Raw genomic sequence first — 144,179 nt, forward strand, 5'->3', positions numbered from 1 at the left:
AGTTTAATTCAAGACTGAAACTAATGTATTACTTAATTTGAAAATTTAGATATATTAAAGTATACAATATATAGTCCTCTTAGTAATAGACAACAATTTTTAACTTTTGAAATGAGTAATCTTCTGTAATTCTAATCAATCAATTGAAGATGAAAAATAAATTCAAAAACAATAGCTCTAACTCAAGTTGTTGGCTAATTTCCATGAAAAATATTTAAATCCATCCAGAACCAACACAAATGTGATCAAACTGAACTATGTTCTTTTTAATCTTACTTTAACAGGTATTTCTTTTTGAAATCACCCAGTTAATTAATTACTCTAACTAAAACAAAAAGTATGCCCATCTGTCCTTTACACATAATTACAGTACCTTGAACAACAGCTAGGATCTTAAGATAATTAATACTATACATCCTCACCTTTGAATAACACAGCTGTCAGCCAGAAGGCTGTAAAATGAATAGGCTTTTCAATGTATAAATCAGAAATTATGATAACTTTATATTAAATTTCTTAAAAGTCACTTACCCATTGAAAGGAAAATTCAATTCTGGCAGGAACTTTCCTGTTAAAATAAAACATTTATCAGTATTTTGTAAGTAATATCAAAAAACTATATCATAAATTCAGATGAAAATTTTAATACTTTTTCCTGTTCTCATTTACTTTCTTTTTTACCTGCAAAGTGAAAACCATCTTCTTGCTCATAATAATGAATACTTTTTCTGTTCCATACATGTGCATTGAAACCACAAACACTAATGAGTTTCATATCTGACAGCAAAAACAGAAATCACAGGGCACATCATTCAGGTCGTGAATATAGTTTTAAGCTTAGTGCACTCACTGAGTATAATCTCTGAGAAGCATGTGGATTTACATCAATATCAGGAATTTTAAGGGTTATATGTTGTGGCATAAAAATAAAGTACCACCCAGAAATAAATTATTAATATTAGATATACTCATTTTAAGATTTCACTAGTATTAAGTTTCCTAGGAACTTTTCATCAATTTGTATTTAAGCAAAATATATTTTTATCTGAAATACCTTTCATACACACATAAAAAGAAAAGCTGTACTTCCCAAGTGTCACTAGGAAAAAAAGATAAAATCATGATTCCATGTCCTGTGTACCAAATACTACACCGACACGTACTGGCTTAACTCAATACAAAATTTAACTCAAATAAGAGACAGATGGGTGCTGATAGACTGGGGAATCAGAAGAAACAGTAGCAATAGAAGGAACTCTTTCAATGGCAGGTTTTTTCCTTTCCTGTAAGACTTCAATGGCTTCTTTCAAAAGAAAAAATTAAAAATTATCAGGTCCAATTTTCCAAAGGAACTATGCCTATTTGCATACCCGTGACTAGACAGAGGCAATATTTTACCTATGTATACAATCAATGCTGAAATTCCAGTTCATCAAGTTGCAGAGATTTCTTTTTTAATATTACTTAGTTTTTATTGTCCCTTCAGAATAAGTAAGCTCCAAATCTTTGCAAAATTGATAGCACTTAGCTACTAATTTGTAAACAGAGGTAAGGTGGGTAGTAAATTCATCTGAGTTCACTTGAGTGTTAAATTGTCAGGCAGTAAAATTGCTTCTCACTCCTGTCCTAGATTGACTGTCTAATAAGATTTAGAGGGAGGAGGGATGCTCAGGTAGGATGGCGTGCCTGCTTAGTGATATTCTAGGTTCCACTGGATTGGCTCTACTGCTGGACTGGCCTTTCCCTATACGGACATTCCCTCTCAAATATGCTCAGTCACCACTCAGCCCTCAGGAGAAAATCTGAATAGTGGTCAATGAAAGAATATTAATGCAAATATTATACTATTTGGAAAGATAACTTTTAAAGGTTTCTTTGCTATAATATAAATAAAATAAATCAGAACAACAGAAAGTAGCCTTTTGTGTGTGTGTGTGTGTGTGTGTGTGTGTGTGTGTGTGTGTGTGTGTGTGTGTGTGAATTTAAGGGCCTCACTCTCACTAAGACTGCCTAACACAGGTCCTCAGGACTTAGTCCCTTAATTCTTGAAAATGAAGAATGTTTGTCGGCGAGGAACTTAAACTGTTGTTTAGGAATTTGATATCGTTTTTAAGTTTTGTTTTATTTTCCTGTAAGTTCTTCAGATGTGAGCCACTGGTGCTGGCTAAGTCCCACGGTTCCTAATAGCACTTATTATTAATCTTAGTTAAGAGGTTCTCACAATTCCCTTGTGTTGACAAAGCAAAACATGACCCTAATCCTTTACATGGAGACCAGAGTATTCATTTTTTAAGAAATAGATGTAATCTATTTCTTGACCCATATACTTTTATTTAGTCATAAAATGGACCTGAAAATCCCTGGCATGCATCCATGAATTTTTGTTCAGAGAATTCATCTGAATTCTCTTTCTCCCAATTATTTTCCTCCCTCATCATACTGGAAAAACCTTGGCATTTCTTTATTCCTCCTAAATTTAGTCTCCCTGTTTTCAGTCTCATGCTTGGAACCTTAGGAACTGAAAGCATTCATGTTTTTTAAGGGAATTTCAATGCTTAACTGCACATGAAGATTTCAAAATGTTCTTCCTTCAATTCCTTAACTGGGTCCCTTCTGCAGTTTATGTATTTATTTATTTGATTGGGGCTTCAACTCTAGGCCCTGCCCATCAGCTTTATTGCTCAAGGCTAGTGCTCTACCACTTTGAACCACAACACCACTTTCCAAGTCTCACAGATTTTCCTGCCCAGGCTGACTTTTAACTGCTATCCTCAGACCTCAGCCTCCTGAGTAGCTGGGATTCCAGGTGTGAGGCACTGGTACATGACTCTGTCTGCAATGCAGCCTTTGACTTTCACTCAATTTTTTGCTTTTCCAAGATTACAAAGACAAATTTTGATCTGTTGAGTTCCACTATGGACAGGGGGAACATAAAATTTATTATCCAAACAAGGAGATTTTCAAACCTAAAGAAGGCAGCACGTAATAGGGATACTAGTACAATAAATGTGATGCAGGATTAATAAGAACAAACCAGTGTATGTGGCTAACCAGCCTGTGAAGGAAGATGATCATTTATGCTTCAAACTGCCCAAACTTGAAGAGAACAACAGGCCAGTAGCTGATATGCTTTGCAAGTGCACATAACCTGTTATTCAAAGAGAGTATGAACTATATTTAGTCTTAAACATGAACAACTAAAAGCAAACTACTCTCTAACAAACTTACAAAGGTCTAAGCAGCAGAGCCACAGTGTAAATCAAGGCCATTAAATACCTTGGCTCTTTTCTAGACAAGCCAGAGCTTTCATTTTACTCCTTATACACCAGTTGCTGTCACAATATCAACACATTCACTTTCATCACCTTATGTCCAATCAAGAATTGCAGCCATAGCCAGGTTCCAGGGACACAACTCACAACTACAATCCTACCTCACAACTCAAAACTATAATCCTACCTACTCAGGAGGCAGAGATTTGAGGATCCAATTGAAGACAACCTCTGCAGGAAAGTCCATGAGCCTCTTATCTCCAATTAACCACCAGAAAACTGGAAGTGGTAGAGTGCTAGCCTTTAGCAAAAAAAGATTAGGACAGCACTCAACCCCTGAGTTCAAGAACCGCAACTGACAAAATAAATTGCAGCCATTAACATTTTCCATTCATCCACATGCACTGATGATGGTCCATGTATGTGGTCAGTGAAGAATGCAACTGACAGTGGTGTGAATATGCAAAGCAAAGGTAAACATTAAGCATTTTTGAGAGATTTCTGTGTCTTGGTATCAGATCATAAGCAAAACCATCATCAGATTATATGTTAGCATTAAATAGAAGCATTATTTTACCATGAAAAGCACAAATCAGTCTTCAAAGCAAACAGATAAGATAGAAAGAACTGAGTGGATTTGAATTATGGTCTTTTTTTTTTGCATTCTTAATACTCATTTGGTTTATCACATTCTGTTGGGGGGTATGTGAGCTATACATGTATTATTGTATGTGGAAGAAGGTAATTTCCTCTTTCTTCCCTAGGGGATGAAACAAAAGTATTGTTGTTGTTGTTTTTAAGAATGAGTTATTTTTAATGGGCCCTTGTCAAGTGATGAGGATAAGACCACAGATCAGGGCAACCTTAAAGCCTGATTGTGAAGTACATTGCATGGTAGACATCTTTGATCAAATTAGTTAAGGTCTTTTCAGGGAACAAGAAATAAAACTGAAGATCATTTTATATTTTGTGAAGATATTTTAGCTATTTTAAAACTGAATGTGCATAGAATTCCATTGTGTGTGTGTGTGTGTGTGTGTGTGTGTGTGTGTGTGTGTGTGTGTGTGTGTGTGTGTATCACATTTTCTTGATCCATTCATCTACTGAGGGGCATCTTGAGTTAGTTCTATATCTTATCTCTGGTAAATAATGATGCAATAAACATAGTTGTGCTAGTAGTTTTAGTATGGTCTTGTTTGTGATCCTTTGGGTAAATGCCCCAAAGTGGGATTGCTGGGTCATAGGGGAGCTCTATGTGAAGTCTTTTGAGGAACCTCCATACTGCTTTCCAAAGAGGTTGAACAAGGTTACACCCCCACCAACAATGCAGTACGGTTCCCTTGTGGCCACATCCCCTCCAGCATCAGTTGTTATTAGAGTTCTTGATTATAGCCATTCTAACTGAGGTGAGGTGGTATCTCAATGTTGTTTTGATTTGCATTTTTTATGGCTAGAAATGTTGAGCATTTCTTCATATGTCTATTGGCCATTCTTATTTCCTCTTCAGAGAAGTTTCTCTTTAAGTCTTTAGCCCACTTATTTATCGGCTGTTGTTTCTTTGAGGGTTTGTTGTTGGGGGATTTAATTTTACCATAGCTAAGATATGGAAACAACCTAGATGCCCCTCAGTAGATGAATGGATCAAGAAAATGTGGTATATAAACACAATGAAATTTATTCCTCCATCAGAAATAATGACATTGCACCATTTGTTAGGAAATGGAAAGACTTGGAAAGAAATGTATTAAGTGAAGTAAGCTAGGCACAAAGAAACAGGTCCCATAGTTTCCTTTATTTGCAATAACCAGTATATGTCTGGAACAAGCAGAAAAGCTAAAAAACTATGTACATATGACAAAATAAGATGAGGTTAAGTGAAATGAACTCCAAGATAGGGACATAAGTGATTTGTCTTTCTTGCTATTGTTTCTAATGTATTTATAATGTACCATGTGATTTTTTGTTTCTTTGTATGTTCCTCCCCCATGGTATAACCCCTGTTTTCACTGTATTTGATGTTGGTGCCCTGCATCTTGTATAAACCCTTCTCTAATTTGGGGAGGGGAAGGGAAAGAAAACCAAAATGCTGAAGTAAGGATACAGGTTGACCCATTGTAAAAATGAGTTGTACAAGACACTATGTTGAAAAATGAACTTTACAATTTAGGCAGGGGTGAGGGGTGGGGGGGAAAGGGGATGGGGAGGGAGTGTAGTTGTAGAGGTGAGACTGAAGGGATAGTAGGGGAAAAACAAATGAGGAGGCAATAACACTTGCTAAGAAATGTACTCATTACCTTGCTCATGTAACTGTAACACCTCTGTATAGTATTCGTACAATAAAAACATATTTTAAAAAAAACAAAAAATGAATGTGGAGGATTTCTAAAAGAAAGGCTGATAATAGTCATATGCTTTTCACAATAAACTGAACAATATGGTAGATGCAAGCAATGTATGAAACAGGCATAGTAAGATTTTTTACTATGACATAATTGACACCATAGCAATGGGAATGTAAAAATAAATATAGTCCTAAAGTACTTACGAATATAATTGATCATTTTAATCATTGTGGAAGAAAAGTTTGTAGGCTATCTTTTGGATTTGATAAAATTACTAAATTACCATTTTTTATGTTAGTGATCTTAAGTGAACAAATGGGATGGAAAATAAAAGAAGGAAAGCATTTGCTTTTGAAATTTCTGAAATTTTTGACTTATGAAGTTCAGCAAAAACTCAATACCTTGCTCAAAATTTCCAGATATCTATTGATATCTGTCAGCTATCTCTTCCTTTATAAGTTATGAAATTAAAGGAATCTATTACATTTGATACATATTTTAGAAGGAAAATTTTATTCTAACTCATTTGGCCTTAAATTCCATTTCAAGAACTGGCTCTACTGCTTACAAAATTCACACACATTTACCACTGTTTTGTCAGTCAATGATGATATCCATTTTTTTGATTGCCCAAAGTAGGCATGAGATTTAGATTTAGTTAATTATGCAGAAACCAATAAAGTGAATATATTAAGTTCACATTGATATTAAAAACATCCTTCAAAATCTTATCATAAACAGGCAAATATCTCACCAAAAACAAAATGTAAATGGTTATGTGGCCCTGCCCTACCATTCTACATTGGTTATAATTAATTAGGGACCCAAAAACCATGTCCATAGCTATGCTGGTAGAGGACAGTGGATATGAAGCATGAAAAGAGACCAGATGGCTCCTAAAGTCAAATGGGTTACCTAGCAAGACTTTTCTCTTCATCTTTTCATTTCTCTCCATTTCAGCCTGGCTCCTAATGCTCTTTTAATGTAGATTTTCATTCCTGAAGTTCATAGTTGTTCTGTGAATCTGTTGCTGCTGAGCCTGTTGAATCTTAAGCCTTTTGTGAAAATTAGCAGGTTTCTTTATGGTTATAAGTAACAGATATATTCTTTTCAATAGAAATGACAATTAATGGGCTTTTCTTAACTTTTTTATTCTTAAATTTTGTTCCTCTTAATTGTTTTGGATTGTTGATCATCACAAAACTTAAAGGATTATCTCCAAAAGGAGCTTGTCAAACATTGTCTGCTTTGCTCCTTACTTGAAATGGACCATTACACTGCCAAAGCACATTGTTAGAGTAATTTATTTTCCTGATTTTAGCACTTTCCCACTCTAATAATCAGAGATGTGTTAGTGTATGCATCTGAAGACTCACATTTTCAAAGAGGAAACGAATTTTCCATGTGTACCACAAAGCAACAATATTATTTATCACTGAGGTTAGTGAAGAGTTGAGACATGTTTAATTCTGTAAATGGCAGAAAACAAGCTTGTAAAATTTTAAAAAGTTACACAGATACAAAGGATTCTGTTACTTAAAATCATAAAACTTTTTAGAAATCAATTGCAAATCTGGGGGCCTCTGGGTCATACCTGTAATCTTAGTTGCTCTAGAGGTTAGATCTTTTTTTCTTTTTTTTTTTTTTTAATTGTGAAAATACTGTACAGAGGGGTTACAATTACATGGGCAAGGTAATGAGTACATTTCTTATCAAGCATTGTAGCCTCCTCCTTTGTTTCCCCTTCCCATTCCTTCCCATCCACCCCCCCCCACTCCCCCACCCAAACCTCCCCACTCCCCCCCACCAAAGTTGTAAAGTTGGTTTTCGACACAACGGACTTGTATTTCTCATTGTTGCAATGGGTCCACCTGTATCCCTATTTAAACGACTTGTTTTTCCCCTTCTCCTCCACAAATTATACCGACATCAAATACAGTGAAAGCAGGATGAGGATTGTAGTTTTAGAAAAAGTGGGCAGAAAGAATGTTTGAAAAAATCCATGTCCTAAACAGTCATCAATAAGTAGGGCTGGCTTAATTGGTCAAGTTCAAGTCTAGCAGTGAGAAGCCCTGAGTTCAAACACTAGTAATACCAAAACAAAATCAAAACAACAAAGAAAATAATCCACTGCATAGAATTTATCCAAAGCAAAATTTTTGTTGAGAGGCAAGAATAGTAACCTGGAAATCATGCTATTGGATTTAAGGGAACATATCAATACTCGCTATTTTGTTGAGTGTTAAATTTGTGTTCTAACTCCTGTAGGATTTCTTTTAAATGTAAAAGGAGGAAATGAACTCCAAGAAATAGAAATAAGACATTATTTTACTCTTTGTTCGTTCCCCGTTTTGCCTTTTGTCTCTATGTATGATTTCGGTACCTTTTATCTTATATGCGAATGTATGTAATTTGGGGAGGCGAAGGGGAAGCGCAGAAATGGTGGGACAAACGGTGAACTAATTCAGCAATGATACTCACTATGACACTATAGACTCACTAGACACCATGTTGGAAACCAACTTTACAACTTAGAGGGGAGAAAGGTCGGGAGAGAAAATTTGGGGAAAAAATGAGAGAGAAAGTGACACTTTCATTATATTTGATGTCAGTGTAATTTGTGGAGGGGAAGGGAAAAAACAAATCGTTTAAATAGGGATACAGGTGGACCCATTGCAACAATGAGATGTACAATTCATTACGTCGAAAACGAACTTTACAACTTTAATGGGGGGGACAGTAAGATTGGGTGGGTGGGCAGGGGGACAATGGGAAGGGATGGGAAGGGGAAACAAAGGAGGAGGCTACAATGCTTAAAAGAAATATACTCATTATCTTGCCCATGTAATTGTAACTCCTCTGTACAGTATTTTCACAATTAAAAAAAAAAGAAATCTACTAAATACCTGAATCATGTAACTGTAACCCCTCTGTGCATCACTTTTATAATAAAAAATAAAAGAATAAAATATATAAATAAGTGTAAAAGGAGGAAAACAATAGTCATTATCTTATCCAGCTATTGTAAGGAAGAGCTAGTGTATGTAACTCTCTTAGAATTTTGGCACATAACTTATCTTCACTATAATTCTGCTTTCATTGTAAAATCCAGGTTTCACTAGTGGTGCTGTGGCTCAAGTGATAGAGTGCTAGCTTTGAATTGAAGAGCTGAGGGTCTGCATCCAGGCCCAGAGTTCAAGCCCCATGACTGACCCCCCCCCAAAAAAAATGTTGAAACCTCTGAGGAGAAACTCACTCTGAGTGGAGTGAAGAGGTTTGTGAATAAAGTTTACGGCTCATGCCTGTAATCCTAGCTACTCGGGAGGCTGAGATCTGAGGATTGTGGTTCAAATCCAGGCTGGGTAGGAAAGTTCGTAAGACTCTTATTTCCAATTAACCACAAGAAAACCAGAAATGGTGCTGTGGCTTAAGTGGTAGAGTACATGCCTTGAGCTGAAGAGTTGAGGGACAGCACCCAAGCCCAGAGTTCAAGGCCCACAACCAACCAAAAAAAAAAAAAAAAAAAGAAAAAGAAAAAGAAAGGCCTAAGGCTATATATGGTCTTTGAGATGCTATTTTTTTTCAGTACAAAGGAATGACATTAGAATGTGTTGAGAGATGTAATGTGATCCAACTTAGGTCTTCAGGTAAGTTTTCAGGAGTTATGTGAATGGATCTTATGTATCAAGTATAGCATCTAGAACAGGAAAGAGGTTACTGAAACAGACCACACAATAGGTAATAGGGGAGAGGGTTCACACAGGGTGTTTATAAGCGGAGTTGGGGAAAACTTGATGCTACCAGAATTAAGTTTTGGAGGTAAAGAAATCAAACTTTGTTGATCAATGGGCCCTGGTGTTTCTTTGTTGGCAGGGGAGGGGAATAATGGTGACCGAGCTGTCTTGTCCATGTGCAGACTGTAGGACATTTTTTTTTTTTTTGCCAGCCATGGGGTTTGAACTCTGGGCCTGGGCGCTGTCTCTGAACTCTTTACCTGAAGGCTAGCACTCTACCACTTGAGCCACAGTGCCACTTCCAGCTTTTTTCTGCTTATGTGGTGCTGTGTAATCAAACCCAGTGCAAGGCAAGCACTCCGCCACGGAGCCACCTTCCCAGCACAGGTTGTAGTCCATTTTAAAGGTTTTAATGACGCAATTAATTAGATAATATCTCCCCCATATTATTGTGACTAATATGTATCTCCAAACATTTCTGAAAGGTGCTCTTAGGGTTCACAATGACTGTCCAGATAAAGACATATACTTAAATGTAAATTTAGATATAAAATCTGTATATATGGAATCTAGCAGCAGAGACATGAATTTTACCTATGGAAAGTGAAGGAAAAATTAGAGGCCCTACCTGTCACTTTAACAGACTCTAGAATTAAGAACTGACAGCAGGAAAAATAGCCAGCAAAGAAAAGTTAGTCAACAGGTGGACCTATTACAACAATGAGATGTACAAGTCGTTATGTCAAAAAACAAACTTTACAACTTTGGTGGGGGATGGAGGGAGGATGGGGGAGGAGGACCTGGTGGGAGGAGGGGGGGAGTATGGGAAGGAATAGGAAGGGGAAACAAAAAGGAGGCAACTATGCTTGATAAGAAATGTACTCATTATCTTGCCCATGTAATTGTAACTCTTCTGTATGGTATTCTCACAATAAAAAAAAAAGAAAAGAAAAGTTAGGCAAAAATTAAACCAGATGAGACTGGTACTTTGGAACCATGGAATTTTTTCATTTCTTAGTTATTATTATCCTTAAGTAGATGTAGAAAGAGTTGCCAGTTCACAGAGCAGTTAATATCTTGATCAATATCACCCCTTTCAACCTTCTAACCACCTCTCCCATACAGGAAAGTGACAGCATGTCTGACTCATACCACAATCAGATGAGGTAGTAAATATAGAAAAATAATCATCTAAAGATTTGTGAAAAGAAAATTGATCCAGTGTATCGGTCACTCACCCCTGTAATCTTAGGTACTTAGGAGGCTGAGATCTAAGGATTGTGGTTCAAACCCAGCTGGGGCAGAAAAGTTTCTGAGATTCTTATCTCCACTTAACTACCAAAACAGCATGTAATGAAGCTGTGGCTCAAGTAGGAGAGTTCTAGCCCCACGACTGGCAGCAAAAAGAGGAGCGGGAGGAGAGATAGAGGGAGAGAAAGAGAAGAGAGAGAGGGAAGGAAGAAAGGTAAGGGTGGGAGGAGAGAGAGGGAGAGGGTCAGGGAGAGGGAGAATACTTATTGAATTGAATTTGTAGATAGCTTTGGGTAGTATTGCCATTTTCATGATGTTAATTCTCCCAATCCAGGAACATAGAAGGTTAATCCACTTCCTTAAATCTGCTTCAATGTCCTTTTTAAGGTTTATATAGTTTTCATCATAGAGATGCTTCACCTATTTGGTTAAATTAATTCATAAGTATTGTATTAGATATTTTACTTTTATTTTTTAAGACTTTTACAAAAGGAGTTGTTTTTTCTGATTTCAGCTTCACTCTTGTCATTGTTGGCATACAGAAAATCTACTGAATTTTGTGGGTTAATTGTATACCCTGCTACTTTGCCACAGTTTTGGATCAACTTTAGTAACTTGGGAGAGGATTCTCTGGGGTTCTTTAAACATAGCATCATGTCATCTGCAAAGAGGGAATGTTTTACTTCTTCTTTCCATATTTGGACCCCCTTTATGTTTGCCTCTTGCCTTATTTCTCTGGCTAGGAATTCTAATATTAAATTGAGGATGAGTGGAGAGTGGGCATCTTTGTCTCTTTCCTGATTCAAGAGGAAATGTTTTTAACTTTTCATCATTAAATCTAATGCTGGCTCTAGATTTGTCATATATAGCCTTTATTGTATTGAGGAAAGTTCCATGAATTCCTAATTTCACCAGAACTTGCATCATAAAGGGGTATTGGATCTTTTCAAATGCTTTCTCTATCCGGGCACTCACCTGTAATCCTAGCTACTCAAGAGGCTGAGGTCTGAGGATGCCAGTTTAAAGCCACCCCAGGCAGTAAAGTCTAAGAGACTCTTATCTCCAATAAACCATCCAGAAAACCAGAAGTGGTGCTGTGGCTTAAGTGATAGAATTCTAGCCTTGAGCTGAAGTGCACAGGGACAGTGCCCAAGCCCAGAGTTCAAGGCCCATGACCGACCAAAAAAAAAAAAAAAATGCTTTCTCTGCATCTTGAGATGATCATGTGGTTATTGTCCTTGCTCCTACTGATATGTTGAAATACAGTAATTGATTTGCTTCTATTGAACCAGCCTTTTCATCCCTGGAATAAATCCTGTTTGGTCATAGTGAAAAAATATTTTGATTAGTTATTGAAGTCATTTAACCAAAATATTAATGAGAAGTTTTGTATTGATGTTTATTAAAGAAAGTGGTCTATAGTTTTCTTTGATGGGTCCCTATTTAGTTTGGGGATGAGGGTTATTCTGGCCTTGTAGAATGAGTTTAGTAGTGATCTTTCACTTTTAATTTCATTGAAGAGTTTGAGGAGTATTGGAGTGAGTTCTCCTCTGAAAACCTTATAGAATTTGTCTGTTAATCCATCTGATCCTGGGCCTTTTTAGATTGGAGGTCTTTTATTGACATTTCTCTTTCAATACTTGATATGGCTCTATTTAGTTGGTCTGGAACTTTTTGGTTTAGTTTGGCTATATAAATATTTGCTAGAAATTCTTGTCTCTTCCCAATTCTCATCCAACCCAGATGCACTTCAGTAGATGAGTGGAACAACAAAATGTGGTATATATATATATATATATATATATATACACAATGGAATTCTATGCCTCCATCAGAAAGAACGACATTGCCCCATTCGTAAGGAAATGGAAAGACTTGGAAAAAAATTGTCTCTATTCTAGAGCACATGATACTCAGAACTATAATAACTGAGTTTCAGTCATTAATGATAGAACTTCCCTGACACAGAGTTGAAATTAAGGAGGGGGACATGAAGGACTTTGTTTCACTTCCCAAACCCAAAGTGAAAACACAGCACAGATGAGCTGATTTTGGAAGCCTTTGCAGATCAGTGTCTAAAGAATTAATATTGCTTCAACCTAGCTACCAAAAAAGCCAGACTCAATTCAAAGACCTCCAAACACTCAGGCATGCAACATGTAATAGCACTTGTATGATTCAGCAGTGTGGTTTGAGGTAACAGGCCATTGAAAAGCATATAGATCTGTAGAGGTGTTTGGAGAGGGAAGGTAACAAACTATAGGGATTTGAAGAATTCAGCTACAAATGAGAGCAAATATTTTTATATATACTTTTTATTCATATACAGTTAAATGGGATAACAGATATGTGGATTTATTATTTTAATGAATACTGAGATTTTACTTTAAAATATATTATTATACTGCTATATAAGAATTCACACCAGGCGCCGGTGGCTCATGCCTGTAATCCTGGCTACTCAGAAGGCTGAGATCTGAGGATCGTGATTCAAAGTCTGCCAGGGCAGGAAAGTCCATGAGAGTCTTATCTCCAATAAACCATCAGAAAACTGGAAGTGGTGCTGTAGCCCATGTGGTAGAGTGCTAGCCTTGAGCTGAGCTGAGGGACAGTGCCCAGCCCCAGAGTTCAAGCCCAACAATCGCAAAAAAAAGAAAAAAAAAAAGAATTCATAACCTCACTTATGAATTAGAAGTACTGATTCTCTTAAATTTTTATCAGCTTATATTTGAATACTCTTTAACTTTAGCAATTTGTTTTGTAGAAACCAAAAAGATGTTATAACTATTGAATCTCTAAATCGTATTCTCTAGTGAAGGTACATTCTTTTCATACCCAGACTAATTGTATTTGTTTTAGAAATTTCCTGTTCATACTCTTCACTTATTTTTGCCTACTTATGATAGATTTTACTCTTATTTAAAATTTTATTAGCCTTGTATTTTTATAAACATTAGTTGAAATGTTTTGAAATTATCTTGGGCTTCTTTTTTGTTTTTAAATATAACCTCAAAGTTCGGTCATATTTTTGCCCATTTATATTCACCTGCTCATAACGAAGTAAAATTATAAAGAACCAATGTGATTGAGAGAACTTTTCCACATCTCGTATATATCGACATGACTTGGCCATTGTCCTTTTAATTAGCAGTTGCTATTGATCAAATCTAAGTAAATGATGGATAATTACTCACTTCTGAGTTCTTAAAGTGGTCATTTAGCCATGATTTTTAGTAATTACTGGTTCCTTCACCACTGTTCAGAACATAGGAATATGTCTTCTAAAAGAGCAGATTAGGCACTGCCTATTAAAGTGATTGCCAGCATCTCTGAAACAGAAGTCAATGCTTTCACAAATAGCATTTCCAGTGAATAATGCTGAAATCAGACTTTAAAAAAAAATCATTGCAAGTGCCTCAAGTAGTTGGCTTCTTTCCTACCAGCTACTTTGTAACTGCAAATGTGACATGACGGTGATTCACAAATGCCAAAATATGACAAGCAGGGCAAATCTGTGTTCCAGATTCGATAAGGTGAGAAAAGGGAAACTCAGCCCCAGGTGATTTCCATGAAGACACTACATACAGAGGGTTCACTATCTATACCACGCAGCCGACAACTCTAATAACCTGGCTGGGAGAGAAATGCATCTAAGAATGCAAATGGATAAAAATAAATAAAACTAGGTTGCATAGGAACATCTTAAAGCCGACTGGAGAGATGTATGTTTGAAAAGCATAAGCATCAGCCTGGGAAAAAAGCCTTTTGTTATATTCAATACATATTGGGCTAGAAGGAAGAGAAATGCATTGAAATTATGAATAACTTTTTAAAAAGTTACTTCTCTAATCCAGAAACCTTAGAAACAATGTAACCGTGAGTGAATTAACAGCTTGTTTCTTGGTTTGGAAACTTATTTCAAAGGCACATGTGCTTCATTGATGGGGGTTACAGTTATACATTGATGGGAGAGAATAAATAGACTGTGGACATACATACTAGAAACACCAGTTATGCATTGTTGCAAACTGCTTCTTATTTTTGTACTGCAGCACTCAGAAATAATAGAATCACAAATTATACAAGACTTTTTCTTGCTTGTACATATACATTTATGTATATTCCATTCAAACATTCTGAATTCTGCCAAGTCTGATTGTCAATGTAACTCATGTGAACTCATTTATGCCCTGAATTTATGTTTAAAAATCAATCTTTATCCTGTCAACTCCAGCAAAGATTTTTATTAGTCATGAAAATGTAGATGAATATTAGAATAATTTTACTAGAATAAAGGCACGAAGTGTATTTTTATGTCAAACTATGAGTCTACATATATTGTTAAAAATCAAATTAGTAAACAAGAGAAAACTGTCAATATTTCCTCTAATTCATAATTTGTTGTTTTTAAAAATCTTATCTATACTTTTTAAACAACAGTAGTATTTTTGAAAGTTATATAACACAGAGAAAAATGTTTTTGCATACATAGTTTCCTAATTATTTTTCAAGACATACCCTTGTAGTGTACTTTTATAATGCTGTTTTTCAGAGAAACTGATATGGCAAAATTACAGTTCCAAGCTAGCCTGGGTAAAAGCATGAGACCCTATTTGAAAATTTAAAGCAAAAAGACTTAAATCTCTAATACTTCCAAAAAAGAAAAGAAGAGAAGGAGGAAGAAGAGGAAGAAATACCTTTCTCACTTTTTATAGCAAGCTATGAAAATCATGTAACACATTTACAGCTTGTGAACTCTTTACAAGAAGGAACTATGTTTGCTTACTATTGTATTCCAAGCAGCTAGACCAATGCCCAATTCACAGATATACAAAGAATAATCAGGGAATGGCATATAAATATGGAAGGAATTGAGGTTAATTTTCAAAAATGGAACCTGTTCAATATATATGTATATATGCTATTCAACTGCATCTGTCAATATAATACATATACTACTGTATGGAAACCTTTATAAATTAAGTGAAATGCAAGCCTCTCATATAGAAGTCCATAAAAGCCAGACTCAGGGCTGTCCTTTGAAATCCAGAAATCAAATCATGATGAGCGAGTGCTCTAAGATCATGTAAAGGGTAGATCTAAGTCACTGGTAAGCATGAACCTCTAAAAGGGATAAAAATACTAGAAGAACAATCACAGTGAAATTTTTTCCTTTAGGTATCTACAGACACTGATGTGTTGAAATTATGAAATTCAATTGTGTTGTTTAGTATATACTTTATTATTGTGGTTGTTAAATTTGTGAGGAAAAATTCAAGACAGAATGAAATTATGGTCTGATGGGGTAAATATTTTACCAGATAAATGTAAAACAGCACAAACTATGTTGTGTAATCATTCTTCGATTGAATGATACTCAGTGTTATTTGCTTATTACAGAACTGAGGCAAAATATTTTATTTGAAAATTCTCTAACTCAGTAGAAGATTGAGTAACAGTAGTATTAGAGATAACATCGGATAGCATCACATAATTGATAAAGTGAAATAGGGGGAAATATCACTGATGGAAAAGACAACTTACTAATCAGAATCAAGGTATCTAAATAGTAACATGACTGAAATAAGGCTTCAGTCTGAACACAGATATGTAGAAGCTATTGTGTTAAATCTGTAGCTCATAAGGAAGGTTCCCAAAATGTATAGTGACATTGTAAAATAATGTTGGAGCTGTCTTAATGCCATGCTGAAGCAATTTTTATTTTATTTTATTTTTCTTAATTTAAGGTATGGTTACTCTGATACATGTCACCTCATACTCTATGGATTTTTATCATTAATAGGTTTAATAATTTAATATAGCAAAAGGATTCATTAATATGTAAAACCATTAATATTTAATCTTTCAATATGTTGTTACTCCAGAGTGGCCCAAAGGAAAAGAGAAATGTGAATTGTAGAATGAATCTATCCCCAATAGCTGCCTTACTTGATTGGATTTGCAGCATTATTACTTTACAAGAAAATGAAGGAGTAGAATTCTCTCTCACACCCTCCTTTCCCTATTTCTCTCTCATCTATCTTTCCTTCCACTTTCTCTCTTACTTTTTCCCATAAAAACTCATGCACTTTAAATTGGCCTTAATGAGAATGTATTAAATGTAGTACATATTACATGCTTTATTTTTAGTATTCAAAACTGCTTCCAGAGCAAGCCAACATTAACGCTAGCTCACTTGTGGCTACTGCTTTACAGCCTTATCACTCAACATTGTCATAATAACCCAATGTTCTGAGAAGGGGACTAGCTTCCAATGTATGGAGAGTAATTATGAGACACACATTGGGATGGGGCTAGAGGATCACTGGATGCTTGCGTGAGAATTTTTCTGCTTTTGAGAAAAGCAGAAAAGAGCAGTACGAAACCACTGCAGGCTTTTGAGCTGCATGACAAGGCTCGTGCCCTGTGTTAGAAGGAAAATCCTGGCAGCAGTGCATGGATGCTTTAGAAAGGAGAAAACTTGAAACTGGGAGACTTAGGCAGCCCATTAACTTGTGCACAAAACAGTATGTAATGTTGATTAAGTGAGATGTAAGATGTTTAAATGCTTTGGAAAGTTAATCATTTAAAAATGTGCTTAACCATTGTCTCTCCATCATAGAAGCTATATAGCCATATATTAAGGAAAGAAAAGGTCTTAAGTATTAGTAGAGTTAAAGCATATTTAGAACAAAAATGTGCTGAAGAGAGAGAAAGAGAAAGGGAGAGAGAGGAAGAGAGAGAAAGGGAGAGAGAGAAAAGGAGAGAGAGGGAGAGGGGGAGAGAGAGAAAGGGAGAGAGAGGAAGAGAGAGAAAGGGAGAGAGAGGGAGAAAGAGGGAGAGAGGGAAAGGGAGAGAAGGACAGGGAGAGAAAGAAAGGGAGAGAGAGAAAGGGAGAGAGGGGGGAGAGAGAAAGGGAGAGAGAGGAAGAGAGGGAGAGAGAGAGAGAAAGGGAGAGAGAGGGGGAGAGAGAAAGGGAGAGAGAGGAAGAGAGGGAGAGAGAGAAAGAGAGGGAAAGGGAGAGAGAGGGAAAGAGAAAGGGAGAGAGAGGGAGAGAGAGAGAGAACGAACTGTCAGAATCCTATGAAAACTTTCCTGCTGCAATGAAAAATTACCCTCTAGTGAATTGCCTTCAGCCTGCATTTTCAGAAATTATATCCTAGTACTGGTCAATTTTTCAACCAAAAAGATGATATTTCTCTCCATAAATTTGATTCCAAGTCAATATTTCTTATACATAATATGATCTAGGTTTTTCACAGTTAAAAATAACCAAGGTTAAAATGTCTCATAAATACCTAGCACCATTAAACACTGACCACATCAGGTGCATACTAGGCATTCTGCAGTTGAAGTTTAGTGTGTTATCGGCCTACTTGTCACTCTTTCTTTTGAAGCAATTTCAATGAAGAAACAGAAAAGCCCATTATTTACAGCTCCCACTGTCACAGGCTGTCATTCTTCTTTCTACCCAAATAGGGAAATACACTAGTTTTTTCTGAAGGAGCATGGGACTACTTTGTAATTCCCCAACAGGCTGTAATCACAGTGAACTCAATAGAATTCACGTATATGGTGAAGGTATAACATACATGTTTATTCCAAATGCAATTAAACTGCAACTAAACTGCATTTAATACAATGATACAATAAATTGATGCAATTAAATTGAATGTGTCATAAACTGGAACACTGTTTTTCCTTATATGGCATTCCACACCCGCACAGTGTGCATGCAGCTCTGAGCACAGGAATGCATAAAGTTGCATGAGAAACTGATACAACCTGCTTTTCAGAAAACGACGACTAGGTTGTGGCCCTTTTTCATCTTTCAGATTCACATATTCAACTCAGGGCAGTCACTCATACAGATGGCTTCATTCTTTGTTTCTCTGCTCCAGGAGACTATTTAAAACTGGTTATTTTATCCAAGGTCTTTACTTAGAACCACAGAGAAATTAATTTTCTGATGTTTCTTTCAATTCAAACTTCTGCCCAATCTAGTTTTCCTTCTTGTGGCACCTTTCTTAATAGATTTTTCTCTATCCCCAACATACCAACCACTGTATTTATAGGTGATGATGTGGCTTTTCCCTATTTTTCATTGGCTAAGTATTCAGAACACATGTCTTCTAAGCCATTCCTTTGCAGGTTCTATGAAATGCTTCTTCTTTTCCATTTTAATAATGGGATTCCACAGGAATTCCAACCCTAAGCAAATGATTTATTATTGGTGATAGTTTTTGAACTCAGATACTCCCACTTGCTAGATGGACATCCTACCACTTGATCCATAACTCAATAACGTTTTCCTTCATTTATGTTTTGAATGTTGCTTCACAATTTTGGGGGTGGGGGCAGGGTCTGGATCCAGACTAGGACCATGATCCTCTTACCTACGTTTGCTGTCTACCCAGGTTAGTGATGTGAAACTTCCGCACCTGGCTTGTTGCTTGAGATGTGGTCTCCCTAACTTTTTGTTCTGGCTGGCCACAAACAGTAATCTCTAATTTGTGTGTCCCATGTAAATGGGTTCACAAGAATGTGCCTTCCCCCTCCCAAACTTTCACCCTCACAATGTTATAACTTAGTTATGGCTTCTATCATCAATGGCCACTGTAGTCATACAAGAATAGTGAGTGATCTGCACAGAACAAGTCATCTCAGAAAGATACCGTGTTCTGTAATTCATCTATATTACCTCAGGTATAGTCAAATTTTATAGGAAATTGAGGCTTATTTAAATCCAGGGAGATATCTGTATATGTTTCTAAATAATTATTTTTCTCTGGCTTTAATGCTTATCAGTGAACATTACTTCCATGAAACACTGTCTTTCTATGTTGTACCTAGTAAAACACATGTTAGCTAATAGAAAACTGAAAAGGGAGGAAAAGATTAAGAATGTTTTTTCCATTACCCAGTGGGATATAAACTTCTCAAGAAACTAGACCTAGAGAGTTTGTTTGTAGGTTCTAGCAGCTAGTCATATAACCTCAACCAAGAACTAGTCCTCTATTGGAATGGTTGTCCTGTTTGCCTGACTGCAGCTTCAGGAGAGATGCCAATTGAGCTGTGAGGGAGGAAGAGGTCACCTGCCAGCCTAGATAGCCAGAGAAGTGATTGGTATAGTTGTTGTTGGTGGTTGTGGTGGTGTTTGTTTTTGTTTCCCTTTTGGGGGGTAATGTGGGCATGGAAAAGGCAGTAGGAAGGGTTAGCAAATGCAATCATGCTATTGAGTACACTTTGTGGAAAATTACATACGTAACTTGTGAGTAGGGATGGGATGGAGAAATTGAAGAAAAAAAGGAAGGGATGACATTGGCTAAACAAAAAAATGTACTGATGATGTGACTTATGAAATAGTAGCATCATTGTACAACCCCTTGATAATAATAAATTAAAAAAAACATCTTGAGGAAAGGATCATTTCTTTTGTCAACAATCTGAGACCTATCTCAAACCAGTTAACATACAGTGTTGAACAGAACTAAATACAATTTCAAATTAGTGTACAAGATACCTATATGTATCTCATATGTAGAAATATAATATGTAGAAATATAATTTCCCATAGATTAAGCTGTTACATAACGGGTCACATTTTATAAAACGATACATCAAATGATTTGATCATAGACTACTAAAAATTGTATTTTGTTGCAAGTAAAGTTTCCTTTGTTCTACGCCAGGCAGAAGTTAAAACATTGACTCCACCCTTCAGCAGAATTTTGTCATTATTGTTGTTTGAGACCGTTCTCACTATGTAGCTCAGGCTGGCCTTGAACTCAAGATCCTCCTGCCTTAGTTACCTTTGTGCTGGGATTACAAGTGCTCACCATTAAACCCAGTATGTGGCTTATTTAGTTCCTATGCAAAATAGGTATGGTAAAGCATGGTAAGACTAAAAGATCTCATGTTATATAAATTTTATGACAGAATTTTATCTACCAAGGAAAAGCATTTTGTTCAGTACCATATTTGCCTTTTTCTTTTTTATTCACCATTCCTGGGGCTTTTAATCTGGGCCTGGATGCTGACCCTGAGCTTCTTTTGCTCAAGGTTAGCACTCTACCACTTGAGCCATGGCCCCACTTCCAGCTTTTTTTGGTAGTTTAGTGGAGATAAGGGTTTCATGGACTTTCCTGCCTGAGCTGGCTTCAAACCACAATCCTCAGATCTCAGCTTCCTGAGTAGCAAAGAATATAGGTGTGAGCCACCTGTGCCTGGCATGACTTGCCTTTAATAGTTAATAAAAAATAGCTGTCATTTTGTTTGTAGGTAATGTACAGATTTTCTTAAACAATTTATTCTCATTTGGTTTAATTGCAGCCTTCACTTTCTATAAATGTTTAAAACATTTAATTTAAAAGTAATATTTATAATCCTATATTTATTAGCATCCATGTTTATGAAAAATACATTTTTAAAGCAAAATAATAGTGATGATTGGGGCTAGGTATGGTGGCTAATTCCTGTATTCCCATCTACTCAAGAAGTGAGAATAGGAGGATAGTCCAAAGAAAACCCTGAAAAAAAGCAGAAAATCCTTTCTGAAAAATAATCTTAATAGACAAAGAACTGAGGATGTGACTCAAGTGGTAGAACAGATGTTACGTGTGAGGCAAGGAATTCAATCACAAGAACCCCCTTCACATATGCATGCACACACATACACACACGCACACACTCACACACAAACGTCACATGTTAAATATTTTCAACTTATGAAATTTACACATTTTCAATTTAATTTGTACACTATGACTTCATAATACAGCTTCTAGAAAACTGGTCTTCTATTACTGAATATAGCTGTAAACTACAGGACTTGCTGAAAGGAGAGAGGATCACCCATACACTGAGAATGATGCTTTCAAAAACATTCCAACTAATGAAATGGTTCTCTGGAGTGAAATTGCACAAGGTGGAAGTCATGATTTTGAACACAAATAGTTCCGAATTTGTATTAGTTCAATGGATCCTCCAACTTTGGTTTGAGGCTGTAGTACTGTTTCCTGTGGAATAAATCACACAATTTTCTACTGATTAGGGCGAGGGAGTTCCAAGGTAAATATCTTTTACACTATGCAGACACTGGGCCATGTTTGATAGTTATTTTGCTCAGATTTGTATTGTTAATATGCATGGAATCAGCGCTGAAAACTAGACGCTCAAAATTAAATGAAAGAAAATTAAATTTCCATTTACCTGGCTTTCCAGGGAAGCACTCTCATGAGATACACAGTTACAGTAAATGTACAAAAAAAAAATGAATGAAAAGTCTTTCCATACAATGTGATATTGACTCATTTGACTAAAAGTTTTATGCACTTTAGGCATAGGAAAAACTGAAGAAACCAAAAAGAAATGGAGTAAAATTTTTAATAGGCTAATGTCAGGATATTGTTTTTAACAATTACTTGCCAAACTCGCTATGGGTTGCTCACTTCACTAATATTCAGCTAAATTAGAATATTCTAGTTTTCCCTGAAATGAAAGAGCATCTTTCATTTTTAATTTATTTTACTTTATTTTTTGTTTTTAGTATGTATTTTTATTGTAAAGATACTGGACAGAGGGGCTGCAGATAATGAGCAAGGCAATGAGCTCATTTCCTATCGAGCATTGTTTCCCCTCCTCTGTTTTCCTCTACCAGCCTTCCCCAACTCCTCCTTCCACACACACCCCCACTCGCTGAAGCTGTGAAGTTCATTTTCAACATAGTATCTTGTACATCTCATTCTTAAAATAGGTCAATGTGTATCCTTGTTTCAGCATTTCATTATTTCCCTTCCCCTCCCCAAATTAGAAAAATGTACTTACAAGATGCAGGGCAACGGAATCAAATACAGTGATAACAAAGTTTATATCATAGGGGAAGAACATACAAAAGAAACAAAAAATCACCTATTGCAATATAAATACATTAAAAACAACAGCAACAAAGATAAAACCTCTTGTGTCCCTGTCTTGGGGTACATCTTGCTGAGCATCATCTTATATGGTCATATATGCATAGTATTTTTACCTTTTCTACTTGTCTGGTAAGATTACCCTAGATGTATACTAGTTATTGCAAATACAAGAAATCATAGGACCTATGTTTTTTGGGCCTGGATTACTCTACCTATCCAAATAAGATTTTAATTTTTTGAATTTACAAGAAATACATGAGCTCTGATACATGCTGAACATGTGTCCAGTGGGTTAAAATTTAAGCAACGATATTTGATTATATTTTAATAATCTTTGTTTTCAAAGATCTTAAAATGGATAGATAGTATACAAACATGACTAGTAATATGTATTATTTACTGCAGAGGTTATACTAAGCACCTGAGACACATTTAACATCATGTGCATTTGTCTTTTTGTTGGTGATATTACTAGCTTCATTTTACAGATTATCAAAAACATCAAAGAAAATTTAAATAAATTATACAAAATTACATCTAAAGTTTGGAGTCAGGGTTTTATATGGTAGTTTACTACTACCATAACATATTTCCATACTTGACAAATAATCGTTTTAAAAGCCGAATCAACAGAGAAGTGGAGGGCATTCATAATAATAATGCAAATCGTATGAAATGAAAAAAAAATGAGGTTGGGTTTGGAATGGGAGGGAAGGGGGAAATGACGGAAGTGATGACATTGATCACGTTGTATTGTATTCATAAACTGATTTTTTGAATGGTAACACCTTTGCTCATTTCTTAAAGATAATACAGACATAACTTTAAAAAAGTAAATATATAAACAGATTAGTTCATACAATTTTCTTCATAAATTTCAGGTAAATGTTGCATAAGTTACAAAAGAAAATAGTTGATTTGTTATCATGATAGCAATAAAATTTGCCTTAGAAAAAAAATCAGGGGATACTAAAAGCAGTCTAACCAGTAGTTGAATGTGTGAATTGAGAAAAAAATTTTACAAAAAGAAACAATGTTATATTGTTAGCCCTACCAATTAACCATGTTTATATAACATTTCTATACTCAATTTCATGGTGAATTTACTTCAAGTTTCCTCTCCTTTATATTACTCAGTAAACATTAAAATCAAAGGATTGTCTTCATAATGTGAGGATTTCTAAGTAATTAGTAACTTACTAGGATTTTCTCTAGCTGCACCCACTAACCTTGAGCAATTTTAGATTCATTGACTTCTCAGACAAAATGTCTTTTTTTTGTTTATTAGATAGTTCCATTTGAATTTCCCACTGGAGCTTTCTTCAACAGTCCCATAGCTGAATTAATCATTTTGTTCAAGACAGTGTGGAAAAATAGTGCCAGCTTTGAAAGAGATAGCCCTGCCAGTAATTTAAGAGTCTTTAAGAAATGTTTCTACCACTTAATTTTCCCAATTCAGTTAGCTGCCAAGCATTCCATTCTACCTGCTAGATTGCTTGAAGTACATCAAGCCTGCCCCATTCTCTGGGCCTTGGCCTTAGCTCCAACACATTGATTTCACTTGAATGACTCAAGCAGGCCCTAGCTGAAATCTGTTTCTTTAACCTGGCTTCCTTCCATCATTTCTCCAGAATTGAGGCTGTCTATCACCAGAGATCATCGTTCCAAATTATAAATCTGGTCATGTCCTGCTCTGTTTAAATCTTCAGTGACTCTTCATTTTCATAAGGTAAAATTCAAACTGCTTAACTTGATATATATCATCATATGCAATCTGCCAGCTTACGTTTCTCATTTTAGTTTAAGCAATTTCATTTCCTCCTCAGTAAAAATAAAATAAACTTCTATCCAACCATTCTGCAGCTTTTGAAAAGCACAATGTAGGACACCCACCCACACAAACACACTTACAATATCCCTTGAATTTTGTCATGCAATGCCTTTACCCACCCAGATGCATTTTGCTGTACACTTCCATAAGCTTCCTAAACTATCTGTCCCATAACCTTTCTTCTAGGTTGACATCTGTTACCATGTGTCCCTATGCCAGTCAAGGTTTACCTTGACAATAAAACTTGTTGCCCAATTTCCTTTCTTGTAAGTTTCCAGCTAATGAGAGGATTGCTACCACCTTGATGTTCTCAGTCTAACACAGTGCCTTACAAAACAGCAGGTGTTCAATAATTATGTCTGATGACGGCCAACACCATAAAGGAGACAAATTTCTTTTTTCTATGCTGTGCTTCAGAAAGGGAAATAAACCTTTCTATCACATAGCTAGTGATATATTTTACTAGCTCAATTAGTAACACCATTTGAATACTTAAATGGGTTTAAATGATGTTATTTGAATAAAAAATCAATCAAGTTATGAGATTATGTGGTAATGTGTTTAAGAAATGTTCCTTTAATTTCTCTCTAGTTGCTGGCACATCATTTCTAAAACCCTGAGAATCTTGGGATTGATGAATATATTTTTGTGTGGTTAGCAATGACTGATGGCTGAAGGGGCCTGCACGGATTCAAGGTGGGGGCCATCAAGAAGAAGACATGTGACTGGTACATTAGTTTTTCCCCTACCTTTTGATCTATGCGTAGTGGAAGGGATCCTCGAAAATGAGTTTAAGAGCAGTGGCCAATAATTAAATCTGTCCTGCGTAATTATAGAAACCCAAATCAGAAGCTTTGTAAAAGTGGTTCAGAGATCTTCTGGATGAGCAATCAAGTCCATATGCTAGGGTTCCCAGAAGCTGTTCCATGCATTCTCTTCCAACATCTTGCTCTATGTATCTATGCCATTTGGCTGGTATTGAATTGTATCATTTACAATATCCTAGTGGGTGTAAGTAAAACATTTTCCTGTGATCTTCCTGATGTGCTGGTATGTTATTTATCTGAATAATAGAACATGGAAATACCCCAGCTTTATAGCCAGTTTAGTGGCCTAGGGTTGTGGTTAGAATCTGAAGTAGAGGTAGACTGTGCCTTTAACTGAAGGTCTGTGTTGACTGGGGTTTGTTATTCTACAGTGAAGTTGAGTTCTAGGACACTCGGTTGTTGTGGCCAGAAGGTAAGAAGATTGGTTGATCTGGAGAAAAAATGCCCTAATATTTAGTGCCTTATTATGAGTTAAAGCAGTTCAATTTAGTATTGGATAAATCAAAAATATTACTCCTAAAATGTGGATTTACAACAAGTGGAAAACAGTAATGTAAGATCTGATTTTGAAGTTCAAATGAAGTAATTGGAATTGCTGATTTTACTTTAATGCAGCATCCTTTTCTCCCTTAACAGCACTTTCAAAGTATTCATTCCTCAATTAATCTTGAAAGAAAAGTTTTGGAATGACTTGAGAATGTTGAAAATGGTATTTATTCATACTTTCAATCACATTTTAAAGACTGGCTTCAGTAATAACAAGAATGTTCTAGGAAAACTCCATTTCCTCTGTACAGGATGATGCAGGTATTTAGATACCTGGTCTCTAGAGTTTGCCTTACTTGAATTTAAATTTTAGCTCTCTTTCTTTGCTAAGCAGTGTTGGGGAAACTGCTGAACCTCATTGAGCCTTGGTTCCTTCAGCTGTAAAACAAGGTCAATGAGAGTCTTTGACTTCTAGATTACTGGGAGACTGATGTAAGATAAAACATGAATAGACCTAAATGCACATCCCAACAAGATAAGGCTCTGTAAGGGATTCCATTGGGTGTCTTATTATGATCATTTGTATAATTTTAATGTTACATTGAAAGCTAACATTCTCTCTGAACATTTCTCATTGAGTTCTACTTTATTCATAACCCACGTGGCTGGCAGCCCTCCTGGGCTGCAGCATTACCAGCCATGCCTTGAGAGGCAGGCAAGTATTTTAGAGCATCTGGCTCTTCAAAACCAGCTGGCCTGCCTCATAAACCCTACCTCCTGTTGTCCAAATTTCCAAAGTCAGCATGACACTGAGAGGGAATTCAAGGAGAAGACAGCGCTGGCATTGAATAAGCAATAGCTCATGATTCTACAGGGTCACAAGTCATTGTCTTTCTCAAGATGGGAAGCTCTGATTTATCAGTCACTGCTTTTCCTAAATTACTCTACGAAGACACCAGGATAGGGGCTCTTTCCTTAATACTGATATAGGAGCATATGGTTAGCAATGTCTCGACAAGAATGACTTGCCTTATTTTGAGGATATAAGGACATGCAAATAGTCTGGCTGAAGGCCAGAATGGGTAATGATGAGAACTGTCAGCCAGGCACACTTCAACGAGATCATGCATGACTTGATTCTTTGGCATCAGAGCCAAAGAGGAAGAAAAAAAAATAGAAGTTTTGTACTTCTTTTATTTCCTAACTTCTGGAAACTCTTTATATGTCTAAATAAAATTCCCTTTTACTTAACTATTTATGTAACTATTTTATCCCTTGTACTTGAGTGATAGCTCCATATAAGTAGCTTTTATGTCCACTGCCGCTATATAAGTGAGGATGAACAAAAAGAGTTTGCTGAAGGATGACAAATTAATCAATTACTGGTGCAATGTCCTCATCCAAGCCCATCTTAAATACTACGTTAAATTCTGATGAGGTATTTGATATTAGATATGAATACCAGCAGGATAATCATAATATGGGAAGCCATTTCAATAATAAAAGAAGAATGTCAGACGAATTTATATTTCATATTTAACTAAGAGGAGATAAGATAAAAAGTAATGGTCCGTGATGATAATCATTAATCTTTAGTGTTCTATCAAATTAGGGGGCAATCACCTCTGAAATGCATTTGTGAATGATAGTATTTCTAAGGTAGTACTCAAGACACTGGATAGCATGGGGTTAGGTCACAATGAGATAAAATATGAAATGAAATAGGGCAAGATGAAAACTCATTCATAGAAAACTCAACTATAGGCAGAGAAGCATGTGTGAAAAAAACAGCCAGATAGATCAAGTGTCTGATGTATATTTTTTTTCAGCATCTATTGAATCAGTGTCTCAAGAGAAGAAATGGAAGAGTAAAATGTGTAAAAGAATGTAATGAGGTCTATAAAAACCCCTTAAGACTAGTCAACTTTATAATCGAAATTAGATTAGAAAGGTCTACACTCAATGGAGGATTCAATTAGGTAAGATCAATTATAACAACTGTACATTTTCAACAAGTCAAAAAAGAGTGGCACAGGTATATTACATCCAACTGCAATTAATTTATATTTCATGACACCATTCCTGTGGATAGTAAAATTCTGCGTAAGAATGAATGTGGCATTCCATACACCAGCATTTTTTCTTTTTAATGAATGTACATAAGTTCCTAATAGATATTTGTCCATATAGAACTGTAGAACTAAATTATATGCAATTTGTTCAGCTCCAGGCAGTTCGATATGGGAGATAGCCAGTTGTTTGGCTTGGTTAACCATTGTTTTATGCCTTGCTGAAAAGAATTAATGAGAATTACATCCTTCTCATAGCCAGAAAATTGTCTTTCACTTTATTTTTATCCTCTATTAAAAGTAATAGTCTTTCAATATACTGGGAAGTTTAGGTATTGCTTAAAATTAGAGTACATGGTAAGAAACATATGAATATTTTCTTTAAAAATTTTGAACTTCCAAACTCAATGGGATTTGATTATGCTATTCAAATTTGTTAGGAAGTACTCCACCTCCTGAGACTGATATGATAGATGATAGGTAGGTAAGTAGGTAGGTTGGTAGGTAGGTAGGTAGGTAGTTATGTAAACAGTTATGTAGGCAAATAGGTAGATATGTAGATAAATAGGTATAGGTAGATAAGTGAAAGAAAAAGAGGGAGTAATTGGATAAAAATAGAAAGTCCTACATCTTGTATATACACTTCTCTAATTAGGGGAGGAGAAGGGAAAAAAGAAAATGCTTAAATAGGGCTACAGGTTGACCCATTATAAAAATGAGATGTACAAGACACTATGTTGAAAATGAACGTTACAACTTTGGTGGGGAGTTGGGGGGTAGTTGTGGAGATGGGAGGGAAGGGATGTTAGGGGAAAACAAAGGAGGAGGCAACAATGCTGGATAAGAAATGTACTCATTGCTCTGTTCATGTAACTGTAACCCCTCTGTACAGTATTTGTACAATTAAAAGCATACAAAAAATAGAAAGATAGAAAGGGAGAACAAGTAAGCAAGGGGAAAATGAAGAATAAAAGTGAAAGACAGGAAAATCTATGAAAGAAATTGAAATATAAAATTGATTGGCAATTATTTGATATTTTATGGGAGGATATAGCATTCAATTGGCTAAAGAACCGAATTGGATGGGAAAAAAAAGATGTTTATGTGCTTACACACTAAATACCAGATAGAGAGGGTTTGCTATTTAAAGTGTGGTCTGACTGACTGTCAATAGAGGCTAAGCTTGTAAAAGGAATTTTAATAACAGGGGATCTGGTGAATGATGAGGACTGAGTTACAAAAGAACATCCAGCTTAGAATCTGGAACTCTACACACTCTCTAAGAGAGAAATAGATGGACACGATTACGGATTGACACTGTTGTATTTCAATGAAGTACAAAAGAATATCCAGCTTAGGATCTGGAACTCTACCAGTTCAGTAAGAGAGAACTAGATAGACATGGTTATGGATCAATGCTTTTGTCTCTCACTGTATTCAGGGATTGGTCTACAGAGGGAGAGGAGCAGATCAAAAAAAATTGATCAATTTCTTAAAAGTATTAACTTGTAACTCTTCAACTCTTCAAACTCCAGGAATAACTATGCCAAATATCTAATGAAGAAGTCTGTAGACAGAAAACCCATTACTAATGGGCATATGATATTATTATTCATGTTTGTTTGTTCTTATTATTGTTAAGTTTTCCTTTTCTAATGCTTTTTCCTCTCCAAAGCTAGAGTGGGATTTAAATTGTATTATGGAACAAATCTCCAAGTAGTAGATAAGTGGCCTTTGTTTTGAAGTAGAGGAGAAGGAGGTAGGCTAGATACTTGTATTTGTATTCTGCAATGACTAACTTGAATTTCACAGTTAAGGAAATGTTTTAAATTTTATTCCTAGCAAGTAGTTCCTTCCATCTGCTTTTGAGAATGCTTTTAAGTATGCTTGGCAAAGATGAAAGGTACAGATTATGTGACTGTCACTTCCCAAGGAGAAAGGAAGGAAAAATGACTAAACTGGTTTATTTAGCTAAAAGTGTCAAGTTAACAGAATTTTAGGAGGTTTCATATTCCATTTCTTATTTTAAAAAGATTAATTAAATATTTCTCATTGCATATGTTTCCAAATATAGACTGGAGTTCATTATTTATGTCACGAGAATGACAGTCACATTTGTAAGCTATTTTTTTTTTATTTCTGGCCTATTTTGACAATCTTTGAAAAACTTATCTGTAATGATGATGTTGACCCCTTAAATTAAGAGTATAAAAATAAGACATTAAACAATTTAGTAATTTCTGCTCTGATAAATATAAGGTTTGACTAAGAAATGTACACACATTTCTCTTAAACAGTAAAACTATGGAGAAAAGGTAGCAAGAAAAATGCTTAATTAACTTGAAAAAAATTTTTGTTTGAACAGTACCACTTCCAGTTTTTTCTACTTGTGTGGTGCTGTGGAACTGAACCCAGGGCCTCATGCATGTGAGCAAGCACTCTACCACTGAGCCACCTTCTCAGCCCCTTGAAAACAAAATTTAAGTAGTTGTAGGTAACTGTCATGAGATTAAAGGCAAATGGTATTCTGGATATGGATTTACAGGATGACAATGTCATTTATGTACAAACAGTGATTTAGAAAAGAATTCCCAGTCCTGGACTTTTCTTGGATGGGAAGTCTCCTATTGCTTTTTCTATTTAGATGCTTGATATGGGTCTGTTAAGTTGGTTTAACTAATCTTGATGTAGTTTTGGAATGTCACATATGTTAGGAAATGGAAAGACTTGGAAAAAATTATATTAAGTGAAGTAAGCCAGGCCCAAAGAAATATAGGTCCCATGGTTTCCCTTATTTGCAATAACTAGTATATGTCTGGGACAAGCAGAAAAGGTCAAAAGCAATGTCTATATGACTATATAAGATGTTGTTAAGTGAAATGAACCCCAAGATAGGGACACACATATCTTTTTAAATTACTTTTTCTTGTAAAATACTATACAGAGGAGTTATAGTTACATGAGCATGATGAGCACATTTCCTATCAAGCATTGTTGCCTCCTCCCCTACCATCTCTTCCCACACATCTCCACAATTGTCCCCACAGACACCTAAATTGTAAAGTTAATTTTTCAACATAGGGAACACAAATATCTTTTTAATTTCTTCCTATTGTTTCTAACGTATTTATAATGTCCATGTGCTTTTTTGTGTTTCTTTGTATATTCCTCCCCTCCAGTATAACCCGTTTTCATTGTATTTCATGTTGGTGCCCTGCATATTGTATATACACTTCTCTACTTTGGGGAGGGGAAGGGAAACAACAAAATGCTGAAATAGGGAAACAGGTTGACCCATTGTAATAATTAAATGTACAAAACACTATGGGGGGGGTAGTTGTGGAGGTGGGAAGGAAGGGATGGCAGGGGAAAAAACAAAGGAGGAGGCAACAATGCTTGATAGGAAATGTACTCATTACCTTGCTCATGTAACTGTAACCCCCTCTGTACAGTATTTTTACAATGAAAAACATACCAAAAAAAGAAAAGAATTCCTAGCTCTTTCGATATTAAAATTAAGCAAAATAAATGGACAATATGCAAATGAAGAAACAACAAAGAGTTTGATATTAAGCTCAGTAAAATAGAAGCTAAAAAAGGTGCAGTTTTCATTAAATTGGCCTTTTCTTGTGACACTAATGAGAGGTGGTAATATCTTTAAAATTGGGCCTAATGAAAGAAGCCCAATCATAGAGAGAAGAGTCCTTAAATGGAATATTGGACACAATAGCATTACCATCTTCTTCCTTCACATAGTCTATGAAATAAGTCAAATATACTGCCTTGCCACATGACGAAAAGCAACAGGCCAATAGAAAATAGATCTTCCAAAATCGTTAGCCAAAATCAACTTTTCCTCTTTGTTTAAGTAGATTATCTCAGGTACTTCATTTTTGTAATGAAAAGCTGACAAGCAAAGTAATGATAAATAACTTCTCTGTGTTTGCCACTAAAATTCACATCATTTGAATCTATTGCAATTTTCTAGAATAAGCAAAATTTTAAAATTAAAAAACAAATAATGATTCTTTGAGATAGAGAGCATGCTCAATAATTAGCTGCAAATGGAGAGAAGGTGAAGATTTAGAGTGAAAAACAATATTCTAAAACTGATAGTTGCATAAATTTACTTCAAATCATGAACTACGAAGCTAAAATGGTCAACTTTGGCGCAGATGTCAAAAGGAATGTCTATAATTCCAACTATTCAGTGGGCACATATAGAGGATTAAGTCCAAAGCCACTTTAGCTGTAAAAAAACACAAAACTCTGTCCAAATCATTACTTGGGTAAAAAACTGGAGGCATGGCTCAAGTGATGAAGTATTTTCCTAGAAAATGAAAGGCACTGAGTTCAAATGCCAATTTTTCCCCAGGGGAGAAAAGAGGTAAGTTTTATACTCTGTAAATTACACCTCAACATAGCTGTTTTCAAAACAGAATTCAACTTATATGTCCTGTACATTTGATACTGTTGATAAAGATATTTTTTTCTTAATTACTATGAAAAATGAATATTTGTTTCTGAATTACTATTTTATTTTTTGAAATAAATTATACTTGGTTTAACGTTGAAATCTTTTTATTTGCCATTCCTGAGGCTTGAATTCTGGCCCTTGGAGCTGTCCCTGAGCTTCTTTTTGCTCAAGGCTAGTGCACTTGAGACACACAGTGCCCCTTCCAGCTTTTTCTGAGTAGTTGGTTAGAGTAAGAGTCTTACCGACTTTTCTGCCTGGGCTGGCTTCAAACCACAATCCTCAAATCTCAGCCTCCTGAGGATTTAAGCTAGGATTAAAGGCATGAGCCACCAGCACTCAGCCTATTCACATAGACAGCTTAATTTACTCTAATCTTAAATGATTGAGATCCATATGGTTTTCAAATATCTCTATAAAGGTTAACACCTTTTCAATATATACAAGTTAACCTCAGAGCCAGACTAACATTTTTTTTCAAAAACTGTGCTTTTATATGGTAATACAACTCTTTATCCTCTTTGAATTGTACTGTATTACATACCCAGGTTATTATGTAATCTTAAAAAATCACCACTCATTTGGATAATAATGTAATTTTATAAAGTATTTCCAAACTCAAATTTTCTCCATTTTTGTCATTCTATATCACCATTTCTTTGTTCTGACATTTCTCAAGTGGAATTTTAGGAAAGGCCAAATATGCAATGATAGTTTAGCATTTTTCTTCTGAAGCCTTCTTCAAATAACATGTTCTTCAGAGAATATTTTCCTAAGTTAAATCATCACACACCTACAAGTAACATATACTTATTTGCCTGCTTCTTGTTGTATGTATATTCATACTTTTTCAAATAGAGTAAATACCTTAGGAATTCATTCTCATTCTCTTTATTCTCTGTTTTTACATGAATAATGGCACCAAATTCAGCTGAAAGAAATATTTTTGACAATGCTTATGATAACAAAGATGTCCAATGATAGTGATCATGATAAACATCCTTTCAAATTTCGGGAATATCACAAACATACACATAAAGAAATAATGCACATATCAAGTATAATTAAAAAGTAAATCATTATTGAAAGCAAAAAATTCAATGTTGACCTATCTCATTCAAAGAGGAAAGAACCAGGGATTGAGAAGAGAGAAGATGAGATTCTTGGCTCTCATCTTGTCTGTAATGTAATGGCTCTGAGTAGGAGTCATCATGTAGAGAGCTTGCCAAAATATATAAATTGGAATGTGGCATTCAATTACACTTGAATATTCTTTGTGTTTGAGAATGATAATATGTGAGATCATTCGGTTAAATAAAGGCCTCATGTTTGATTTGCTTTATGCAATTTGATTCAAGTATCACAGTGATGCTCCAACTCCTGATACCTTCTATAGAAGCTAGTGTTTATTGTTAGTATTTCGCTTGTATGTGAGAAGTGGTTGTATTTTCAACTCTGTAATCAGTAAATGGGAATTAGTTTAGCTTAAACATTGAAATAATTAAGCAAATATGGGTAGGTTAATTATAGGCATATTTCATGGCTTCCATTTATATCCATATTTTGCATCAGCGGTGCTTTAGGTTTTGGAGATTTTGATGAAAAGTACTATTTTGGCAAACACTAGTACATAACAGAGCAAAAATGCCTCAATCTATTACAATCACAAGACAGTAAATTAAAAATATTGGTTTATAGGTGCTACTAAGGATTCGGTTTTGCTCTGCTAGTTTGTTCACCGTCTTTGGGACAATCATTTTTAATATAGTTTGCATAGAAGGAAATGGAAATCTCTTCTTTTTCTAAAAAAAAAAAAAATAGGAAACTTTTCATTCTTTGGTAGAGAGCATCATTAACAGTTAAGTAAAGGTCTGGAATCCAGACTTGTCCTCTGAAAACAAAGTGATAATTTTTTAAGGAAAGCTTTTCAAATCCAATTTGTCAAGCATTTTACTAATTAAAATAGATTTCAAACAATAACAGATGCTAGCAAGGATGCAGTCTAAATAGAACCCCATTATACTGTTGGTGGTAATGTAAACTTGTTTAACCACTTAGGAAAGCAGTGTGGAGTTTCCTCAAAAAGTAAACATAGAACTATCTATGATCTAGCAATTCCACTCGTAGGCATACATCCAAACATTACAAACCAGGATATAGTGAAGCTATCTATTCAGTGAAGTACTATTATCCATAGAAAAGGTATGGAATCAGTCCAGCTGCCCCTCGTTGGAAAAACATGTATCAAGAAAACATGGTACAGATACACAATAATGAATTTTATTCATTCATTAGAATGATATTGTGCCATTTAAAAACATGGAAAGACTTGGAGAAAATTAAGTGAGACAGAGGATCCATGTTTTCCTTTATATGTAGAAGCTGGATTTAGCTTACAAATTTGTAAGTAAACACACTGGGGGGGGGTATGTAAGTATATACAAATGTATTTATTGAATATGATAGATTCAAGGGAGATTTTATTTTTTTTTCCTAGTCCTGGGGCTTAAACTCAGGGGTTGGACCTTGTTTCTGAGTTTCTTTTTGTTCAAAGTTAGCACTCTACCACTTGAGCCACAGAAGACCCACTTCTGGCCTTTTCCGTCTATGTGGTACTGAGGGATGGAATCCAGAGCTTCATAAATGTTAGACAAGCACTAAGCCAGATACCCAACCGCTCAAATCAAAGTTCAGCTAAATAAAATACTAGGGATCTAGTACTTGAAAGGGGTGAAGTAGGGTCAAGTGGAAAAGAATAGATGAATTACGAGGAGGGCAGGTAGGAAAATGCAGACAAGAACCCAATGCATATCTCACAAAATTAAAAAGGGTGAGCAATAGGGTAAGTAGAAGAGGGATGGTTGAAAATGTTGAAAGTGGTGACATTAATCAAGATATTGTACTTACAAATAGTTAAATGACAACCCCTTTGTTAAACTATTTAAGGATAATAAAACTTTTTGAACATAATTAAAAATAAAAATAGTAGAGAGCAATCAATGAGTAAATTTAACATTATGAGAAAATAACATGAGCCAAACTGCAAAATTCCCAAAGTCGTTAGGAAATGTATGAAATATACCATTAGGGTGAGCCACATATCTTTGTGCATTTAACAGCATTCAGTGCAATTTTTGTATCCCACGAACTAACTCCACACCAGGCAAACCATGGTAATTTTTTATCTGACAAATAGAATATAATCACTAGTAGAGGATAATCTACCATTTTGAAATGATAGACGCAAGGGTTTTCCAAATAGTACAAGGCAACAGACCTTCTTGAAGGATGAGTGAAATTTTCCATCGTAGAGCCTGAGGCATTTGAAAATTCTGATTAATGATTGTCTTACTTGCTCAGTATGTTCACCAGGTCTGTGGTGTGGGCCAGAAGCCAACCACTACTCATGTCCCTCTAAAAAGAGCAACACATCTGAGAATATACGCTCAAACCTGTCATCTGTTCTGGGATGTTACTCAGAACTCTAAACCCAAGTTCAGGGTTGGCTCACCCCTCTCACTCTCTGGTTTGATTTATTTTCAGAGTATTTGGTCAACTATTTAGACAATTTGGTAAACACACTATAACATAGGAAATGGTTGCCAGGAAGGAAGTAATTGGCACTTTGGATTATCAGGATTTCTATGCTCAGTGTAAAACCAAACTCTCCTCAGGACTGAACTGACAGAGATAGAACTCTGTATCCCACATTAGGCAACTGTTGAAAGAAGGGACTTAGTTATTCTCTTATTATCTAATCTAACAACATGCTCTAAGATATTAAGTGAATAGCATTTGATTTACATATTTCTTGATTAAATCAATTAATTTTCTCCCTGAAAATAAATCAGAAATCTATCAAATTTGACTATGTAGATTGAATTTTATCATACTAGCTAAAAAAAAAATCTCTTTAACATTTTATCCAAGTGAATCATAAATAAGTCAATATGGATTTATTAAATTACCAAAAAGTATCAAAAATGCCATATTACTAATTTAATTTTTAAAAAGCTAGCTATATCTGCAAGTGTATGTCAAAATCAATTTGAAATCTGTTCTTGTGAAAATTAAAAATATTCTAATGAAATAGATATTTTAGTAACATTCATGTGTTCAAATGGACAGATATTTGGATTCACTGTGTAGACAAAACAGCCTAATGATTTCATGGATTGAATAAAATTATGTAGATCTTTTTCAGATGATTAATACTAAATGGTCAATCTAAATAGTCAACGGTTATCTAATGATGACTTGGAAAACTGAAAGGAAGAAAACTTTTCTCAGAATTCTTTTTTGGGTTTGGTCATGGGGCCTGAACTGTGGGCCTGGGCGCTGTCCCTCAGGTCTTCAGTTCAAGGCTAGCGCTCTACCACTTGAGCCACAGTGCCACTTCTGGCTTTTTTTCTTTTTGCTTATGTGGTGCTGAGGAATCGAACCTAGGGCCTCATGCATGCAAGGCAAGAGCTCTACCACTGAGCCACCTTCCCAGCCCCTCTCAGTATTTTTTTTATAAAATAGATAATGCTTTCAGTTGTGGAAATGTACAGAAATCAAAAATGCATTTTTTAATCTTCATTTTAGTTTAGGTTTGAAGGAAATGAGTAAAAATCTAATATTGAACAATCAATTATTTCAGGCTCTTTTTAATGAGCGGTGACCAGATCTTGGCATGAGTTAGTTTTGGAAAAGCTTGAATGTGGCTCAAATGGTAGAGTGCCAACCTTCAGCTCAGGGACAGTGCTCAGGCCCTGAGTTTAACCCCAGGACTGACAAAAAAAAAAAAAGAAGTAAAATCATAGAACTTGCATGTCTGTTGAGGATTCAAATGTTATTTTCTTTTTCAGACCGCACTAACCACTGTACAACATAATTATCTCTTATTTGTTCCTAATCTCAACAATATTCTTTGTAAAACTTCTTCGAGTAAGTTCAGGACCAAGACCATATTTGTACTTATTCAGAAAGAGAAAAGGAGTTTCATTCACACTTGCAAGCATACCAAGTAATCACCAGGGCTGTATTTTAAGACCAGCTGTGCCATTAGTGTTAGTGAAGAATTTCAAGAAACTGTATTTTGTGGGTACTTGAAAGTACTCAGTGGAAAAATTGTAATTTGTTTTACTTTGTGTAACACCACAAATATCATGGTAATGTGTTTTCCAGTATAAAATAATTTTTTTCTTCAAATTGAGGGAACTAGATGAAGATGTTTGAAATGTCAAGATTTCATATTATTTGTTAGGAATACCTTTTATTGTGTAAACAGATTATCGTTCTTCCAGGAGAACTGACTTGCTCATCAGAATGCTTTGTATATGATGATTGCGGGTTTTAGAATTAGATAAGCAAATGAGATCATGAATTAATAATTTCCTTTACAATTACTAATTCATAATCTCATTTGTAATAACGTGTAATTAGCACCTTTAGTTACCTTGTCTTTCTAGCTTACTTTTGTTGTTCCTTCTTATAATCAATCACTTCTGATGAACTGATATCTTAAACAAATAATTTCACCTTTCTCAACCCTAGCTACAAATCTATAATGTGAAAGAATTTGAGGAAAACTTTTAAAAGATAAAACTTAAATAATTATATATACAGGGTATATTATGATATTCTTACTCTGTCACTGATCCTAAAAAAAATTAATGAAAAATATGTTGGCTGCATTGTTTTTCATGGTTTTATCTGTGTCTGTATGTGTCTGTGTCTATGTGTGTGTGTGCACACACAAGCACACACACACACTAGTCTTAGGTCTTAAACTGGGGTCCTGAGCTTTTGTGCTCAGGGCTAGCACTTGGGCCACAGCTCCCATTTTGGCTTTTGGTGGTTAGAGATAAATCTCATGGATTTTACTTCCCCAGGCTGGCTTCAAGCCACCATCTAAGTTCCCAGCCTACAGAATTACAGGCATGAGCCACCAGAACTTGGCTAAATAGTTTTATCCTGTAAAATATAAAGAATTCTAATACAACTGAGTTTTCTTTAAAACACAAGCAGCCAGGCACCAGCAGTTTATGCCTGTAATCCTACTTACTCAAGAAACTGAGATCTGAGGATTACAGTTTGAATTCAGCCTAAGCAATAAAATCTATGAGACCTTTTTTTTTTTTTTGTCTATGAAGCACACAAAAACCAAGAGTGATCTGTGTCTCAAATGGTACAGTGCTAGTATTTACAAATAAAAGTTTAAAAAGTCACCCACATTCTGACTGGCACACACACACACACACACACACACACACACACACACACACACACACCACAAATTGGAAACTTAAATGTAATTATTATTTTTGTTTATCTTAGAATTTAGAGTTTGAAGACCAATATATTTTAGAATATACACATACTTTTAAATTATAGTACAGAGTAAAATAATTTAAGTAAAAAAAAGGATTAAGCCCCTTTGGATAAGAGAAAGTCTAAAATGGGATTTCTATACTTGCAAGTCAATGACATGCCTAAGTTAGAAATTTAAGAAGTGATGGGTATTAAAATTATTGAACAAACATTTAGCACAGTACAGACAAGTTTATTTTTACTGTATACATTTAACTCACAAAAAAGTGAAATCAATACATGCTCATGTTTTGTTTGGTCCATTAGAAACTCAGTGAAAGCATTGCTCTCTTTTTTTTAAAATAAGTTTTTCATTGTAAAAATACTGTACGGAGGGGTTACAGTTACATGAGCAAGGTAATGAGTACATTTCATTGTTGCCTCCTCCTTTGTTTCCCCTTCCCATCCTTTCCCATCCTCCCCCCCTCCCCCCCCCTCCACACACACCCCCCCCCCACCAAAGTTGTAAAGTTCGTTTCGACATAATGACTTGTACATCTCATTGTTGCAATGGGTCCACCTGTATCCCTAGTTAAATGATTTGTTTTTTCCCTTCCCTTCCACAAATTATACCAACATCAAATACAGTGAAAGCAGGGGTTATTCCATGTGGGAGGGACATACAAAGCAACAAAGAAACCATCTTGTAAATATGTTAGACACAATAGCAAGAAAGAAAAAAACATTTGAATACTTGTCTTGGGGTTCATTTCACCTAACATCAACTTATCTGACTTTTTCTGCTTGTCTCAGGCATATACTAGTTATTGCAAATCAGGGAAACCATGGGACCTTATCAAGCATTGTTGCCTCCTCCTTTTTCCCCTACCATCCCTTCCCTCCCATTTCCACAACTACACTGCCCTCCCACCTAAATTGTAATGCTCGATGTTCAACAGTGTCTTGTAAACCTCATAGTTACAATGGGTCAACCTATATCCATATTTAAGCATTTTCTTTTTTTTTCCTTCCCCTCTCCAAATTATACCAACATCAAATACAATGAAAACCGTGGAGGAGGAACAAGTACCTTAGAGATGGGGCTGATGTGTACAAAAAAATAATACAAGAATCTGAGAGCCAGAGTTATCGTGATCCTTATTTAAAATGCATCCATAATGGAATCGAAAGGCATTTCTAGATTTCATTTTCACCAATTAAGTAGATGCTAATTCTAAAATTTGTCCAACTCAGAACATGCCATGTTAAGAGTAAGTTCTTCTAAAACATGGCAGGAAAACATACATTGAAGTGCCACTTTACACAAGACAGCATATGCTATTTACTGCCAGGCAATGACAGCCTTGTGTAGCATGCAGTAATCTAAGTGGTCATCATTCAATGGCCACAAAGACAGAGTACAGCTTCTAAGGTGAAGAGACAGAAATATGAACAGCAGGTGCCCCTGCGAACTATACCCACAGCTGCTACCCAGAAGATATACTGCAAGTGAGTTCTCACTACGAACTCTCTGGTATAAAATCACAGAGATAGAACTCAAGCCCTCTTCACATCGTGAATGAATTTCTGCTTGAAATCAACAAACACTGTGTTCAACAAAATATGAATATTATTGTCCTAGTATGAGTTATATATGAAAGTATCATATTAGGTACTTATATTAGAAAGTATTTTAATATTTTGAAGCACTTCATATCTGTTAAAAGCTTATAAATTATAATTAGAGTTTGTATCTATATTTATTTGTATGATTCCAAAACAAACCTACTGCTTGTGGTCCGTACGGTCAATCTTATCAAATCCAGCATATGGTTTTTCAATGGTATTCTCTACAGTTATTTTAGTTACATTCTTACTTATGGAAACAAAGATAAAGAAACTCACATTTACCTAATTGGTATTAGGTACCTTGTACCTTAGGTAATTTTGCACAATAATATGCCGTTATTGCTAAATAAATTTCTAGTGATCCAAAAGGAAATAAAATGTAAGCATTATATGTATATTTTATGATTTTTCCATAAATGGTAGAAAACAAATGGTGTATTGAAATGAAAACAGAAAACACAATGTATGCTGGGGTGGTGGCAAGAATTTAACACACCTACAATACAGAAAGGAATGGCAACCACTTACCGTCAAGTCAAATTTTATAGCCAAAAAGAAGAAAAAATCAGAAAGCGTAGAGGCAAATAAAAGCCTTCCTTTGCATAGTCTAAATATATTGTTAGGTTAATGTGACTAGAAGGTCACAAAATCGAAGAAGAATACAAATTTAAGCTAGGTGGGTTAGGAACCTTGTGAGGTCTTGAAAACTAAGAAAAGAGACTGTGCATCATTGTGTTTTCTAGAAAACGAGGAAGGATACTTAAGTATGGCCAGATTTAAATTATTCAAAGATGATTTTAATGTCTGATTAGATAATGCAATTTAGTCCAGGGAGGAGAAAGTCTTTTTAGAAAAGTTATAAAAATAGACTGGACAGCACCATTTGTGTAAAAACTGATGTTAGCATTGACTGAGATGTTGGTAAGATGGAGGAAGAAAATATATTTGAGATTTGATATGCACTAATTTCAGTGGAGCTGTTAATACCAATTTCTTTGTTACCGGTTTTTACTACTTTTTGGCTATGTGATCCTAATAACAGTCATAGGAGAAAAACCTGTTTAGGGGACTTGAAATATTCAGGTCTGGACATCATGTAATTTTGGTACCCATTTTCAAGGAAACAAGGAGAATCAATTGTCTATACCAGTCTTTAAAAAGATCTTGGTTGTTAAGCGAAATGAACCCCAAGATAGGGACACAACTATTTGTTTCTTTCTTGCTATTTATTATATCTAACATATTTATAATGTACCATATGATTTTTTTTTGTTTCTTTGTATGTTCCTCCCCTATGCTATAACCCCTGTTTTCACTGTATTTGCTGTCAGAGTCCTGCATCTTGTATATACACTTCTCTAATTTGGGAAGGGGAAAGGAAAAAACAAAATGCTTAAATAGGGATACAGCTTAACCCATTATAACAATGAGAGGTACAAGACACTATGTTGAAAACGAACTTTGCAACTTTGGTTGCGGGGGTGGGGGGGGGAGGGAGATAGTTGTGGAGGTGGGAGGGAAGGGATGGTAGGGGAAAAACAAAGGAGGAGGTAACGATGCTGGATAGTTAGCTTGCTCATGTAACTGTAACCCCTCTGTACAGTATTTTTATAATAAAAATATCCAAAAAATGAAGAAAAAAGATCTTGGTTGATAAAATTAAGTATAAATTTGAAAAAAAAATACAGAAAATCGATAACTAAAATCTTTGACAGCTATGTGTAATCCCCAGAAACAAGATGAGGAACTCTTTTGGATAAACAGATAACCTGAAAAATAGTGCATCTTGAATGGATAATATATATGTACATATAAGTATGAATGCAATGAGTCTCATAGTGATAGATTTCAATCTGCACAAATATGGTAAAGGCAGTAAAAAGTACTTATACAAGACATCCAAAAGTCAAAAGTATTTTGTGGCACAGGAAAGTATTTTTTTTAAATATGCAAATTGTGTTGACCACTGTGGGGAACTTTGTGAAGATATAATTAGAAACAAAGACCAACAAGGACTACATTGTTGAGTTGGACTGAAGAAGTGTTACTGGGGACAGAAGTCAACGAGGACTGGACAGAGGAGTGAATGAGAAGACAGCAATGAGGAGAAACATGGGATATGCTCTTATGACAAGGAAGAGGCACATAACCAGGGCAGAATACTTTTCATAAGACTGGTGATATCTGCCAATAATTTTAACAGCAAGAAAATGGAAAAATGAATGGACAGTTATATGAATAATGTGGTAATGTAAACCAGGATGACACCAGTGCACAGTGACATCCATTTCTTCTTCTGTTTAAAGGAAGCGTGCATCCCAGGAAAAGGAATGGTAGAGTTTTTGAAAGATTTTAGGAGAAATAATTGATCATATCAAAGTGTGAGAATAAATGCATCATTCCAAGGTAGTGCTATTTTAATGATGTATAAAGTGATACATTCTTTAATAGCTATTATTTACTTTTTCATTTACTTATTACTTCTGCAACTAAATGATCTATGAGTTTAAAGGACAATTGATAGATTGACTTTGTGGGCTTTTTTCCCTACCTAAACTAAAAGCAATTTATGTTTGTGCTTGGAGACACTATTAGGCCTAGCAATGCATCAGTTGCAATCTTAGTATTTCCTTGAGTTGTTTCTACCTTTGTGCCTACTTGTTACTCTCTGTGGATTTGTTATCTTCTAATTCATTCTATTCCTTAAAAAAAAAGCTCGTGTATTTTTTATTTTATTTATCTGTACATCAAGCTTATGTACAGAGGGTTACAGTTATCTAAGTTAGATAATATGTACATTTCTTGTCAAAGGTGTTACCCATGCCTCATTTTTTCTCCTACTTTCCCTCCTCCGAACACTCCCCAAAGCTGTACAACAGATCATTTCCAACATACTTTCTTGTGTATGTTCCCTAGCTTTCTTACCATTCTATTGTTCCCCTTCCCTTAACTAATTCAAATAAATGTATATACAATACCAGGGTACCAAAATCAAATGCAGTGGCAACAGGGGATATACTGTAGGAGAAAACGTACAAAGGAAACAAAAAATCATGTAATACATTAAAAGCAACAAAAGCAAAGAAAAAACTCTTGTGTCTATGTCTTGGAGTTCATTTTGCTTAGCATCATCTTATATGGACATACATATTTACATAGCTTTTGAGCTCATCTGTTAAGATTATTCTAGATGTATACTAATTATTACAAATAAAAGAAACCATGGGGCTTACGTTTCTTTTGGTCTGGCTTACTTCACTTAATATGATTTTTTCCTAAGTCTTTCCAATTCCTTACAAATGGGGTGGTGTCATTCTTTCTCATGGAAGCATAAAATACAATTATTTGTCTCTCTCTCTCTCTCTATGTATGTGTGTGTGTGTGCATTGGTGTGTGTGTGTATATGTATATATATATATATATATATATATATATATATATATATATATATAACATTTTCTTGATCCATTCATCTACTGAGGGGCACGTGGATTGGTTCCATATCTCAGCTATGGTAAATAATGCTGCAATAAACATAATTGTGCTGGTAGCTTTAATACGGCCTTGTTTGTAATCATTTGGGTAAATGCCCAGAAGTGGGATAATTTTGTTAACTGGAATCTAACTCTCAGTGAGTTAATTTTCTCTTACAGAAAAAAAAGTATGTTTGACCAGAGAATATTCTGCATAAGATTCAACATGTATTTGTTCATGGGCATATCTATAATCATTGTCTGTCTTGGCTTTAAAATTAAGCAAGTGTATAATATAAGTGTGATATTACTGGTGTATGCAATGTTATTTTTTCACTTCCTCAATTGTTTCTGCTTACTTTCAGGACGCTACAATTTCCAATGCTATATCATGGCACAAAAGGCTTTTGTGCTCTCTGATTTCATCCTGATTTTTCATCCTGATTATTTTATATGACATGGAAAATAGAATAATCTATAAGCTTCTATCTTATTTTCATATAATCACTTACTTCTTATACATTTCTATGTATATCCTTATAGAACTAAAATGAGTATTTTAACTCTGGCCATTCTCCTGAACATTGTAATGTCTTTTAGGGGTAATGTCCATGAATTTATAATGACTGATTCTACAACAAAGCAATTTAAGAGTAGTTATGAATAGCTTCTAACCATTCGTTTCTTTGATTAGTGCTTTGATATGTCATTTCACAAAAAGGTTTAGTTTATCTATGAGTATTTCCTAGAACTTGAAGGAGTAGGCTCAGAGTTTCAGATCTTAAATACACTGACCAATTTAGGAATTTAATATGCTATATCCATTCCCCTCTCACGAGAAGTATATGAGACTATTTCACCATATCATTGTTATAACAAAAATTATTTTAAAACTTTAAAAATATATTATGTTCAAAATCTGTTAGTCATTTCTTTTTTAATATATATTTTTATTGTAAAGGTACATTACAGTGGGTTACAGTTATATAAGTAAGGTAATGAGTCAATTTCCTATCAAGGATTGTTACCCCCTCCTTTGTTTTTCCCCTACCATCCCTTCCCTCCCAACCTCCCCAACTCCTCCCTCAAATTGTAAAGTTCATTTTCACCATAGTGTCTTGTACATCTCATTGCTACAATAGTTCAACCTGTATCCTTGTTTCAGCATTTTGTTATTTCCCTTCCCCTCCCCAAAATGTATACAAGAGGCAGGACCTATGTTTCTTTGTTACTTCAGTTAATATAATTTTTTCCAAATCTCTCTATTTCCTAACAAATGGGGCAATGCCATTCTTTCTGATGAAGGCATAGAATTCCATTGTAAATATATACCACCTTTTCTTGATCCATTCATCTACTGAGGGGCATCTGGGTTGGTTCCATATCCTACCTATGGTAAATAATGCTGCAATAGACATAGTTGTGCTGGTAGCTTTAGTGTGGTCTTTTTTGTGATCATTTGGGTAAATGCCCAAAAGTGGGACTGCTGGGTCATAGGAGAGCTCTATATGGAGTCTTTTGAGGAACCTCCACACTGCTTTCCAAAGTGGCTGAACAAATTTACACTGCCCCCAACAATGCAGTAAGGTTCCCTTCTGTCCACATCCCCTCCAACATCTGTTGTCATTAGATTTCTTGATAGCCATTCTAACTGGGGTGAGATGCAATCTCAATGTTGTTTTGATTTGCATTTTTTTTTATGGCTAGAGAAGTTGAGCACTTCTTTTGTTATCTGTCCTTCTATCTGAAAGGTGCATTTAAATAGGGGCATACATAAGACCTTATTTACGATATAACTCCAGATAACAGAATTAAAATACTAAATAATGTGTTATAATATTTCTGTTCTATATCTCTCCTGCCATATAACCACCTAATGAACCCACAGAAAGTTGAAACTGAAATATTTTGGCAGTATTGGACTTTGAACACAGAACTTTGTGCTTGCTAAGCAGGTACTCTACCAAGTCAGGCATACCTATGGCCCTTTTTGCTTTAATTTATTTGAGAGAAGATCTTAAGTTTTTGTCCAGGAGCCACCTGAATGATAATTTTCCTATTTATACCTCTCTGGAAGCTGGGAAACAGACACCTGCCAGCGCAATAACTTGCTGAAATAAGGTTCTTGTTAACTTTTTGTTCTGGTTGGCTTAAACCACCTTTCTACTGACCTCTGACTCCACAGTAGGAGAGATTACGGGGCTGAAATATTACACGCAACCCCAAAATCTATTAACCATAAATTATACTTCTCTAGCTTGATTAGATCTACAAACATCAGTCACTGAAGTTTTGCAAGTTGAAAGCCATTTTCTAGTTTTCCTTTGGTGTCAAACACTGCATTTAACAAACCAAAACCAACGTAAATGGTTCTCTTTTAAAATATCAATTCATTGCATCTAGCTGATGCACTATTAGTCTATTAATTCTGGTTTTTGTTGTTTTCTTCTTCAAATAAAGCATTAACTTCCTAAGTGGACAGTCTATTTGTACACCACCCAATTGGCTGAATCCAGATTTTTTGTTGTTGGTGGTGTTGATGGTTATGGGACTTGAACTCAGGGCCTGTGCACTGTTGTTGCTTTGCTCACAGCTAGAGCTCTATCACTTTGAGCCATAGTGCCATTTCTGGCACTGGAGATGAATCTCACAACTTTACTGCCCTGCCTGTTTTTGAACTGTGATCCTCAGATCTCAGCCTCCTGAGTACCTAGGATGAGCCACCAGTGCCCAGCTTCCCATGTTCTTAATAACAACACTATTGGCATGTAGAGCAGATGATTCTTTATGTGAGGCTCTGCTGTGCATTGTAGAATGTTTAGAAGAATATTTGATTTCTTCACACTGCAAGAGCAAACTCCCCTTCCTAAGAAGCAGAACTGTTTACTATATTATCAAATGACCCCTGAAAGGCAAAAATACTCAATTCTCTTTTTGAGAAACACCGATGTATGCTGTGGCTTAAAATACTTTGAATGTTGCTTCATTTTCTGGAAGCTAAAGTATACATTTCTGTATATGAGGCTCAGATTTCTTGAAGTCTGACATTATTCTACCTTTCAATCTTGATATTTGCTAACATTTTTCCTCCCATTAAACAGCTTACTGTGGCAGAATGCTTCCATGTGCTCTGTTGTTATTTTTGTTTATATTCACTTCTTTGCTTTAAATTTCCCTCCTCTTATTTATGTGAAACATTCCTACCTGTTTGTTAAGTTTCATTTCATGCCATCATTTGCAGGACTCTGAAGGGAAGTTAGTCGTACCCTGCTTCAATTCATAGTTACAGGGAGAAGATGGCAGCCAGGATCCGCTTCAACAACATTGGGAGATTGAATCAGCAAATACCCATCAGCCCTTCAGCCTGTGGGTCCTAAATGCATGCGCCCTTCACTTCCATGGTCATGTGATCATTTCCCAGCCTCTCTCCTGCTGGGGCTTCTGTAGTTGTGTATGGTGTTGGGGAATTGAGTCATAGGGAAATATCCACACTCATGCTCTGGATGGGAATCAATCACGAAACTCCCCACAATGCATGCCCAACCTCTCAACAACTGGTTTCAGAATCCTTCCTTTGTATAAGGAATCCATGTATCTATATTTTTCACTACTTTTGCTTTCAAATAAACCTGATCTATCTGCATTCAATACTTTCTTGTCTGGGTGCTTTTTCTGAGCTTACCACTGAACCCTCAGCTCCACTTCTTGCTTTTTGGTAGTTAATTGGACATAAGAGTTACCAGTGTTTGTTTGAGGAAAGTTAGTGGTGTTTGTTACCCAGACTGGCTTGGAGCCTGGATCCTCAGATCTCAGCCATTTGAGTAGCCAGGATTGTAGGCTTGGGCCACTGACACCAAGATATCTTTTGTTTTTACTTCTGGGAGAAAACAAACTCTTACCCTGGATGTTATCAACTCTTTTTCTGATTTCTATGTACTTCAGTAGCTGTCTTTCAGCACTTATACTTTTTATTATTTATCTGTTGGCTGCTCCCTAAAAGCAGAATCACTTTCCAGAGACCTTTGTACCTCAAATTTTTAGCATTGCAATCAACTTATGATGAGAAATAAGTGAATAATAAAATCAACTCTACTATAAATTATACATACACTGTGCCTGGCCAAAGAACATTATATTCTTTCAGGTTTGATGTCTTCTGATAACAGTTCATTATTCAGTATTTTTTTATGTGTTGAAAGTTATTTTACATACTTTTCTGATAGATTATTATTTACATATGGACATTTATTTTTATGTATTTTCATGTATATATAATACACAAATATGCATGTTATGCATGTGCATATGTACATTATATATGTCTACATATTATATATGTACATATGTATGCTTACTTTCTATGATAAAATGGAAATTGTATTACAATAAAGCATGCACATAAAATTTAAACATCACTATAATTATATTATGAATATAGGCTTATCAATAATCTCTATCTCTATCATGCCTTTGTGTTTTCCTATAAATAGCCTGGATAAGATAATCAAGAGTTGAGTAAAATTTTACTTTTGATTATGTCCATGTAAGCTGAGCACTTAGCAAGCTTATTTCCTTCTACTTAACTGTAAGAGACAATTTAAGAGGAAACAGGGAAATGGATATAGCCCTCGAAGCTCTGAAATATATTCCTACTGACTACTCACAGAGTAGACGGGATAATGATGAAGTGCCTCTAAAGCATATTGATGGGTTTCCTTGAGAAGCAAAGCAGAGTGTTAGGAGCAGTGGGTTGGAGAAATATATATTAACTATGGTTTGGTAGGAAAAGCCATCAGACATTATCTCAGTGTGGACGGAGGTCAACATTGTGGTACAGGTGAGGTCATACTCGAAGCATTATTTTCTCACATACCATTATCTATTGGTGTGCACCTTTTAAAGCAGTAGTTTAAAATACTCAATAAACATTAATAATTTATCAAATTGCCTACATTAGAGAGGTGAGAAATGGTATTATTTTCATATGATCAATAGAAGGATACAAGAAAATATTAAATGACTTGATCACTATTGCAAATCAAAAGGAAGATTAAACATTTAACACTCTAAACTTTTTCTCCAGAATTCAGCAGTTGCCATTTAAGCATAAGGTTAGACATAACATATAGACTGTCTAATTATGGTGAATTTATATAAAGTATTAGTATTGTGGTGAGGGTTGCAGGCATTTTTACTTTCCTATTAATCTCCCCATTGAGCTTTCTATGAAGAATTTTCAGTGACTATTCCAGAACACTGACAAAAACACCTACCACTAACACTTATATGGAATTAACAAGTTCAACGCATGGTTATATTCTCTGGTAACAAAGAAAATATACAGCTCATTTCATGGCTTAAAATATCTCAATTGTGAGAACTTTATAAATCTGTCTAGTAGAAAGGAAAAAAAGAAACATGTTAAGAGTCAAAGTCTGAGTTTTATCTCAGCTACTGGATAAGCTACTGATTAACAAAAGCACCTTAGATAGTAATTTTAAGGCATTATAGCCATTATACACCTCCACTCCTCTTATTTTTCAAAGCTTTGTTTAAAAGCCAATGTTATATAAGGCAGGGGAGAAAATGATTTTCAGAAAAGTAAAAGAATGTATATGTTTTTAAATGCCAAAACTTAGAGAAGAAATTATGCTGTTCAATTTTCTTCAACCTTCACCTGCTTGAACTTGTGTTTGTTTAGATGGCATGTAGTATTCTTCAGACTTGGAAAAGGGAGTTGAATGAGATGGAATGAAAAAATGAAATATAACATAAAATATGAATTTTGCAGAAAATTATTCACCTCCTTCCAATGACAGATAATGTAAAAATCCGAAGTGTGAAAAATTTGACACACATAACTATGAAAGAGCCATGGAACCTTTTTAATAAAAAAAAGTATATTATATTCAGAATTGCTTACAGGTAATGAAAAAATGTAAATGATGGAAACAGAAATTATGACATCATTCAGGGTTTAACAGCAGAAAAGAATTGTAAAAGAAGCCAGATTCTATGGGCCAAATAATGATTTCTCATTTACTATAATTGCAAATATTGGTTCATGAATGCTTCAGAGTGCAAATAAAAGAGCGTGGTGCCAAGAAGGAAGGCTAGGCAAAGAAAAGTAAGACATTTAAATAAAATCACACGCCTGTGTCCATTTGCATTGTAATTTGAATAGTAATTTTAAGGTTAAGCAGCAAACTATCCTAGATATAGAATATATACTGAGGAATTTATAGTTCTAGTTGCAACTCAACAGGGTTTTTTAAATGATTAGTGTGAAGAGATGGATACATGAAAGGGAAAAAAAAGGAAAGGTAAGAAAAGGATACAGTTACATCATTTATCTCTGAAATTATTTTCCTTATTATTTTATTCCTAATGTTCTGGTGATTAAAATTCTATTTCTATTTTCAGACTTTTGAATTTCCTCTAAACAGGACAAAGGGATTATTTACTCTTTCTAATATTTAAATTGACTATCTCTTATTTTTCTTATGTATAGGATTAACATTAATTAATAAAATTCAAATAAGGTTGTATGGATTTATAAAAGTCGATATTTTAAGATTAATATTACTATTTCATGAAACATGCTCATATAATAAATATGTGGTAAGAGTCAAGAGTCCACTGTGTTTTTTAAGGTGTATAATTCAATGTATTCAATTTTGCTAGTCAACTATTAGATCTTTTCCTCCAGTGAATTATAGGTAGAATTTGGACCTACTGTCAGCATTCCCATACAGGAAAATCTTGAAGGATCTGAATGTTTTAATTTTAAATTGTTGAAATGATTTGACTCTATCAAAAAACATCCTATCAACTTCCCGTAAGATCAGGGTAACAGTTACAGCGTGTTACTACTCATTCTACAAGTTGTTGTTTTTTGTTTTTTTTTTTTTTTGGTTGGTCGTGGGGCTTGAACTCTGGGTCTGGGTGCTCTCAGCTCTTCAGCTCAAGGCAAGTGCCCTATTACTTGAGCCACAGCACACTTCCGGTTTTCTGGTGGTTTATTGGAGATAAGAGTTTCAAACTTTCCTGCCCGGGCTGGCTTTGAACTGCAATCCTCAGATCTCAGCCTCCTGAATAGCTAGGATAATAGGAGTGAGCCACTGGCACCCGGCTCTACAAGGTATTTTTAAGGCTTCTATAACATGCAGGAATCAAAGATTGAAGTGATTTCCTTATTTCATAAGTCATAGCAATGGAAGAAGAGGTGTCGAAGTTAGGTAGATAACACAAAATTATAGTTCATTCAACTAAGCAATGGCCAGATTAAAAGGTCAAGACTAGCTGCTCCCCAAATATGCTCTTTTCACAGCATTTACCCTTTCAAATCAGTACATTTTAAAGACTGGTGCTTGGGGTTCCATTAATGAGCAATACAGTTCTTGACATTATGCATCTTCGTTCTTAATGGTTAAATGGAGAAGCGTCTACATTTCAGGACAATTGAGGTAGTAGTTCCCCAGCAATCCATTTATAGCTTGGAGATAAAAGGCTAGAGGGGGTTGGGGATGTGGCTTAGTGGTCTACTGCTTGCCTAGCATGAGTGAAGCCCTGGGGTCCGTTCCTCAGTACCACATAAACAGAGAAAGCCAGACGTGGCGCTATGGCTGAAATGGTAGAATGCTAACTAACCTTGAGCAAAAGAAGTTAAGGGACAGTGTCAAGGACCTGAGTTTCAAGTCTCAGGACTGGCAAAAAAAACCCAAAACAATCAAACAAAAACAACAACAAAATAGGTAGATGCAGGGTGGAAGTGGTTCTGAACATTTGATTAACATTAAATCCGTGAAGGGTTTATCTGAAAGAACAACTCAACTCACTATTTTTCTCAATATGAAAATTTCCAGTGGCTGTTAAAAGTTTATTACTATGGCTATGGTTATATGTGGGGTTTACTTAGGAACTATTGCAACCTAAAAGATATTTTTACTTGACCTAATTAACTAAATACGGAATTCACATCTTCGCCCCCTCCTCCATTTTGTTTTTTGCAATCCCATTACAACTACCTTGGACTACAATAAAGATAGGATTCACCAATAAGCATCTTTGACCAAAAGCAAATGGCTTCTCAAACAAGCAATGACACATTCTTTTTGTAATGAAGAGAAGAGTCCAAAACGAGACTTCACATCCACCCATTAGGCAAAAGACAAAAATGCTAATGGTCGAGAGGTCATACCTGTAACTTAGGACTATGTTAACTAAGCATATCTTTTGGGCTCCCTGCCCCTAATTCTCCCTATTTAACTTAAAGCTGATGTCTGCAATGTCATAAATTTCCTTTCTCTGTCCTTCACCTTATCTTTTTATTGATATATTGTATGTGAGTTGGTGGACCTAATAAAGTGGCACTCCTTGACTTTGGTACTGTGGTCTAAAAGTTTATTGTCACTATGACCACTATCAAACACAGTAAAGGCCACAATAATGCATTCTGCTTGCGGCATTTGTAAGTGATCAGATCTCAAACACAACTTGACCTATTTCCCATTGACATGTATATTTGCAATTATTGGTATGAATTTTCAAATATAACCCCAGGTAAAATTCAGATTCTGTGCACCATTTCATTATTTTAATGCTTAGATTTAATATTTATTTAGAATCTAAAATTTTCTGTGGAGTGTATTATTTTTTACTTCCTGTCCTAGAAATGTATCTATGGATAACTTGTCTAACATCACATTTAAGTAGGCCCAACAACAGGACCTTCATCCTTATATTCTATATTGTGAAACTATGTTAGTTTAGGTTTATGCACTAATGTTTCCTTTCTGTTATAAATATGATAAATTTAATCATTACAGAAAAATTTTCAATTAGTGTACTTTTTACATCTGAAAACACATACTAGTTACCAATGTCTAAAGCTGCATAATGTAAAAAGTATAATTTCTCATGAGTGAGGGATTAGTCTGCATTTATTTATCCTACAAGTATTTATTAACATTAACTTAAATTTGTTCTCTGATATTGTTTTGCTATGCCTATTGGTAAGAATTCTTGACTGAAACTAACCAAAACTTACTAATTCACACTCATACAAGTTAAAAATATAATTTGTTACATTAATTTAATAGTTTAGAGTTATGATGGTAACAGGCAAGATTTGGCTCATTATTAGATCTCTTAACTGGTGAAGCCTACACACCTTTCAGCTCTGTGTCCTTTCTATGACATAGACTTTTTAATCCTTACCAAACTAGGTAACATTTTACTCTTTAACACATAGCTAAGTTTTCTTATACAAAGTCTCTTCAACTTAGTGGTATCAGGAAATGGCTTCCAAATGCTAGAACATATGCCAAAGTATTATATAAAACCTTTAGGTATAGACCATTTAAACAAGTTATATATTAGATACTCTAAAATACTTTCTAAAATACAAATTAAAACAAATATTTCATTTCTTAAATGCTGTTTCCTATTAAAACTATTTGGTGTCCTACAAAGCAAAGTCCTGAAAATGTTTGAAAGTATTGAGAGTTTAATGGCAGAGAGGTATGTATGACAATTACTAAATACATCTTTCTTGTAAAGAAAGGAAACACACAAACACACACACACACACACACACACACACACACACACACACACACACACACACACACACACCCTGGAAAGGAAAACCAGTGAACAAATATACCTGCTTGGGTCTGAATTAAGGGTTATTTATTTAGGAGAACTTTTCTTTCAACCCACTAAATAGTAGGAAACATGTGGAAAAACTTGTGGTTGTCATTACTTGTAATCAGTGTTGCTGATATGTAGTGGTATGTAGTGGAGTGGTTTCTCTGATGCTACTACATGTTTGTAAATGCCCAAGACAGCTTTTCAGATACAACAAAAATCATTCAGTGCCAGTCTGAAGAAACTTCAGTATTGGTCCTGGACAGAATAATATAAAGTAAGTAAATATAATATAAGTAAGTGATATAAAATAAGTAAACAGGGTTTTCTTGATAACTGATAAAGATAAGTAACTTAAGCTAAGCATTATATGAGTTGGAGGCTGACTCCACAGCACCACTGGGTATCAAAAATGTGCAGTGTAGAAATTCTGTGTAAACTAATTTTGTAAAAATAATTAGGAAATTGGCAGAAGCAAATGCTAATCCTCTCCTGATCAAGATATCACTAGATTTAGCTCCATGAAATTACTTTAGAAAGATTCAATGACTGTAAAGTCACCAAAAAGGAGCTGATCAAATTAGTAAAAGCAAAATTCAATATTCAAGAGTTGAAAGCAAAGTCAGGCATTAATGGCTCCTGCCTATACTCTTAGCTACTAAGAGGTTGGGATCTGAGGATCATGGTTTAAGCCAGTCACAGTAGGAAAATCTTTGAGACACGTCTCCAATTAACCACTGAAAGTTTGGAAGTGAAGCTGTGGCTCAATTTGTAGAGTGTGTTAGCCTTGAGCAAGATAGCTCAGGCACGGTACCCAAATTTTTAGTTCAAGCTTCAGAACCAGCAAAAAGAATTATAAAAAAGCTGAAAGAATATAAAGCAATTCAATAAACAACTAAAAACATATCAGGGTGTACTTAGCATATTGTCAGAAATGGTCCAATATATTAAACATAGGAAGAATTTATTAACTTACAAGATGTTCCATGATATCTTCAAGAAAAAGGAAAAATAATATTTCAAAGAATAAAACTAAAAATATATATTGATATATTAATTATAGAACAATTTAAGAGAAATTCCTGGGATATAAAAAGTATCAGTTTTCAAAAAAGATAAAAAAAAAGTACAGGATAGAGAGAAACACAGAGCAAGGACATAAAATAAATTCAAATTACCATTAATGAAATGAAATTACTTATCCATAAAACAGACTGCTATAATTCAAATAGACATTAATTTTTATACAGTCAAAGTGGATAGTTTAAAACATGACCCATAAAGATTAAAAGAAATAAAATAAAACTTACTAACCAATGAAAGCTTTATTGTATACATAAATCTCAGATAAAAAAATTGTGTGGTGAAAATATTCACTAGATAAAAGGAGAAAATAATGATAAAATGCTTAGATACTAAGTATTGATTGTAATCATGTTTTTAACATATATGTGCGTATATATTAAGTATTATATGCATGAGCCTTGAGCCACCATCTTCTATAATGCTTTGGAATGCAAACTCTCCTTATTACCTTTGTTTGAAATCATAATATCCTGAAAATTAATTACCTATGGGATGATATAAAGGACATTGAAATAAGCCCAGCTATAGGTATCGGTTAATTTCGAATAGTTACTAGAGAAATAATTTGTTAACATTAATGGAAAGGAAAAATAAGAAGGATATATGCTTACATTTCTAGATATACAGATTAAAAATAAAGCAAGAGCAATTCTTATAACTACTTGCCATTGAAAACTTGTAATGGACGAGTTCACACAAAAATAACATTTACAGGCAAAACCTCCCATGCTCCTGGATTGGAAGGATTAACATCGTGAAAATGGCAATACTTCCCAAGGCTATCTACAAATTCAACGCAATACCTATCAAAATTCCACCCTCATTCTTCAAGGAAATAGAAGAGGCAATCCAAAAATTCATATGGAACAATAAAAGACCCCGAATAGCAAAAACGCTCCTCAACGGAAAGAACACTGCTGGAGGAATATGAATACCAAATTTCAAACTCTACTATAAAGCCATAGTAATCAAAACAGCTTGGTATTGGCATAAGAACAGACCTCAGGACCAATGGAATAGAATTGAAAACCCAGAAATGAACCTACAGACCTACAGCCATCTAATCTTCGATAAGGGAGCTAAAACAATAGAATGGAAGACAGACAGCCTCTTCAGTAAATGGTGCTGGCAAAACTGGTTAACTACATGTAGAAAACTAAAGCTAGATCCTTATATATCACCCTGCACCAGAATCAACTCCAAATGGATCAAAGACCTTGAAGTCAAAGCAGACACTCTGAAAACATTAGAGGATGGAATAGGAGAAACCCTGGGTCTCCTTGGCTCAGGCAGAAATTTTCTGAATAGAGACCCGGAAACACAATAAATCAAAGAAAGGTTGGACAAATGGGATTGTATAAGGTTGCAGAGCTTCTGCAGGGCAAATGACATAGCTAGCAAGATCAATAGAAAGGCCACGGACTGGGAGAAGATCTTTACTAGCCATACAACGGACAAGGGTCTCATATCTAAAATATACTTGGAACTCAAAAAATTAAACCACCCAACAACAAATCCTCAAAGAAACAACTGCCCAATAAGTAAGTGGGCGAAAGACTTAAAGAGAAGCTTCTCTGAAGAAGAAAGAAGGATGGCCAATAGACACATGAAGAAATGTTCAACATCCCTAGCCATAAAAGAAATGCAAATCAAAACAACATTGAGATATCACCTCACTCCAGTTAGAACAGCAAAAATCAAGAACTCTAACAACAACAGATGCTGGAGGGGATGTGGACAGAAAGGAACCTTACTTCATTGTTGGTGGGAATGTAAACTTGTTCAACCACTTTGGAAAGCAGTATGGAGGTTCCTCAAAAGACTCCACATAGAGCTCCCCAATGACCCAGCAATCCCACTTTTGGGCATTTACCCAAATGATCACAAACAAGGCCACACTAAAGCTACCAGCACAACTATGTTTATTGCAGCATTATTTACCATAGCTAAGATATGGAACCAACCCAGATGCCCCTCAGTAGATGAATGGATCAAGAAGATGTGGTATATATACACAATGGAATTCTATGCCTCCATCAGAAAGAATGACATTTCCCCATTTGTTAGGAAATGGAAAGGCTTGGAAAAAATTATATTAAGTGAAGTAAGCCAGGCCCAAAGAAACATAGGTCCCATGGTTTCCCTTATTTGCAATATCTAGTATAGGTATGAGTCAAGCGGAAAAAGTCAGATAATGTGATGTTAGGAAAACGAACCCTCAAATATGTATTTTAATGTTTTTGTTTCTTTCATGCATGTGTTTCTAACGCATTTATAAGATTATTTCTTTGTTGCTTTGTATGTCCCTCCCCCACAGTGTAACCCCCGCTTTCACTATATTTGATGTCAGTATAACATGTGGAGGAGAAGGGGACAAACAAGTCGTTTAAGGATTCAGGTGGACCTGTTGCAACAATGAGAAGTACAAAATGTCATGTCAAAACCAGCTTTACAATGTCGGTTTGGGGGGGGGGGTATGATTGGGTGGGGGGGAGGGGGGAGGCTGGGAAGGGAGGTGAAGGGTAAACAAAGGAGGAGGCTGCAATCTTGGTAAGAAATGTATGCATTATCCTGCCCATGTAATTGTAACCCCCTCTGTACAGTATGTTCTCAAATAAAATAAAATTAAATTAAAAAAAAATAACATTTACAGGGGCTGGGAAGGTGGCTCAGTGGTAGAGCGCTTGCCTTGCATGCATGAGGCCCTGGGTTCGATTCCTCAGCACCATATAAGCAAAAAGAAAAAAGCCGGAAGTGGCGCTGTGGCTCAAGTGGTAGAGTGCTAGCCTTGAGCTGAAGAGCTGAGGGACAGTGCCCAGGCCCAGAGTTCAGGCCCCACAACCGGACCCAAAAAAACAAAAAAAAAACATTTACAAAACTGATTCTGAATCATGTGTACTTTCTCTGCATCAGTCAAAACAAAATTTTTCCAAGGGTAGTTGAAACTTAGCCATACAAAATTCTTTAATAAGATGAAAAATACAGTAACGTTTACCTCATGACTAATATATGTTTCCTGTCAACTGCATAAACTCTTCCACACACCAAATACTGGCAGGAGAAAGGTACTATGAAAAATGCATTTGTACCCTTGGAGGGGAAGTGGATAACCAATGGTTTAGAATTCTCAGTGAACTTTAGTTGAGGATTTAATTTGTATAATCACATAAATAGGTTAAAGCATAACAGCAAGTAAAGAAGTGTAACATTTATTTGATGGAAAAATGTGGACAGTTTGGTCGATGCACACATATGTGCTAAAATCAAAATATTCACCAAATAATTTACTAGATTTACTCAAATGGATTCTGAGCGAGCAGAACATCCTCCAATGTAAAGAATGTGAAGCATCATGGGTTCTGTTTGCTCAGTATTCGTTATCTCCGACTTTATAATTTGATGTTTAAGACGATAAGAATTTTATTCTATAGATTACCTGGGAATTTCCTGAGCAAAGAAGCACAGCATGTATCAGTCAGGTAAGAAATAGAAAAATAAACCGGGCACAGGTGCTCACGCCTGTAATCCTAGCTACTCAGGAGGCTGAGATCTCAGGATCAAGGTTCAAAACAAGCCAGGGAAGGAACGTTGGTGAGACTCTTACCTCCAATTAACCACCAGAAAACCAGAAGTGATGCTGTGGCTCAAGTGAGCGCTCGCCTTGAGCTGAAGAGCTGAAGGAATGCACTCAGGCCCAGCGTTCAGTACCCATGATGGCAAAAACAACAACAACAATACAAAACAAACCTGCTTCTTTAGCATCATTAACAGCATATTGAACTGAGTAGTTCTGTGTCACTCTCTAAAGTACCATTCTCCATTCATTATATAGGGAATGTACTACAGATGTTGTGTATTAATGGAAATGATTAACTAGCAGATGCAACCAGTAACAAGCTATGCAAGTATAAAACCCTACGTAAGTATGTCATAGGAAATAATGAAATGATACATAATGACACAGCTATAATACTGCTTTTAAAATAATTTTTAAAAATGCATTTTCTACCAGTACATGCTTGGAGAATCAAGGTGGAGAGGTGGATCCACTTCTACATTGGTTTTACTCTAGAGGAGTTCAACACCTACTACTTATGTCACCTGAAATAACAAACTGTTCTGCTAGCATAATTTCAAAAGAGCCAATTAAGTTGCTTCCCATGCTGATTCCTGAACCCTGTAGAAAGATGATTAATTTAAAACAGTCAACAGTTTTAACCCTGCAAAAGTGAAAACAGAATTATGTGTTTCCACTTACTCCTCCTCAGACATCCACTTCTCTCTAAACAGCTTTCCATAGAGAGATGGTGGAAATACCTCTGATTCCTGATGCCTCTAAATCTGCTTTGTGGTTAAAAAATTATCTATCTATCTATCTATCTATCTGTCCATCCATCCATCCACCTACCTACCTATCTACCTATCTATCTACAAGTCAAGCAGATAGGTCTTCAGAGAAATAGTGTAAAATAGTTATATGATTATAGCAGTAGAGTAACTAGTTTGATTTTGATAGGATAATACTTACTTAAGGAATACATAGTCAAGAGTTTGCCTCTACAAAAATCAAAAACAACAACAACAACAACAACAATTTTCTGTGTTCTTGCTGTCTTTATGTAGTTAGTTGTTTACATAACAAAACTCTCACAGGTGCAAGGGTCTGACTTAGAATTAAGAAGTCAGTAGTCTAGGTAATCCCAGGTTACTCAAAGGCAGTCACCAAGTTACCAGGAATAGAGATAACGCTATAAAAAGCCACCTTCCCCATGCCATTTGCCATTATAAGGGTGGACAGTAGATAATGCTCTCACATGCTTCAAAAATGTATCCTGTGCTCAGAAGAGTAAGAATGAGAAAAGAGGAAGATGTATATTCCTACAAACTAAAAATGTACTGAATAGTTAATAACGAGAGAATTAGATTTTCCAGGTAGCAACTGAAATGTGAACAGTGAAGCAGGAGAGAGTATTAAAAATGTAGGACATCATTTTCAAGGAAGAACTTTAAGTTCAAAATAATTGGAAAGGCTTTTTTTTTTTTGTCTCCCACTTCGTCACTATACCAGGGGCTTTTTAATGCCCCCCACTGAAAAAGTGTCTTAACAATAACTACTTTTCGAAGAATGTTTATAACTTCCCTGTGAAAGATTAAAATGATCTTCATATTTTGTAATGAAAAACCTCAAAAAGGATAATTCTACTGCTCATAAAGCAGAAATCTCAACTACAGAAATTTAAGATGACAAGAGCTTTATTTGCCCTCTTTTTTATTTTTTTAGTTTAATTTTATTGTCAAGGTGGTATACAGAGGGGTTACAGTTACATGCGTAATGTAGTGACTACATTTCTTGTCAAACTTGTGTTGGTTTGGGGTTGTTGTTTTTTGTCAGTATTTACTGGTGTTTTACAGCATTTATTCATTTTCTAAGGGACTTCTGCTTTCAATTTTATGGTGTGTTTAAAGTACATTTTCCTCTTACTACAACAATTGCATTGCAATTGAGTTTGGGATAAAGGGGAATCAATTTAGTTCTGTTACATAGAGGTTAACTTGCTTTATTTTTATTATCTGTTTATGAAAGTTACAACACCTACTTCAGAGTTGTGAATTGCAATTCTGATTGCTGAAGTATATGGTTCTTGACTTTGGGGAAAATAACTGTGGGACAGGGATGACAGCTTAGGGCAATCTGTATGTTCTCTACTCCTTTTTTCTTTCTGTGATGAATTCCTCCACCCTTTCCTTGCTAAATCCAAATGCTGGGTAGCTCTTTCACATGAGAACATCTTTTTCTCTAGCTATAAAACTAACAACACCGAGCTCAAAAAATACATGTTAATTTTTAAATAAAAATGTTATCTTTCTTCCTTTCTTTCTTGATAACTGTTCCCTGGTCTTTAATGGAATATTATCAGATGAATTTGTAGATGAAGTTATTGCCTTATAAATGCTATTGTGCTGGCTTAATCTATCATGTATCTATCTATCTATCTATCTATCTATCATCTATCTATCTATCTATCTATCTATCTATCTATCTATCTATCTAATCTATGTATCTATCTATCTATGTATCTATCTATCTATGTATCTATCTATGTATCTATCTATGTATCTATGTATCTATGTATCTATGTATCTATGTATCTATGTATCTATGTATCTATCTATCTATCTATCTATCTATCTATCTATCTATCTATCTATCTATCTATCTATCTATATCTAGCTGTTCCTCCTCTTAAATGAGGAATTGACAATTAGTTTCTGTCACAGACCCTATGGTCAGTGTTTTTGGATTTGCAGCCTATGTTTTTTCTGTTCCAAATTGTAACACAAGTGCAATCATGGATAATACATGAACAAACTAAATTTATTGTATTCCAATAGGATTTTAATTATGAATACAAAATGTAAATTTTATATAATTTTCACATTTCATAAAATACTGCTCTTCCTTTTCCCATAATTCACAAATGAAAAATTAATCAATTCTTTGTTTGGGGAAGCCATCATACAAATGCCAGCAGTGGCCATGTGTTGTAGTCCTATGTCCTCTAACATAGTATTTGAAACTCTGGATCAATTACATCTATCAAAAGTCATACAGACCTTTGTAGGCAGCATTGCTCATTCTACAATAAAACAAAAACTGCTAGACCTGGTAGTACACACCTGTAATCTCAACACACTCACCCCCTGAAGTATGCAATCCTGGGCCACATAGCAAGCTTCACCACAGCAAATAATGGCACTTTTCTTTTTAAATGCTTATGAACTTATCTTTTAATATATTCTTCTGTGTTTGTTGGAGCACTTTATGATGCTCCCTTATAAAACAATACATGCCAATTTGCTGCTTGAACTTTTCAAGTGTGCTGTTCCCAAGGTAGTAAGGTCAGTTCTACATTGAGATAAGTGCAAAAAATCATACTACATGTATGTAGATCTTCATTGATTTTAAAATTTCATTAAATTCACAAGGAGTAAAACCAGAAGAGAATCCGTCCCATCCATGACCAGTAAACAATAACTTAGCTAGTGTAACTGAGTGAAAAATCTTGATTTAGAAAATAAATTAGGAATTAAACTCCTTGCTTTTTGTGTATTATGGAAACATTTTTCTTTGTAAGCATGAGAATTGCACAATTACCTTTTCTCAAGGCATCCTTTTTCCTCACTGACAGGATTATTATTTGTAGCCTCGCCATCACTAAATAAATTGCACCTTTACAAATTAGTGCTTACCTCAATGACCTCTATAACAAGAGAACCATGAATAAATTAAATAGCTGAAGATCACTTACATAAGCAGGGTGAAGAGATAATTCTTCCTTTCTAAATTTTAATCATGTATACAACCTTTCTCTCTCTAAATTGCTTGTATCTCTTTTTTTAAATTGAGATTTCCCATAATCCTGAGAGCAGGTTAGAACTCTAATCACTTGATAGAGGGAAAAAGTAATACATAAACCCTCATCAATATAGACTTAGCACCTTTCAGTGTTAATTACTAGTTCTCAACCATACAATGCATGCCTGAGTCTGAGCAATGCCAACAGTGTCAGTTATAGACCAAGTGCACAGGTACACAGTAAGCATAAAGAGCCTACTAAAAATATTTGAAAGGAACGAAAGAGGAAAGAAAACATATATTTTGTCACTGAGGACTCTTGTCACTGAATTCTGTCATTATGCTTCTTATCGTGATCTTATTTCTCACTCACCTAAGAATGTCTGGTATTTACATTGCAATGCTAAATGTCTGTGATTAAGAGTCCAAATGGAATTCACTGAGTTCCCTAGGCAATAGAACCCTCTTTGCTATGTGTTCCCATACCACTATGGGACATATTGAATATGAAAGTTATCCAATGTTGTAATAAACCTTGCATGTATAAGACTCTAAAGTTAGTTCCAATAAAATGATGTTCTTACTTACATTGGTATTATATTTATATTGCTGTGTGTATGCTATTAAAAAGGGTCTGCCAATAAATGCTAAGTAAATGAATGCATAAAAATTGTTCAGGGGAATAAACAAAGAAGGTAGAACTGAGGTCATCCTACCTATAACTGTTCTATAAAGTTTCTAATATGAACATTTGAAACAGGTTTAGTGATGGAGGCTTGTAATTTCATCTACTGTGCAAGCTGAATCAGGACAATGGCTGGAACAGAGAAGTTGAAGGTGATTTCAGACAAAGCAACACAATGACATCTCAATCTCTAACTAAAAAAAATACACAATTTTTTTTAGCAAAGAGAAGAGGAGGATAAATTAAATGAGGGAGAGGAGGCTGAAGAAGCTAGCCATGGTAGCTCATGCCTGTAAACTCATAACTCATGAACTCAGTTTTCAAAGCAAGAGTATAGTGTATTTTAAGCCATCCAGACTACATAGTATAAAAACAATTTACAGCCTGGCACCGGTGGCTCACACCTGTAATCCTAGCTACTCAGGAGGCTGAGATCTGAGGATCGCGGTTCAAAGACAGCCCGGGCAGGAAAGTCTGTGAAATTCTTATCTCCAATAAACCACCAGAAAACTGGAAGTGGCACTGTAGCTCAAGTGGTAGAGCGCTACCCTTGAGCTGAAGAGCTGAGGGACAGCGCTCAGGCCCAGAGTTCAAGCCCCACGACTGACAAAAAAAATAAAAAATAAAATAATAATTTACAGGTTTTCATCTGGGGCATAGTTTACCAGATGGAAAAGAAATGAAGTGATTGCAGTTGTGACAAATTAATATTAATATTGGTAACTTTAATAACAGTAAAAATAATAAAATAGCAACAACAATTACCATTACACTAACAGATGTTAAATTCTGAGGATTCTAGTTCTGCAGAGTTTTCTAGTCCATTCATCTAAATCCAGTTTGTGAAGATGTATACTGATAATGACTAGAAATAAATTTGTTTAGAATTTTGTAGCCATCATCTCAAGTTACAACACACTGAACAAAAGCAAGCAGAGAGGAAGAAGTACCATTGCCATTGATAACCATTCTGTTTACCATTGACTTCTCTTTTGCTCTTCTGTGAATTCCTTTCATGAATGACTCAGAATCTTTTGACATTCCAGTTAAGTTATATAAACATGTCCACTTCAAGTAAGTGAGAATGACAGAAAAGGACAAATAAATCCCTTTTGCAGCAGATTCAATATTGCAAAATAGCTGGATGATGTTTTGATTTAAAATAATGTTCAGTTTAGTTATTTTGAACAAGGTCATGGAGAATCTTATATTCAATTTTAATATTAAATTATAAAATTACTGTTGATTTCACACCAGGATTATAAATCATCCTGCTTTAATATGAGACATATTTTAGTGGCATTCTTGCATTCTTTTATAATGACACGTTCATTAAAAATTATAAAAAAACATAAAACTCAGCAAACATAACTTTGTTGAGTGTAAAAACAATAGTATTTTCAAATATTATTCAGTCTCTAAAACATATGAGTCCTTTCTGGAACTCAAATTTAGAATCATTTTCCTACAGATTTATAGATAAGAATTTCTGTTTTAAATATATAACTCAGGTTAATCTATTTACACTTTGATTTGACACCATTCAGTGAATAATCATATGCATTAAATATGTAAAACATTTCTGAATAAAGTTAGAAAATTGTACTGAGTTCTTGATTTTTCATTACATTTACTAGATTTTGATTTTAAATAAACTACTGCTACATTTAAATTATGGGGTCCAGTTATTTTTATTTAAAAAGTATATTCAAATAACTAACTACTGTATTACCAACTGTTGCACTCTTATAATAAGAACATTTTGGGTATATTAAAAGCCCTAATGAGAACAGATGGTAGGTAACTCTCAACATTTTTTAAAGTATTAATTACTACAGTTTAATTTCTGTTGTGTTGTACCCCGAGCACTTTAAAAACTAGCATGTTCACGTTCAGAGTGGATATGTACACCACATTTAAAGCAAACTTGTAAGTGAAATTGTACTGTCATTTTAATTAACTCATTTGGGACACATCTAAATTCATCATTATTGATGGCTGCTTTATATATAAATTCTTGAATAATGCTGAAACTTGCAAAATGGGAAACACAGTTATTAATGATCATGAAGCTTGATATCTTGAACTGCTTTTAAAAGTTGCCTTTATTAAATTACTAGAAACATATGAAACTTGAGGAAATTCCCATCTATTTATGATAAAAGACCACTTTATTTACTTGTTAATTTTCATTTAGCTAGAATCTAACAATAATTCTTATAAATTTATTTGCTTACAAAACTTATTTTAAACATTTTTATGGAATGACTAATAATTATGTTATGTATTGGTTACTATTTGAGTTAGATTATAGTATTTAGCTAATGTCATTATTATAATTTCATGGTGATTATTATTAATTAGTTGAACAGTGGGTTTACAATTCCTTCAATCCAGAAGGAGATGCAAGTAAAGGAGTGTATTGAAAATAAAATTTCAAGAATTGTTTCAGACTTGGGAAACTCACTTTGTCCAAAATAGTCCTTTTAGGATGAACATTTTTATATTAGCTTGAAAAATGTTTGTATAAGTTTACTTATTACTCAAAATGACCAATTTGAATTCATTTACTTTTGATCATACATAAGAATTAGCACCCAGGAAATTATTAATATCTTTTTCTGGAAAACTTTGTTTAAAACTTCTAATCAGATTGGGCCTTTCTTGTATTTATTAATATAATTAAAGAAATTAATGAAACATGATAACCACTGGATAATTACATTACGTATGCTAGAATCTTTTAGACTCTCTGTCGAGATGGACACATCAAAACTTCTGCTTAAGATTTGTACGTGCTGAAGTGAAGCCAGAAACCAAAACGATTACTGTTAAAATGAAAACAAAACAAAACAAAACCCTACCTCCAAAAATTAAAAAGGAAAGTGAAATGCCTCAAGAAACCAGGTGATATGGCAAACTCTAGCTACTTGGAGATGAAGGAAGACTCAAAGTTTAAAGCTAGATGAGATAGCTTAGTGAGACCTTTTCTCAAAATAAAAATAATTTTTAAAACGACTAGGTATGCAATTCAGTGGTTGAGCACATGCTTACAATGCTAGCGATCCTAGGAACAATATCTAGTACAATGAAATAGAAAGAGTTGGGCAGGGATGGCTCATGTTGTAATTCTACCTACTCAAGAGACTGAGATGTGAGGATCGTGGTTCAGATCCACCCTGGGCAAGAAAGTCCATGAGACTCTTATCTCCAATTAACCACCATAAAACTGTGGCTCTAAGGGTAGAGCACTTGCCTTGAGCTGAAGAGCTTAGGGACAGCACCTAGTCCCTGAGTTCAAGCCCCACAACTGACAAAAAAAGAAAGAAACAAATATCAAAGACAAAACTGGAAGAAAAAATAAACACCCCTCCAAGACATGAAAATATAATCATCATAATTTCATTCATAAAATAATAGCACACATAATTAAACATCACATCCTGCCTGGACTCAACCTGGGTGTAGCAACTGTTAGTAGTGTGTCAGGCAAGTGACAGCCCCAATAACAAGGGAAATGGGAGCTTGAGGAAAGTTTCAATGTTTGTACTAGTAAAAGTTATAGTTGTTAAGGCCTCCTCCAGCACAGGTATTGCATGTGCTCCTAGGCTATAGCATCCATTGTTTACTCTATACTTGTCTAGAGGATAGCATGATGATCCAGAATGCATACATACTTGGGTATAAGGGTATCGAATTCTAACATTAGACCTGTTCCTGACTGGCTTAATGCATACGAAACACAAACTTGAATAATACATTAGATGAGAAGGCTAGAGTAATATCCTTAATGCTTAATGTATTCATATATTACTGTGTGTGTATGGTTGTCTGTACGCTTAAGTATCTTCAATTTGTTATTCTCTGTAAAACTGGAAGAAAAAGAGTTAAGACGTTAAATGCAAAGTGCTTTTCTTGCAATATAGAGGGAAAAAATTGCCTGTAAGGTATTATATGTAGTGAATGCATTTGGTTATAATTCTATTGCACCTTGGAAAAGGACTTCATTTAAATCATGACAAAGGCTTACAAGGAATGTCGGAGGAATTAAATGAATGTAGACCCGAAACTCCTGCAAAAGCTTATTAAGAGTCCAGGGTGCTCAAGGAAATAGGAATATAATTGAAGAACTCTTAATGTACATTTTATGAGCACATTTGTTCCTGCAGAGGCTCATAAAACAGAAAAGTAGCCAACACAATTCCTTTATTTCCGTAAAACGGAAAGGATCCAAGTACACATTGAGCTACTATTATCTAATTTAATGACCAGTGTGGCAAATGTCATAGGTAGTTTAAAAGGATCAAGTGGAACACATTCCATATTTTGATTAAGGCAAATATAAGGTATTTCAAAAGCTCATCACTTTTCTTTAAAAAATATTCTTATATTTCTAGCACATTAGGAGCATATCACCTGAGTTCTCCTAAAAAGACTTAAAGATTTGAAAGCTTTAACATTTAATGAAAATAGCCATTAAGTAAAACATTTACAAGTAATGTATGAAATATTAATTTAACATTAGTTTGGGAGGCCATAGAGTGTTGTTTATTGAAAAAAATCTTTGTTATATATCACCTCTAACCCTGTAAAGTAGTTTGACTCTCAAGTTAAGTGAATATTTGTATAAATACTTTAAAATATCAAAACATTATTCATATATCTATCAGCAAAGTGAACATGGTACAATATTTTCTTCTCATACTCTTGAAGGTGAAACATAGGCTATTTCACTCATTAAGTTTTTCTTTTAGTCGTAGAACATAGTAGTAAAATATGGGGGAAAAAAGCCTTGTAAGAGTAGTTCGTTTAAGCACAGCACATTAGAAAGTCTTAATAATTCCCAAAAGTTGTCACCTAAAATCTAAATATATAGAGAACTGTGATATTCAGATCTCAACCTCCTAAGTATCTAGGATTACAGGCATGAGCCGCCAGCACTTGGTAATATTGCCAATATTTTTTTGTTCCATATATTCCCTTTCAAATCAAATGATCACATGATATTTAGCTATAAGCGGTATCCAAAGATTTATAAAAGACTGGATTAGAAGTAGTAGATTACTGCTAATGATCTAATAACACAATAGCATTTTGGGAGAAATAATGGAAGCTAGTGCAGTTCTGGGAAGTACAACTCATTTTCTCACTCTTTCTCTCCATCTTCCTCCCCATTTCCCTCTCTCTCGCCTTCTTCCTTTCCCTTCCCTTTCTCCTCCCTCTTTTCCTCTCCCTTCCTTTCACCCTTCCTTCCCCACCCTCTTCTCTTTCTCTCTCTTGTACTGTCCCCCTCCTTCCCTTCCATGAAGGCAGCCATTTTCTACTGGTACAAGCTATCATGATGATTCTACCATATATCATGCAATCTTAGAAACAACAAAGTTGAGGTGGCTATGGACTTCATTTTCTGAACCTTTGGGTCAAAATACAACCTCCCTCAAGTTTTCATATCAGAAATTATTTCATTCACAGCAACAAAATCTAACTAACTCAGAAATACATATTAATTTATGTCCATGAAAACTTTTGACAGCTTCAGCAAAGAAGTAGCAAGAATAAAATCGGAAAACTCACTCCTTTCAGTTCTCCCTTCAAAAATGAGAAAGTTTTAAAAAATTTATAAAAACTTTAAAACAACTTGGGCATTGGGGTGCAACAGAGTTTATAAAGTGGAGCAATTGTGACAAAGTGGAGTTCTAACTGGAGTGAATTTTATCCTTCTATTTCAATAAAATTAAAGAGCCCGCATAAGTATGGTTTTCTTTCCACTCAAGAAATGTTATTCTCCTTATGTGTTTTACTGAAGGTTTCCTTTCTTTGAGAACAACTCACAGTCTAATTGTCAACAGAAGAGACACTTAAGTTACTTTTACTGGAGAAAAACAAATATAAAGCCATATTGCCTGGAATAAATATTTTCCTAAATAAAACTGCAAATTAAGCGTACTTAAGCAATTGTCTACAATAGGCTTAAAAATAGCCTCCCTAAAAGGTCCACATCCTTACCCTCAGAACTTAAAAATAGGTTATTATAGAGCAAAAGGACTAGGAAAGCCTTAAGATGGTTGAGATAGATTAAGATGTTACTTAATTGTTGAGATTGAATTAAGAGGTTAACATTTATTGACAAGATCACTGTAACCACAAGGATTCTCGCAGGGAAAAGGAAAACAGGTGCCAGGACAGGTGATAGAATGACAACAAGCGATAGAGAAATGACAAGGTTTGACCAATTAGTGAATACAGGCATCTTCTAGTAGCTCTAGGCCCTCCAGAAGGGACACATTTTTATCGTCCATCCTTTTCTTATTCAAATTTCTGATTTCAGAATTGTAAGACCATAAATCTGTGTTGTCTTAAGTCATTAAATTTGTGATATTTATTATAGTAGCTATCAGAAACTAATGTAACTATGGAACCAAAACAAACCAAAACTGGTGACTTTTCATTCTCACGTTCACATGTAGTTCATACATAAAACGCCAGCATGATTATATCCACAGGGACAACAAATGATGACTTGGTAAAACTCTAAATGCTAAAGAACTATTTTCATTTCATGATTAAAAGAACAAGTACCATTAATTATGCATGTGTTTATAGTTACAGAAAATTAAAAGACACTTTAGCATACAGTGCTATCAAAACAGCCATTTAAATTTAGAAGAAGTCTGTTCCAATGTTGTTTAATTTTTGTTGGTTTAAAGAAATTAGTATGTCTTTAACCTAGCAACGCTGACTCACATATGTAATCTAAGTTATCTGAGATCTGAGAATTGCATTTCAAAGTTAGCTGAGGCAATTTCAAAGTTAGCTGAGACTCTAATCTACAATTAACCACCAATAAGGTAGAACTGGAGCTGTGATTCAAGTGGTAGAACAATAGTCTAGAACAATAAAAGTTCAAGGACAGCACCCAAGCCCTATGTTCAAATCCCAGGAAACACACACACATAGAGAAACACACACACACACACACACACACACACACACACACACACACACACACACACACACACAACAAATGAAGGAAATTAAGGATGTCAACAGGTAAAAGATTTCATCCTTTAAATCTTGGCAAAAGATTGTATATTCAAATACAATCACAAATGACCAATTGTTAAGTCTACAGTAGGATCAGCCAGTATATTGATTATCTTGAAGAACTAGCACCACTGACAAGAGACATAAAACATGTGACAACAAAGAAAATTTAGGAAAGTCATATTATTAGGCATGCAAGCCAATGAATATGATTGGCATATAGGTATCCTATGACTTACATGGACAAAAGATCGAAAAGTCAGGTTTGCTTTTATTTTTCTTTTGATGATCAAATGGTAGGACAGGAAACCTCTGAACAATGAGATAGATCACTTTTTTTTACATTTTTTATTGTAGAAATACTGTACAGAGGGGTTATACTTACATGAGCAAGGTAATGAGTACATTTCCTATTGATCACTGTTGCCTCTTTTGCTTTCCCCTACCGTCCCTTCCTCCCCTCCCTCCCCCAAGGTTGTAAAGTTCTTTTTCAACATAGTGTCTTGTACATCCCATTGTTACAATGGGTCAACCTGTATCCTTAGTTAACTATTTCGTTTTTTCCCTTCCCCTCCCCGAATTATAGAAGTATGTACACAAGATGCAGGGCGCTGATAACAAATATAGTGAAAACAGGGGCTATACCATGGGAGAGGAACATACATGAACATACAATAAAACAAAAGTATCACATGGTACATTATAAATACATTAGAAACAATGTCAAGAAAGAAAAAAAGATATTTGTGTCCCTATCTTGGGGTTCATTTCATTTAACGTCCTCCTGTGTGGTCATATGTATATAGCTTTTGGTCTTTTCTGCTTGTCCTACACATGTATTAGTTATTGCAAATAAGGGAAACCATGGGAACTCAAAAAATTAAATCCCCCAATAACAAATCCTCAAAGAAACTACTGCTCAATAAATAAGTGGGCTAAAGACTTAAAGAGAAACTTCTTGAATAGGAAATAAGAATGGCAAATAGACACATGAAGAAATGCTCAACCTCTCTAGCCATAAAAGAAATGCAAATCAAAACAATATTGAGACACCACCTCACCCCAGTTAGAATGGTTATAATCAAGAACTCTAATAACAACAGATGCTGGAGGGGATGTGTACAGAAGGGAACCCTACTTCATTTGTTGGTGGGTGTGTAAATTTGTTCAACCACTTTGGAAAGTAGTATGGAGGTTCCTCAAAAGACTCCACATAGAGCTCCCCTATAACCCAGCAATCCTACTTTTGAACACAAACAAGACCATACTAAAGTTACCAACACAACTATGTTTATTGTAACATTATTTACCATAGCTAAGATATGGAACCAACCCAGATGCCCCTCAGTAGATGAATGAATCAAGTAAACGTGATATATATATGTGTGTGTGTGTGTGTGTGTGTGTGTGTGTGTGTGTGTGTGTGTGTGTGTGTACATATATATACGTATATAGGTATATATATATACACACATATATATACACACATATATGTATACATATATATATATACACACACATATATATGTATACACACACACACAGTGGAACTGTATGCCTCCATCAGAAAGAATGGAATGACATTGCCCCATTTGTTAGGAAGTAGAAAGAATTGGAAAAGATCACTTCTTAAAAATCCAAACTATGAGGGTCATTCCAAGAATTGCTTCTACAGCAAGGGCAATGCAAACAATTCAGAAACTACTACCAGTAGCCACCACAGACTATGAAAACCATGTCTTTCAGGACCTTTGCTTTGATGTCTAACTCTAAAGAACCTCAGGTTTGGAAACTCAGTCCCTATTAGTTTGTGTAACTCTTAGAAAACCCTGGTCATTTAGATTGCAGAAGATGTACTGTCTTCCTCCAGGTAATAGGATTTTAGAAAATAGGGTGTTTTGCTTTTTTTGTTTTTGTTTTTGTTTTTGTAGGTCGTGGGGCTTGACCTCTGGGCCCGGGCATTTTCCCTGTGCTCTTTCTTCAGCTTAAGGCGAGCACTCTACCGCTTGAGCCACAGCACTGTTTCTGATTTTCTAGTGCTTGATTCGAGATAAGTGTCTCACTGAGTTTCCTGCCCGGCCTGGCTTTGAACTGTGATCTTCAGATCTCAGCCTCCTGAGTAGCTAGGATTCAGGTGTGAGCCACCGGCACCGGGCTAGGGCTTTATCTTTTAAATGTGTTAGCCTTCAGATTAAGAATCTGGAAATAAATTTGATTGTACTTCAGAAGGATGAAGTTTATGATACCCATTTTTTTAATCATTCACATTTATCATTGTAAAATATAAAGGTAGCCAGCCGATGCCAGAAGAAAGAGTGTTGTTAAAAGATTTAAATTCAAATATTAAAAAACCACAACAAGGAAGGATTTTTAAAAAATTTGCTGGGTTTTTGGTGAAAACCTTAGAATCAACAGAGAATAAATTCTCTTTATTCTTGCACGAATTAGATATATGCAAATCATGAATGATCATAGAAAATCATGATCATCAAATAATTCACTAGCTTAAATTATATTCTTCTCTTCTGCCATCTGTAAAAAATTCAAAGACATAATACTAACAGTATTTTTTATCAGCATTTGGAATCTCAAAAATATACTTTAGGAAAATGCTTCTAAGTATTTCATTTGTCTATTACTTAATGAGTATATTAAATGGTGGTAGGAAACATAGATAAAATTAATCATGGAAATATTCATTTTGATAGATTGTTAACAAATACATGTATTTGAGAATAGAACAAAATTTAAAGTACAGTTTTAAACTAAAATGATGTGATATTTAAAGAAGAACAATGAAAATAATCACAATTGACTTGTGCTAGCTAGGTAAACAGCGAAACACATCCTAGGAGCTAATATGAATTGTTAACCTTTGAAAACACGCACAGCTACATGATTTCCTCTGGTAACTGGGAAGTCACAATTCTATTTACAGAAGTTTAAATACACTGATCTGTTCTGTTTTTAGAAGCAAGTAGAAAATGTCAGATTTTCAATTCAACAAACCACATATATATACCAACTTGTGTGTGTGTCCAATATGAGCAAGCACATACATGCACATACCATTTCTAGAGTCAATTGGAAGATTTTTTTTCTCTAGATGAACCCTAGAAAACACAGTTTCAGAATGATTGATTTCTGATGCTAATTGCTCTCCTGCAGGTATCATATTCTTCTTGGTCCAGACAGTTATGACAGAAGAGGTGCTGCTTCTATAATCAATTTTGGCATGAGGGATGCTGTTCTGGTAGATGATGTGGAAAAATATGGACCAGGAATTTCATCCATAATTGATTACAAACCTAATGTATTATTCCAAAAATCTCAATTCTAGCCATAACTCATTCCTGTTAAATTATTTTTCCTATTGCTGTTTTGCTTTTTATAGATCATTTTTATGGGCTTCTAAAATTGGAATATCAGACTCAGATGAAGGTATTTTACAGCAATTAGAGCAACTGAATAACCAGAGTCTGCACAATTTCTTTAAATATCACGTATTGTAAAATACACACAGACAGCTCCATCCGGCATATGAGGATTTTCAAAATTAAATATAGAAATAAGATTTACTGAGCCATGTAAATAAATATTTTTCTTCATAAATGCAAATAAATTAAGCTCTGAAGATCAGTAGGTATATGAAATATTACATTTGGTCTATAAAATATCATAGTTACAATTTGAATGTTTATATGTAATGTAATTTTAAGCATCATTATTAATACTTTGTAAACATATATATTAATTTGAGTTACATAGAAGTTTTAACTTTCCAATGTTTCAATGCAATCTAAAATTTCCATTATATTCCAATGCATTAGAATGTACTGTGCTCTCTTTTCATTAATCAAAGGTGATCAAAACCTTATCAATAATTGACATGTGCCAAATACTGAAGGAATCTGTAGTTAATTGAATAATGGATGACAGTCTAATTTGTTTAGATGCATAAGCATATATTTTTGCTGTTTCCCAGAGGATGTTATTTTAATTTATTCACAAATATTTACTGAGTTTTTGATATGTTCATGATCACTTGTGAACAACTAGAAACAATGTATAACCAGACACACTGAAATATTTGGAGGCTTTTAGGAAATATTGAACAGAACACTCATGATTTCATTATTACCAAGAATAAAGTGAAAGAATGAGATTATCTCAGAAATTGCATCTATAAGGAGGAAGGAAGATACTTTCAACATATATGATGAGAAATTATAAGAGCCAGGAAAGAAAGGGTAGGTTTGTAGAAGTGACTCCTAATGGAGAAACAGCCTATGCAAATATGCCGGACAGAATGGGGGGTTGGAGGAGGGGAGAGAGAGAGAGACAGACAGAGACCGAAACACAGAGAGAAAGACAGATAATCATTACTTGTGTGAATATAAAAGTAAAGCATTCTTCGTAGGATATACAGTGAATTAAGGATTGTCAAGAATCGTCTATTCAACAGATGAGAGGAAGATGGCAGAGGAGAAGCTGGAAGCTAAACAAGCTCTCACATAGAAAGCAGTTTTAGTGTTCCAGTGAACAGACCTAGGCTAGAGAATCACACCAAGTGTGTCATCACAGTACAGAGAATTTGACCAGAGAGGGAAAATTCAGGCAGCTTGGTTAAGGAGACAGATCTAAGTGCTTGCTGGTATCCACAGCGGTAGGGCAGCAGTGGCTGGGACTGCCATATTAACAGAGAAAGCACAGGACAAAGATGCCAGATGTATTGTGCAAGCAGATTCTACTCACTACTAGCAAGAACTCACAAGGAACAAAAACCTTCATCCTCCTGATTGCAGACCAGGGACCATGCAGGAACCAAGACTCTGACATGAGTAGAATCCTGAAATCCTCACTCCTCATGGAGCAGTGGTAGGAAGGCAACTCCTCCCCCACCACGAGAGAAAATCTCCAACTTTGATACTGACAAAGGCCAAGCGAGCAGCTAGCTCTAGCCCAGGCCTTGGAAGGAAAGAATTGGAGCCATTAGCAGATCACAGGAACCTGATCTGACCTGCCAGGTTCAGCTCCAAACAGAGGAAAGTCATCCCACCTAGGCAGAGGTAGCTCCTAGCCTCATCACAGCATATCCAAACTAGAGGAAACAGCCATCTCCCTCTTTTGTGATACGCAAAGCAAATCTCCCTCCCACTGAACTAGCCTGGGAAGAGGATCACAAAGTCCGGGGTAAGGCAGAGCTGTCTGCCTGCTCAGACAAACTGACTTAAGAAACCAATCAAGCCACAGGAAAACCAAACACCACAAGCAGACCAGAGACTCCACCAAGAGACTGGTTATGGACACAAGGGAGATAGAAGATCTTCCCCCTCAGCTCCAAAATAAAAACCAAAGAACTCTTTTTTCTACCTATTTTTTAAATTATTTTTAATTGTTTTCTATTATTGTTTTTTCTTTTTTCTTTCATAATTTTTATTTTAGGAGTATATGTGTCTGTGTGTGAACATGTTTTTTTAATCTCTTTTGACCTTTTAGACCTTTTTTTTGTCTTTTTTCTTTCTTTTTTAAGTGACTTAATTGCTATCCTGCTTATCCCTAGATATATACCCGTTGTTGATTATTAGACCTTATCCCTCATTGTGTACATACTTAATCCAGAAACTTATTACACAGTTCACAACCTCTTAGGCTTAACTTCTTTAATAGTAGTATTATTTCTTTATAACTATATAACTCTCAAGTCCTCAACTTTAAAGATTTGTTATTTTTTGATTTTTCCTTTTTATCTTTCACCTCCCTTCATTCATCCTATCTTTTTCTACTCTCAATATCGTTTCTTTATACTTATATAAATTTTAAGTGTTTCATTTTTAAATTTAAATTTTTGTTTTTCCATTTTTTTCTTGTTTTTTTTTTTTTAATCTCTATCCTATCATTCTGTCTTATCCATTTCCTTCTCTAAAATTAGGACTTGGTTAAATTCACCCTCCATTTACTTCTCCACATCCCTCTAATCCTATTTTTCCAAACAATTCTCCCTAAACCTAATAATTTCTGGGTTGCTGAATCTCTCTTGGATGTTCTTAGGACATTAATCCATAGTTGTTTGATGTTGACTAGATTGTATCTGTTGAACTAGACTGTATCTGCAGCCATTGGGACTGTGCAACTACAGGATTCTGGTTGATGCTTGCCTTAATATAGTTTTCTATTACAAAATTGGTGTTACTTTCATACTAAATAGGAAGAACAATCCAGATAAACAAGAATAATGGCAAGTCCAGGTATCTCAGCTCCTACTCAGGATAATCAGGTGACAGAACAGTTAATGAATAATCCAGAGGAGAGTTCCCAAAAAGCTCTACAAACACTACTGGTAAACATGGTAAATGAAAAGACTGAAAACCTGCAAAGGACTCAGTGTGAGCATGATAGGGAGAGAGAGGAGGCAAACCAAAGATCAATACAAGAACTGCATGAGCATGTTGAGGCTAACCAAAAATTACTACAGGATTCTCGTGAGTGTGAGGGAGTTACTCAAAGATTAATACAGGAATTGCATGAGCAGTCTGAGAACAGTCAAAGAGAAATACAAAAATTGTGTGAGCATAAGGAAGGTTATCAAAGGGTAATAAAGGATGAGAATAGACAAAGATCAATAGATGCATTCATGAAATCCATAAACAGACAGCTGAGGGAATCCAGGGATACCACAAAGGAAATGCTGAATGGAGTCCATCAGAAGGAAAGAGAGTCCAAGGAAACCATAACTAATCAACTAAATAACTTGAGAGTAAACACTGAACACCAAATTAAGGAAGTAAAGAAATTCATACAAGATCTAAAAAAAGCTCAAACAAAGAATTTGAAACCATCAAAGCTGACCAATTAGAAGGAAGGGAAATAAAAACAAAGTAGAAAGTCTTGACAGTAGGTTAGATCATGCAGAAGATCGAATGTCAGGGATTGAAGACAGCCTAAATATTATAGAGAAAGAATATACAACTATCCAAGACAAATCCAAGAAATGTGATAGATCTATTCAACATTTGGAAGACATCATCAGGCCTAATCTGAGGATAATGGGTGTAGAGGAGCATCTAGAGACAGAAGTTAATGGTCTAGGAAATTTATTTAACAGGATCCTAGCAGAGAATGTCCCAAACATGCAAAAAGATAGGCCTATACAGATACAAGAAACCTTTAAAATGCCAAATAGACCAGACCAGAACAAGACATCCCACTGTCACATTATAATCTGCACAGGATCAATTCAGACCAAGGAAAGTATCCTTAAAGCTGTCAAGGAGAAAACATCAATCACCTATAAAGGGAAACCAATTAGAATAACCTCCGATTTCTCAGCAGAGACAAAGCAAGAGCCTGGGATGATATATGCCATATCCTAAAGACAAACAACCATCAACCAAGAATACTGTACCCAGCTAAACTCTCCTTCATAACCGAAGGCCAAATAAAAACCTTCCATAGCAAAGAAAAACTGAAACAATATACCTCAACCAAACCAGCAGTACAAAAGATACTTAAAGATGTCCTACATATAGAAAACCAACAAGACCACAATAAAGGCCAAGAAACTGCACCCAAACTAAGAATACAAGAATCATAGGAAGAACCCAGGAGTTGCAGCCCCTAAGGTGGATAATATGGCAGGAACTACCAAAAACCTCTCAGTCCTAACTCTCAACATTAATGGACTAGACTCTCCAATTAAGCGACATAGACTGTCTAGTTGGATTAAAAAGCAAGATCCTTCTATCTGCTGCCTTCAAGAGTCACACTTTGCCCATATAAACATATTCATTTTTTTGGTGGGGGGGGCATCTGGTCCTGGGCCTGAACTCTGGGCCTGGGCACTGTCCCTCAGCTTTTCAGCTCAAGGCTAGCGCTCTACCACTATGAAGCAAACAACCCCCGTAAACAGTCAGGAGTTGCAATCCTAATATCAGATAAAATAGACTTCAAATTAAAATTAGTGAAAAGAGATTTAAAAAAAGTCGCCACATACTAATTAAGGGATCTCACCTTCAGGAAGATATTACAATTCTAAATATCTATTCACCAAACAATGGAGCACCCAACCAAGATACAGAACATTATAAGGGAATATTCGCAAATCCTTATGCTAAGAAGTTTGAGAGCCTGGAAGAAATGGATGATTTCCTAGCAAATATTGACATGCCAAAACTACACCAAGATGAGTTAAACCAACTTAACAGGCCCATATCAAGCATTGAAATAGAAACAGCAACAAGAGACCTCCCATCTAAGAAAAGCCCAGGACCAGATGGATTTACAGCAGAATTCTACAAGCCCTTCAAAACAGAGCTCACACCAATCCTCTTCCAACTCTTCAATGAAATTGAAAGAAAAAGTTCACTACTGAACTCATTCTATGAAGCCATCATGACCCTCATCCCAAAACTAGGCAGGAACTCATCAAAGAAAGAGACCTATAGAGACATTTCTTTGATGAACATTGATGTAAAACTTCTCAACAAAATTTTGGCCAACCGACTTGAACAATTCATCCAAAAAAGTCATATACCACGATCAAATAGCATTCATTTCAGGGATGCAAAGATGGTTCAATATATGCAAGTCAATTAATATAATTCATCACACAAAACAAGAGCAAGGATAAGAACCACATGGTTATCTCAATAGATTCAGAAAAAGCATTTGATAAGATCCAACATCCCTTTATGATTAAGGCTCTGGAAAAATTAGGAATCCATGGAACATTCCTCAATACAATAAAGGCTGTATATAGCAAACCTAAAGTGAACATTATACTTAATGGTGAAAAACTAAAGCCATTTTCTCTAAACTCAGGAACGAGCCAAGGATGTCCACTCTCTCCACTTCTCTTCAATTTAGTATTAGAATGCCTCGCTATTGCAATAAAACAAGATGCAAACATAAAGGTGATCCAAATAGGGAAAGATGAAATAAAACTCTACCTCTTTGCAGATAACCTGATCTTGTATTTAAAGAATCCAAGGACTCCACTTCCAAATTACTCAAGCTGATTCGAAACTTTGGCAAAGTAACAGGGTATAAAATTAACCCTCAAAAATCAATGGCTTTTCTGTATGCCAATAATGAGAAGAGCACAACTGAAATCAGGAAAGCAACTCCATTTGTAATAGCCCCACAAAAAATAAAATACCTAGGACTTAACCAAAGAACTGAAGGTCCTCTATGATGAAAACTAAAAACTCGAAAAATAAAATCAAAACAGAACTTAGTGGAAAAACCTCCAACACTACTGGATTGGAAGGATCAAAATCATGAAAATGGCTTTACTTCTTAAGGCTATCTACAAATTCAGTGTGATACCTATCAATATTCCAACCTCATACTTCAAGGAAATAGAAGAGGCAATCCAAAAATCCATATGGAACAATGAAAGACCCTGAATAGCAAAAATGATCCTTAACAGAAAGAACAGTGCTGGAGGAATATCCATAACAAATTTCAAACTCTACTACAAAGCCATAGTAATCAAAACAGCTTGGTACTGGCACAAGAAGAGACCTGAGGACCAATGGAATAGAATTGAAAACCCAGAAATGAACCCACGGACTTATACTCACCTAATCTTCAATAAAGCAGCTAAAATAAGTAGAATGGAAGAAAGACAGCCTCTTCGGTAAGTGGTGCTGGCAAAATTGGTTAATCACTTGTAGAAAATTAAAGCTAGATCCTTATATATCACACTGCACCAAAATCAACTCCAAATGGATCAAAGACCTCCTAGTCAGAGCAGATACACTGAAAACTTTACAGGACCGAATAGGAGAAACCCTGGGTCTCCTTGGCACAGGCCAAAATTTTCTTAAGAGTGACCCAGAAACACAACAAATCAAAGAAAGGTTGGACAAATGGGATTGCATGAAGGTGCAGAGCTTCTGCCTGGCAAAGGACATAGCAAGACAGATCAAAAGAAAGCCCATGGACTGGACTCGAAGAAGATCTTTACTAGCCATACAGCAGACAAGGGTCTCATATCTAAAATATACCTGGAACTCAAAAAAATTAAATCCCCCAACAGCAAATCCTCAAAGAAACAACTACCCAATTAATAAGTGGACTAAAGACTGAAAGAGAAACTTCTCTGAAGAGGAAAGAAGGATGGTCAATAGACACATGAAGAAATGCTCAACCTCTCTAGCCGTAAAAGAGATGCAAATCAAAACAACACTGAGATACCACCTCACCCCAGTTAGAATGGCTATAATCAAGAACTCTCATAACAACAGATGCTGGAGAGGATGTGTACAGAAGGAAACCCTACTGTACTGTTGGTGATTGTGTAAACTTGCTCAACCACTTTGGAAAGTAGTATGGGGGTTCCTCAAAAGACTCCACATAGAGCTCCCCTATGGCCCAGCAGTCCCACTTTTGGACATTTACCCAAATGATCAAAAACCAGGCCATACTAAAGCTATCACAGGACTATGTTTATTGAAGCATTAATTATCATAATCAACCCAGATGCCCCTCAGTAGATGAATGGATTAAGAAAATGTGGTATATGTACACAATGGAATTCTATGCCTCCAACCAAAAGAATGACATTGCCTCATTTGTTAGGAAATGGAAAGACTTGGAAAAAATTTATATCAAGTGAAGTAAGCCAGGTGCAAAGAAACATAGGCCCCACGGTTTCCCTTATTTGCAGCAACTAGTGTATATCTGAGACAAGCAGAAAAGATCAGATAAGATGATGTTAAGCGAAATGAACCCCAACATAAGGACACAAGTGGTTTTTTTTCTTTCTTGCTATTGTTTCTAATGTATTTATAAGGTACCATGTGATTTTTTTGTTGCTTTATGTGTCCCTCCCTCATGGTGTAACTACTGTTTTCACTGTATTTGATGTTGGTATAATTTGAGGAGTGGAAGGGAAAAAACAAAATTTTTAAATAGGGATACAGCTTGACCCATTGTAACAATGATATGTATAAGACTCTATGTCGAAAAATGAACTTTACTATTTAGACGAGGAGGGGCATGTAGACGAGGAGGGGCATGTAGTTGTGGAGATGGAAGGGAAATGATGGTAGGGGGGAAACCAAGGAGGAGGCAACAATGCTTGATAAGAAATGTACTCCTTACCTTGCTCATGTGGTTGTAACCCCTCTATACAGTATTTTCACAATAAAAAACATATTAAAAAAAGAATCATCTATTGGAAAACAGTAAGACCTAGGTCTTCATGCATCTGTAAGGCATACTAAAAAATAGTGACTTTTTTTCTATGTAATGATAACTAAGTAAGCATTTTTAATGATAGAATGATAAAAGTAATTAGATTTCTACCAAAGTAGGTCGACAAAGGGAATAGAACCCATTCCAGGCTTTTTCTTTAATATTTCAAAGTAATGGGTTACATGATGGGCATATGCCTAAAGTGAACTTGTAAGATGTGCTGTGGATAAGGTAGTTCAGTTGATAGCTTTCTGTTCACAGTCTGTTTCATGCAAATAAAGCAAACAGAAGTAAAACTTGCTCCCCATCTTTCATTTTTGACTATATACTTCATCTAGACTCAGGGATCAATTACAATGTTTTCAGAGTATTTACTCATTAACTAAGGTTATGTTTTATTGGGGCACTTGTTGAGAGGTCACGTGTGCATATAAAACTGAAGCTCAGCTCCTCAGGAAAAATAACCAAACAATAAATTAAGCAAAATGGGCTTGAATATGATATGAGACAAAATATACAAGGCACTGAGTTCTAAGTAAAGTATTACAATCAAGTATAAATGTACATTCAGAAAATAAAATTATTTTGAATGAAAATATATAATAATAAGTTATACATCTAAATACTTTATTGGTTTTGAAAATATATGTGTGTATTAATATGTTTATATGCATCTATCTCCTTACATATATTCTAATTTCTACACCTCGAGGACATTACTACTAGCTCCAAGAATTCAAATTATACATTTTGTGGTAATTATAAAAGAGAGTACTTCAAAACATTGTAATTCATTTTAGTTAAGATTGCATATCTATTGATTTTATAATTAATTTTATGAAATCAGACAAAGTATATTACAGACACCCTTAATGTTACTAATAAAAAATAAGTCAATTTTCATGTTTAATTATATTCTAAATTTCCTTAGGCCGTAATCAAAAGCTGTCTCCTGTGTGGAATTTGTGTGTGTGTGTGTGTGTGTGTGTGTGTGTGTGTGTATGTGTGTGTGTGTGTGTGTGTGTGTAATTCATGACAGGTAATGCTGAGAGAAGAAAAGTGGAACAAAAGTGTCTAAATGCATTAGATTAATGGAAGTCTATACTATAGCAGAATTTAAAATTCTGTAATAGTAATATTTTCCTGCCATAATATGCAGGATGTAATACTCAAGGATGTAATCTAGCATTCTTTTCAACAGAGAACATGACTTTGGCATTGCTACTCATTGTCCTTAATACTTTTTAAAGGTTTATTAATGATGATATGGAATCATATATATGTATATATATGCAAAGAAAAAACTATCAGGAATTATTAGTGTCAAAACTCTAGGGTAGGCTAGAATAGTATACAAAAGTAATACTTGAAGGTCTTTATCCAATTAATCTCAAGAATGATAGAAGGCATTCACATTTCTGTCTATGTCTGCTCTTCTTTCATTTATTGGTCTAATGTTAACTTAATGTCCATATATTTACTTGTGTTTCATAAGTTCCAAGAGACTTGGACATATTTTGCCAATAAATACATTTAGTTCAACAAGATGAAAACAAATTGAAGAAAACTGTTCAAGAAGTAGGGAGTTGTTATTGTTTTTGTGACAGTAACAGTAAGCTCTATCATATCGAATGATGAACAAAGTTTAAATCAAGGCCTTCTAATCAATGAGAGCTTAAACTCATTAGGTAGTCTACTCCTTAGGAACTGCAGATTATAAAAAAGTAGTAAAACACAGGTTGCAAAACTTAATTTTACTATCTGCCACTTTGTTATTACATGTTTACACAGTCTATACGTTTCCAACTTTTAATTTTTACAGGTGACATACACATTCTTCACTTCTAAAATAAATAACAAATTATTGTGAGATATCTAACCACTTGCATCTCTTTCTCAAATAATTGTTATGAAGCTACTAAATTCTCTTTCAAATCCTAATTTGCAATGTTAGCAGGAGAGAAATTCTACTTCTTTTTGTACTCCTCAACAATAAGCATATTTTCTGGTGCTTTTAAATTACTAAGGAATATCATCATGCTAGTCAAAGATATTTCTTGGTGTGATTTGGAACTGTTTTAAAAATATGAAATGTAATGCATGTTTTCCTATAATTTTTTTTTAATGTGGAATCAGTGATTATCACAGAGACAAAAATTGTTTATCTTCTTTCATCTTCAACTCTTATTCATCCTATGTATCTTCAAAAGATTACATTATACATAGGATCTGAAGTCTATTGTCTATTAATAATAAGATTCTTTGGTGCGCTCCATCTTCAATAATGTATAGAAATATGTCTGGTACTGTTGATGATGGAAAGATTCATATGAAGAGTAAACACAACAATATAAAGTAACACAAATAAGTTCTTTAAAAGATAATATGTTACAAATGGAATGAAACAGGTGGAAAGTACTGCTGAAAGAGAGCATGAAGTTCTAGAATAAGAACAAAGAATGGTATGTCCAGACAAGGTGGGGAAAGGATGCACTGGACAAAAACAAGAGAAAATTACACACACATACAGGCACACACACAGGTGTGTATGTATAAGTGAGGGGTGGGTATGCTGTATAAAATGGTATGTATATATGTAAGAATATATTATATTTATATATAGCATGTATATGTATATCTATATATCTATATAAATCTATATCTATAAATATAAATATATATCACATATATATTTGGAAACCACTTGGAAAATTATCTTCAAATCTTACAGAGGGAGAAAAAGCTCGAAATGTGTTAAAGCATTATGCAAAGGACAGAATATATTCCTGAAGATAGTTTGGATTTTGAAGGCAAACTAAAAATACAGAAAACATTAAGGAAAATATTTTCCCTAAGTGTTGTTTAAATGTTCTCTGCTATGAAACACAGAGAAAACATTGCTACTCACCATAGAAAACATCAATACAATTAGTACTAGTCAATTTTTTTTATAACCTTTATACAAATCTTGAAACTCCCAAGTTCACAGAGGCTCTTCCTATCACCTTAAACATTTCATTAGTTGTGCAGATGTGGTAACCACCATCTTATAACACAGGAAGGTGGAAAGATATGTTTATTTATAATGAGCCACCTTTCTTCTTCTGGCTCACATTTAAATACAAACTGTAAAACAAAAATAGAGCAAATTATCACCCGGCTTTTCACAAACTTGCCGTTTGATTGCCAGATACATGACTACTTCCATTATGTATGCATGAGTACTTCCATTATGTTACTGTTATTACTGTACTACATCCAGCCATAATAGATGTTGGGTTAATCATATAACCTACATATCTCATTCATCTTGCTTATTATTAATACTCTTTTATTAAAAAAAAAAAAACTGAGTAAAACTAGAACTCAGGGGAATTAAGTGAATTGTCTAAAGTCGTTTAACAAAAAAGAAGGTGGATCCATGATTCAAAACAAACAATATCCACTTGTTATAGGTGAGGTGTTATTATAAAACTTGTCTGAAACTGGGCATCGGTGGCTCATGTCTGTAATCCTAGCTACTCAGGAACCTGCGATCTGAGAATCGCAGTTCAAAGTCAGCCTGGAAAAGAAAGTCCATGAGACTCTTATCACCAATTAAGTATCAGAAAACCGGAAGTGGCACTGTGACTCAAGTAGTAGAGCGCTCGCCTTGAGCTGAAGAGCTGAGGGACTGTGCCCAGGCACAGAGTTAAGTCCCCCCCACAAAACAACAACAACAACAACAACAACAAATTCTTCTGTAAACACAGTACTTTAGGTATGATAAGAGTTGTTCTCTTTTAAAGAAGAGTTTGACTCTGTATTGGTTAAAAGCATCCTATTGTAAACTTTATTTTATTTGTGAATGACAAACTAGTTCTAGGAAGTATACAACTGTCACTGGAAAATATATTACATGTAAAATATTTAAATACATATAAATAGATGTATAAAAATTTATTTAAATAATGTTATTTTTTATGTTTAAATAACATTTCATGCTGACTGTATATGAATATTTACACACATATGTATACACACATATATACATACATATATACGTATACATATAAAAAGTACTTATGTATATCGTTGGATGAGGGTTGTATTTTAATGAATAACAGAGTGGAGACTTTCTTCATTTGGTCAGAACAAAGTTCACGGTAAAATTCCATTGCTTTTCTATATGGAAACAAGGGACTTTTAGAGACCCTAATGTTTTGTCAGATAGATCCAAATATTTCAAATGGCAAAACTTCCTTCTGAGCTATTCCAATCATGATGTAATTAATTGGCTGTTTGTCTGCAGTCACCGTATGAACATGTTTATTTACAAGTTGAGGTGTTTTCCTGTATGGTTAATGCCAGTATTTTCATATAACAATGACTATTGCCATCAGAATGGGAAATATGATGTATTTTTCCTAAGATAGTGGAAAATAAGTTATTTAGTCCCAACATTTCCTCCTTAATGGGTCTTTTTTATTTAGTACTTTGAAAAATTTACCAGAGTTTAATTCTCTTTTATATAAAAGATATATAATTTCATAACTGAAAAATCTCTTAATATATTCATGGTGATTTGGGATTTCTCTCTGGGAAAAATTAAAAACATCTAATATATGTATGTTTCAATAATTTTGTAGATATCATTTAAAGACATAGCAGATAAGAAATAGGAAAAATGCATAATTATTTCCTATAAATTTTATTTCAAAATTAAAGACTCAAAAACATGTTAGAAGTTTACTGCTTGACCAGTGTTTCAGAAAAGATTCACAAATAAGCTCTTTAATGCAAATAAACTTCAAGTTAGATCTTGTCAAAAGTTTTGAGCAGGGGCTGGGAAGGTGACTTAAGTGGTAGAGCGCTAGCCTTGAGCTGAAGAGCTGAGGGACAGTGCCCAGGCCCAGAGTGCAGGCCCTACAACCGATCAAAAAAAAAAAGTTTTGAGCAGAAAAAGTCATACCCCTGCTCAGTAAATTTCCTAGAACTGTTCATAGAGAAGAAAGAAAACACAATGTAAACAGAATAGAAGGCATATTTTCCAGCATGTATAAAGTTTCAGACAAAAAAAGAAAAAAAGAGCTGTTGCTAAAGTTACATTTGCCCACAGTATCTGTGTGAGGTCAGAATTACAGAGCTTCTCTTATTTATGATGATCCATCTAAGTCTCCTCCAGGCACTTCTTAATGAAACGCCTTGGCTAGAGGTAACAGATTTCAAGCTGACAGAATGTGCAATGGAAAGAGAAATAAGATATAAATTCATTTAATGCCCAGAGTAAGTAGCAGGTTATCACCAACCTGTAAATAAAGCATGCTTCTGATTTTTACCCAAAGCAAAAAGCTAAATGCTAATGAATAATTGATAGTATAATTTGTTATTCTTGCTTTAAACTGTTGAGTTTTACCATTGTTTTACACATAAAATGATGTGACCTAATAATTGCAGAATTCAATTCATGACATTTTCTACCATATAGACCTTCCTTATTTTTCTTTTCCATGGTTCATTAGTTTTTTGGGGGAAAGTTTAAAACAAACTTCAGAAATGTACAATCAGAACCAAGAATCATATCTGAAAATCATCCTAACTTAGTTTACTAAGTGAGAGTTATGTCAATTTCTTCTCAATAAATTTTTTGGTGAAGGTTTGTTCACTAAACTATGAGAACTAAATAATGACAGCAAAAGAAGATTTTTTTCCAAAACAAATCACGTTATGTTAAGTAAATTAACTCTTTCTTCAGTGACTCTTCTTAAACAGAAACATGAGTGAGAAAGCTCACTCAGGAAAGAGTAAATTTAGTATGTGAAAAAATGGTGATATGTTTTAAGATGCTTAAGAGTAGAGTGATAAGATTTGAGATTAAATGTCTATGAGAGGACAGTACAAATTCCACATTGTATCAAAGTGAATCTAGATGACCAGCAGTTGGACCAGGTAGATTTGTGTAAACTAAAATTAGGATATAAATTACTTTGAAAAATTGGAAGATAGTCAAAAATAAATTCAACACATAAATATAACATAAGTATTGAGAAAGGGAAAAATCACTATTCAAATGTTAAGTATAAGTATAATCACATATAAGCTATCAATTACAATGTTTGAAGTTAATTCACATTTTTATACAGGATCTCACATTGGTTCAGATCAGTTTTATTCTTGATTCATACACATGAAGGAAAACATGGTATAAGTACCTCTATATAATGCTTAACTTATGGTGACAAATACATTTTATCTAATATTATCCATTTGGAAATGTCTTAGGAATACACAAATATATTTTATCTAATAAAATCTGACCAGAAATGTTTGGAATACACACGACTTTATTAAACTTATTAATAAATTTTAAGTAATACCTAGTGAAAGGAAGTATTTTTTTGGGGGGGGGGGTCCGGTAGTGGGGCCTGAATTCTGGGCCTAGGCGCTATCCCTCAGCTCTTCAGCTCCAGGCTAGTGCTCTACCACTTGAGCCACAGCACCACTTCCGGTTTTTTTTCTTTTTGCTTATGTGGTGCTGAGGAATCAAACTCAGGGCCTCATGCACGCAAGGCAAGCGCTCTACCACTGAGCCACCTTCCCAGCCCGTGAAAGGAAGTATTTTACTAAGATATAATTGAAACATTTGAGAGGAGATTAATGCAATATGGTAAATTGATGTTCAGAAACAAGAAAAAATATCTCATGGAATCAAAATGAAAGATATAACATCTACATTTAAAGGAATATGAAGACAATATGAAATGAAATGTAAAAGCAAAATCTAGAAAGCATGTCTGTACAAATCTGAGCAAAGCTAACAGTATTCCTTTAAATCTGTACTAAAATTTTGAGACAAACAGAAAGAACACAGTATGAAAATATTTCTAGTAAGGTAGGGAGAAAATTGTTGAGTAGAATCAATGTAGTAAAAAAAAATCCTTTTCAACTTGATGAAAGATAAAGAATGTTGAGGGACAAAGGGGAAGTAAATCACAGAGTAGAGGAATTTTTTGAGTATTACTTCATCACCAGTGTCTAGATTTGGGAATGCTGAACATCAGTGGAATATCACTCAAGATGATCTGAGACAACTCTGAAGAACACATACAGATATATCAGTAAACCTAGGTACAGGTAACTTGGGAATTTTGATTAATGTTTATCAAAGTCTTATAAATAAAAGTTGCTACTGAGACTCAATTTGGGCTGCATTAATCTAAAGAAATTGAAGTATAATCTTGTCTAGGGAGATACTCAATGCCTGTGATTTTATTCCATTATTGTGTATGGGAGGATCTTTGTTTCATTGCATTGTCTTCTGTCATTAACTTAAAAAAAATCGTGCCAGTCCTGGGGCCTTAACTCAGCACCTGACACTGTCCCTGATCATGGTTTGCTCAAGGCTCGTGATCTACCACTTGAGTTAGTTTCATTTCTAACTCTTCTGATAATTAGTTAGAAATAAGAGTTTCATGGACTTTTCTGTCCAGTCTGGCTTCAAAGAATGGTCCTCAGATCTCAGCCTCCTAAGTAGCTTGGATTATAGTCATGAGCCACCGACACCATTCATTGTTATAGTTTGTTGAACAGGCAAAGAAGATGGAGTATTGGTTATGTAATTACAATTGGAGTGTATTACAACATGTACATTTAACAATAACTTAGAGACAAAATAATGATCTTCAATTAAAGAAACAGGATCACAACAACATGGATGTGCTGAATAGATTTGATTCATTTTTAAGGAGGTAATTCATATGTAGGGAAGGGCATAGAATTTAAGGGTTATAATTTGTGTAAATGTTTTCATGTGATTAGCTTCTCTGTCAATGTTTAAGAAATACACATGCCAAAATCAATTTGTGCAGAAGGATTTTTGTTTCATCATAAGTTAAAACAGTAAATGAAAAAAATAAAACACAGTAAATGTTAATGAAGGAAGCATAAATTTCCACAGCTATTCTCTGTCTTAAGAAGTACAAAGAATTAATAACATTGGTTTTAAAACCATTAGGCTAATTAAAGATAAATCATAAGGTAAATATTTCTACTTTTTATCATAAACATGTTCTTAACAGAAATTAAGTCTGAATAGCAGTTTCAAAGCTAATGAGTTCTAGCCTTTCCTTAGTAAGGTCCACCTTCTCTATAGTCCTGCCACAGTGGGTGGGGCTTCTGCTGACAAGAGTTAATTAGGCCTCTCAGGCATCATAACATTGAGCTAGGAAAGGCAACAGTTTATTGAACTTTCTAATGAACACTTCACTTCATAATTTTAACACTTATGACTGTGCTGCTTTTAAGTAACAAATATGATTATATTTCAGAATGGCGAGAAAACTAATTCACTTGCATGTACTTGAGTAGACTCATTTAGAGAAGTTGAAAGATAGTATTATTGAGTTTCTTGGGCACTGAATACTTCAGTACTGGGGAGAATTGTTAATTTATACAACCACCATGTTAAAACAACTTTGTGTCCTTCAGCACAGTGCAGCAGCAGCAAAGATGCTGAGCTGTTCTTCATTAAGGTGCAAAACCTGTTCCACAGTTTTTCTGGGTGCAGAATGCATGCATAAAACATGTCCTCTGACTGCAGACCATAATTAGCTTGGTACGGAGGCTGTCCGTCTTAATAAGTACATAAATAAGTAATATTTTTGTTAGAATTTTATGGCTATTGTCAGAAAGGGAACTTCTTTATATGGCTTTTTCATCTTCATTTATCTGATTAGGATTACCTAGACTCAGGATCTCTTAGCGTTTTTATGCATATAACATTTACTAATAGTCAATCGATTGAATTACATATTTTCTTTTTTTTTTTTTTTTTTTTAATTTTGAAGACTTTTATTTTTTTTTTTATTTATTTTTTTTTAATTTAATTTAATTTTATTTGTGAACATACTGTACAGAGGAGTTACAGTTACATGGGCAGGATAATGTGTACATTTCTTACCAAGCATTGCAGCCTCCTCCTTTGTTTATCCTTCACATCCCTTCCCAGCCTCCCCCCTCCCCCCCTAATCCCAATCCTTCTCCTTCCTCCCTCCCCCCAGCCCCCCCCCCCACCAACATTGTAAAGTTCGTTTTGGACATGACAACTTGTACTTCTCATTGTTGCAACTGAATTACATATTTTCAATTGGTCCATTACCTAGTACTTTGTATTCTAAAAAGGAATAATTCTGAAAAAAAATCCTCATTTCATTATTCAAAATTTAATGATCGGGGCTCAGTGGTAGAGTGCTTGCCTTGCATGCATGAGGCCCTGGGTTCGATTCCCCAGCACCACATAAGCAAAAAGAAAAAAGCCAGAAATGGTGCTGTGGGTCAAGTGGTAGAGCGCTAGCCTTGAGCTGAAAAGCTGAGGGACAGTGCCCATGCCCAGAGTTCAGGCCGCACGACTGGCCCCCCCCCAAAAAAATTTAATGACCAACGTGTTTATTTTCACAGTACTTAACAATACGAAAAGTTGAAAACAAAATTTCAACAACAGAAAATTAAAAAATGGTGATGGTACATTTATAAGTCAATATTATATATCCATGGAAGTTACATAAAGATAATTTAAGCCAAAACAGTGGGGGAAAGTGGAAATATAAATAAATTTCCCAAAAACAATCATCAAGGGAAAAAAGCCTTGGGTTAATATTTAGTCTTAGAAAACAATGTAAGTGTATTCAACAAAATAGAAGTGAAGATTAGCACTAGGTGTTGATGTATCCTGTACTTTTTATCTCGATATTCATAAGTGGAATTTTCAAACTTAACAATGTATATAAAATTCACAGATGATCATGAAGATTTTCTTCTAAAACTTAATTGCTTCCAGTTCTCAGGAGAATCTGATATTATCACAGTACTTCACACAAAATTGAGACCTCTCAGATGAATGAATATTATATATTTAATCAGATAAATAAAAAAATAAAAGAAACTCTTTCTAGACTATGACTTCAAGTAATGAAAACTGAGCTGCACTTAGCAAAACATGTCTCCTGGATGGAAAATATAAGTTGTAAATCTACAGTGAAAATAACTTCAGTGGTGTTTATAAGGACAGATAAATGCCTAAAAGAGAAAGATCTGTAATTCAGTGAGAGTTGAGATCAAGAGTTCACTTCATAGCAAGACCTGTTTAACATAAAAATAGAGACAACTTTTTAGCACTCCCTCTGAAAAGGGATTTATAACAAACAGAATGAAAAGGAAAAGCAGTATAGGCTGAAATGTTTTAAGGGATAATGCATGCTGTCAGTTGCCACATTTGGCTTTTATCTGGTTATTGAAAACTCTTCATGTAGAATTTTCTAACAAAGATATGTCGAAAATATAGTGCTGAAATGTGTTGGAAATGTCTATCTTATATTTATCCTCCTATTTGGGCCCTGACTATAGAACTAAATTCAAACAGGCACAGCATGCATGGTTCAGGATTTTGTCTCTTTAATGATCAATTTAGATTGTTCCATGCTCAATTTACCCATAATAAACCAATCTATCAAAACTTACCTATTCAATTCCTGTACTCAAGACAGGTGATTTAAGCCAAATCAAATTGCATCTCAGCAACCATTACTTTGCAATATTTAAATACCATTGCAGCAGGTTTACTTTCTACCCCACTCACCCACCTGGTGAAATTCTAAAGACATTAGAAAATGCTTCACCCTATGAACACATATTTGTAATTTTGCCATGAGTCTCAAAGAGGTTCATTTGGACAACCAGTATTGAGTCTTAGCCCAGCCTGAAGCTCACAACTTTTTTCCCATGTTATGTTTTTGTTTAATGTGTTAAGGCCAAACTTCCCCTCTCCCTACCTTGTATAAAATTCTGAGGAAAGCGGTAGTAATAAAACACATGATGGTAAGTGTCCATGCCACTGACAGATCCCTAATTAAACACAGTGTCAGAGAGACAGTTTCTGTCCATCTGTAATATGTGCTCTGAGAAGAAAAGATGTAAGAGAATAAATGCTCATCAAGTAAGTGATTCAGAGAACCAAGCACAAACAATGCAACAGAAGTGCATGTAACTCAAGCACCTATGATCCCATGGGATACGAAGGAGGAAATATTAGTATTGTGACCTTGAGCCTAGCCCTAGAGAAGGTGATGAAGAGCCTCAGGGTTTGCCTATCACTTATGAGAAGATGGTGGCCAAACTCCTAAATTAGCCAGCTTCCTGGAACATTCAAAACAACCCATCAAAGGTCACCCAGCCAGTACGAACCAGCCTGACAAAGAACTCTCCTCTGCTCTAACCCTCACAGGAAGTTTATCCAGCCACTCATCAGCATCCCTTTGGCCCTCGCTGCCATCCACAACACAACTTTTCTGGCACACCTGGCTGAGCTGCTGTCTACTTTGTCGACTGGGTGTTTCTTGTTCAGGAATTACTAATAACAGCCAGATATATACATATATGTGTATATAAATATATAGTTTTTTTCAATCAAGTTTGTTGAAATGCTTCTGGAAGAAGGTTAAATGCTGAGAATAGAAGATAAGCAACGACAGATTGGAAGGACTGAGTTTATACACATCCAGGGAAGATTCCGGATCTACATGTTTCCATACCTCTCTTAGCTTCCTTCCTTCTTTCTTCTGATTTCAATTTACTAAATGATTTATATACTTCACAGTGAAAATAGCTCAGAGAAACTGGCTTTAAAAATACTAATACTAAAAATATTAATATGCTAATAGTATTCCTTTCCAATGACAATTTTTAGGATAAAAGTATTCATATATCTGTGCTTCAATGTAATAATGGCTCTAGAACTGTAATGTTGTATTCACAGAGTATATAAAAGCTCATAAGGTCATAGAGTATATAAAAGCTCATAAGGAAATGATATATAAAATCATGGCAGGTTTTAGTTATTATAGAGAGTGTATAGTCAGTATATTTCTTAGAATGCTCTTCCTATAAATTTTTTTATTCACTTTTCATATACATATACTTCAAAATAAATTGAAAAGACTATAACAAGCTGGGAAAGCTCAATTGTCAGATTGCCTAGCATGCATAAGAAAAACAACCAGCCAAATAAACAAATAAAAGTCCTTAAGACCTAGAATATTCAAATCTGAAATTTTAATACTACATAGTAAGTTGATAGTTGACTTTTTCTATATATAGTAAATAATCCACCGTTGCATTTATCCTTTGTTTTAAATGCTATGATTTTTATTCTCTTTTAGCAAGTACAAATGAAGCAATAGAAATATACTCATGAAAAAAAGAAAATCCAAGATCAATGGACACATAGAAGATTCAACTGCCGTTTAGGTAAACTATATTTTAAGGTAATGAAAAGCTAGATAGTTGAATAAATTACTAAATTTTATTTCAAATGACCATAACATTACTAATAATTCAAAATTAAATGCAAGTCTAGTATTGCCATGGAATTAAATTTGAAAAATAATTAACAACAAATGAAATTAAGGTATATATTATAATTTGTTGAAAATTTAAAAAATGGTTTAAAGTCTAGATAATCTTTTCCAGCAGAGACAGTTACATCCATGAGAAGAAACTACTTTTACCTTGTAAATTTCTGGTGATAATTCACAATATACCCTCACTCTAATCACAAAGACCCCTATTTAGAGCATGTTAAGAATGCCTGAATTGTGTTCCAAGGTCTATTTCTTTATCTTCATCCTATAAATTATTCTCTGACTCTTTTTTACAGCATAAAACTACCTTATAACACTTTTGGAAGATTGAGAGCCTAGTGCCATATTGCTTTTGATCATTTTTAGTGTGAGCATTGAAATGAACAGAGCTTGACTTAGAAAACTCCCTTTCACAAAACACTGTGGATGGCATTCTGACTTGAATCCAAATGCAGCCCATACTCTCCAACAAAATCTTCTTAAGGCCCTAACTTCCTCTACTCATACCTCCCATCCTGGAAAGAGATTTGTATTATATCTATTCCAAATATCTCTTTGGAAACAAAATAGTTGACATTGCTCTTGGAGCTTCACCAGCTTTTTCTTTCCAATCTTCCAACAACATCACTTCCACGTACCATGAGTCTTAGTTTGGGAAATACATTTTTACCTCAATATCAGGCTCACAGATTTCTTTATATCTCCTGAGTATTTGCACCCTCTCCTGCTTCAGATGAAGTTAATCACCCCAAATTAGAATTTTACAGTACTGTCTGCCTATATATAAGGTTGTCCTGTTTGCCCTAATTCTTTCTACCCAATAGTTAAGATCTTGATGGCATAATTACACTAGGTAGGTTAAAGCACAAACTTAATGGCTGCATTCACTTCACTGAACACCTTTTATATAAAGAACTGTGATGTCTTATAAGGTATTTAACTTTTTCTGTCTCCTTTTTATTCTTATAAGTATGAATAACAAAAGTGTCAATCACAAAAAGTACTATGAGAACTAGATTAAATTAAGTTTTGCATTTAAGTACAATGCTTAAAACAAAGTGATTGCTAGAGAAGAATTAGTCATTAAAGTTATGACCATGAACGAATAAAACCTCATTTTATGAATCTTTAAATAATATCCCTAAATAATGTTTTGCATTTAACATGTACTCTAATGGGTAATATATCTCTAGATATTTTCCTCAAATGAAGAATTAAATAATGTCTCTAACAGTGCTCTCTTACCGTCAAAAATATCATATTTCTTTCAATGGTAAAAGAAAGTCAGGGTGTTTTGAGATTTGGAGCCATTTTCTAAATGTGTTATACTTTTATAAAGTTACCATTATGAAATTTTAAGTTTCAGTTGCATAACCCTTGCCATCTGTATTTGACATTGCCTTTAATGAATGTTTAAGTAAAATGTGGACAAAAACTCAGACAATTAAAGCAAGTCTTAGGTAGGAAAAAGTACATAGAAGTTTAATGTCATTGATATTCTATTATCCTTCCATTATCTTATAAGGATGAACTTTTCTAATGTAAGCAAGCTGAATTATAGTCACTTGAACCAGGAAGTCTTCACTAAATAGATCTAGCTTACATCCTCTGGAAGAAAAGGTTTGGATCTTCCTGAAGGCAGTTATTTTTCAGCTATCTTCACTATTTACAATTTGGCTGTGATGTTGTTATTGTGACATAGAAGATGTTTTGATATCTATGTTGCATCTGTAAATTCTGGTATTCCATATTAACTTTTATATATTCCATTGTAATAGTATAGAACACGTGCCTTTTCTAATGTATAATTAATACATAAATCATGTCATAGACAAATATATTAACTTTTAAAACTTACAGGACATAAGTATAGGAAGTGTTATAAAATCACAAGAAATACTTTTAAAGTATGAATAGGCTTATGTATAAGTTGAGAGAAGATTTCATTTTGTAGGTTCTATTTGGACCCCCCCTGTTAGCAACGTTCAAGTTTAGCCTCCCTCATATTATTACGTTCCTTCCTAGACATTTTCTTGTTGATATACTCTCAAAAATAACCATATTTGCCAATCGGAAGCTAAAAGTACCTGCTCAGGTGAACTTAGATTACACACCCAAAGCCTTCAGAGCATGGAATGAAATGAAACAAGCCATGGGAAATACCAACAATTCTTTCAGAAACTCCCATAATTCTATGTCTGAAGAATGAGATTACAACCGCAACTGTAAACATGATAATCCACTCCATCCCATCTCTCCAAATCCATAGGTAATGGGTATTTCCATTGTGTTTCTGAGAGAACTGGAAAATGTATATGTATTTTTTTTTTTTTTTTTTTTTTTTGCCAGTCATGGGGCCTGAATCCTGGGCATCTGCGCTGTCCCTCAGCTCTTCAGCCCAAGGCTTGCACTCTACCACTTGAGCCACAGCTCCACTTCCCACTTTGTCTGCTTATACGATGCTGAGGAATCAAACCCAGGAAGAACCCTACCAGTCCTGGAAATTGTATATGTATTATTTGCATTGTACGTGTGTACAAGATACGTACAGTGTACCTTTCTTTCTTAAGGGTATACATTCCACAATCCATCAGGCTTTTTTTCACTTTGTAATAAATGAAAGCAGTTTTCTGACTTATTTTAAAATTTGCTATGATAAAGTCTTACATTTTGAACAATAATATCACATGGCAAGAAACTAGCACCTAGAATTCAGCAGAACTCAAATACATGTTCAATAACTTCACATCCCCAGCTCTTTAAAGATAAAATCACTTCTATTAGTATTATAAAATGAAAAATACACATCTAAATGTACAAGATTTTTCTCTCAGCATTGTGGTAATTTTTTCATACTAAAATATGATAGTTGTATTCTAATTTAAGGAGAATGAAACAAACTGAAGGCTCATTCCTCATTGCAAATGCACAGTATACCCTACTGTAAGAAAGAAATATGCCTCTGCCTTGTTATTGGAACAAGTGTGCTTGGGGAAACACAGTAATTAACCTCGTGTTGCTATAGCTACATTTGCGTACCTATAAAACACTGAAAAAATGTATTCCATTATTGGAGAACAAAATGCCAGAGACATTTGACTTGACAGAAATTTTTAATGTATCTACTTAAAGAATTCACATAAGTTTTAGTCATTTTTTACGTGAGTAATCTTCTATTATAGGAGGTACCATTCATTATACACACATATTTCCAAGACTATGATTTTCACAGTTGAAAAGAAATATTTGCATGCTGGAACATAATGAGAATCCACCACCACGAAAAGTTTCATAGCTCATTTAAATGTTTGGAAGCTCGACTAAGTTGGAAAGATTTCCCTGTCTCCTTCACAAAATACCTATGGATTATGAGCATAGCCTTTGCTGCTTGTTTTGATAAAATGAATGTGACAGAATGAAATGATGAAAGGTATTCTTGTCTCCCCAAATGAGCAAGGATTATGAAAATTCACTACTATTTTTATGCTAGAACCAAAAGATCACAGTTTAGTAGGCTGCTGGTGGGCCATGAATGTAATCCTAGTTACTTGAGAGGTCTGAGATCAAGAAGATTAAAGTTCAAATTCAACCCAGGCAGAAAAGTTTGAGAGAGATCTCTTTTAAACCTGTAGCTGGGCACAGTGGCATATGACTATCTCCTCAAGATTACTTGGGAGGCGAAAATTGCAAGGATTGTGATTCCAAGCCCATCTGTGTAGAAATGTCCTTCAGACTTCCTCTCTACAGAAGGAAGATGGATGTGGATGCCTGCAAGGATTGTAGCAGTGACTGGAATCCTAAAGTAGACAGTGTGCAGACAGGCTATCTAGTGTAAAAATAACCAGGAAAAATAGGGCTGTAAGTATATCTCATGTAGTACAACTCCAACCTATTTAGCCAAAGCCATATTTCATTCACCAGTATTTCCTTTTTCAGGATATTCTATACTTTTAATATATATCTCATTATACTATCTGTATGAACATAATCCCTTATGTCTGAGATTTGGGCTTCAAGCCTGGTAATTTTATTCATTAGTTGTCCATTTCTGCTCAATTCTTCCATCCAATTTCATCCATAGATTGGTTATGGAGTTAAAAAAAAAAAAAGTGAAATGCTTATTTCATTAGTCACTGCAGTAATTTCTCGGTGTGTGTTCCTTGTCTTATTGATCCTTTGTGCACAAATAAAAGTAATGATGATGATAACTTGTGGCAAACTGCATTTCCAGATAAAACTAAGAATAAATAAAAATGTTCTGTCACTATGACTTGGTCTATTAATAATCCATATCCGAAATATAAGGCCTCTTTATATTTCAAGTTCGCATGAAACAAAGATATTTAAGCATTTTAAAACAAAATATAAAAATGAATGCACATAGTATATATTATTCTTTTTATTTTCTTTTGTCGGTCGTTGGGCTTGAACTCTGGGCCTGGGCGCAGTCCCTCAGTTCTTCAGCTCAAGGAGAGCGCTCTACCACAGGAGCTACAGCGCCACTTCCGGTTTCCTGGTGGTTTATTAGAGATAAGAATCTCACAGACTTTCTGCCCATGCTAGCTTTGAACCACAATCCTCTGCCTCCTGAGTAGCTAGGATTACAGGCATGAGCCACCGGTGCCTGGCTTCTATATTATTCTTTCCTCTCATATTCACCTGCAGGGTAACATCATATTAATATATATGCATATATGCACACACTTCCATATATATCCAGGAATGCATCCAGTTTCTAGATACTTCTGAACAACAGTGTCAGACATGAAATAACAAATCACTAACCATCACTTGACATAAAAGTTAACATATATAGTATTCATATCTATATTTACAGGAAGAAGTTAGGGAAATGAACCCTAAGATATGTATTCAAATATTTTTTTCTTTGATACGATTGTTTCTAACATATTTATAAGATTATTTTTTGTTGATTTGCATGCCCCTCCTCCACGGTATAACCCCTGCTTTCACTGTATTTGATGTTGGTATTATTTGTGGAGGGGAAGGGAAAAAACTAATCGTTTAAATAGGGATGCAGGTGGACCCATTGCAACAATGAGATGTACAAGTCATTATGTCGAAAAACGAACTTTACAACTTTGGTGGGGGGGGGGAGAGGAGGATTCAGTGCTGGGGAGGGAGAATGGGAAGGGATGGGAAGGGGAAACAAAGGAGGAGGCAACAATGCTTGATAAGAAATGTACTCATTATCTTGCCCATGTAATTGTAACACTTCTGTACAGTATTTTCACAATAAAAAATGACAAATAAAAAAGAAAGAAATACAGTACAAAAATCTGACAAGGAATCAAAATTTTCTATGTTTTGTTTCATTTGTCATTTTCAACTAAAAATTTAGACAAAGCTATTTTCTTTTTTTTTTTTAATTTTTATTGTGAAAATACCGTACAGAGGGTTTACAATTCCATGGGCAAGGTAATGAGTGAATTTTTTATCAAGCATTGTTGTCTCCACCTTTGTTTCCCCATCCTATCCCTTCCCATCTCCTCCCCACCCCAGTTGTAAAGTTTGTTTTTCAACTTAAGGACTTGTACATCTCATTGTTGCAATGGGTCCACCTGTATCCCTATTTAAACAGTTTGTTTTTGCCCTTCCCCTCCCGAAATTATACCAACATCAAATACAATGAAAGCAAAGTCCTCCCTTCATGAAAATGAAACCAACTGCTCAACTATTACACATTCAAATGATTCCTGATCCTTTTTCTCAAATACAAATCTAGTTTCTATCACATTTACCCTCTTGTCTAAGGCACTTCCAATTCCACACATCTTTAGCAGCACTGAGTTTTGAATTTAGGTCCCTACACTTTCTATAGCTTGAACTATGCTGCAAGCCTTTTTGTTTTATTTCATTTAAGTTACTTTTAGAACAGGATCTTCAACATCATTTTCCTGTGTATTCTTTACACCTAGCTGGGATTATAGGTACATATCTCCATGCTAAGATGAGATATTACTAAGAAGGGATATTATTAATATTTTTGTACCCATGCTAACCTCAAACCACGACCCTTATATCTCTCCTTCCAGAGCTAGGTTTAAATATACACCCCACTATGGCATCCAAAATCCCCTTCTGTCTATATTATCAATTATTCCGTTTTTCATGCATTTTTATTGCTATTATAAAAGCGATGTACAAGGAGAGTAGAGTTATATAAATTGTCTTTGAACAATGTTACCTCATTCTGTCCCAGTTTTTCCCTCCCATCCCCACCCACAAGTTGTATATTACATTTTCAACATAGTATCTAGTGAGTATCACTGTTGAATTTGTTCACCCTTAGTCCCACCATTTCTTTGCCCCTACTTACCCTCCCAAAGACAGATAAATGGACAAACAAGACAAATGGAAAAGAAACAAAAACAGCAGGAGAGGCTTCTTGTCTCCATTTCCTGGAGCTAAGTTTAATAAAAACTATTTTGTCTGATCCAGATGCACATAGGTATTGCACCTTTATGTTCTTCTCCTAAGAATATCCTCCCTTTAACCAATTATTTTAATATCTGTCCAGCACTTATTTTACACTGTGGTTAGCTTTGAATTTTGTCTCACTCCTTCATTAATTCCAACTCTTTCCCTGCTGCCAACTGCCATGGCATAAAATAAATTCTGCACATAAACAGCTCTTTTAGATATTTTTCTTTTGTTTTCCTTTGAGATCCCAGGTGACCACCAACCTTGGAAGTTCTTAATAAATTATGTGGGTCTTGATGACAATGTTAACATCGCCCCATTTTCTAGACTTGTGCTTCTTAGACTCTAATATGTATACAAATAATGAGGACATCACTAAAAAATATAGCTGAACCTTCCTGTAGGTCGAGAATAGCACCTGAAATCTACACTTCAAATGTTTCCAGTGACCTGGAATATGCTAGTCAGAGAATCACATTTTGAGAACTTAAAAATTTAGCATTTTCTCCTACCATTTTTGTTTTGGTATATTTTTGTGAAAGGATCTTGCTAGAAACTTTCTATATGGTCATGACTAATCGATCACATGGGATCTTCCTGCCGCAGGCTGGAGGTATGACAGAAATGAAATACAAATGTGTGCCACAAGGGCAGCCTTGATTCTCCTATAATTTTTGTCATAATAACTTGCAGCCTTTAACAAAGCACAGAACATTTCTGAAATGTTTGCTTCCTTGCAAACATTTATCCCTTTGAGAAGAGGTTTTCATCAATTGAATAATCGCTTCCAGAATGTTTCAATCTGTGTAGAAGACGCTGTTCATGGAAAAGAAAAAAAACATATATACACATACACACACAGGCACAAATACACACACAGGGTGATAGGAATAGTAATTACTCTAATAATACCCCTCAAGATGACCTCCTAGCACAATAGCAGTAGAAATTAGTAGAATAAAATGAGAGAGAACTTTTCTTTGCCTTTTATCTATGTGAAGATGCCAGTAGATGGGGAAACAATAATTTCGTGTCTCTGAAATATTTTTATTCATTAAAATAGAAACAATACAGTAAATTTTTATGTATCTGAGATATGATTCATGACAACTCCATTATTCTTCTTAACAAAAGAGGCTGGTACAAAACTTGACTTGCATCTTAAATCTAGCTTTATGATCCAGTGCACATTCTTAGACAAATGCTAGGTCCTCAATATTCATTTGATTATTCATTATTATTAATAATAGGCCTTGTATATTTAGTAATCTCTAAAATTTTGGATGTGAGAACTTGGCAAAGATGGTTTCTTATGGATTGCTTAGACCACACAAGAGCTTATATATAGGGAGTGTTACAGAGACTTCAGCGTTCCTCCCTGCCATCTCCCCTCATTTCCAAGATGCTAAGATACATCAGAGAACATAAAAAAAGAAATCAGTGAAGAAGCTAGCTTCTGCTAATTTAGAGACAAAAGTCAGAATAACAGTCTTCTCATCAATTCCATGATAGAAAATCTGCTGTTGACAAATTTATAATGTGTACTCGCTAGACACTATATTGAAAAGTAAACACACAGGATGGTAACAATATACACTGAGGCATGATAAATTATATAGATCTTTAGCCATTCACACAGAATGAGACCAAAGGAGGATATTCTCAGAAGAGGCTCACAAAGGCTCAGTAGTGATGTGCACATGATCATATAAAATGGTATTTATGAAAATGAACTCCAGGAAATGAAAGCAAGAGTTTTCTTTACCTGACTTATGTAACTGTAATTCATCTCTAATTACCTTTATAATAACAAAAAGTTGTGAGATGTTGATCTGTGCACTACCAAAAATGCGTTCTATTTCAGGTTCAACTTGCTGCATCTTGTTAATTTTTCCCTTTGTTTAATTCAACAGACTTCTGAAAATTATTTCAATCAATTCAAGTTTTGAAAATTATATAAACAAACATATCACTGTTTCTACCTTTAAATAAAGTTAAGTAATACATAAATTATCCTATTAAAAGTCTGGTATAATCCTATGAAATGAAATATTTGATTTAAAAACAATTTTGGTAGAATGTACAGGAATACACAATCCAAAACACTGTATCTATCAGTCGGTCTGTCTATCTATCCATCCATCTATCTGCAATTGCAACACAGTATTAGGAGCTGTGACTAGAAAGAATATCCATTTTTTTAAAAAAATAAAAGCCAATGGTTTCTGCTTTATTATTAGTAATAGTAAGAAATTTAATATGATTTCAGTGCCTTCATTTAAAAAATCCCATTACAACTTGTCCAGTGTCCATTTTCAAGTTAGGGTGCAGACAGTTGTCAAATTATAAGAGGTGGCATTATTGCTTGATGTAACAGCATAGACATACAGAAATATATTTTACATTAGCAAGCAAACTGTGTTGTGTTATTCTGTGTATTTGCTTTTCAGTTTTGTATACTGAGATTTCTTCCTGATTTGAGATTGAAAGCTTGATTCTTATTCTGGAGTATTAAAATATGCAAATGAACTATTAAATAAGCAAATGAAGTGTTAAAATCTGTATTGATCATTTAATTGTCTTGAACAATGAAAGCAATAATAATGTAGAAATTTTACTTCCTACTACTAGGAGGATGCATAATGCAAAATTTAAATAACTTGAACCACATTGAACATGTTTGAATAAGATTTTTACTGCTTATTCTTTCTATATTTAATTATAAAGTATAAAGTGTATATTTCCTCCAGGTACTAGATACATCCAATATCAATGCTATTTTGATGGTGCATTCCAACATTATGTAGAAGATGCATTAGTTGTACAAATTGAACTAAGTTACATGTCATTGTCATCCATCATGCTGATTTGCACAAATTTATGCCCTGGCCACTCTGGGAAGATGGGGACATCAGTAAACATTTGATATGACAACAGAAAAAGCTAAATGAAAAACATTTGGCTCAAAACTGAAGAGAATATATCTGATTAAATCTAAACTGTAATGGCATAACATTCTCAGCTAACATTAACATAAACTAACTGCTGCTACAATCCAAATTTACTTTACAGATATCACTAAAGTTAAGTGGTGCTACTAAAATTTGATTCTTAGGACATTTATTCAGGAGACAAGTGTGTTCAAATGTTCTGTACAATTTGCTTCAAGGTGTCTTTTTCAGTAATGATCATCTATAAGGCTTGTAATGAACAGAGAGAAAGTCTGGTTATGAGGGTGTTAGAGGAGAAAATTTAAATTTGAGTTACACTACCTATTTCTCCAAATGGGATTTCCCTTTCTATTACCCCATCCCAACTCCAAACATCTAGTTACAGGTCTACATTTGAAAGGACATGTTAAATTAGAGCCAATCCTTTGCTAGTATTAATGAACCTTTATTCATTTATTTTTTTTTTAACCTGTCCTGGGGTTTGAAATCCGGGCCTAAGTGCTGTCCCTGAGCTTCTTTTGCTCAATGCTAGTGTTCTACTACTTTGAGACACAGCACCACTTCTGGCTTTTCCTGAGTAGGTTTTTTGGAAATGAGAGTCTCACAGCCTTTCTTGATCAGGCTGGCTTTGAACCACAATACTTGGATCTTAGCCTCCTGAATAGGATTACAGGTATGAGCCACAGGCATCTTCTTGAACCTTTATTTCTGGTGCTATTGATTCTACTTATCTCACTTAAATTGATTGATTTACTAGTCATTGTTGAATTTGGAGATTGAGACCTCAAAACTGGCATATTTAATGCCTCTTATTCCTGTAAGATTCAGGCTTTTGGGAGAGGTGTTTTGTTTTTGTTTGGTTTGTTTTTTTTTCCTCCAAGAATCAACTAAAGGAGTAGAAATCTGTCCTGGCTGAATGGGTGAACAGAAGAACATTCATTAGAGTAAAGTCTGAAAGTGGAATTTCAATATATATGAGTACTGGATTTTTTTTCTTTCTCTCTTTTTTAGAAAAATGAAAATGATAGGAAATTTTATTTAAAAAGAAATACACTTTCAACAGGCTGAATATGATTTTCATATAGACTGAAGAATGAGTCTTATATGTTCCTGATTCCTACCGTAGCCTTCTCTTTGGGGTGAATGAATATTGGATTTAAAGTTCTCTCATTCTTCATTGAAATGATTTAGAATACAGAATGGTGAGAGTGGACAAGTTCTTGCTACATGCAAAAAGAACTTGCAGAAAACTTACAATAACTATTTTAAGTGATGAAAGCAGAACTCAAAACAAGTACCAACTGCAACTCTCAGATGAGAATTTTCATTCATAGTTTTAGAATTCAGGGTTGAAGTGGTGAAGAGAGAGGGATGGAAAGCTCATGACCAAAGCTTTTCTGGTTTTTGTTGGGGAAAGTTGATTGTGAAAGTAAACTTAGTTTGCAAAAATTACTTAACTTCCACACTTAGTGTTTGTGAATGTACTGCACATTAGGAAAGATTTACGTAGAATAATTTGGGAATGCTGAAAGGACTACATGCTATTACTACAGAATATATGGTAGAATTTATAGTATGCTCATCTTAGAAACTAAAAAGTACACACTTGTTTATATTACTGAGATTAATTCATACAGAATTTAAAACATCAGTGAGTAGCCAGTGGTGCTTCTTTTTCTTTTTTGACAAAACTGGAGGTTTTGAACTCGTAATGCCATGCTTGATATGCTGATGGGATGGTATCCTGTAATATACCTCCAGCCCTGATCTTCACTGATTGTATTTATGATGTGTGTGTGTGTGTGTGTGTGTGTGTGTGTGTGTGTGTGTGTGTGTGTGTAGGTTGTGGGGCTTGAATTCTGGTCCTGAGTTCTGTCTCTCAGCCCTCAGCTCAAGGCTAGCACTCTACCACCTGCACCACAGCGCCACTTCTATTTTTCTGGTGGTTAATTGGAGATAAGAGTCTCATGGCCTTTCCTGCCTGTCTGGCTTGAACCACAGACCTCAGATCTCAGCCCTCTTAGTAGCTAGGATGACAGGCCTGAGTCACCAGCATATGTTTTGATTCTTATTTTTAATGGTGTCTTGTTTTCCACTAAGGCCTATGCCTGTGCCCAAATCTGCTTCCTGTCATTGCTGTAACATAGGTAAATGCCATTGGCCCAATTTCCCTTCTGTGCAGATAGTGTCTCCCAGACTTTTCTACCTCAGCTGATCAGGCATGACAGTCTGTTCAACCTGATCTTCCCGTATAGTTTAGAAACACAGGCCATGCTACTGAACCCAGCTACAAACTGGGAAAAGATTTTGTGAACTTTTCTATCAAAGCTGGACTTGAATGACTACAATCTCTTCTCAGACTTCCAAGAAGTTTATACTACAGATGTTAGTCATTTGTATTTCTAAAGCTTTTAGTTAGTTTTGCTAAGTTAATTTTATTATTAAATGGAAGTACTGCTCCAATGATAGCTTTCCATTTTATTTGAAATAAAAATGTGGGAAAGAAATGATGACATTCAAATTGTCTTGTAGTTAATCTGATCTGTTTCCTTATTTAAAGTACTATGGGTTTAACCTAGAAATTGCATAAATATTTACTAAATATTTTTTCATATTTTGTAAATATTCAGCACTACAATCAAGAAATTTAAAAAATAAAAAAGTATTCCTACTTGGCACCAACGGGGAAACAACTCAGAAGTTCCAAGTTTCTTCTATGTATTATCAGTATGAAGAAGAGGTTTGTCTGACATCAATACAGTGTTTCTATACCATACAACCATTCTAAATTTCAACAGCTCAACGAATCATACACACAACAGGTGGTTTGTTGAACATACAGAGTATTTAAATTCACTCTCAGGTCCTCTGATTTAGTAGGCTAGGGAGAGAACCAGGAATAAGCATTTCTGACATCCTGGGGAATGCTGATACTGATGCCCATGCTGCTGGCACACCTACCTAGCCCTCTTTAGGAGCATTATGCTGCACCAAGCTATTTGTGTTCTTTCTTATATCTTTGCCAGTACCTTCTTTAAAGCCTAGAGCCTAGACACTTTCACTAGGAATTCTATCTTCAGAACCTGAAAAAGTATATGGCATATTAGGGACATGAAATTAATACAATGGGATAAATACCATTAGTAAATACAATAAATACCAGTACGACTAGCAATGGCTCCACTTCTCTTTGTATCTAATTAAGCACAAACTAGTCCGATAGGAACTCATAATGAAAATGAATTCTTTATCTTGCACATGATTGAACTGAGATCCAGACATTTGAGGTTAACTGTGTAAGGATCAGAAAGCCATAAGAAGAGCAGGTGTCTTCCTGTTATTTTTCTTACTTAACAGAATAAAGCATATTAAGCTCTACAGGAAAGATATGGGGAAATCAGCTAACAAACCACTTATCTGAATATCTTCTGTTTGTAACTGATTTGTGAAAGGAGCAAAGTTTGAATCTGTATGCTGACTGACATAGGTTTTTGTGTAACAATGAGGTAGGCACAGTGACTGAAAGAAATTTCTCAAACATAGTCTCTTCCATCAACATAATACTTTCTAGGTAGGGAGATATGATTCACACCGGACTGACACTCAATGATACAAGACATCATTAATTAGAAGCTGCATTGTGAATGAGAATGCTGACTAGAGATGGTAAAGTTGCTTGTAAAAGGTAGGTTTGAACAAGGCCTAAAAGCATTTGGATTGAAAGGAGCTGACGAGGTTGAAGAATGCTGTAGCTCAATTCAGGCATACATCATAATGTAAAAGAGAAGTAAAAAGTTGAGGTTTTATAATGTGTGTGTTAGAGACCATGGGTTGGCATGTGAGTTGGTGAGGAGGCTTGTGTTGACATACCTTTAGATGTCTCCAAGTATTTCAGAGTGATGATGAGCATGTTCATAAAGTGATAACTCAGGAAAGAAATGGGAGATTTGAGATTTGCTGTAATCATACCTTGCTTGTTCCACTCTATCACCTCCTCATGCCCCTACCACCCACCCCCCAGAGTCTACAGCTACAACATTCAATCAGAAAATATCCCTCAGCCTTTCAACTTTCATAGCCTCAATCTCAACTCATCCCAGACATTGATACAGTTATAAATAGGAATGCTGATGTTGTTGTACACAATGTAAAATCTCTAAATGTATCTTTCTGCAGCAGAAGAATTTGTACAATTTAGTTCATAGCTCCAGCCCATGTTCCTCCACCTTCAGGAAGTAGATATTTGGGCTCCTTCTTTTCATTGAACCTATATCATTAAACTACATTGTCAGCCTGTCTCTAGTAAAAGCTAAAATACTTTGGATTAGGACATGTATACAGTCTATTAATTCAAACTACCGCCTTGAATTTGCCTGAACCTTGGGAGAAAAAGATTCTTCTCCTGATGATACTTCCAGGGAAATTCCCAAGACTAACCTTTCTTCTCTTCTTTGTCCACCAACCATATTCAACTATTTGTGGTTTTTATTTCAACTAGCCCATCTGCTCCTGTTTTTAATAATATACTAGCACATTAACTAGTTCAGTAGTCTTCTCATCTGAATAAAAACTGTAATGAGTCAACTGTTTATGTCCTATTTTTTTTTAATAGTAGTCTGTATTTTATTTTTGAAAATGTGCTTTTCACCCTAGAGCATCTATTCCAACTGGCCCTTTGACACACAGGCCTGTCATTAAGGCTCTATTTTCTTAGCTTCAGACCTAATGCATTATTAAGATATTTTCTTTTCATAGGACAAATTCTAGATGTTACCCAGAAACTACTTCTTTATCACTATTCATTCCACAAAAAGAGTACTTTTAAACTTCGGTGTATCAAAAAGCAAGTCAGATTCAGGAATGAGTCTCACAAAACAACATAAAGAGGTTGTTTCTGAAACTCTTAATATATGTGTCATGATTGAATAATTCCTCCAAGAATTTGGTTTTCCAAGAATAAAGTTAGCATTTATTGCCATCATCTTTAAAAGCCTATAAATGTATTCTAATTCAGTGGAAATATTATACCATATGTGCCCCTTTTGTAAATATGTGAAAAGATCAAATTGTTGAAAACTGAATATTCGCAATGTAAAATATGCAACTCTGAGAGTTTCATACAGAGAAAAAAGAGATAGTAGAAAAATTACATTGCAGTTACTATATCATATATCATAGTGAAGTATCTAAAAATCACTATTTATGGTGTTAATTTTAAAAAGAAGACATCAATCTTGCACTAAATGAATTCATGAAATTCTAACAAAACATGCATAAAAATCTACGCTCATTAAGGAATGCTTTACAGTTATTATCTATATTGCCCAAATTTCTGAGTTCATGAAGTTTATCCACTAATACTATTCACTTCTAATTGTAGGTTGTTACAATAAAGACAAATGTATTACTATAATAAATGTCTGATGTTAGTAACCAATAATTATTCCCAAAGACTTTTTAATTAGTGAGTAGTCTTAGGAACCACAGGCAAATTAAATACACCTTTGGAAAAGAAATTAGTTTAAAAATTTCTTAAAGAGGACAAAAGATTAAAAATACCAACCCCCCAAAAAGAAAGCTGTTTCAAATATAGGCCCAAAATTTAAAAGTATAAAGTGTATCCATTATTTTTGAATATGTGTTCTCAGTTGTTATGTTGTTGACTTACTTCCATATTTCTGAATGTCTACTAGTAAATATCTTTGTTCTAGAAATCTGTGAGAGGTTTGTTCTCAGTGTAGGGTCCAATCTACCTCTCATTTTTCCATTCTGAGAGAGCTATATACATCTCTGCATCTATACCTTCAGGGCAGTTTTATTTCAGCCAAATGAATGTTTGAAAATACTTCTTAATGTAGTATAACTTTTATTTTAGCTTTGGGCAACTATATAGGAAAGATATTTTAACTTGTTAAAAAATAAACTATTTCAGATTCTCTTTTGTCACATTCACATTAGGTGAAAAGCACGAAAAATGTCTCAACATATAATACTCACGATACACCCTGATCTGATCAACTCCTCTTTCTCTTTGTATTTCTGTGTGTGTGTGTGTGTAATACAGTGCTTGTATAAAAAGACACTATCCAAAAAGTTGAGGAGCCTCTAAATTCGTTTGCTATATGGATGTACTGATATAGTTTCCGTTTATATCTTCCCGAAGGCAATGAGCCTGTGCAGATGTTGTGGGAACCAACTTCCTACAGTGTTTGAAACATAAACCATTAACTCATTACCAGTCTACATTAAAAGTCAGAATTCAAAACAGTTTAAATGTTAACTGAGGTGTAGTCACGCTTTGTTTTGTCTGAACTCTTGGCAAATCAAAACTCCTGAAACTTCCAGGGATTCTTAATTCTTTTAAGAATATATCAGTGTGGACCTACAAAAAGTCTTCTAGCTGTAATCCTAGATACTGGGAAGGCAGAGGTCTGGAGGGTCACAGTTCAAGGCCAGTCCAGACAAAAGTTTATTAGACCAATTATTGTGTGCAATGCTATATGACTGTCATTCTAGCTACATGGACACAGACAAATAGAAGGGCTGCAGTCCAGGTCTGCCTAGGCATAAGGTAAGAATCTATCTCAAAAAATAGGTAATAAAAACAAATTGTTTAAATAGGGATACAGGTTGACCCATTGCAACAATGAGATGTACAAGATGTTATGTTGAAAAATGAACTTTACAACTTTGACGCGGGGTGGGGGGTTGGGAAGGGATTGTCAGGGGAAACAAAGGAGGAGGCAACAATGCTTGATAAAAAAAATGTACTCATTACCTTGCCCATGTATTTGTAACCCCTCTCTATGGTATTTTCACAATTGAAAAAAAAAAGAGAAAAAATTAGATATTGAAAAAAGGGCTGAAAAAGAAGTTCAAGTATTAAGGTACATGCCTTCCAAAGGGCAAAGTTCACACCTCAGTACTGGAGCACAAAAAAGTAAAATAAGATATCATTGTGGGTAAATATGTTATCCAGACATTTCTCTGTATTTCTTCAAACTGATAACTGCTTTACAACATGTACATATACACACAAATTTATGCAAGATATAATACCTGTAAATTTAAATATACGACGGATAAGGAATCAATAAAACCTGGTAATGCTTAACTAATTTTTTAATGTGTTCTAAAGTGTTTGTTTCACCATAGTTGAAATGACACAACTCAATTTAGCTATTCATGTAACTATTTGTGTAACTATTACTTACTAATTTTCTGTTACTTTCAGGATTGTGTTCTAGAATTGTAAAAATTTTATCAATGGAAAAGTAAAAACACCAACTATGTCCTGATTTGGAATGAGAAATATTATAGAAAAAATAGAATACTTTAAATAGAGGAGAAAGCCTGACAAAGATTTCTATGAGACTGAATAAAGCATACTTACTATATAAATACTACACATCTGACTTCTCATGACTAGAATGCCATAAGACAGTTAATTAAATAAGTAAACAATGAATGTAAAGAAATTTACCTATAAACTAAAATAATAGTAATTCGCGATATTTTAGCATTTGTTATACCTAGTGATGATACCTATAATTAATTATGTTACCAATCCTCCTCCAATACACTATGACTGATCAAGCAACTGAAATATGTGTTAGAGAAACTAAAGTATGACTAAAGAAACCATGTTCTTGTTATATATTACAGAATATTGATTTTGTAGATATGCTAATAGATGCACATATAATTGAAAGATGACACAAGAGTGAGAATAAGTCTATCAACAAATAGATATTTATAGTTAGTTTTCCAATCATGCCATAGAAAAACTTAAATTGTTAGCATTTGTTATATAGCTGAATGAGGTTTATAGCTGATGACAAAATTTATTACATATTCTGGAATGTGTTGGAAAAGATCTATAGATTTTGTGTGGTCTACTATAACTATGAGTATTTGCCAGAGAATTTCTCCTGTTCAGAGAAATTTCTTGCCATATATATTCTTCTTATAATAATCTCAAGACATTGATTCTTCATTCCTAGACTAATAACAAAGTCCATAGAAATCCATATCCATAGCATCTGTTGTAGTTTAGTGGTCAAATATGGATCTGTAGTTTTGTCAGTTCATTGCTTCATTTATAAAAATAAGTGTGCAAGTTCATAGCACAAATACCAAGTCACCTTTCAAAGATATTGACTTACTATTGATCTGGGAGGGACTTATTATTACTGAAAGAACATCAGGCAATTTCCTCTTTACTTGAAACCTGGCACCTCAAATTATATTATGCTTGAACTGAAGACTGCTAATAATATGCCCTTCCATTCTCCTGAAAAACAAAAGTTGTATAAGCAGTTACATGTTTTCTCAAGATAAATTAATATGAGTAAAACTGAAAAGAGTTTCAAATCCACAGGGGACATATAAATATTTTTAAGTTCTCTTAAACCTTTCCTCTAAAAATTGTAGTTGAAAAATGTACATATTTCCATGTAGACATTTATGGACACTGGAGATTTGCCATGAGTATGAGTTACTGATCAATATAGGCTAAATATGAGTAGCATCTTTATCAACATCCACAAAAATGCAAATATGGCCCTCTGTGAATATTGTAGTTTCACTAAGTATTGTATGGCAAAGGCCAGTGGTGTAGTTCAGTTTAATAGTGCCCAGCTATCATTTGGTAGACTTTGGGGTAAGTGCCCACAAACACAAAGAAAAGAAAAGAAAAGAAGCTAGGGAAGAGAGGAAGGAAGGAAGAAAGGAGGGAGGGAGAAAGAAGGGAAGAAAGAAGGAAGGAAGGAAGGAAGGAAGGAAGGAAGGAAAGAAGGAAGGAAGGAAGGAGTGAGGGAGAGAAGGAAGGAAGGAAGGAAGGGAGGAAGGAAGGAAGGAAGGAAGGAAATAAATAAAAAAAGAATTATGAGTAGGAAGACAAGGTTTCTTTCTTCCATACTAGACACCATGGTCAAGGTGGAACATTTCTTTCTCTTGAATATCACAACTTTTCATCTGTGACATATCGATAAACAGAAAAAGTTTGACTACCCTCTACTCCAATATGTTACCATAGATGAAAGAAAAAAAGAATTGTCAAATAAGTAGCTTACTTCAGAACAATGAACTGTTGCTGCTCTCTAAGCTCTGTATATCTCCATCTTCTGAAGGAGAAATAATTCAGTGTTCCATTGTGGCTGGCTGGCTCTCTTTACCAATTAATGATGAATGTATTTTAGTCTTCATTTAGCACACTTGTTTGCAAGCTCTCTGAGGAAGATGGATGCTATTCACAAGGACTTTTCAGAGATTTCAACCATTCTGGTCTTGTATTTATGGACACACAGCTGGCCATTGACATTAACCATTGTTTCCACAATAGCAACAGCAATCTAACGATCTAACATTACTTAAAGATCTACAATAGGGGAAAATTATTTTAAACCCTGTATTTATAATAACCTATTTATCTCTCAAAATGAGCATGCTACAAATGATGGAATTGAACTATGAAGAAACAGAATGACTTGTAACGGTTGAATCCAGTAAAGGCAAAAGCAACTGGACCCCTAGAATTTGTACCACCAAATCTGAAACACTGACAAGGAAAGCCATTCAAATCTGAGATCTCCAATCTTATTTACAGAGCAAAGGAGAGGCACATCAAATCTCAAGGGAAATTTCCAAGTTGGCCCTTCTTGATGGAATGTCTGAATTCTCTCTAAAATAACCCATTGATTGGCATTGATATGAATTGTTTCAGTGGGAGGTTGAAAATGATGAAGAACCCCAAAAAGAGTTTAAAATCCCTTTGCGCTCATGCTTGCTATCCATATTTATAAAGCACATTGTACAGGCCTAGGATGCCTAAGATGACTGATTTTGTCATAAAGAGAACTTGTCAGGCTGATTAGCTTGAAAATGCTCTCTTGACTATTCAGCTGAGGAGAAACTGAAGAACGTTTCTGAGTCCTGAAAATGTTAAAAAGGTCTGCTATAGTTTAAATGTACCCTCTCCAAAATTCAGGTGCTCCAGTATGATAATGTTGATAAGTGAAGGCTTTACAAAGTCATCAGGCCAAGAGGCTTTTCATGAATGGAATTAGATGCCCTCATAAAAGTGTTTTATTGGGAAATTGTCCCTTTCTCCTCTGCCTATTGCCATGTGGGGATCTAACATGAGGTCCCTCACTAGATAATAGTGCCTTAGACATGGAGATCCTATGATAAATGTCTGTTTTATATATATATATATATATATATATATATATACCTTACTGATTCAGTTGTATTTTGTTAGAGCACCACAAACTAAGGCATACATTGATACGAGGAAAGTAAGGTGTTACTATTGCACATACATAAAAATGTACTATTAGCTTTGTAACTGAGTCAAGAGTGAGGGTTAGAACCTCTATCATTGAAATGAATGCTAGAAAAAGCCCATCTTATCAGAATGGATCCTTACGGTAGTTTTATGAGGGCTAAAAACAGAAAACAGACTGAGAAAGCTTCATCCTTATTTGACATGACGTGAGTGGTCATGGGAAAAATGTTACTGGACATAGGGCACCCTGATTTAGACAGAAATAGGCAACAACGTTTTGGAAACTAGAATAAAGTTCATCCATTTGGAAAAAGACTGCAAATTTGGCCTAATTGTATGCATTCCCTAGAACTTCATAGGATCAGGACTTCAGAACATTCAACTAAGGTGGTTGGTGAGAAGTTGTCTAAGCAGTTATTCATAATGAGGAAGATGAATTACCAACTCACTTATTTACTGTAATGCTGTATATATTTGCTATATTATATATATATATGTATATATATATATATATATATATGAGAGAAGAGAGAAACAACGATTTAAGGTGGAATTTAAAGTAATAAGGGAGCAGGATATAAAGATTCCCATCTTGGATGCTAGGGGAAAAACAAAGGAATTGGTAACAATGCTCAATAAGAAATGTACTCATTATCTTATTATGCAACTGTAACCCCTCTGTACACTATTTTTTTTACCATAAATGAGCCAACTTTAAAAAATGAAATAAAATAATGTGTCTAGTAGAAACCATTAAGAGTGTGGCCAACTATTAAATGGATATATTTGATGAATGAGGACAGAAAACAGCCACGTAACTATTCATGGAAACAATAGAAGAATTATATTGAGGTATTTTAAAAGATCTTTAGGAGGCTTTTTCTCCCATCTCAGGTCCATGTTGCTAACCAACATGGCTGTTGCCTCTTGGGTATATGAGATATAATTATGTCTATGATTATAGTTCTGGTGTAATGTTCCCTGGCGCCTCCTAGCTTTGGGTTATGTCGACCCAGATCATCTGCCATTTCTCCACAGGGCACAACGGTGAATCTTGTGTTGACACCTTGTGGTATCCACAGAGCTATCACTGCAAGTGTGGGAGGGTTTGAGAGTGGAGGCATAGCTACTTCCACCAAAATGGCATTGTCACAGGCAATCCCAAGGGCTTGTTGGAAAAGCTTTCTTAGAGCTTCTCCCTTAGGTTGGGGATATTTGGAGTCATGGGACAAAACTGTATTCTCAATAATATGCTCTGGGAAAACTCCAGTTTATGAAGCTAATGTATTAAAACTGAAACATGGGCTGATCCCAGAAAAAAACTTGTGAAAATGGCTGCGTGCAACTTTGAGATACAACCTTTGCATCAATGTGTTTGGAAGGCAGGACACAAAATAAAAAATTATTATCAGGCCTTATGGTTTAATGTTCGTTTCCTGTTAGTGTTCAACTTACTATATCAATTACTTCTTGGTTCTTTCATTCTGTCCTACTTAAAAATGAAAAGATTTACACAGAGGAAAGCTACCACGTGGATAGGAAGCATTAGAACCAAAACAAGCAGGCTCAAAACTTCAAAAGGTTGCTGAGGCTGCAAGATTGAACATTACACTAAATTGAAAAAGCGTATCATTTCTCTTCTCAGCACTCTCCCACTGTCACTCCCAGTTATCTATTAAATGAAATATAAAATAGAGATAATTTCTCTGATAATTTTGTAGCTTTGTCCTAGAAGAATAATGTACTCAGAACTGCAAAAGATTAAAAGAAAAAGAAATAAGTACCCTTATCATAAGACACTTTGATTATTTAGATCACCTTTTAGGATATTAGGAAGGAAGGAATATATTTCTTTGACTCCATGCTTAAGATGATAAAGTCAAAACTTGGTAATGGCAAAGCAATTAAAATTTGCTAGGTACCTAGAATAAAGTGGAACACACTTTTCCTAAGATGATCTTAAGCCAAAACTCCAACTTGTAGACATTTTCCAATGCACTGTATTCATAAGCTGCTTTGTTGAATAGCAAATCCTTTGTACAACTACTGAAAGATAATAAAGAAAAAAATTCAAAGAAGCAATTATGGAATAAATAAATAAATACTCATGTGGGAGCATTTAGGAGGTCTCTTATCAAATATGCCTGTCCTCATATCTGGTTTGTACTGTGCTTTGCTTTGCTTTATTAATGAACTAAGTTCCTTACTTCTTTATGCCACTTGTTCAGAAATTCTTATTCTACAATTTAAGCCAAAGATCTGCCCTAAACTTACAAATAGGGCTTCTTTGGGTTCTCAATAAACTCTGAAATGTTATATATATTTTACCTATGGATTTTTTTGAAAATAGCTTCTTTAAATTCACATCGACTCAAAACTGAGGAACAATTGGCATCAGGTTGATTCATGCCTCGAGTCTCGTTCATGTCTGATTTAGTCAATAATTTGGACTTAGGCTTTACATTAGCTGCTGAAACAAGTTCAAAGTTTTGTAGGAAATTAAGATTCAAAGAATATACATATAATGTGTGTGTGTGTGTTTGTGTGTGTTTGTATGTTTGACAATCCTTCTACCCAAGTCCCATACATATGTAATAACAACTTGGTGTTGGGGATGTTAGGAAGCCAAATTTGGCCAGATATTCCTCAAAATTACTTTTTCTGAAGATGGCTTTTGCTCTGCAATGTACATACACTTGCATGCCTCCTGTACATAGATCCAAGTGGAAAACAAATCAAGTTTCATTCAGAATCTGTTAAAATGAATTACTTTGACTTCTGGCCCACTTTCTCCATAACTATAAAATTTCTTTGTGTTTTCAATTTTCTTCCCTCATCCCTATACCACGAAGTGCTCATGATTCTTAAGTGGTCATGAATTATCTTATGAACACGGTGATTCTTAAGGTATCAGTCATTCTCTGTAGGATGGACATGGTAAAGAACTTGATGTCCTAAGTCTCCTGAGCCTCAGTGAAAGTCTCTTAGCATAGTCCTAGTGATCTTTCTTTCTGAAACGACCCACTGAAATTGCCTTAACTATTTGATACTTTTCATTACATTTTTTGGGATATTCTTTCCAGATGCAAGAATCAGGAGAGCTGTGATGACCCCTGGCAACACAATGCACACAAATTCAGTTTGATGTTTTACTCAATATTATTACTTGTAATTAATATTTGTGCATTTTTATGCATTATGCTTATATAGCAATTATTCTTGATTGGGAACTTGTAATGGGACAGAGAAAATATAATCAGAATATCCACAGAATGCTTGAAGTTTCTGCATTTGTTTCCTAGATTGTTGTGGCTTTAATGCTCCTCTGAAGTGTTAATGAACTAATTTTTATCAGCACAAAGGGGAAGAATCTAGGTATAACAAATCTATTTGTCTGCATGAATTTTAAATTTGAGGTCATCACCTGCAGAAACTTATTGAATTCTAAATATGCTACAGTACATGACTATAACACATATCATTAATAACTAGGGCAGTTCGAAGTGATGCAGCTCGATTTTTAAAGAAAACCAAAAAAACTATAAACAGAATCATGAATTTGATTGCCTAATTGTGTAGTTAGGTCAATTTTTCTGATTATTTTCTTCCAAGGAGAACAAAGTAGCCTAATAATTAAAAAATAGTATCAATGGGGCATCTTATGGAAAAAGCAAAAGTGCAACCAGTCATCCTGGGTCCCCCTAAGGTTTTCCTTTATTATCCAGCTTTCTCATCTGAAATATGAACCAAAATATATTTTGGTTCTCCACATAAATATGTTCAGTGGAGGGCGTTCTGTTTGCCAAATTTTAGTTGCATGCAAAGTTAATTTGACATGTGAGGGGAGATATGCTGAGTCTAGATTTCTTTGGTCTGTTGGTATATTTCTGTGATTAAAACCCAGGCAGATCAGTCCTCATTCCCACTGCTCAGTCACTCATAAAAAGCAAAATGTCACACGTCACTAAGTTATCTGGTACGCCCCCAAAATAATGCATCTCTATCGTAAAGATTTGTCATGAAAATAAAGATATATCACAGAGAATAATATAAGGTAAAAGAGACATTTTACATGCTTTGATATATTTTTAAAATCTGATATATAAATCTGCTCCCTTCATTTTTATTCCATTATTTCTTTACTTTTATCCCATTATTCTTAGAAGAATAATCTAACTTAACATGCATGATTGTCTTTATTAGTATTTTTTCAATAAAGGCATTTTCCTTTTTTTTGTTCTTCTTTTCACTTCTTTTCTTTCTCCTGTCATTATTCAGACATTTTTAACAGGACTGGGGTTTGAATTCACAGCCTCAAATTTTCATGAAAAATGCTTTAAAGTATGACTTCAGTATGATATTTTATTTTACATTTATTCTAAGTGCCTATATTCTAAGTCATAAATTCTAATAAAAGTTCTCTTCGACGAGTAAGAATAAGTAAATTTTCTCCGTGTTTTAACTTTTTGTTGTTGTTGGTTGTGGGGCTTGGACTGGGGATTGGGCCCTATCCCTGAGGCTCTTTGTGCTCAAGAATAGTGCTCTACAACTTGAGCAACAGCACCAATTCTGGTTTTTGAGTGGTTAATTGGAGGTAAGGGTCTCATGAGGACTTTTTGCATGGGCTGATTTGAACTGTGATCCTCAGATCTCAGCTTCCTAAGTAGCTAGGATTACAGAGGAGAACCACCAGTGCCCTGATTAATATTTTTAATTGTTATTATTGAAGTGTTACACAGAGGGATTGTAGTTACATAAGTCAGGGAATGAGTATGTTTCATTTTGAACAATGTCCTCTGTCCTCACTCTTTCCTAGTGTTCACTCCCATCTTCACCCACAGTACATAATTCAGTTCAACAGTGTCTAGTAAGTACTACTGCTGCATTTGTTCTTTTAGTCCCTCCATTCCTGTGCCCAACCTTGCCCTCTCAAAGACAAAAAAGATCCAATAAGACAAAAGGAACAAAGCAACAAACATCAACAAAGAAACTAATCTTTCTATTTCCTGGAGTTCATTTTGATAAATATACTTTTATATCATCACTTGCACATACCCATTGTGCCTTAGTGTTTTTTTTCTTCTGAGACTATCTCCTTTGACTTCATTGTGTGTAATGGTTAGAGTCTTGTATAATTTATCATATCTCAAAGTATTTTAGATGTAGCTTCTGCATATAAGAGAAAACATGTGCCATTTGTCTCTCTGAGCTTGGCTAAATCACTTAAAAGTATTTGTTTTACATCCATCCATTTCTGTACAAATGACATAATATTATTCTTTCTAATGGCTGTGCAAAATTCCAATGTATATAGTTACCACATTTTTTGATTCACTCATCTATTGTACAGTATCTGGGCTTTTCCCATTACTTAGCTATTGTAAGTAGTGCAGCAACACACATATATGTACATGTGTCTTTATGTTATTCTGGCTTGTGGTAATGTGGGTAGGGAAGATCTGTGTTTCTTTTTTTGAGGAACCTCCAGACAGTTGTGCAAAGTGTTTGTACTAATTTACATTCTCAGCAATAGTGCAATAGGTTTCCTTTTTATCCCACATCCCTGCCAACATTTATTGTTGTTCCAAGTCACAGTGTTGGCCCAACTAATTGGGGTCAGAGGGAATCTCAGGGTTCTTTGGATTTGCATTCCCTTTATGCAAAAGATGTTGAGCATTTCCTTATATGTTTTTTGTTATTCTTACCTCTTCTGGAAAGTCTCTCAGTTTCTTTGCCCATTTAGTGAATGGTTTATTAGCTTGGGGAGGGGTTAGTTACTTGATCTCCTTGTATATTTTGGTTATTAAAAATATTCCTTGCTTTTAGTGTATTTCTCACTAACTTAATGGCAGCATTCATTTGATCAAAGAGGTCCATTTATTTAGAGAATTCAAAGTATAGTGAATGCTAGTCAAAACTTTTGTTTATTTCAGAACTGTTTAATACTGGTGAAATTAATAAACCTCATAATGTGTAAAGAAAGTAACCTGAAATATTAACAAGATCAGTGCAAAATACAGAATTAGCATCACATTTATGATATACTAACATTAGCAATATTTCAATCAAAAGGCTATTATTTAAAACAGTTTACTGCTCACATACCAAATCCTTATCTTTTTCTTCTGAAGGAAAAAGGAATGACCTTTTAAACCAAAGTTCTTCTAATAAAATTCTGTTAACTAAGGCATTTCAACCTTATCAAAATGTATAGAATGGCTGGGTGCCGATGGCTCATGCTATAATCCTAGCTACTCAGTAGGCTGAGATCTGAGGATCATGGTTCAAAGCCAGACTGGGCAATGAAAGTCCATGAGACCTTTATCTCCAATTAACCACTAAAAACTGGAAGTGGTGCTGTGGCACAAGTAGTAGAGTGCTAGCCTTGAACTGAAGAGCTCTGGGACAGTGCCCAGGCCCAGACTTCAAACCCCAAAGCTGACAAGGAAAAAATATATATATATATAAAATGGTGAACTCTAAGTAGAGCAAAACAACTCTAATAAAATTTAATGTTATAAGTTTATGAATTACAATTTACTGTCAATAAGCCTAGTATCCATACATAGGCTATTCCTTCTCTTAAAAATTATTCTATATTGTAGACACAACTCTATAAAAGTGGTGAATACTGAAAAATTCTCCATTAAAACAAAAAGAATAAATGTTAACTATTTTAAATGGTCATGTTCTCATAAATTAAAATTTTATATTGAATAAACTTTGGTCTGTTTTAATGTATCCAAAGATATGCCACAAATTAGAGAGAATATTAGTCCCAAAAATCATTAACATTTAAAACCATTCACTTATTAGAAGAATAATTTCATTAAAAATCTAGTTTTAATTACCATTAAATCAAAAGGCACAAATGCCACGGAAATGAAAGAGAAAAACACAAATAAAAGCCTTGATGTTAAGCATCATGGATATGATGTGAAACACACACTCACACACACACACACACACACACACACACATACACACACACACACACACACACACACACACACACACACATACACACACACACACACACACATACACACAAACGTGCACACAATGTACACAAGATATTTTGGGAAAATAATTTAGGGTAACATTGAAAGGAATAAAAGTTTATTTTGAAGCAATCATCCACCAATATTTTCAATACTTTTATTTTTTATTTTTTTGGCAAGGGAGGAAGAGAATGGTACGTACATAGGGGTGGGTGGAAGTAGTGGTATTTTTTTTCTTTAGCAATTTCTTTTTTTTTTTTTGGTTTTTGTTTTTATTATTGTGAAAATACCATACAGAGGGGTTGCAATTACATGGGCAAGATAATGAGTACATTTCTTGTCAACCATTGTTGCCTCCTCCTTTGTTTCCCCTTCCCATCCCTTCTCATTCCCCCCCCACCCTCAGCCAAAGTTGTAAAGTTCATTTTGACATAAGAACTTGTACATCTCATTGTTGCAATGGGTCCACCTGTATCCCTATTTAAACGATTTGTTTTTTCCCTTCCTCTCCACAAATTATACCAACATCAAATACAGTGAAAGCAGGGGTTATACCGTGGGGGAGGGACATACAAAGCAACAAAGAAATGATCTTATAAATATGTTAGAAACAATTGCATGGAAGCAAAAACATTTGAATACTTATCTTGGGGTTCATTTCACCTAACATTAACTTATCTGACCTTTTCTGCTTGTCTCAGATATATACTAGTTATTGCAAATAAGGGAAACCATGGGACCTATGTTTCTTTGGGCCTGGCTTACTTCACTTAATATAATTTTATCCAAGTCTTTCCATGTCTTAACAAATGGGGCAATGCCATTCTTTCTGATGGAGGCATAGAATTCCATTGTGTATATATACCACATTTTCTTGATCCATTCATCTACTGAGGGGCATCTGGGTTGGTTCCTTATGTTAGCTATGGTAAATAATGCTTCAATAAACATAGTTGTGCTGGTAGCTTTAGTATCATCTTGTTTGAGACACAGGATCTCTCAGTCTTGCCTCTAACTATGAATCATTTTGCTTTAGATTTTCTAGTGCTGGAATATGAGTATAGAAATCCAAAGCTGACAGCAATAGAGATTTGAATCTTGGACCTGAAGAAAACATGCCTGTTTAGAATGGTGTGGCAAATTTCATTTCCACGACATGAAATTCCATGATTTCCCTGTTGGCTATGACTACAGCCAAGGAGTTAACAGTATATTCCCTCTTTGATAAGAAAAGTAAATAAATAAAATTAGCCTTACAAACATTTATTTTATGAATGCATTTCTTTGCTCAAAATCATTTAATTATACTCCCTTACCAGTGATGCTTAATGCTTCTGGATTGCTTTCTCTGTGATAGGCTCTAGTGCGAAAACTGGCATCTACTAACTCATCTGCACAAGAAATTTATGAAGGAGATTTTTGTAAACAAATATCCAATCAGATATTAAGACAGATTAGATGAGCAACATTCTTGGTATCAGTTGTCTGACAGTTGATCAGCTTTTTTGGCCCTTGGCTTGTTGATTCCTGGGCCCATGTTCTCAAATCCCATGATATCCAGTCTTCACAGATTTATGTACATGTTCAGCTCAACAAGTATATTTTTGAATATTCTTTCAACATATATATGTAAAGTTTTTTGTGTGAATACACACAACTTTTTTCTTATTTTCATAATACACGTCAAGTAAATAGAGATATTTATTCAACAGGACTTGGAAAAGGATGTTGAGTAACAAAACTAGGCTCTAAACTGAAATGTTAACACTTAAAGTATCTTGGGACATTGTAACTTCTGTATCTTTATTTTTATCATTCTCATAATTGAATCACTTCCTCTTCCTGTCCTTCCTCCTCCTCCTTCTCCTCTTCCTCCTCTCCTTTCTCCTTCTCTATCTTCATCTTGTTTTTCTTGCCAGTATTAGAGCTTAAGCTCAGGCCTTCACATTCTTGCTCAGGTTTCCTGCTCAAACCTAGTGCTCTACCTACCATCTGAATTACCATGCCCCAATTACCATGACTTTAGTTGGTAAACTCAGAAACAGACTCTCAATGACTTTTCTGCCTGAGCTGATGAAATTTCTATCTTCTGGGCCTCAGCTTTCTGAGTAGCCAGGATGACAAGCATGAGCCACTGGCACATTGCTATTTTTTTCCTTCTTAATTCAAATATAATATACCAACAAAATAGCTTAAATACCACATTATCACCAATAACTTCTCTGATAAATTATTTTCAGCAAAATGTTTAACAGTGCTTCCTTGACACATTCATTTAGTATATAATGATGTCATTGCTTAGACTACTAGTAAGAACTTGAATTGTTTGCTTTCTAAATTGAACATTTTTATTGTAATTGAAGAATAAACTCTTTAAAAGTGAAAAAATTCAATCATGTTAAAAATAATACAATAAAGTGCTTGAAATGATGCTTTAATTATAGTCATGAAATTTAACCTGTAACATATCAGAGTTCATATTCATCACTGTATTTATGAAATTAAATCTTAAGTAGTCATTTGTATTTGTCCTTAAATTAAAAAAATTTAGTATTTAGAATGAGAAATAAAACAGTAAGACAATATTGGAATAAGCAAATAACAAAATAATGGAATGTGGTGGGTTGGTTTATGGAATCATTAATGGTACTCCATAAAAATAAGAAACATGAAGGCAAATTGTATGTCCTGTCCACAAGTTGAAAATAAAATGTGATGGTTACAGATTTTTCCTCATTTTATAAATGAAGCATTACATTCTGAGAGTAGAGGAAAAATAAAAGTTATACAATGAACCAAATGTCTCTTATGGCTGGTCAGTACAAGATCACTTCAGTGTTATTATTTCAGTTCTACAAGATAGGCTATGAAGTAAAAGTTATTGTTTTTATTTTTCATTAAGGAAATTAGTGTCAGTTTTAAAAAGTATGTTTCATTACTAAAGCAAAGTCAGCTCTTGTAAACAAGTCCTATTAATCTCCAAACCACTTCACATTTTAATAAAGCAGAAAATTTAATAGAAGGAAATACAAGGGGTTGAAAGTGTGGTTCCGTTTTTAGAGCTCTAGCCAATGATCACAGTACTGAGATTGAGTCCTGCTATCCCCCCACCACCAAAAACAAAAGAAAGAAAAAGAAAAAAAAAGGAATAGAAGATGGCCCCCAGGCAGCAATAAGCTTGTATTTATCAACATGAACGTGGGCTTAGTGCTTCAATTTTGAATCTGGCTTTGGAGAAAGGAAGGAAGGAAGAATGGGAGGGAAGGAGGGCAGCAGGATAGACAAATGGTGGAATGAAAATGAAAAGGACCTAAGGAAAGGGAAGGGAATTAAAGGGAGGATAAAATGTGGCATTCCCTAGAAAAGTCTAAGGTTTAATTGTCAGTCATCTGTTCCTACCATTAAATAACTTTAATATATCTTTTGTGGAAAATAAAATCATGAGCAGACTGCATCCCAGTAGACATGCCAGGATAAATCATCTGCAAAACATACTCCTAGACAAATAAATTAGTTAACCTGTTGAATCAAGTTGCTTACTGTTACCCATCTGGATGATAAATAATGCCAAAAATATAATTTCAGTCTGGGCTTAATTTATATTTAGCCTTTCTTTTTCTGGGATAAACAAGTCATGAATTAGTGTTGAATCTTAAAGTCAGCATTAAAATATATTAAAGGCAATTATTACCTGTTAAGAATGTTTTCAATTTATTGTGCTTGAGAGGTAACAATTCAGGAAAAATTAAAAAAACTCATAAATTACTGCTGGTTAACTTAGAGTATCACTTCCATTGAAACTGATTCTACACAAAACACCATTCTGAAATTCTCTGATTCTCAAATATGGACTCTTGGCCAACGTTAGCTCTATGGTTGTTATCAGATTGGAAACTTACAAGATCAAATATACATATGAGAGAATATGAACTTCTATGGATTTTTCTCAATCCATAGAGAAGATGCTTATATAACTTTAATATAATATAAATATACCTTCTCAAGGACACACACACTAAACTCTTCTTGCCTGTTCAAGACTCCTCTAGGTCCAGCAGAGTAGAAAACCCATTTTATTTCTCTTTGTTTCTCCCATATGTAGTTCAATGAAAGTGTAAATATCTCAAATGCATGTACACACACATTTTAGAATAACTATATTAGTAAAAACAAAAATAATATCCAAGTTATTTTAATAACATTCCCATAAAGACAATACCTAACTTTTCCATATGATTCTTAGGAAATAGAGTAAAAACAACAACAACAACAACAAATTCTAGGTCTATAGTCATATTCCAAAGCTGTTTAAGTTTTGTAAAAGTCTTCAGTCAACCCCTAGAGCCATAGATGAAATGATCACAAGATTACCTGGTGTCTGTACTGAGAGCACAGAAATGGGAGAGAATTGAGAAGAGTTAATAGACATCACTATGTTTAGGATGTTTCCATTCATTCTATATTATCTTTGTTTCTCAATTGTTATTCCCCAAATAAGAACAAAATGGACTAGGAGTAGTTTAACTTTCTTCACTAGAATGTATTAAAATAGCTGAAAGAAACTGAAATATTTAGTTCAACATAACTGAAGTGATGAACACAAATATCATGCACACAGGAAAAAAAAATCCTGCCACAGGAAAATCACTTTGTACAACCACCTCCCCAACTGCTCTCTCTCCCTCCCTCAAAATCCTGATTTCAACAGCCACTCATGGCTGTTGAAATTAGCAAGCACTAAGTGTGAAACCAGAGGGAAAACATCAGTACTCTAATGCCTCCTACTTACTATATATTCTGCTGTCATTGTCAATAGAGTCAAGTGGTTGACTAGCAGTGAGTGATGAACCCAGGATCAATATAATACCATATACTTCAGGGAGAGGTTGCAATTACTGACTTGGAAAGCACTCTAGCAAGATTTCAATATTAAGTCAATGTTCTAAATGCCTCTATTTTGATCCATGTTATACTAGTGAAAATGAGGAATGATACTTAAAGCTGATTCCTAGGACAGGTTAATGTGTATCTATGGGGTTTGGCTACTCTAAAGGATGTTAAAACTGAGGAAGTAAAGCAGCCAGCTCTAAAACCACTTCTCAGGAAACAATATTTATAGCATGCAAATGAAGCACTATAAAGCATCTTATATTATCACAGTGTTATTTTGCATTCTTTATTTCCATCTATCTCATGATGTGTAAAGGCACCACAATTACACCCCTTTAAATCCTACTTAGGGGATAATCCATGAGAAATCATATGCTATAATTCTGGTTGTGGAAATCAGACTATCTCCTTAAGTACTGTTGAGAGCAATTGTGCCAATGATGGAGGCTTCTTCTCTTAAGTGCACCCTTTCCCCACCCCCACCCACATGAGGACCAGTTAATCCTTTTAAATGAGGTTCTGATGTGGCTGTCTAGATCAGGACTAGCCCACAGCCACAAAGAGCATACTTCTCCTCATTTGAAACTAACAATAAAAAGGCTTCAAGCCTTTATATGTAACCCTTATCAGAAAATTGCTGAGATACATTTCAGAAAGTTTTATTTTCGGCAAACATGTCCCCTGCATTCCAATGAATATCATACTGAACCCTATTCCTTTGCCAGATAGATGACTTTTTGTAATATTTTAGGTTAAAAAGAAAGCACATTGACTCAATGTTAATGCTGTGACTGATAAAGGGCAGAAGCTTCATTTTTCTAAGATAGAAATTAGAACTGACAATTCAGTTAAAAGAAAACATGATGATTATATAATGTAAGTTTCAGAAACCAAAATATTTTTACCTACCTGTTATTATGACGTGATGAGGTATGGAGAAAAAAAGAAAGATCCCAGAGTGGGTAGTTCCCAGGCATAAATAGAAAGCAGCCTTGAGACTTTCTAAAACTCAGGGATTTATAAATTTGTAAATATTTGAATACAATAAATGAATTATATTTAATTTATTCAGGGTGCATGTATAGAAAAAAACTTTATGTTAGACAAGATATACTTAGAAAAGTTTAGACAATGCACTTCTAAAATAAAAATACCATTTCTTATTTATAGAGATAGTGACTTTCTATAGCCCAAAAGCTCCTAATAAATGTTATTCATAGTACTAATTCTTCAGAGAGAAATAGAATCCAATAAAAGGATACAGTTTCCTTTTAGAGAGCATTTTTTTCTAGTTTATTTCATTATGCAAAGGGAAACTACAAATTATTTGAAACAACTATTGATGAAGAACAGTATGTGTCAGAAATTCAGAAATTCTACTTCATATGATAAACTGTGCTCTATACTAAAAATTAAAATACATTTACAGTACCATCTATTTTGTAAGTCTTATTTCTGCCCAGAAAGTTCAAGCCAGAAAATGTGGAGATTTTATTTTTGTTAAGCTGGTGAGCTGAAACACATAGGAAGCAGAAATATGAATAAATGTGGTGTGGTCAATTTGATATGTATAACTATATCTTGGGGCAAGAAATGCTTTTAGGGGATGCTTTTAGGGAAATAAAGCATTAGGTGATAGATTTGTGACTCCTTATTGATAAGGTGTTGGTGGTAGAACAATTTGGAACGAATCCCAGAGAACTGCTATGTAATTCATACGCCTGCTAGGAGAACTTTCTCTACTTGAATGTGTTTGATATTGATGGACAGGGAACCGAGGAGGAAAAATTCAATAATGAGAAGAAAATATTATTATTCAAAATTGTCTTCTCAGAAAATTCTGGCTAAGAGATAGTCTACTGAGTAGAAGGTGTTGTGATAACAATTTAACACAAGAAGCTGATCTTTCTCACTTTTGTCATGATGACCTCATATTGCTGATCAGGAGGTTAAAAAAATCATTGTCTCACACATAACAGGAAATAGTTCATGTTCAGTCAAGCATAAGGATTATTCTTTTGTCAAAATAAAAAAATCTTATTTATGTGAAGGGAGTAATTGAAGAGTAAATTACAAAAGAAATATATTTAATCATTTGGGATAAAATGCTAGGATTATAAAACATAAGAGTGCAAAAATAGCACTACAATATTTCTAACATCAATCAAAAAGCTATATTGATTTAAAAGGTGCTAAATAAAAGTTACTTTTGTTCCAAACATATTTTTACCCATTCTTATCCTGTGGTAATAATCCTAAATGTTTCAAATATTATTTTTTGGATTAGTCAAATTATCTCCTTCTTACAACAGTCCCTCCCCCGTGTCCCTAATCTAATTTATTAGTTTCCTTAAGTGAATATATAGTTCAAGCAGATGAGGGAATTAAAAAAAATTGTATAGGGCAAAAATAAACAGAAGAATGAGTACTGTGTGTACCTTAGAGCTGATCCATTTTCATAGTGTTTGAAACCTGAAATGTTAATTTTCGCTGTTGTTAAATATTTACCATGTAAGTGGAAATGCAATTACTGAGTAGAAAATAATTAGATGAGTAAAGCAAACCAACGATGTACAGAGCATATCATTAGTCATTTGGAATACATTTTAATATAGCTCTATATCATAAAATCCTTTCAACAGTAGTTGAATACATCCCCCCACCCCATTTAGACCTGCCACCAAAGTGTACAGAAGATGTTCATACATTATCTCAGAAGATGTTCATACATTATCTCTTGTAGCTGTAAGCCTTCACGTTAGGGTAACATGATTAATTACTCTGAGTTTTCATAATGTGTTTTTCTTTAGAGTGATAGGACGTCATACAAGTACTTAAAAACCTTCAAGGAAGCTTTGTAGAAAAATAACCAACATAATATTAACCAATAGATAATAAAATCTGACCTTTTTTTTATTACTGATGTGTATTTGGATCCAAATTAAGGGCAATGGGTAAAACTAGATTACCTATTTAATATTCAGAGTATATCATTACTATGAACATCATTATGTTGTATCATTGTGTTATTTAAATTTCCTTACTTAAAGGATTATATATGATGAAACTAAGATGTTACTTTTTAATCATCAAAATAGTGCAGTAACTTTAAAAATTATCAATGTTTATTGTATTAAAGCTATTATTTTAATTAATAGCCATTCAATTTATATGAATTGGTTTGTGTTATGCTTTACTGACAAAATGAAGTATCTTCTCTCCTAATGAAGCACAACAGAAACATTATTACAAAGTCAGGGATTGCTTCTACAGTTATTTAACCCCTCCTTTGTTTCTACAATAGCAAATGAGTCATTATTTTTCTTTGAATATCTCTAAAAAGAACTCAGATATGAAAATGCAATGCAGTGATATTACTCAAATACATATGCTCTTGGATCAATATTTCTCCCACATTCAAAAAATTAAGCTCAGAAATGATGAGCAGATTTCACAACACAGTGTTTGCTATCAAACAATATTCCATTACTTGAAATTTAACCTGAGAATGATTATATTCCCTGAATGATCCCGTAACTCTGAAACTTTGTGAAGTGTAACATTAATGACATTCAAGAATGGGTTTCCTTTACAACTATAAATACACAAGCAAAACTTCTCACATTAGTATTGAAAACAGAAGAATATATTATTTTAAAAATCAGAAATGAACAACATAATGTTATACTCTCTCCAAACCACCATGGCTTTTAAGTATTGAAATAACAGATTTTTTTTGAAAGATGTAATGATGAGGAGCTAGAATGCAAATGCATGAAATTGGACTGATATCTAATTAGACAGAAAACCAAAGCCTGGTGTGAATACTCTCCCATGCTGCTTTCACTGTTTCCTGGGATGAAATCACTAGCTTATAAAACATTGTAAGCAGAAAAAGTGAGTGAATAAATACTATTAATCAGCAAACAAATCATCCTGTCTTTATTTTTGTGAACATTCCATGGAAAACTCTTGCACAATATTTAAAATAGCAAATAAACTGGGTAATTTCCACATTACATTGTATCATTATAAATTTATAATAATCAAGCAAGGAATTCTTGGTTTCCTCCTTTGAATTTCAACACAACATTTATCATGCAATATAATAGCAAGTGTAATATTTTAGTTAAGGACTTAAGGAATCACGGACACTCCCCCCACCCCAAAAGATCTGTATTTTAGTTCCTGCACATCATTAATAACTATGAAACTGACCTTTAGAGCAAGTGAGCATATAAAATAACAGGAGTTGGGAAAGAAAGGGATGGATTTTTTTAAAGCAATATTCTTTGTCTGAAAATCCTCTAGTTAATTTTGTGTGTGTGTGTGTGTGTGTGTGTGTGTGTGTGTGTGAGTGTGTGTGTGTTTAATACAAATATTACATGGTCCTTAATAGTCTTAAGAAGCAGATGGTGAAGGTTGGCATTTGAACTCTCATGAGAAGAATGTTGAAATCTTGTGAAGTTCCAAGGAAAGCAAGGGGTCTGAGTAGGAATTAGCTTTCAATCTGACATATACTGACCAAAAATAAAACACCTGAAGAATTATAATGTAAAACCTGACACTAAATTGCCTTCTTCCAAGATAAAGCTCAGCATCTATTAATTATATTTTCCCCTTTCACTCTTCACAGCTTTTTCTCTAAGAACAATCACTGTGGCATGAAGTGTGAACTTTTTAAAAATTTCTAGCACCTTGTAGAATTATCTGATGTTATAACAGAGATAACATCTATTTTTGCTTCAGCCAACCCTTTGCTTTTGTTGAAGGTTGCTCATCTTCTGACCCTTCATAATTCTCTATCTTCACTTCCTGCCAATCTTCCTTCACTAATTAAGCACAGCTAGACATGACAGTTTCTTACAGTTATGCCATCTTTTCTCCTCCTGAAGGCCTTTGCCCTTTCTCTACTCTGCCAGGGAAACTCTTCCTCCTCCAAGATCTCTATTTCTTCACTTTAGGTTTTGACCTTACATGTCTACTCCTTGGAAAGTGCTCTTTGGCCACATGTCTAAACAGTATTTTACTCTACCATTTCAAGGTCCTCAGTTAGTCCTTTTCAATAAAGTAAATTACATTTTGTTTATTCTCAATTTCCCTAACTATACATAGGTTCTGTGGGCAGGAAACACACTTGTCTCATTAACTTTTATAATGTACAATAACTTGATCACTAGTTATTATTGCTATTTGTTTATGTATCCCAGACTGATCTCCGACATGTCATATTCTTACCAGAACCTCCCAAGTTGCTAGGACTTCAGGTTTATGACACTAAAAGTAGGATAGTTGTTTGCTTACTTTTAGTTTATGTGATTGTGAGGGATGAACCCAGGGCCTTGAATGTGGTAGACAAGAGCTCTACCACTAAGTTATATCACCAGATATTCATGGTCTCAAATCCTTATTTTCCAAAAATATCTAGTACATCCATCCTAAATATCCCATGTGATTGTGAGGCCAGATTTAATCCTCAACCTTCCTATCAGCTAATGAGCCTGGGGTAAAAGAAGGGCATGCCAATTAAAGACCATGTCAGAGGGAAGTGCTCAATAAATACATCTTAATTAGTGGTAGGATACATTATAAATTTAACTGGCATCATTAAATTCAGCAGCTACCAAGACATTACTTTTGAGCAAACTTAAACTATAAGTTCATTTTAACATAAAAATCTCCTGACTGTAAACTATGTTTTACATTTTGAAATGAATTTATGAACATGCACAAAGAGTAGTAGTTTAAGTCAGTAGTTTCAAGACATTAACATACATCAGAAGTATCTGGATGGTGTGATAACTAACATAGGGACCATTTCACCGCCTTTCACCTTTTCTAGTACAGATTATGAGGTTCTTTCTTGCTGTCATACCTGATGTTCCTAATGATAGTGCAACTCTAAACTTCACTTTAAACCCAGGGATTTGAAAAAGAATTGACATATTTGGAAACAAACTTTATTTCTTAAGATATAATATTCTGTTAATGTCTTTAATTTAGTTCTGACTACCTATCTGTCCCTGATCTTTTGTATCATTATATTAATTTGTGTGTTTGAGTGTTTTAGTTAGTTTAAAATACAGTAATACTTTCTTTCTTTGGGAATTTCTAAACCTTCATAGCCAGCTAAATAAAAAGAATTTGGAAAGAACTCCTGACAAATGCAGAGAAAAATTTGTAATGATTTCTAACTTTCTTGTTCAGAATATTGTACCTGTTGGCATTTTTTTAATTTAAGCTAATCTTGTTGTTGTCATTTTAATTTTATTTTATTATCTTTAAATAGTTGTACAGAAGAGTTGCCATTTAATGAACCAGTTTCTGAATATAATATACCTTGATCAATGTCACCCCTTTACAACAATCTCACACATCCTTCCTCGCCCCCTTTTCTCATTGTTCTTGAATTTAATGAGTTTAGAAATTCTCCAATAGTAATCAAATTTATCTTTAGTTTTTAGGTGTGGGTAACTTAAGATAATTTTTAAGTAACAATTTCGAATCTCAAACAATTTTTCTACAATATTTCCTGACAGGAGACCACAAGTAACTACGAAGACATGCATAATGGCTTCCATATCTTTAGCTGATTTAAAACATACTGTACTTATGTAATATGAGGAATATTTCAATATTTTTTGGCCAAATAAATATCTTGTAAGGGCCATAGGTATGGCATAGAATATCATAAAGAGAAAAAAAAAGCAGAGCTTCAGGATAAAAAGAACATAAGGAGATCATATCTGTTCTACACTGTAAATAAAAAAAATTGTGGATACTGAAGCTTTTTCCTTAAAAGGCAAGAAGAAAGGAAAATAGGATACAAGCAGAAAGTGGAGTCTATATAGGAGTGAGAATAATTAGGGAAATGATATAGGTGTACACGCATACACCCTTAAATGCCACCATGATTAGGTAAAGACGAATATAGTAGGAAAGATGAAGGATTTGCAGCTGCTGAAAATATATCCAAATCAAAATTTTAAAGAAGAAATGAAAACTAGAGTGGGACTAGAATTAAAAATGTTGGTGTCATAAAGGTTTGATAAGTATTCCCTTATAATGTTCTGAGTCTTGGTTGTTTCTGTGGTGATATTTCCATTCTTTTCTCTGAGTTTGTTTACTTGGGTGTATTCTTTTTTTTTTTTTTTTTTTTTTTTGTAAGATTGCTAAAAGCCTGTCAATTTTGTGAATTTTTTCGAAGAACCAACTCTTTGTTTTTTTGATTCTTTCTTTTTTATGCTAAGTAATTTAATTCTGATTTAATTTTAATTATGTGTTTCCATCTACTGGATTGGGGTTTAGCTTTGTTGCTCTTTTTCAAGGAGCTTCAGGTGCTTCATTAAATTGCTGGCAGATAAAAATCCCAAGAAAAAGCCAAGAGCAGGTAGCTCCTGCCTGTAATTCTAGTAACTCAGGAGGCTGAGATCTGAGGATTGTGGTTCAAAGCCAGCCCAAACAGGAAATTCCATGAGACTCTTATCTCCAACAAACCACTCAGAAAACTGGAAGTAGTACAGTGGCTCAAGTTGTAGAGCACAAGCATTGAGCTGAAGAGCTGAGGGACAACGTTCAGGCCCAGAGTTCAAGCCCCATGAACCACCAAAAAAAAAAAAAAGAAAATCCTAGAAAATAAATATTGGAATAGCCTAGATTAGAAGAATCAGAAAGTATTGAAAGGAAGAAGATGAAGAGGTTATTTCTCATGATGAACTATAAAGGTACCTTGAAAATCACGGCATGATCTTGAAGAAAGATAATTTGTAGGACCAGGTAATATAGAAAGCTGTGTTGAAGGCCCACATGTGTCTAAGTTCTCACAAGAAATGTCCAGTAGGCAAGGATGTTAAAATGTTTCTGAAGGAAACATTTCAACATTTCTGAAGGAAACATCTTCAACTCTGCAGGTCAGTTGAAATGATTCATGAGGAGAAAAAGAATGCTCATGTCCAGGAAGGTGGGACAAAAGAGGGCTTAGGAAAGAGGGTTTTACAGGGGTCCTAATTTTAAGGTCTTAAAGGCGAAAGAGTGAATCTTAAGGGGAATAAGTAGGAGCTAACCAGTTTTTACCAGAGAATTGTAGAGAGAGCAGGAAAGTCTGAAAAAAAGACAGAGGAGGCTTTTGATCAGTGCTAGGTCAGTCCTTCCCATGGATTTTAAAAGTGGCACATTGTAAGAATAAATTCAAATCCTACTCAGAGGTCCTTCAAAGAAAAAGGGAATATTTTGAAATTCAGCAAAGTATAAAGTTGTATATGAAAAAGATTTTATGGAAAATTGGGCTTTCATGTTGGAAAAGGTTAAGCAATGTGAACTCTGCGTTCAGAGTCACATTTACTTTGAGGAACTCCTGCCTATCAATAAAATTTCTAGTACTTACTGGAATAATTTACAGGTAAACCATGCTTAATCAGGCTTTTGTTGCCTTTCACTATTGAAATATTGTATTTCATAAGTATATTATGCAATTATAGATGGTCCCTGGATTATAGTATATAGAGTTAATGATAATGGGGGTATAAAATCATCAAATGCAATATATATTCAGTACAAACCAGACTTCAGCATTTCAGTTTTGAGTTTTTCTGGATTAGTAATGTATAGTATGATTCTGTGATTCTAGGAATGGCAGCAAGCATCAGATGCAAGCCAGCCACCCAATTTGGTGGATAAAAAAAGCCAGTACTCTAGAATGTACTGAGTTACTAAGCTATGGTATTTCTTAAGTTCATATTTTAAATGCATTCTCAATTTACAGAGGATTTGTCTGGACATAGACCAATGATAAGCTAACGAAAAGCTATATTCTTCAAAAACAAATGACCAGTGGAAACAATAAAAAGTGAGCAAAGGGTTCAATCAACAAGGGTAGATACTTGAGTTAGTAAATTCTTAAAATAACTCTATCTGTACAGTTGTTTGAACTCCTCTCTGTGTAGTGAAACTTCATACTGAGTATCCCCCATGAACAAGTTTCCTCCAAGTTCTGAGATGTCAGAAGTATGATGACACATTTCTAGATTATTTTCCTTTAACCTTCTATTGGTATCTGACTCTTCCTCCTAATGTGTATTTCTGCTTATAAATATGATAATAATATGTGGAGATGCTCTCATCTCATTGTGAGCGTAAGTCAATAATCATGAAATGTAGAGTTAGAAACTAATGATGATGTGCAGAAACAGCCTTGATGAGTACATGAGTCTATCAAGCTGAAACAAAGCTAACTTCACCCCTGACAAATTCTGTGTGGAGAAACTAAAAAGCTCCCAATAAAGATACATTCTTTTCTGTTACTTGAAACTAAAGGCAATCCTAACTGGCATTTTCAACCTGGAATAACAGCTATACACAATATGTCTGAGGAAGCTAAGAAGTTAGTGAAAGGTTTAAATACCATGTCTTTAACAAAAGAATCCTAAACATTCCACCACAGTGTCCATCAGAGAAAGTCTATTTTAATGCATGAAATCCTGGCATAATAAAATATTTCCCCTTTCTGCTTGTGTGAAGTAAATTTCAACTTTATGTTTCCAAGGAGACTAGTCAGTTCTGTAATTATGTGAATAAATTTATCTCTTTTCTGTTTTAGGGCTTTAATTCAGTATGTTTTACTTTCAAAACATTCTGCAATCACAAGTGGCTTCAAGAAAGACTGAAATTATTCCTAATGTATGCAACTGAATCACAAAAGGACAAATAACCATGTTGTAGGTTATGTTCCCAAACATTATTCTCTCAGCTCTACAATAAAATATCATAAAGAAATTAAAATATTTTCTTATATGCTTTTACCTCTTAACGGGCTATGTTTCTTGATTCTTCATAATGACTAAATTTACAGACAATTTTTTAAAAGAGAACACATTATTATTCTGTTAATGATTACAATATCCTATTTTCCCCATCCCATTAAGTTGTACAGCAGGAAAGTGAAGATTATATGATATACCATTTCTAGTAACAAAATTCATTGAAAAACCAACTATTGACTCTGTGCAAGAATGCAATGCTAGCCTGTATATTCATGTTGTCTGTTAAGTGCAATTTCCTATATGAATATGCTGAACTAAACCTGATGGGAAAATGCCAGCTACTATAATTTGACTTTGAAGTTGAGAAAACATAAAATCTCCAACAAAGAAAGAGACTTGTGTCATACAATTATAGATGGAAGTGTTTATTTTTTCCAGAAACATTTTCTCAAGTTACACTGTGTAGTTACTTTTCTATAAGGAGAGATGTGAGCTGTTTAGGTGTAAAGCAATAAGGTGACACTGGTGATTGTCATGATGACGGTTTGGCAGCTCTGCTGTTATCCAGCTAATATCCTGGAGGGGATAGGAAGATAAACACAATGCTTCTTTCAAATAAGGTTGAACATTTTAAATTATTCTGAAATTGCTAAGGGCAAATTTCAACACCACATCTTGGAGTTCAAAGTGAATTATAATCAAGTTATAAACGCGATCTGCCCATAATTCAACCATGTGGCACCTTCCTAGAGAACAAATGGCAGAAATAATGAGCAACTGAGGAAAGAGTGACTTGAGGGGAAAGATAATGTGTCATGAGTTTATACGTTGCACAAGTCAGAGAAACACAACATTGGATGAAGCTGCAGTATTTCACCTAGAGAAAGTCATTGTAGTTTTGAAATATCCTTCCCTTAATAGGTTTAAGATGCCTTAATGTTAGTATTTACTTAAATGCTTGTCTGTGTCTTTTTCTACAAAGTGATGTAAGTGGAAGGAGAGAATCCTCTCTGTGCGGCCCCCCATCCCAGCACCTCAGTTCTCACAAGGGTTATTTGGGTAGATCTAGAAACTGAGGGTATTTCCATAAAAGTAGCATGTTTTGCTCATTTCTTTGGATAGATTTTATTCATTATACGTTGACATGAGGATCATCACAACAGATTAAACTTCTATAAAATGACCAAAACATGATGCTTTCACGCATTTTATACAAAAGAAAAAACTTGTGAGGGATGGGTTGATATCTGTACCAGGGTACACGTTACTTAGACCCCGATCCAGGAAGGGTAGTGTACCAGGTGATGGGGCTTGGGGCTACTTCAGCTATTTATTTACTCATGTCCATTGTATCCTCAATTACCTGACACTAATGATCAAGGCTATGTTTATATATATTTGGTCTTGGAGCTTGAGCTCTGGGCCTGGGTGCTGTCCCTGATCTCCTCAGTTCAAGATGAGCAATCTATTTCTTGAGCCATAGTGCCACTTCCCGTTTTCTGGTGGTTAATTGGAGATAAGAGTCTTATGGTCTCTCCTGCTCAGGCTGGCTTTGAAATGCAATGAACATCTCAGCCTCCTGCATAGCTCAGATTACAGGAGTGAGCCATTGACCCCTGGCTTCAATATATATATATATATATATATATATATATATATGTATATATAATTTTATATCTATCAAATAATTCCTCTCTTTTAGTATTAATTATCTTTATTCTTTCCATAAATGCATGCCGTGCTGAATAAGACATGTTCCAGAGTTTATACCTCAACTTCGTATTTGTAGAAGCATCCACAAAACCACTGTGTAGAAAAAAATAGCAACACAAGACCCTTTTTATTTTTATTTACTTATTTCTTACATTCATGAACAGGATATGATATTTTGATTGGGGGGTATCAGTTAAAATGCATTAGCTCTGCGTTTAATAGTGATTTGGGGAGGAAGTATACATTTTTCAGAATAAGAGTTAAGATTGACAGTTGGGAGGTTCACTTTCCAATATAAATGAATATGGCCTTCCCTCTCTTTCAGTCATCTCTTTCACACAGTGTTGCTGAAGCATGGATTGTAAGCGTAAGAGCGCCTGATGGTCTGGGATCTCAGTTGCACCAAGTTGCAATGATTTTTTTTTAAAGAAATGACAGCACTGGTTTTAGAGGCAAATTCCCAAAGATTTATTTTTTTAATTGATTGACTTCCTCAAATATAAGTATATATTATTATAGAAAATGAATATATTTGACCTTCTGTGTGATTTCTATTTACTTTCATGGGAAGTTTCACCAGGACCATTTATTCATAGTCTTAATAGAAAGGACTAAGAGAAGACTTACAAAATTGGGGATGTGGAGAAAAATTGCTTAGATATTTAGACACATATTAGTAGAAGAATATGTCTCTGCTTAACAAATAAGAAAGTGACATACCATAATATACATTCAAAAACTTTATAGCAAACAGAAAGACATTCAAATTCAGTTTTCATTGCAAAGTTAAAATCATTCATTTATTATTTTTAAATACTGTTCATTTAGACTTACCTTGAGGTCATCAAAGAGTTCTAACTTTCACTTAAACATTTTTAAAACACGTTATAGTCATACATAAAAGTGAAATTAATTCAACTTGATTCAATCGGTTTCTTTGATTTTAATATGAGAATGATATTTGCCTAATAGTATTTTTGGAGGTCAATTTTTGAGAGAGGTGTGTATGTGTGTGATTCTAAGTATTCATTCTCTTTAACTATTTTAAAACAGTGGGGAAAGAGGAGAAAAGTGCCTCAGGTGACGTTTAGGAAGAAGGAATGTAGGAAGCACCAAAAAGTATTAGCAGCACTGAGGGAGATGATAGGTCCATTGAGGTCATAGGAATAAAACCTACACCAAAGAATCAATTCTAGATTTACTGTTATTATGGCTGGATGCTGAATCTTTAATTAAAGTCATAATTTTCCAAGTATAAAGTGATATCTGAACAGACTGTGCCAAATTTTAGTTTGCATTATGGCTCCAAGTCAAAATTCAGCCTGCATTCTCAGTAATAAATATCATGCAATAACTTAGTAGGAACAGATCAGAGGAGAGGCACAAATTTTGCCTAACGGGGCTGGGAAGAGAGCCTACCTGAAACACATCTCCTGTCTTCTCATCAGTGCACTCTACTTTTTGATACTTCCATTATTTCTACAATGCCCTTTATTTTCTTTACATGTAGTTCTGTCTTACATTTAACTCAAACCTCTTCATATGAGACTTTATACTGATTTCTTCATGGTTACCCATGGTTTCAAAAACGTATTCTAGTCAGGATCTTTCATCCTTACCCAGAGAAAGAGCAAGAAGTCAAAATAAAACATGAAATAAGCTTACCAAATAATACATTAAATTTGAAGTATACATTAAAATATTTAAATTTTTTCTAAAAAGTATTTCTGAACGTATGTTTAATATTTAATTTCCTTAGAAAACTCAAAGACTATTTCAACCAGTCATGGCAATATACTGGCTCGTAGTAGCATCTAGAATAAGGCTTGCATATTTCATGATTTGGGACAAATCAATTGTTTTATCCAAAATAGGGTAAATTAAGTTTATCCGTTTTACAAAAGTAAAAATGTTTTTATAAATAATTTAGCATCACATGGCATATAATGAGTTAAATTATTATGAAATATTTCTCATTATCAGAAAATAAAAATTTATTATTGGTTCTCAGCTTAAAAATGAAACATTTAATATTCTGAATTGTGTGTGTACAATTAATGACATCTAATCAATACTTCATTACTGAATTATGATAGCTAAGAATTAAGGTTCTTTTTATTAAAAGGTGCCACAGGGAAATGTTTAAAGTAAAATACTATCTGGTTTTAACTTAAATTTTATTATTTTAGAGCACATGTGAGTTTTTAAGGGCATGTCTCTAAAGAGGGAGTGATGCCTTAGGTTAAAATTTGAACTGAAAATTTATTGTTATGCCTTTTTAACACTTTCTTCTTTTTCAAATTCTAACCTACTCAGGTAACTGTAACCCCTATGTCCAATATCTTTACAATAAAATACAACTTAAAAAACATAGTCAAACTTAATATTTTAGAAGAACTTCAAGCATTTTTGAAATTTCCCTTTGACTATGAAATAGTCTATTTGACTAAGAAATAGCGAGGGCTATAGATCCTCAATTCAGTTTTCACATAGACGTTTAAAAAGACTTCACACATTTCTTGTCAATTGTATTAAAACTAGTCCAATCTAAAGATTCAACCTCAAGATGAAAGTATTTTCTATCCTCTCATTTGTGGCTAATCCTTTGTCCTGAAATTCTTAAACTCAAACAGGGGAGGAACACTGGGGTATGCTTGAACTCTTCTTTCTATCTGTGTGCTTAAAGTAATGGAAGAAGACATTTGGTCTAGTATTTTGATATCTCTCTTCCTATTTCCCTCAAAGTCTATTTCATATAATATCAGGACATGGTGGATAAATGTGTGGAAAACTTCCAGCATTTATGGGTATCACTCACTGCTGAGGACAAAGATCTTAATTTGCCCCTCCCTGCCACCTATTTGACATAGGTATTATTATATTAAAAAAAGCTAGGTCTCCTTACAACAACTGAATTATTTGCAATAAAACAAAATGCTTAAATAAGGATACATGTTGGCTCATTGTAACAATGAGATGTACAAAACACTATGTTAAAAACAAACTTTACAACTTTGGCAAGGGAGGGTGTAGTTGTGGAGGTGGGAGGGAAGGGATGGTAGGGAGAAAACAAAGGAGGAGGCAACAATACTTAATAAGAAAAGTACTCATTATCTTGCTCATGTAATTGTAACCCCTCTGCACAACATTTTTACAATAAAAAACGTATAAGAAGTAATAAGAAAAACATGAAGACATTAATTTATATGATTAAGAAAAAACTGTAATATTTTCCACTTTAAGAATGAAGGAAATCTGAAGCATTTTTTGCTTTCTTCAGTTTATTTTTTTTTTAATAACAAGTCTAAAATGTCTGGGCCACCATGAGCAAAATGGAAGCTGTAGCTGGGTAACAATAGACCATGTCTGTAATCCTAGCCAGTCAGGAGACTGAGATCTGATTATCTTAGTTTGAAGCCAGCCCAAACACAAAAGTTCATGAGATTCTTCTTGCCAATTAAAAAACCAAGAATCCAAAAGTGGGTCTGTGGTTCAAGTAGTGGAGTCCTAGCATTATGCTTAGGGGCAATGCTCAGGCACTGAATTCAAGGTCCAAACAGGAAAGTTAGATAGATAGATAGATAGATAGATAGATAGATAGATAGATAGATAGATAGATAGATAGATAGATAGATAGATAGATAGATAGATAGATAGATAGATAGATAGATAGATAGATAGATAGATAGATAGATAGATAGATAGATAGATAGATAGGTAGATAGATAGATAGATAGATAGATAGATAGATAGATAATGTGTATTTTCTGATCAAGTACTTTCACTTCTCTTAACACATAAAGATTTTTTAAGGTAAGTTTCCTTTACCTCCTTTCTTGGGAGAATCATAACCAGTTTTCATAATTAAAGAGTATTTAGCTGATTAACAAGATCAAATGAGATGATATGGTGATTTCCATACTAAATTTAAATTATTCTTAAGAGAAAATATCAAGTTAGTCTTAAAACATTAAAGTAATACAGTATATGTGTATGTCAATTTCTGTTTTCCAAAACATCCCTGTTATCTCTATGAGACATGAATATTGTTTTTGAATTTTGCTTTGTAAAAACATTTTGCTGCTATTTCGAAATGCACCAGAACAGCAAGGTTTCCAGAGTTAATGTGGGTATTTTAGAACTCACAACATGACAAATGACAGTATTGTTCCTGAACAGCTCTACTACATCTTAATTACTTTCTCTTTGTCATAATAAATAAAATACAGGTCCTGAGCCTTTGATTGTAGAAATGAATCATAGTTAACATTTTATGTGCATGAGTCTAAGCCTTACTTAAAGACAATTAAGAAGTGTCACTTATGGTTATTGTTAGTCATTGATTCTGTTCAGCTCTGCTAATCCATAACCTTAAAGGCTCTGAAATATGAATAACTTATTTTGTGGTTTCTGTGGCCAAGGCCATGAGCACCCAATCATCCATGAAGTGTTAAGGACAAAGGAAAGGCACCATAAGGCTGACACAGACATTGTATGATACTGGCTATGTTTCCCTTTCATTATTAACCAACTTCCCATAGGCACTTGCTTTCCCCACCTGAATATTGTCACTCTTCACAATATGTAACAAAACACCGTAAGGTGAGTAGCTTATAAAGAACTGGAAGTATTGCTCACTGTGTAGTGGCTACAACAGGCAAGGACAATTCACCACCTGGCAATGAGTTGGCACTGTGTTCTCTCATAATAGAAGAGGCGAGCATGCGCTCTGGAGTCTATTTCATTACATGTGCTATCACCCCATCATGATGGCACTACCTTTAGGATTTAATCACCTACTGGGACCTCATCTCTTCACCCTATCCTCTTGTGGATTAGGGTTTCAATATAGAAATTTGGAGGTTCACAAACACCTCAGACCATACAAATGTTATCAGCATTCCAAATCTCCTTGTTTAAGTTCTATATGTAGAAAAATTATAAGAGCTATGGTATCCAATTTTCCACTTTCTCTTCCTCTAAGAAATAAATAACAAAACATTCTTTATTCCCAAAAAGTTCACTAATTTCCAGAGCATGATAGACAGAGCGAACTGACTGGGAAGGGAAGATTTCTGATTGTTTTACTACCCATTATCCAGTATTTAGTTTTAATAAAAATGGAAGAAAAGCAATGAAATATAATAACCTAACAAGATATTATAATCACTTTAATATTTACTATACAATAAAAAATACGAATAGAGAAAACTTGCCTAAGTTCAGAGTCATAAAGTCAGTTTCTGAGATTTTTCTAAGATTGCCCTCTATTTACAGCTGAGTTGACAATCTTGTCTCATACAGACATTTAGTGGGCAAACCATCCTGCACCTTAACAAGTCCCTAATGCAAACATAAAGAAGACTGATGCTTCAGCAGCAACAATAGCATACCATTATACTTCTTTTTTAACGTGTTTACTGTGTATGATATTGACAGATAAGAGCTTTATGGCTTAGAGCATGCTTCTTGGGGTTCATATTCTTCAAACTACCTGTCCCCTGAGATTTTTACCGCTTCTAAAAGGAGATATTAGGCATTGTGGTAATAAGGACAGACATTTTGTTTACCAGCTTAGTATCACAAACCTTTCACAAACAGTATGTAATTTGCTTCTCAGCATTATGTCAATCTACATTGTATAGTCAGTGTCTCAAGATGAGTAGGAGAAGTCTGTCAACATTATAACGCAAGCTTTGCAAGTTGTTTCCTGTAATACCTCATATGCATATAAGCTATATCAGCTCACCTGCATACAGTCAAGATCTGTCACTCATTTTCTTCGCCATCATCTTATCTGAATGATTTGGAAGGAAAGTTTGCATGGAAAAGTGCTATTGCCTTCCACATCTGTCAACAAGAATATTTCTTGTAATGAATCACAGCAGACATGAGAATGAGTAAGATGTAACCCTCGTTCATGCATACAAAATCACTGACAATCCAGAAAAATTGACATTTTTTTCATGAATAAATAAATAAATAATAAAAGATCTGAGGCAACATAAAGGTTATTTTAGTATGTCATATAAAATGCATACCTAAATCTGTCTCCCTGTAATACAGAGAAGTTAACAATTTTTATTGGGTAATAATATCCTTATGATGCAAAGCCCAGTAATCAAGTATTTTCAATAATGAGACATACATGCAATCACTGATCAAACAAGGGAAATTAGCAATCTCTAAACCATAATTATTAAATTAAGTAAAATAATGTGTTTGAGTTGACTTTTCCTATGGATTTAGAAACAAATGACATGTATCAACACCTAAGAAATAATATGAGAAAATTCCAAAATCTTTCTATTGCTATTTTATTTATTGAACACACACATATATGTGTATGAATTGTCAGAAAAATTGAACAAGTGATTTTGAAAATGTTTGGTGTTAGATTCTTAGTACCCAACACTTCAAAATATTTGATAGATGATGCATTTGGGCTTTTAGAAACCATAGGTCTTATGTAGATACAAAAGAAGGTCAAGGAACACGGTAATATATTAGTACCTTACTACCAGGGTATGATAGGTCACTAGCTGAGAAAGTATAGGAAAGATAAAAGGGTTGGCTTCAGCTACTTTATGGGGTTGTGAGATGTTCTTCTCACAAATATTTTCTTTTCTATGCCTAGAACATTGGTGCTTGTAAGTAGTAGGACATGAAAACAGAAACCTCAAATTTATTTTTCCCTAAACATGTAATAAAGCATAAAATTCCATCTTGAATTTAGTTGGGAACCATTTTCAAGATCTTATTCCATGTCATGACACAAATTATTTTGTTATGGAATACTCTATTTATCTGTACTCTAATGGGGTAGAGATGATCATGATTGAAGACCATGAGACTTGTTAGATGTTGAGAATTTGTACCTGCTGAAATATATCAATAGACTTATTTAGAATGTAGAATCAATTATCAGGATGTAGTGATTAGCATTTTGTTTTCATTTGTTTTATTTTTGGTAGGATAGATCAGAACATAATCAAGTTTCATTCTAAACAATATGCTTGCACTGTAAAATAATTCAAGCATTTTATGAGTTATAGGAAATAAATTTAAATTGACCACCAACTTATCTTTCAGTATTATCCCTTTTATATGACCTTTCACATTACATTTTATACAAAATGCTGAAATGTTGGTGGATATATATCTCTACTACCTATATTTAAAAGGCAACTAAAATAATTTTGCATATAGCTCTATTATCAAATTTCAATTTTCAAACCTAGTTTTTTCTAAACTTTTTCTTAAATTATCAGCTTGCTTTAACTTAAAATGCTATCAGTCAGTATGAACTATCTTGTAAATTATTTGCACCCCAGACCAAATAAACTTTACCTCTAGTAGTAACTCAATTACCTAAGGCATTGACTTGTTTATATTATTGCCAGATAAAAATGTTAAGCCAATTGAAATTTTGATTATTTAAATTTATTCCAGTATTTCAAACCTAATTTATAGCTATGAAAGTTTCCTAATAACCTACTTATTAATGTTAATGAAATATGGGATTAAGACATATATTGAGGAAGAATATGCTTTTAATAATAATAAATATTAATAGATTTATGGCAACTGATTGGGTCATAAAGAGCTCATCATAATTGGATTTAAATTGAACAAAATTGGACAATATGTCATGAATGTAAAACCAATTTTAAGGTAGAAGGCAAAAGCAGTAAAATGTTTTAGAGAGAAATATGAATTAACTTTCAAGTTAACTTGTAGCCAGGAATGATAATGAAACAGGAAAATCACAAATACAATTTCCTGATTGTATCAAAGATAAAATGTCTTCTAGAACATAAGATGATCATGAAAATAGATAGTCTTTAATAGTCTGATAAAAAGTATGGCTTTGAATCCATGAGTTGGGAAATGAAATAGGTTTCATCTAAGTTTGAAATTAGGCCTTTATCTTTCTTTCTGTCTCTTGCTGTAATTCCACATGTCTGAAATTACCTTTCTGAATTAGAATTGATTTTACTAACTAGTATAAGAATATGTAAAATGAGTTTAGTCAATCAATTAATCAGTTAATATAATGGGAACCAGAATTATTTGACAAATCATAGAACAAAAACAAGAGAGGTAACACATGAGAT

Source organism: Dipodomys spectabilis, unplaced genomic scaffold, assembly GCF_019054845.1.
Source record: "Dipodomys spectabilis isolate Male_0828 unplaced genomic scaffold, ASM1905484v1 ptg000009l, whole genome shotgun sequence".
In the NCBI taxonomy this organism is placed as follows: domain Eukaryota; kingdom Metazoa; phylum Chordata; class Mammalia; order Rodentia; family Heteromyidae; genus Dipodomys; species Dipodomys spectabilis.